This window comes from Oryctolagus cuniculus, chromosome 18, assembly GCF_051225735.1.
Source record: "Oryctolagus cuniculus isolate XC-2025 breed Fujian yellow rabbit chromosome 18, ASM5122573v1, whole genome shotgun sequence".
Classification (NCBI taxonomy): Eukaryota; Metazoa; Chordata; class Mammalia; order Lagomorpha; family Leporidae; genus Oryctolagus; species Oryctolagus cuniculus.
Window position 1 is genome coordinate 79,517,437 of NC_142884.1, and position 135,840 is coordinate 79,653,276.

At 55.1% G+C, this 135,840-nt stretch overlaps 6 protein-coding genes and 3 long non-coding RNA genes across 48 annotated transcripts in view; 5 read left to right on the forward strand and 4 right to left on the reverse strand.

Moving 5' to 3' along the window:
• TUBB3 (tubulin beta 3 class III) overlaps positions 1–1,429 on the forward strand; it is a 7,584-nt gene extending 6,155 nt beyond the window's left edge. Inside the window, exon 4 of the mRNA XM_051828958.3 lies at positions 3–1,429. Coding sequence (XP_051684918.2) covers positions 3–1,078 — 1,076 coding nt within the window. The 3' untranslated portion in view covers positions 1,079–1,429. The remainder of the gene's footprint in view (positions 1–2) is intronic.
• Positions 1,430–5,374: 3,945 nt separating this feature from the next.
• On the forward strand, positions 5,375–32,438 carry DEF8 (differentially expressed in FDCP 8 homolog). Of its 28 annotated transcripts, none has more exons than XR_011384143.2 (13): positions 5,375–5,503; positions 10,187–10,319; positions 10,883–10,980; positions 13,319–13,468; positions 14,597–14,738; positions 16,584–16,748; positions 17,270–17,397; positions 17,566–17,679; positions 19,306–19,386; positions 20,173–20,313; positions 20,441–20,550; positions 21,980–22,198; positions 23,808–24,032. XR_011384143.2 is itself a non-coding variant. In XM_070062876.2 (12 exons), exons 2-12 carry the CDS (start codon positions 10,196–10,198, stop codon positions 22,080–22,082), a joined length of 1,350 nt encoding a protein of 449 aa, XP_069918977.1. In that variant the 5' UTR covers positions 5,375–5,503; positions 10,187–10,195; the 3' UTR covers positions 22,083–24,032. The 28 variants fall into 28 exon arrangements, 10 of the variants coding, with proteins under 10 accessions (XP_069918977.1, XP_051684909.1, XP_089175946.1 ...); XR_011384144.2 differs by having other exon boundaries at positions 20,179–20,313; XR_011384142.2 differs by having other exon boundaries at positions 5,466–5,677.
• On the reverse strand, positions 25,739–27,091 carry LOC149121049 (uncharacterized). Its single transcript, XR_016225058.1, has 2 exons — positions 26,397–27,091; positions 25,739–26,261 (listed from the first exon to the last, which is right to left on the reverse strand). It is a non-coding gene; the product is annotated as an uncharacterized LOC149121049 (long non-coding RNA).
• LOC100342095 (mitochondrial inner membrane m-AAA protease component AFG3L1) lies at positions 27,069–71,181 on the forward strand. 5 transcript variants are annotated; one of them, XM_008251956.5, is made up of 16 exons: positions 27,071–27,309; positions 32,396–32,486; positions 33,468–33,562; positions 39,565–39,714; positions 41,818–41,886; positions 44,098–44,222; positions 49,129–49,399; positions 54,250–54,387; positions 54,515–54,668; positions 57,910–58,017; positions 58,592–58,717; positions 67,256–67,366; positions 68,880–68,995; positions 69,541–69,741; positions 69,822–70,016; positions 70,132–71,181. In XM_008251956.5, the coding sequence occupies exons 1-16, from the start codon at positions 27,172–27,174 to the stop codon at positions 70,348–70,350; spliced, it is 2,307 nt and encodes a 768-aa protein (XP_008250178.3). In that variant the 5' UTR covers positions 27,071–27,171; the 3' UTR covers positions 70,351–71,181. The 5 variants fall into 5 exon arrangements, with proteins under 5 accessions (XP_008250179.3, XP_008250178.3, XP_008250180.3 ...); XM_008251957.5 differs by lacking the exon at positions 39,565–39,714 and having other exon boundaries at positions 27,069–27,309; XM_008251958.5 differs by lacking the exon at positions 32,396–32,486 and having other exon boundaries at positions 27,119–27,309.
• Positions 71,182–73,221: 2,040 nt separating this feature from the next.
• On the reverse strand, positions 73,222–84,945 carry DBNDD1 (dysbindin domain containing 1). Of its 2 annotated transcripts, XM_051841353.3 has the most exons (4): positions 84,770–84,945; positions 77,120–77,266; positions 76,605–76,745; positions 73,222–75,193 (listed from the first exon to the last, which is right to left on the reverse strand). In XM_051841353.3, exons 1-4 carry the CDS (start codon positions 84,798–84,800, stop codon positions 75,036–75,038), a joined length of 477 nt encoding a protein of 158 aa, XP_051697313.1. In that variant the 5' UTR covers positions 84,801–84,945; the 3' UTR covers positions 73,222–75,035. The 2 variants fall into 2 exon arrangements, with proteins under 2 accessions (XP_051697313.1, XP_051697312.1); XM_051841352.3 differs by lacking the exon at positions 84,770–84,945 and having other exon boundaries at positions 77,120–77,445.
• A 16-nt stretch (positions 84,946–84,961) lies between these two features.
• DRC4 (dynein regulatory complex subunit 4) lies at positions 84,962–108,880 on the forward strand. 4 transcript variants are annotated; one of them, XM_008251961.5, is made up of 11 exons: positions 84,962–85,298; positions 91,358–91,444; positions 94,227–94,424; positions 94,713–94,919; positions 98,239–98,293; positions 99,284–99,489; positions 99,941–100,108; positions 100,454–100,540; positions 102,242–102,451; positions 105,238–105,303; positions 107,089–108,880. In XM_008251961.5, the coding sequence occupies exons 2-11, from the start codon at positions 91,430–91,432 to the stop codon at positions 107,236–107,238; spliced, it is 1,362 nt and encodes a 453-aa protein (XP_008250183.1). In that variant the 5' UTR covers positions 84,962–85,298; positions 91,358–91,429; the 3' UTR covers positions 107,239–108,880. The 4 variants fall into 4 exon arrangements, with proteins under 4 accessions (XP_008250183.1, XP_008250182.1, XP_089175951.1 ...); XM_008251960.5 differs by lacking the exon at positions 84,962–85,298 and adding an exon at positions 90,066–90,186; XM_089319825.1 differs by lacking the exons at positions 84,962–85,298; positions 91,358–91,444 and adding an exon at positions 90,105–90,186.
• On the reverse strand, positions 87,116–90,106 carry LOC138846601 (uncharacterized). Its single transcript, XR_011384146.2, has 2 exons — positions 89,845–90,106; positions 87,116–87,528 (listed from the first exon to the last, which is right to left on the reverse strand). It is a non-coding gene; the product is annotated as an uncharacterized LOC138846601 (long non-coding RNA).
• LOC127485720 (5-hydroxyisourate hydrolase) lies at positions 107,559–110,708 on the reverse strand. Its single transcript, XM_051828957.3, has 4 exons — positions 110,550–110,708; positions 110,060–110,199; positions 108,271–108,406; positions 107,559–107,826 (listed from the first exon to the last, which is right to left on the reverse strand). The coding sequence occupies exons 1-4, from the start codon at positions 110,607–110,609 to the stop codon at positions 107,737–107,739; spliced, it is 426 nt and encodes a 141-aa protein (XP_051684917.1). The 5' UTR covers positions 110,610–110,708; the 3' UTR covers positions 107,559–107,736.
• Positions 110,709–113,833: 3,125 nt separating this feature from the next.
• Positions 113,834–118,103, forward strand: LOC138846602 (uncharacterized). Of its 5 annotated transcripts, XR_016225063.1 has the most exons (4): positions 114,473–114,612; positions 115,075–115,250; positions 115,932–116,136; positions 116,532–118,103. It is a non-coding gene; the product is annotated as an uncharacterized LOC138846602 (long non-coding RNA). The 5 variants fall into 5 exon arrangements; XR_016225062.1 differs by lacking the exons at positions 114,473–114,612; positions 116,532–118,103 and adding an exon at positions 113,834–114,030 and having other exon boundaries at positions 115,932–116,321; XR_016225060.1 differs by lacking the exons at positions 114,473–114,612; positions 116,532–118,103 and adding an exon at positions 113,850–114,305 and having other exon boundaries at positions 115,932–116,321.
• Positions 118,104–135,840: the final 17,737 nt, after the last annotated feature.

Genomic DNA, 135,840 nt, shown 5'->3' on the forward strand with positions numbered 1-135,840 from the left:
AGGTCAGAGCGGGGCTGGCAATAACTGGGCCAAGGGCCACTACACGGAGGGTGCAGAGCTGGTGGACTCGGTCCTGGATGTTGTGCGGAAGGAGTGCGAGAACTGCGACTGCCTGCAGGGCTTCCAGCTGACCCACTCGCTGGGCGGCGGCACGGGCTCGGGCATGGGCACCCTGCTCATCAGCAAGGTGCGCGAGGAGTACCCCGACCGCATCATGAACACCTTCAGCGTCGTGCCCTCGCCCAAGGTGTCGGACACGGTGGTGGAGCCCTACAACGCCACCCTGTCCATCCACCAGCTGGTGGAGAACACCGACGAGACCTACTGCATCGACAACGAGGCCCTCTACGACATCTGCTTCCGCACCCTCAAACTGGCCACGCCCACCTACGGCGACCTCAACCACCTCGTGTCAGCCACCATGAGCGGGGTCACCACTTCCCTGCGCTTCCCTGGCCAGCTCAACGCTGACCTGCGCAAGCTGGCCGTGAACATGGTGCCCTTCCCCCGCCTGCACTTCTTCATGCCTGGCTTTGCCCCACTCACGGCCCGAGGCAGCCAGCAGTACCGCGCCCTGACCGTGCCCGAGCTCACCCAGCAGATGTTTGACGCCAAGAACATGATGGCCGCCTGCGACCCGCGCCACGGCCGCTACCTGACGGTGGCCACCGTCTTCCGCGGCCGCATGTCCATGAAGGAGGTGGACGAGCAGATGCTGGCCATCCAGAGCAAGAACAGCAGCTACTTCGTGGAGTGGATCCCCAACAACGTCAAGGTGGCCGTGTGCGACATCCCGCCCCGCGGCCTCAAGATGTCCTCCACTTTCATCGGCAACAGCACGGCCATCCAGGAGCTGTTCAAGCGCATCTCGGAGCAGTTCACGGCCATGTTCCGGCGCAAGGCCTTCCTGCACTGGTACACGGGCGAGGGCATGGACGAGATGGAGTTCACCGAGGCTGAGAGCAACATGAACGACCTGGTGTCCGAGTACCAGCAGTACCAGGACGCCACGGCCGAGGAGGAGGGCGAGATGTATGAAGATGATGAAGAAGAGTCCGAGGCGCAGGGCCCCAAGTAAAGCAGCTTGCGGCTGGAGCGTGGGGCCGTGTGGCAGCCGGGGCCGAGGCCAGCAGCGCCCCCCACAGCCACCTACCGACCAACACTGCCCCAGCTTTGCTCCCACCAGCTCGCCGTAGCACCCCAGGGCCCCCAAGTCGTCGTCCTCTAGTATCCATGGTCATTTCCCTCCCCGAAAGGGTCCACCCAGCCCTCTCTTCCCCACCCTGGGCCGCCTCCGTCTGTCTTTGTGTTGCTCATTTGTTTCTTTGTTCTTCTGTGGCTCCAGGCCTGATGTTTTATGGTTTTCTTAAAGATTGGTTTGTGTTTATATTTGGGGGGGTACTTAATAAACCTGTTGCTGTCGGATGTCCCTGCCTGGCGCTGGAGATTTCTTTTTATTCTGACCAGTTGGGTCCAGAGGGGTGAGGAAGGGCAGGGGAGCTGGGGCAGGCCTGTGCTGTGGCCTGGAGGAACTGGAGGAGCCTGGCCAGTCCTCTCCCTAGGAGCGCTCCTGTGACCTGAGAGCAATCCACACTCAGCCTCCTGCTTCCAGCTCATCTGTGAGCTGCAAGTAGGGGGCAGGTGCACACGAAAACTGACGTCAGACCCGAAGGCTGAGACCTGGACCCGGGAGGCAGGGAGGGGAGCCCTTGGTTGTGTTGGGAGGCTGGAGACTTGCGTCCTGGGGAGGGGCTGCTCAGGGTCTGCGGGTTGTGCTCATAGCAGCCAAGCCCAGGCCAGAAGACTTGCCAGCCTCACGCGCCCCCTGGTGGTCATTCCCTGAAGCGGCAGGATCCCCCAGGAGGCACGTGAGTGTACATCCCTGCTGGACCAGGCACAACTCCGTGCAGCCCATCCCTCTGAGCCTAGGAGTGTTGTCAGGGCTAAAGGCCCAGACTCTCCCCTGTCCAGCAACAGAGGTGGGACTTTTCTTGTGTCTCTTCTTTTTAATGTTTTTTAAAATTTATTTTAAAATTTTGGAGGGCAGAGAGACAGAAAGGAGAGATCTTCCATCGCTTGTTTACCTCCCAAATACCCACAAAGAGCCAGGCTGAAGTCGGGGACTGGAGCTCCACCCATGTATTCTACGTGGGTGGCAGGGGCCCCAGTACTGCCTGCCAGGCACATGAGCAGGGAGCTGGATTGGAAGCAGTGTGGCAGAGTCGCCAGGACTTGAACTGGCGCTGCAGTAAGAGACGTGGGTGTCATGAGCAGAGGCTCAGTCTGCTGCAGCTTCACATCACTTTTCAAGGTGGTTCTGTGTGCAAGAAGAGAGGTCACAGGTCCGGGGAATCAGCTCAGAGGGCCACCTGCTGCAAGTTCGACCCTGACGTGGGCCAGGACTGGCATCCAAGCTGTTACAAACCACCCGAACAGCAGCTGATTATTTCTCTTGGTGCCCCGTGTTCGCTCGATGTTTTCTTGGCTTCCCAAGGTGTTGGCTGGGATAAGCACACGGTTCAACGTCTCAGTCTTGAGAGAAGCATTCTCTGGTCACTGGCCAGGCTGCTATTGAGTCCATCCGTCTCTGTTCTTCTCATGGCTGCCCACTTCCCAAAGTGGTCTCAGCCTCCATAAGGCCCAGAGCAGGGACAGGCCTGGTCCCACTGTGCTGCTCTCAGTGGGCCAGTCTCGGGGCCAGGGAGCATGAGCTCTGCGAGGTGTGCTTCGTGGGGTCTAACAGAACACAGCCTCTCAATGCCTCGTGCTCCACACATCCAAACGGAGCCCCAGAGCCCCTCTCCCAGGCCCCCCAACTTGGTGATGCCACTTACTTCCCCAGGTGCTCAGCCAGACACTCTGGTTCGACTCTTTCTGGCTCTTGTCCTGCCTCCTGGCTGTCTCCACCGTCGGAGCACGTCGGAGCTCCAGTGCTGCCGTCTGCAGCAGGGTGGCTGTTTTGCTCAGTCCTTGCAGTCGCCTCCTGCTGGGCCCTTCCCAGCCCTTCCTCTTGTGGCAGTGGGTACTGTGAACGCAGCACTCAGCCCCTGCGGAGACGCCTCCTCCGTGGCACAGTGGCCTCTCCTCTCCCCCCCTCTCCTGAGCGGTCTGTTCTATTCACACCACTTTCCTTGGTGGTCCTTGGACACCTGGACTGGAGCCGCCTCCGAGAAGGAATAGGCCCCCAGTGGGCAGGGGGCACCATGCACTGAGAATGGTTCAGTACAGACGGGGTGAGTGTGGATCTGGATGCTGCGGGGGGGTCACGGTTGGAGCCCAAGCCGAGGGGAGCCTCCATTGCTTCACTTTCTCAGAACCACCTCTGCTGGTGTGTTTCCTCCTCCTCCTCCAGCTGCTCCTTCTCAGCCTTACTGCTGGAGTGTGTAAACCTCCCCGCAGAGGCGTGCAGGGGCCATGAGTGTTACTATGGCACCCCTGAGAGTGCAATGCCCAACTGTTACTCTGGACCCTGGACCCTGAGAGTGCATTACTCAGCTGTTACTCTGGACCCTGAGAGTGCATTACTCAGCTGTTACTCCAGATCCTGGACCCTGAGGGTGCATTACTCAGCTGTTACTCTGGATCCTGAGAGTGCATTACTCAGCTGTTACTCTGGACCCTGAGAGTGCATTACTCAGCTGTTACTCCAGATCCTGGACCCTGAGAGTGCATTACTCAGCTGTTACTCCAGATCCTGGACCCTGAGAGTGCATTACTCAGCTGTTACTCCAGATCCTGGACCCTGAGAGTGCATTACTCAGCTGTTACTCTGGACCCTGAGAGTGCATTACTCAGCTGTTACTCTGGATCCTGAGAGTGCATTACTCAGCTGTTACTCTGGACCCTGAGAGTGCATTACTCAGCTGTTACTCTGGACCCTGAGAGTGCATTACTCAGCTGTTACTCTGGACCCTGAGAGTGCATTACTCAGCTGTTACTCTGGATCCTGAGAGTGCATTACTCAGCTGTTACTCCACATCCTGGATCCTGAGAGTGCATTACTCAGCTGTTACTCCAGATCCTGGATCCTGAGAGTGCATTACTCAGCTGTTACTCCAGATCCTGGATCCTGAGAGTGCATTGCCCAACTGTTACTCTAGATCTTGAATTATCTGAACTGATGGAGTGACACAGCCTCCCGACAGGGTTCTAATCACTGCACGCAGCAAGTCATCTGCTTCTCTCATAGATAAAGTCCTGTGGCCAGTACTGTCCAGCAGGGTTTTGTAGGGGAATTCCAGGTCCAGACAGGGGAATTCCAGGCCTGAGGCAGAAGGTGACTTAATGGAACTCCCCAGGCCAATAGAAGCCCACCTGGCATCACAAAAGTCCATAAAGAGCACGGCATTGCCGACCAATCAAAGGTCATGAGCGCCAGTGACCCACCAAGAACCTGGACACGAGCTGAACACGCACCTCTCAGACCCAATTGCAATGCACGGGAACCTTCAACCCTAGCTCCCGGGGGGATTAGGAACTAGCTACTAGGCTCCTTGCTCTGCACTTTACAATGAACACCCACTTTGCTCCACCACCGTGAGTTCAGTGTCAGGCGAGCAAAAGCAGGTCTGGGGCCCTAGAGCAGCATCTCTGACTAGTTTGGGGTGTTGTTGGGCTCTCGGCCCCTAGCACATGAGGAGGCACAATCAGGGCCATGTCTTCCTGAGGCTTCACAATAAACCCAGGAGGGTACAGCAGGGGAGCTGAGCCGGTGCAGCTGCGGCGACCGCAGAGCTGGGAGTGGACCTGCTGCGGGAGCCTGCAGGGTGAGGTGGGTGTGGTGAGCATGGGGTGGTGAGCATGGGCGTGGTTCACCCCATCCAAGCGAGGGGGTGGTGAGCATGGGCGTGGCCCACCCCATCCAAGCCCTTGCCTGTGGCTGGGTGGTTTAGTGCAGGTGATGTTATAAAACAAAAATTTTAGGGGCCAGAACTGTGGCACAGCAGGTTAAGGCACTGCCTGTAGTGCCAGAATCCCATATAGACCCGGCTGCCCCACTTTCGATCCAGCTCCCTGCTGTGGCCTGGGAAAGCAGCAGAAGGTGGCCCAAGTCCTTGGGGGCCCTGCACCCACGTGGGAGACCTGGAAGAAGCTCCTGGCTCCTGGCTTTGGCCTGGCCCAGCTCCAGCTGTCATGGCTATTTGGAGAGTGAATCAGCAGATGGAAGATATCTCTTTCTTTCTCTCTCTCTCTCTTTGTGTCTCCCCTCTATAACTCTGCCTTTCAAAGAAATAAATCTTTTTAAAAAAAAATTCAAAATTTTAATAAATTGCATATGAGGTGCCGTCCCGGCACAATCGGCGCGGGGAGGGTGTCGTGAGCCTCCCGGCCGCGGGGGGCAGCAGCGCGCGGTCCGGCAGGCCCCGAGGGGTGAGCTCGGTGGGGCGGGCGCGGGTGTCGTGAGCCTCCCGGCCGCAGGGGGCAGCAACGCGCAGCCCGGCGGGACCCGGAGCGGCGAGCGCGGCGCCGCGGGGGGCGATGCAGCCAGGGCGGCGGCGGTCAGGTGAGCGGCGCGCGGGCCTGGGGCGGGCCCGGGGTGCCGGGGCGCGGGAGCACCCTCGGCCGCGCGGGCGCAGAACCGGCTCCAGCGCTGTGCAAGGCCCGGTGAGCCAGAGACCTGCGCGGCCCTCGGAGACGCTGGGCCACCCGGAGCCTCGGTCTCAGCGTCCCGCAATGGGTGGGTGCGGTGGCAGAGGGCAGGGCGGGGGCTCCAGAGCAAGCGCGCGCCGCGGGGACCTGCGGGGCCCTGCGGGGCCCTGCGGGGCCCAGGGCGCTCACAGGCCGGCAGTCCTCGCCCCGCACGCCCTGGGCCCCGGAAGCCTCCTGCCGGCCGGGAGCAGACGGGGCGCCCCGCGGCAGACGGGGGTCCGGGGGGGTTCCGTGTTGAGGTGGTGGCGCGGCGCTGGCCCCTCGGGCCGCCCCTACCCGCCGTTCCGGGCGCGGGTTCCGGGGTTGCAGGCATCCAGCTCCGCGTGCGGGGAAGACGCGGCGGGGTCGCCGCACCCGCAGGTAGCCTCCCTTAGCCCAGCGCGATTGTGCAGCCTGCGTAGAGGTCGGAGGGTGGCTCCCGCATCCCCTGCCTCCTCCAGCCCGGTGCCCCGCTCCCGCCCCCCCAGGCCTAGTGCCCGCTCGGGGGTGGACGAGAGCCGCTGTTTCCTGCGCGTCGCGGTCAGGGAACTGCCCCTGCCCCTGTTGGCCTTGAAGCTGGAGGCCACATTCTCACTGTTCTGAGGATATTTACTTTTGTGTATGTATGTGTATGACTGACAGAGAGAGGTCTTTTCTCTAAATGCCCACAGTAGCTGGGGCTGGCAGGTACAGAGCTTGGGACTGGCTGGCACCGGGCGCCCAGCGGGGCAGTGCTGACGCTCGGTGAGGCGCTGCCCGGCTGACTGGGCACTGCTCTAAAGCTGAGACACCGAAGCCGGTTAGGAAAGCACACGGTGCATCCCAGGTCCCCTCGTGGGTGACAGGAACCCCATCACCTGTGCCAGCTCTGCTGTCACCTGGGTCTGTGTCAGCACAGTTCAGGCCCCCTTGTGGGTGACAGGGACCCTATCACCTGAGCCCCTCTGCTGTGGCCTGGGTCTGTGTCAGCACAGTCCAGGCCCCCTCGTGGGTGACAGGGACCCCATCACCTGAGCCCCCCTGCTGTCTCCTGAGGTCTGCATTAGTGGAGCTGAGACTCAGACCCAGCATTCTGAGGTGGTAGGTGGGCTTCCCCAGTGTGTTTCGAGGCCACATGTCCACCCCTTGGTTCCTTTGGGCTGGGTACCAGAGCTTGATGGCTACAGTTTGCATAGCAGGGACTGTGGGTCTGGCCTCCCTGGCATGCACACATCCTGCTTCTCTCTGACACATAGGTGAGGAATTGCGGTTTCAGCTCTCACTAGGAGACACAGAATTTAAATCAGGCTGCTTGATTTTTATTTTCAAAGAGTTATTTATTTACTTGAAAGTCTGAGTTACAGAGAGAAAAGGAGAGAGAGCGAGAGATCTTCCATGCTCTGGTTCACTCCCCAAATGGCCAGGCAGGCAGAAGCCAGGAGCTTCCTCCAGGTCTCCCATGTGGGTGCAGGGGTCCAAGCACTTGGGCCATCTTCTAGTGCTTTCCCAGGCCCATGTTAACAGGGAGCTGGATTGGAAGTGGAGCAGGTGGGATACTGGTTACCTGCTGTGCCGCAGGGCTGGCCCCAATCATTTGGTTCTTAAGGGTAACAGTGGTAATAGTTATTAAGTTGTGGCTGATACTCGGAGTGTTTGCTCTGTGCTGATGGGTGCCCTTGGAACTTTGTATTAACCAGTCTTTCCTGTAACTGTGTATGTTGCCATTGTAATTCCCATTTGGGGCATGAGCAATTGGAAGCAGAGAAAGGTTTACTAATTTCCAGGAGGTCACACTGCTAGGAGCTGGCAGGCCTGGGTTTCAGATAGGGCCGCAGGCTGCTGGGTTACTGGGTAACCAGTGGGGATCTGGGACGGAAACCTCCGTCCCAGTAACAGTGGTGTAGACAGGTCTATTGTGTGTCACTTGAGTGGAATCCACTCCGTGAGTCACCTGCAGTATGGTCATTCTGCCACCTTCATTTGAGGCCGCTAGGTCACACCTCGGGGTGTCTGCCCCACCTTCACCGTTTCGTCTGTGTCCCAGCCGGCAGCAGCCTCTCCCTTCGAGGGCAGTTCCCCAAAGTCTTGCATGTTCTTCCTGTTCCTGTCCTATTACCACACCTAGTGCAGAAGAGGCCGGGAAACCATGTGACAAACCAGCAATGAGGGCTCCCAGCTCTGGAGGGAGGGATGTGAATATCGGGATGGCTTTTTCTGCACTGTGGGTCTTCTCTGGGGAGGTTCTGGGCACCAGGGGTCCGCCTCTCACCCCACCGTCCTGTGTGGTCCATCCAGAGTCATCAGGCAGTAGGGGAGAGAGGAGAGACTCGGGTCCTCGGTGCCTCCCAGTCAGCAGGTGCCAGGTCCCACCAGACTGGAGCTTCTGTTCAGTCACACACAGTACAGAGGCTTCACAGGCAGGAGGGCTCCATGGGTGCTGGGTGGCCCTGACTCCAGTGTCAGCCCTGCATGGGCTTGGGTGGTGCTGCCTTATTCCGCTGCCACCAGATGACTGCCTCAGATCTCAGCTCCCACACCACTGGGCTCTTTGTTTTTGGGGAAAGGTGTTAGGAGAAGAGTTCCGGAATTGATTGTCTTTTATCATTGTGAGTTATTTCAGACTGTAATGGGTGCAGAGAAAGCTAACGAACACTTGTGTACTTTCGGCACAGCTTAAAAGAAGAATGCTACTGAGAATTTAATTATGTATTCTTTTTTTTTTTTTTTTTTTGACAGGCAGAGTGGACAGTGAGAGAGAGAGACAGAGAGAAAGGTCTTCCTTTGCCGTTGGTTTACCCTCTAATGGCCGCCACGGCTGGCGTGCTGTGGCCGGCGCACCGCGCTGATCCGATGGCAGGAGCCAGGTGCTTCTCCTGGTCTCCCATGGGGTGCAGGGCCCAAGCACTTGGGCCATCCTCCGCTGCACTCCCTGGCCACAGCAGAGGGCTGGCCTGGAAGAGGGGCAACCGGGACAGAATCTGGCGCCCCGACTGGGACTAGAACCCGGTGTGCCGGCGCCGCAAGGTGGAGGATTAGCCTAGTGAGCCGCGGCGCTGGCCTTAATTATGTATTCTTAAAAATTTTTTGAGAGGCACAGCGAGAGAGAGAAGGAGTATGCCCATGTGCTGGTTCACTCCACAAATGCCTGCAGTGAGAACTGGGCCAGGCTAAGCTGGGCGCTGGGGTCTTGGTCCAGGTCTCCTGCCTGGAAGGCAGGGACTCAGCTGCTTCAGCCATCACTGCTGCCTCCTAGGGTCTGCGGTGGCGAGAAGCTGGGATTGGGAGGTGGAGGCTGCGCTCTGATGGGGGGCACAGGCCACACTCTGATGGGGGACACAGGCCGTGCTCTGATGGGGGACACAGGCCATACTCTGATGGGGGGCACAGGCCACGCTCTGATGGGGGACACAGGCCACGCTCTGATGGGGGGCACAGGCCACACTCTGATGGGGGACACAGGCCGTGCTCTGATGGGGGACACAGGCCACACTCTGATGGGGGGCACAGGCCACGCTCTGATGGGGGACACAGGCCATGCTCTGATGGGGGACACAGGCCACGCTCTGATGGGGGACACAGGCCACACTCTGATGGGGGACACAGGCCACGCTCTGATGGGGGACACAGGCCACACTCTGATAGGGGACACAGGTCACACTCTGATGGGGGTCACAGGCCACGCTCTGATGGGGGACACAGGCCACGCTCTGATGGGGGACACAGGCCTCCAGGCTGCCAGCTCACATCCCTGAGGGCTTCCTTTGTGTGCACTTTACCCTCACAATGATCCATTTGTGGGAGAGGAAGAGAGGCAGAGAGAGGCTGTGGAATGTGCCCAGCCAGGACCAGGCTGGACACTGCTTATGCTGCCCCTGCTGGGCCCAGTCAGCCCAGCCCAGGGAGGGGAGAAGCAGTTACGGATCTGTGACTCCTGCAGGTGGTGAGCTAGGCACCTGCCTCTCCCCTGACCCCAAGGCTGCCTCAGCCGTGTCCTGATCGGGGGCCTAGACCCAGGCCCCAGGTGCCAGTGTAGACGGCGCTGGTGAAAGTTGCTCCAGGTGCTGACAGTTCCAGGAGTGGGAGTGTGGTGGGCCCTGCTCAGGGTCACCCCCTGGTTGTAGGCCTGGACCCTGGCGTTGGCTCCAGAGCATCAACACTGAGCCCTGTGGTGGAAGCCATGGTTTTGGGCTGCTCTTGTCTTGAGTCAGGAAAGAGGAACCCAGTACCAGGAGATGGGACTCATGGGCATGGACTGATGGCCAGGGTGGGGCTGAGAGGGGCATCCAAGGCCTGGGGAGGAGCCTGGATTCTAGACGGTGTGGCTGGGGACCCTTGGGTGGGTCATGTGCCCACATGCTATGTATGGGGCGGGCACCAGTGCTGCGGGCTCCTCTGCTACCAGTGGGGGCCTCGGTGGTGGCCACTGAGATGGCCTGTGGAACGGGCTGAGGTTCAAGGCTGTGGGGGGGTGGCTGTCATCCTCCCACCCCCAGGAAAGTAGCACAGGAAGAGGGGTGGGGAGAAGCGATGGTCCACGCGAGCCTGGGCGCTGAGCCCTCACCCCTGCTTGGCCCCACAGGGCGATGCTATGGAATATGATGAGAAGCTGGCCCGGTTCCGGCAGGCCCACCTCAACCCTTTCAACAAGCAGCTCGGGCCGCGGCAGCATGAGCAGGGGCCTCGTGAGGAGGTCTTGGAAGTTGCTTCTGAAGGTGGGTGCGGAGGCGGGGCAGGGCTGGGCCCTTGGACCCCTGCCCAGCCCCCACCCTCCCTGGACCCTGCTGGCCTTGCCAGGGGGCAGGGCCTCGCTGTGGAATCACTCTCCTGCTCCTTAGCTGGCTTCTGCTCCTCCCCTGGGACGCATGCTTCTGAGGAGGGGATCTGTGTCTCATCAGTCTCTACTGCGTCCCAGGGCCCAGCACGCAGCAGGTGCAGTGAACTCAGAGCCAAGATCTGGGGGTCAGGAGGCTGTGGGGGGCTGTGACCCAGGGGTACAGAGAGCCATGCTGAGGTTCCTGGGTTTCGCAGTGCAGGCTTCCAGTGTCCTGTCTTCACTCGGCGCGTTTATACGGGGGTTCCTGCTGGGAAGTTGGGGCGTCTTTCAGCACTTTATTTTTTGGTGGCTGTTTGCTGCCTGCACCAGCAGCTGCGTTCCTTTGCAAGTGCCAGGTGGACAGCCGCTCCCTGCAGTGCCTCCTCCCTGAGGGATGTGGGCAAGTGGGGCAGACCGGCCCCTCTCTCCGCTGCCCTGCACACCTGTGCCCTCTTCCTTTAGAGACCCTGCCCGAGCTGCCCCTGGGGGAGCCGGAGTTCCGCTGCACTGAGCGCGTGATGGACCTGGGGCTGTCTGAAGACCACTTTTCCCGGCCTGTGGTGAGGTTTGGGGTCTGGGGGGCAGGGGATGGGTGGGCTGGGCTGTGTCTCACGTGTTGGTGGTGGAGCAGTCCTTGGGCCTGACTCCACGCTCAGAGCCCGTTTGAGGGCCGCTGGAGACGTCCTGGGCGAGGCTTGGAGACGTGGGCCTGCCCCTCTCCCCAGCCCCAGGTCCTTGAGAAGCAGATGTGACAGTTGGATCTGCTGGGGTTCTCTGGAATCCTGTGGACATGCTGCAAGGTGAGGGTGGGGGACAGAGAGAGAGAAGCCGCCTGCCTGCTTCCCGCAACCTCTGCACCTCTTGTTGATTTGTTCTATATTCTGTTCACAGAATGCTTATTCTGAAGAAAAGCAATAAAAGGGCTCAGTTTTTTACAAAAAGTTTGTAAGGCTTTTAATTTTTAGAAACTCTGTAGAAACATTGAAGTGTAGCTTAAGTGAAAAGGATTCAGGGCAGGCAGTCGCCTGTGCCCCACACCAGCCTGCCTGCCTCTGCTTCTGGTGCAGCTCCCTGCTGATGCACCTGGGAGGCAGAGGCGATGAGGCCTGCAGCACTCGGGTCCCTGCCACCCCCACGGGCGACCTGGAGGGAGGCGCAGGCGCCTGGCTCCCGCCTGGTCCAGCCCAGCTCTTATACACGTTTGGGGAATGAAGCAGCAGATGGGAGATCTCTGTCACTCTGCCTTTCAAGCCATAACTAAATAAATAAATAAATAATTCTTTTTTTATTTTTTATTTTTTTGACAGGCAGAGTGGACAGTGAGAGAGAGAGACAGAGAGAAAGGTCTTCCTTTGCCGTTGGTTCACCCTCCACAATGGCTGCCGCGGCCAGTGCGCTGCGGCCAGCGCACCGCGCTGATCCGATGGCAGGAGCCAGGAGCCAGGTGCTTTTCCTGGTCTCCCATGGGGTGCAGGGCCCAAGCACCTGGGCCATCCTCCACTGCACTCCCTGGCCACAGCAGAGGGCTGGCCTGGAAGAGGGGCAACCGGGACAGAATCCGGCGCCCTGACCAGGACTAGAACCTGGTGTGCCAGCGCCGCTAGGTGGAGGATTAGCCTAGTGAGCCGCGGCGCCGGCCAATAAATAATTCTTTTAAGAAGAGTGAAATAAAGCCGGCGCCGTGGCTCAATAGGCTAATCCTCCACCTTGCGGCGCCGGCATACCGGGTTCTAGTCCCGGTTGGGGCGCCGGATTCTGTCCCGGTTGCCCCTCTTCCAGGCCAGCTCTCTGCTATGGCCAGGGAGTGCAGTGGAGGATGGCCCAGGTGCTTGGGCCCTGCACCCCATGGGAGACCAGGAAAAGCACCTGGATCCTGGCTCCTGCCATCGGATCAGCGCGGTGCGCCGGCTGCAGCGGCGGCCATTGGAGGGTGAACCAACGGCAAAGGAAGACCTTTCTGTCTCTCTCTCTCTCTCACTGTCCACTCTGCCTGTCAAAAAAAAAAAAAAAAAAAAAAAGAGTGAAATAAAGAGCCAGGAGCCCCCAGTTGGAACCCACTTTTCACCTCGTCTGTGCCTTCCAGCTTTGCACGTACAGCTGCATATTCCGTATTTGTATTTTGTGTCTTTTGTAGCATTTTTGAGCCCTTTCTTTCAGCCATGGCGTGAGCTCCCAGGAGGAGGGGCAGGGTGCTGCTCCTCAGTACTGGCTCTCTAGTGCACAAACGGAAGAGGGCTTGGCTCCCGAGGACAGTCAGCCCACGCTCCCTCTAGTGCACAAACGGAAGAGGGCTTGGCTCCCGAGGACAGTCAGCCCACGCTCCCTCTAGTGCACAAACGGAAGAGGGCTTGGCTCCCGAGGACAGTCAGCCCACGCTCCCAGGCGTCGTCCCCAGTAACATCTGGGTGTTTCTGAGTCTGGGGGCTTGGCAGGGGCCTGAGCTGCGGGGCCACTGTGTGGTGAAAGCAGCCGGAAGATCTGGGTCTTGGCGGTGGGGGGCCCTTCCAGGCTACCTTGCTGGTGTCTGCCTGAGCTTGAAACTTAGGCTGGTGGCCACTTCCTGTTCAGGCCAGCAAGCATCGTTTCCCCAGCTGTTCTCTGAGGGGAAGCTCTTTAGAAGCCAGTGAAGTGGCATAGCTGGAAAGGCAGCTGGGTTTCTGGAAGGAGGAAGTCACCTTGGAGAGCGCCTGAGAGGCCTCTCGGAGGACGGGTCCAGCTGGGTGGGCGTTCTTACCCTGCTGCTCACTCCCAGAGGCCTGAAGCAGCTTCTGGCTCCTGGGCTTCTGTTTCCTCATCTGGGTGGAGGTCCGTTGTGGGTCTGAGTGGTGATGGGCCCAGCCTCGACACGGAGAGCCTGTAGTGGGCCCCTGACTGTCGTTCCTGCCCCCACCCGGGCAGGGTCTGTTCCTGGCTTCTGACATCCAGCAGCTGCGGCAGGCCATTGAGGAGTGCAAGCAGCTGATTCTGGAGCTGCCCGAGCAGTCGGAGCAGCAGAAGGATGCCGTGGTGCGGCTCATCCACCTCCGGCTGAAGCTGCAGGAGCTGAAGGTGGGTGCTGCGTGGAGGGGCTGGGGCCAGGGCTGGGGCGGGAAGCGGGGCGCCAGGGGCAGCCTCTGGGGTCTCCCTCCAGGGCCAGGGCTGGAGCGGGAAGCGGGGCGCAAGGGGCAGCCTCTGGGGTCTCCCTCTAGGCCTGAGAGGCTGAGGCAGAGAGGTAGCAAGAAAGGCAGGGGAATGAGAGGGCCCCTGGCCCTACGTGCAGGTTATTTCTTTGTTATTCTAGACCCCTCTTGGCTGCAGGGGGCAGAAGCCGCTTCAGTAGCTTCAGTTGAAGGAAGAGAGTGTTTACCTTGTTAGCTGCAAGCCCCTCCGGCTGCGTCAGACCTCGCCCTGGTGGCTGAGCTGCCATGGCAGAGGTGGCCTCCCCTGGCGTGGTGGTCCTGCACAGATGAGCGCTTCCCTTTCTCAGGGTGAGGGTCAGTCCTGGGCCAGCTCTGGGTCACTGGCTCCCCGCTAAAGTGTCTGACCTCAGGGTGGGAGAGATGGTGTCCCCTAAGGGAGGCAGGAGGGGTAGTAGGTCCCAGGGCTCAGGGTGCAGACGTGGTGTCCCCTAAGGGAGACAGGAGGAGGGGCAGTGGGTTCTAGGGCTCAGAAGCTACGGGGTGGTGGTGGTGGTGGTGGTGGTGGTGGTGGTGGTCCACCTGGTCCCCTGGGAATTCTAGGTGGCATATTCGGTAGGGATTAGGTGGGGCCATGGAGACGTGTGATTTTCTTCACATAAAAATCCCATAGGCGGTCGGTGCAGGGTCCATGTGGCAGCAGATGGCGTTGGAAGTCTTTTGCCGGTCTGCCAGTCCCTGGGGAAACCCAAGATGGGGTCTGCATCCAGCTGGCAGTAGGGGGGAGGCAGGGAGGCCGTGTCATTCCTGCTCACGTGCCGATGGCCCCAGTGCAGTCCCACCTAGCTGCAGGGGATGCTGGGAAGGTGGTGTGTTAGCTGGTTGACCCACACAGAGGGGTGGTGGTTCTGTTGCTGAAGGGGAAAGAGGACCTGGCCTTGGATTCAAGCTCAGTCTGCTACAAGTGTTGCCTGTAAGAAATGCACTGAGGGGCTTGTGTGGTGGGGAAGGCGCTGCAGCCCAGCCCACCAGGGACCACGCTCTGGCCCTCTGTCTGCAGGACCCCAGTGAGGACGAGCCCAATATCCGAGTCCTCCTCCAGCACCGTTTCTACAAGGAGAAGAGCAAGAGTGTCAAGCAGACCTGCGACAAGTGCAACACCATCATCTGGGGGCTCATCCAGACCTGGTACACCTGCACAGGTGGGCCTAGGTGGAGACAGGTGCTGCTGGTCCCCAGGGCAGGGCAGAGCAGCTCAGAGCTCTGCGTCCATGTCTGGGTTGTGTTCAGGGATGCCAGAGACCAGAAGCTCACTGCTGTCACTGGGCTCACTTCACGGCTGTGCTGTGTGCCCTGCAAGTGTTCTCTGGACACACGAGGCTGTGGCCACCACACTGGACTGTGCTGCTCTGGATAAGAAGTCAGACTGGTAAATGCCAGACATAGCACAGCGAAGAGAAGCAGGGAATGGCTTGTGTGGGGGATGGAGTGGGCACCACGTAAGGGTGGAATGAAGAGGCATCATTGTGTTCAAGCTGACACTTGGCAGTCCAGGAATGAGCATAGGAATGCAGGAGCCCCATGTTGGAGGCCCTGTGGTCGCTGGGTGTCCAGTGTGCAGAGAGCAGTGTGGTTGGGGCGCTGCTTGAGGGGAGGTATGGTAGGGTCGGCCTCAGAGGTGGCTGCTGGACACACTTAGGGTTTAAAAAAAGAATATTTATTGATTTGAAAGGTTGAGTTACAAGGAGAGAGGGAGGGAGAAACAGAGAGATGGATCTTATGTCTGCTGGTTCACTCTCCAGTGGCCGCAATGCCTAGAGCTGGGCCAAACCAAAGCCAGGAGCTTCTTCTGGGTCTCCCACATGGGTGTAGAGGCCCAAGCACTTGGGCTGCCATCTGCTGCTTTCCCAGGTGCATTAGCAGGGAGCTGGATCAGAGGCAGAGCAGCTGAGCATCAAACCAGCCTTCATTTGGGATGCTGGTGCTGAAGTGAAGGTGGTGGCTTAACTTGCCATAGCGCCGGCCCCATACTTGTTTTTTTTTTTTTTTTTTAAGATTTGTTTATTTAAGAGTTAGAGGTACAGAGAGGCAGAGAGAGAGGTCTTCCATTCTCTGGTTCACTCCTCAAATGGCTGTAGTGGCCAGAGCTGGGCTGATCCGAAGCCAGGAGCCTGTAGCTTCTTGGGTCTCCCACGCAGGTGCAGGGGCCCAAGGGCTTGGGCCATCTTCTGCTGGCTTCTTAGGCCAAAGCAGGGAGCTGGATCAGCAGTGGAGCAGCCGGGACTCAAACCACTTGCACCACTTTATCTGCTATGCCATGGTGCAGGCCCCTACACTTAGGTTTTAATAGTGGACTGGAAGAGGGAGGGCAAAGGTGGGAGGCGAGGGTGGTGGCACTCTGGAGGTGGCTGAGGTTTGGAAAGGGGGTGTGACCCAGGATGGGAAGCTGGGGGCAGGGTGGAGACAGAAGAAGAGGGACTGCATGTGGACAGCTGGGCTTTGGTGGGTGGGGATGGCGGGGTGGTCCCCAGGTGTGGAGATTGGAGTTAAGAGGGTCGGAGGTTGGGGACATGAAGTCTTGCAGGTTCTGAGATCTGTTGTGGGAGCAGAAGGCTATGAGTGGACCTGGGTGTCTGAGTAGAGGCTGCAGGGCAGGGCTGGCTGGAGGCCAGCGTGGGCTGGATGGTTCCTACTCCCTGCTGCTGCCTTTTGAAGACGTATTTGTTTAAAAGGCAGAAAGGGAGATCTTTGTCCACTGACTCACTCTCCAAATGCCCACGACAGCCAGGGCTGAGCCAGGCCAAAGCCAAGAGCCAGTCACTCCATCCTGGTCTCCCGTGTGGGTGGCAGGGCCCGTGCACTTGTGTAGTCCTCTGCTGTCTTCCCGGGTGCATGAGCAGGAAGGCGGATCAGAAGCACAGCAGTTGGAGCTAGAGCCAGCACGCCAGTCCAGGGTGCCGGCATCGCAGGTGGTGGCCCAAGCTGCTGTACCACGACCCCAGCCCCACCCGTCTCTGAGAGGTTTGTGACTGTTTTTCCCGCTCCAGGGTGTTGCTACCGGTGTCACAGCAAGTGCTTGAACCTCATCTCCAAGCCCTGTGTGAGCTCCAAAGTCAGCCATCAAGCTGAGTACGAGCTGAACATCTGCCCTGAGACAGGGCTGGACAGCCAGGATTACCGCTGTGCCGAGTGCCGGGCACCCATCTCTCTGCGTGAGTGCTGGTGGGGACAGAGTGAGATGGGGCTGTGGTCGGGACAGCTGGGCACAGCCCTGAGACAGGGCTGGACGGCCAGGATTACCGCTGTGCCGAGTGCTGGTGGGGACAGAGTGAGATGGGGCTGTGGTCGGGGCAGCTGGGCACGCAGGCACCCAGCAGGCAGCTGAGCAGATCTGTGGGTGCAGCCATGCCTGCTTGTCCTCAGCAAGGGAGAGGGACTGGTAGGGGCATTGTTTTCTGTTCCCACTCAGTCAGACTGAGGTTCCAGCTGTCTCGTGACTTGCCCAGGTCATCTGCCTGTGGGGCTGGGGCCTGGCTCAGCGTCTGTGTGGCTTTCTTTTACAGACAGGGCCTGGGAAAGTGCGCGGTAGTCATGTGTGTGCTGTGGCCCCTCGGGAGTCCTGTGGCAGTGACACGGGGACTGGCTGAGGTCTCCTGGCCTGCGGAGTCTGTCCCTGCAGGCTGTGAGAGGGGAAATGGGAGCCGGGAGTCTGACCTCACACCCACCCCTGCAGGGGGTGTGCCCAGTGAGGCGCGGCAGTGCGACTACACCGGCCAGTACTACTGCAGCCACTGCCACTGGAATGACCTGGCCGTCATCCCTGCACGGGTCGTGCACAACTGGGACTTCGAGCCCCGCAAGGTGCTGGTCTGGAGGGCAGGGTCTCAGCTCTGGGGAGGCAGAGCCAGTCTGCAGATGGCAGAGGGGGGAGCTGGGATGGGGTAAAGGTGAGGGTGGAGATCCCTGTTCCCTGAGTGGCTGGGAGGGGGGCGTGACCCCCCAGGGGCAGTCACTCGGCCATGCCCCTAGGTGTCTCGCTGCAGCATGCGCTACCTGGCACTCATGGTGTCCCGGCCAGTGCTCAGGCTCCGGGAGATCAACCCTCTGCTGTTCAGTTACGTGGAGGAGCTCGTGGAGATCCGGGTAAGGCTGAGGGCCCCAGCGGTGGGCAGGGCTGTCGCCTCAGGCACCTGTGGGGGCTGCGGCACGTTCTGAGCCTGGGCACTCCTTTGGATTGAAAATGCCAGAGCTACTTCCGTTAGCGATTGGATGTCAGGCATGGAGGCAATTTTAAATTGTCTAGTAGCCACATGAAATAAGTGAAATGAAACCAGGTGAGGTTAATTTTAATAGTATATTTTATTTAACACCATACATCTGAAAGATTCTTTCAGTGTGCAAGCAATATACAGAATTGTTGAGATAGTTCATGTTTTTTTTTTTTTTTTTTTTTGACAGGCAGAGTGGACAGTGAGAGAGAGAGACAGAGAGAGAAAGGTCTTCCTTTTGCCGTTGGTTCACCCTCCAATGGCTGCTGTGGCTGGCGCACTGTGCCGATCCGAAGCCAGGAGCCAGGTGCTTCTCCTGGTCTCCCATGGGGTGCAGGGCCCAAGCACTTGGGCCATCCTCCACTGCACTCCTGGGCCACAGCAGAGAGCTGGACTGGAAGAGGAGCAACCGGGACAGAGTCCGGCGCCCCGACCGGGACTAGAACCCGGGGTGCCGGCGCCACAAGCTGAGGATTAGCCTATTGAGCTGTGGTGCCAGCCACTTTTTTTTTTTTTTTAAGATTTATTTATTTATTGAAAGGCAGAGTTATAGATGGAGAGAGGGCGACAGAGGGGACTTCCATCTGCTGGTTCACCCCTCAAATGGCCACAATGACCAGAGCTGGGCCAATCCGGAGCCAGGAGCTTCTTCTGGGTCTTGCACGTGGGTGCAGGGGCCCAAGGATTTGGGCCATCTTCTGCTGTGTGCTTGGGCCATAGCAGAGAGCTGGATCGGAAGTAGAGCAGCTGGCCTTGAACCAGTGCCCATATGGGATGCCGGTGCTGCAGAGTTGCTTAACCTACTGTGCCCCGGTGCTAGCCCTGAAGTTTTACATTTCTTTTCCGTGTCACATCTTTGAATTCCAGCGTGTATTCTACTCTCAAGGTGTCTCAGTTCAGACCAGACACTTTTGGTGCTCAGTAGCCACTCTCTTAGCCAGGAGTGAGGGAGGAGGGAGGGCAGGGGCCAAGTCAGACTGGTGCTACAGTCCAGACAGGAGATGACAGAGTCTTGCGCAAGGTAGTGGAAAGGGGTTAATTGCATTTTATGGACTGAAACTGAGCGAGTTGACCTGCCACGGGCTCACGGTTGACGAGGGATGTGGGTTTTGAAAGGCAGTCTAGTCTGGCTCAGGGTGTCAGATGGAGCCCCGTGCTGGCCCTGGGGCTGCCGGCTCCCAGGTAGGTGGCTTCTGTGCCTGTGGGGCTGTGCTGGGCTCAGGTCAAGTAAATGGTGGATTTGGCAGACAGTGATAAATGATAAATGAACCTCGGGCTCCTGCATAGCCCGGGAGCTGTGATTTGAACTTGAGCTTGGCCAGAGACTTCAGGTCTGGGTCCATCCTCAGGTCTTTCAAAGCCCCTTCCCTGCCCCTTAGTGACCCTGTGTCACCCAGAGGACGAGGTGGGTGACCACAGATTGCCCATGAACCGGCGCAGGCGTGGCGGCAGGGCCACCCCTGCGTCCTGGCTGAGGCCTTCCCCCTCTGCTCATCTGCAGAAGCTGCGCCAGGACATTTTGCTCATGAAGCCTTACTTCATCACCTGCAAGGAGGCCATGGAGGCACGTCTGCTGCTGCAGGTCAGATCGCCAGAGGCACCGGCCCCGGGCTGGGAACTCAGAGCAAGTAGGGCGGTGGGCACACCTCACACTCGGCTCTCTCTGTACTTTGCTGTTAGTCGAGTTCCTCCAGAACTCTGCCCAAGAAGTATTAGGTGTGAAATAAGTGAACAGGTGTTCTGCCTTCAGAAGCATTCTCGTTAGAGAAGCCGGTGTTGTCCCGTTGGGCTCCATGAGAGTCTGCACGGGGCTGGACCTGGTGAGCCTTCTCGGGCGGGACTGCCACCAGCACGGCTTTCAGGGCTCACCTATTTGTTTAGTCAGTATTCACAGATGCTGTTCTAGATTCTGGGGAGCAGTGAACAACCTAAGCAGGAATCCTTGCCTCCCAGAGCACCCATCAGGCAGGGGAGCCGAGACAGATAAGGTGATGTGTGGGTGGCGAGCCCTGTGGGGGAGAGAACGCAGGGAAGGGATGGGGCCTGTGGGGGTTGGGGGGCCGCGCCCAGCTGGCAAGGGAAGGGGCAAGCTGGAGCAACGGGGGGCAGCGAGGTGACCAGCATGGGGTGCCGAGGGGCGTGGAGCGTGGAGCGTGGCAGGAGGCCTTCAGGTGAGGGATCGCGGGCCTGGGCCCGTCTTCACCTGCTGGCTTTCTCAGGTTCCTGGATTCTGCTGTCAGGGCCCAGACGCCATTTGAAGCTTGGGCTTCCTCGAGCACTCTGAGCCCTGACAGTGGGAGCGGCTGTGGGTGAGGACTGGGGAGGGGCCCTCACCTGTGCTGGGGTCACAGCCTCTGCAACTTGGCAGCTCCAGGACCGGCAGCATTTTGTGGAGAACGACGAGATGTACTCTGTCCAGGACCTCCTGGACGTCCACATGGGCCGCCTTGGCTGCTCACTCACCGAGATCCACACGCTCTTTGCCAAGCACATCAAGCTGGACTGCGAGGTGGGTCGCCCCCTGCCCCCCATCTGGATGGCTGGGATGAGCGGGAGCGAAAGCTCAGCCCTGTCCCTGGCCTCAGAGGACTCTTCAAGGTTGGCATTTACCTGCCTCCGTCCCCAATCTCCTCCAGCGGTGCCAGGCCAAGGGCTTCGTGTGTGAGCTCTGCCGAGAGGGGGACGTGCTGTTCCCGTTTGACAGCCACACGTCTGTGTGCACCGACTGCTCCGCCGTTTTCCACAGGTGGGTGTGGACAGAACTTCCCTCAGACTGAGTGCTGCCCCTCCCCTCTGCCTCAGCCCTGTTGACCTTGTGTGAGCCTGCACGCCTTCCCCTGAGGCAGACAGGCAGACAGAAAGGTATTTGGGTCTTTGCTGATCCTGCAGTTGATGACGTAATTAAAAGTTCCATCAGGAGTGGACATCTGTGGGGCTGGGGAGCATGAACCCCTAAAGGCCCGCCTCGGCCAGCATCCAAACTGCTTCCTTTCTCCATCAGGATTGAAGTCGCTCTTTCAGGGCTGGTATAGGCCACAAGTCCGTGCGGTACTTAGTTCCTGGCACCCTTAGTGTCTTGGTAGTTTTTCAAAGTGTCCCTAGACCAAAAGAAATACCTAGCATGTTTTGTTAAGTGCTTACACTCAAACAGTGTTGTAAGTTTATGGCCATAAAGATTTGGTGGCTGTTTAGAAAGATCGTCCACACACATTACAAGAGAAATAGTTTAGTTTCTTTCTTCGAGAAGCACAATTCCTTACCTCCAGAGCCCTGCACACCTTCTCAAACCTGCCGTCAGACAGGACATACCAGCCCTGTCTGTCCACACTGTTTTGCCTGGCGTTTTCTCTTTAACACAGTGACTGCCAAAACCTTGCCTTTGCAATGCTAGGGTGTTACAGAAGGGGCTGCCACAGACACTGATGTGGGCTGTGAGCTTCCTGGAGAGAGTGCTTTGTGTGGTATCTGACAGATGTGTTCTCAAAGACCCGACTGAGGCGGCGGTGCCCTGGGGTGCCTCGATACATAGTTTGGGAACCTTGAGTGGGAGCTGTGCACACAGTGTTGAAGGCAGGTGCTAGTAGCTGACTGAGAGCTCAGAGCCTGGGTGTGACCTGGGAGCGTGCACTGTCCTGGTGGTGGGCAGTGTGAATACCCACCCCATGGGAGAGGCAAGTGCTCCCCTCACACAGGCCTCACAGCCGCGCAGAGTGTGATCCCTGCACTTGCCCTGCATCTGCCCTGTGGTAGCACCTAATCCCATCTCCCTGCCTGCTGCCCTGTGTGGGGGATAATGGGAGTGTATGAAGATTCAGTGGCAGAATTTTTCTTTTTCATTTAAAGATTTATTTATTTATTTGAAAGGCACAGTTGGAGGGAGGAAGAGAGAGGGAGGGGGAGAGAGAGAGAGACGTCTGGCCCATATTCTGGTTTACTTCCCAAAGCCAAAGCCAGGAACTCCATCCAGGTCTCTTGGGTGGGTACATGGGCCCAAGCTGCTTTCCCAAGTGCATAGCAGAGAGCTGCATCAGAGGTAGGGCAGGCAGGATTTGAACCAGCACCCATATGGGACACCAGCACTGCAGACGGCAGCTTAGCCCGCTGCTCCGCAATGCTGGCCCCTCAGTGCTAGAATTTTCTGTGCAGAGAGCCCCAACCTGTCTTCCCACCCCCAGGGACTGCTACTATGACAACTCGACCACGTGTCCCAAGTGTGCCCGGCTCACCCTACGGAAGCAGTCGCTCTTCCAGGAGCCTGGTCCAGAGGAGGATGCTTAGAGCACTGGGGGACAGCACCCACCTTGCTGGGTATTGCCAAAGTCAAGGTGTCCATTCTGCTCTGGAGACCCCTTGGGGTGCAGCCCTTGGACCTCTTCACCCCTGCTGGACCAGAGGTGGGTGAGCAGTTCTCACAAGGACCATCATCGCCCACGTGTTTGCTGGGACTCTGGTAGCTGCATTTCTGTTACTGGGTGTGCAGCGATGAGGGGTTGCTATGTGGTCTCTGCCCCTCTCCCACTGCTGGACTCCGAGGGGAGAAGGGAAGGACTTCTCGCCTCCTCCGTGGCATACAGCCCCTCCATTCACCTGGGGCCAAGGCTTCTGGGCCCTAGAGATACCCTTGCATTAGTCCTGGCCTCCTTGGCGACTGTTTAGGCTGAGACCCACAGGGAGGTTCAGAGGAGTGGCCTTTAACAGCTGAGCGTGCTGGCTGTGCACAGCAGCCCCAGGCTTCTGTTTTACCTTCAGTCGCTGGGTTGGGTTCTATTCAGAGGCTCCAAGCCACCCCCGCCCCCTGGCCCGCACCCCTGGCCAATCTGAGGGTTTCTGGATGTTGCTGACGGCTGTTCATGATCGTTCCTGACAGACCTGGCCCCGCCCCGCCCCGCCCCAGCCAAGCCTCCAGTGTGCACTGTCAGTGCTGTCTGCACTACAGGGGGGGGAGGGGCTGTGGAACTTGCCCTGCTGCGTGCAATGCTGCTGTTCCGCCATGGCCCAGCCCACCTTGTCCTGGTGCTCCAAGCTGGCAGCTGGGGGTTTCAGCCCAAGGAGGGTGTCCCATGCTCCAGTGTGTGGCAGAGACTCTGCCCGGGGAGGTTGGAGGTTAGGCAGAAGGGTAGGCCTGAGTGGCAGTTGGTGAAACCAGCTCTGCCTCAGAGGCGCTCCATCCTTCTGCCATTGTGCGCTGAGATGACCAGCCAGGAGCTTCCTGTTTGGACGCCAGAGGTCAGAAGCTGGGAGCATGTGCTCAAGGGAACCCCTGACAGGTGGTTGCTCGCCCCATGTGGAGGGTGCCCTGGACACGGGGTGGGATGGGGCACACTGGGGCTCAGTGTTTGCACTTTACGAGTCCTGAGGTTGTGGGGGCTATGGGGAGGGATGCTTCAGGACGCAGCTTCCCAATCTCTCACCCCTAGGAAGCGGGGGCTGCTTGTGTCTGCCTTTTTCCTCATTGCCCTGGACTGTGCTTGGCTGTTGATGCACATGGCCAACACCTGGGCAGTGGCAGAGGCCATCATAACCTTTGACCAGGAGGCCCAAGAGGAGACCTCAGCCAGAACAGTCAGCTTAGCTGGCTGGCCCATGTAAGGAATCTGTCACCTTTCTCTTGCCCCTTGCCGTCAGGGCTGTTTAGCAAAGCTCTTGCTGTGTTTTCTGTTTCCATGCCTGGAGAATGGAGATCGCAGTGTGCACCTATCTCAGGGTAGAACAGTGAGAGGATCGAGAGTGTGACGTGAGGCTGAATCACAGTGGGCTTCTCTTTCCTCTGGGACTGGAGAGGGGATTAAAGACCAAATGCCCTTTTCCTACACCCCTAGTCTGTGCATCTCTCACGACTGCATCACATGTCTGTCATGTGGGTATCTCCTGTGTAGTCAACATCACATTACTCATTATAAATCACTGTGCCCATAGAAAACGTTATTATGCTGGCATTTATTGGATAAAGGGTTGGGGCCCATTTTTTTAATACCCTCCCCCACCCCATGCCTCCTCCACCAGCACCTCCTCTCCACCTGCCCTTTCTGGATGATAAAGCCTGTAAACTGAATCATGGGTAGGTTCTGTGAGCCTGCAGTATAGAAGAACCTAGCAGTGAACTGAATTACATGGCCAGCGTCTTACAGAAGAAAGGACAGCTAAGCGTGGCCCCACGGCGTGGACCAGGCTGGCCTGAGAGTTGCAGCAATGCCACTGTCACTGTTTCATTAAATATGTGTTCTCAGACTTTCTCTGTGTGGTGAATCTGGGACAAAGCCAAGACTGTCAACTTAAAAACTCACTGCCTTCCTTATCTAGTGGAGTAAAATGTTACTTGGGGCGAGCTCAAATTTCCTGAGTGGGAGAGAGGGGGATGTTGATGTCAGACCAAGGAGTGAGTGCGAGACAGTTTAGAGGAACATGTTCCCGAGCCTTCGCTTCTGAAACGACATCACAGGCTTCCTGGGGTCGCCGGGGCTCCAGGGAGCATGTCGCACGCCTGGAACACAAGGAGTATTCAGTAAATAGAAGCTGTGTCTTCTGTGTCTAGCATCCTCTTGTGGGAAGGAAGGGCTGTCTCCTTAACTCCACAGTGACACTGACCGCAGATTACAGCAGAGTCAGCAAAGGCTCCATCTAGTGCCGGGAGCATCTTTGATCTTCCCAAGCTGGGCCCACTGACGGGACCCTCACTGTAGCTCAGGGCCATTCCTGTTCTCCTTGCGTAGGTGTCATTGTTTTCAGAGTCATTTATTTGAAAGGCAGAGAGAGGAAGATAGAAAACTTAGCAGATCACTCCCCAAACGGCCACAACAGCCAGGTCTGGGCTAGTCAGCAGCCAGGAGCTCATCCTGGTCTCCCACATGAGCGGCAGGGGCCCAAGGACTTGGGCCGTCTCCTGCCTCCCCAGGTGCATTAGCAGGGAGCTGGATGGGGAGCAAAGCAGCAGGGACTTGAATCAGTGCTCCAGCACAGGATGCGGTTATCCCAAGTGGTGGCTTAACCCACTGCACCACAGTGCCCACCTCAGGTATTATCATCATTAAAAAGTTTACTTGATTTGAGAGACTGAGACACTGCTCCCATCTGCTGGTTCATTTCCCAAATGCCCACAACAGCTGCGACTAAGGCCAAAATGAGGAGCCAGGAAATCCATCTAGGTATCCCATGTGGATGGCAGGGGTCCAGGCACTTAAGCCATCACCTGCTGCCTCCCTGTGCATCAGCAGGAAGCCGGATCAGAAGTGAACCAGCACTCTGATACGGGATGGCGGCATTGCCAAGTGGTGGCTTAGCCCCTGCACCACATTGCCACTCCCCTCTTTTATTTATTTATTTATTTGAAAGAGCTACACAGAGAGAGGAGAGGCAGAGAGAGAGAGAGAGGTCTTCCATCCGTCTGATGGTTCACTCCCCAAATGGCCTCAACGGCCGGAGCTGTGCCGATCCGAAGCCAGGAGCTTCTTCCAGGTCTCCCACGTGGGTGCAGGGGCCCAAGGACTTAGGTCACCTTCCACTGCTTTCCCAGGCCATAGCAGAGAGCCAGATCGGAGGAGAAGCAGCCGGGACTAGAACCAGTGCCCACATGGGATGCCGGCGCCCCAGGCCAGGGCTTTAACCCGCTGCGCCACAGCGCCGGCCCCATCCCCTCTGTTTTGTTTACATTTTTATATGGCCAGGTTAAAGTTTTCTTCATTTCATTTACATTTGACTGTCATACACAGCTTTCTTTATAGCCACCCAGTTTTTTTTTTTTTTTTTTTTTTGCATGGTTTAACTTTTGCGCTTAGAGCCCTGATCATTTGGAGTCTGTTCTTGTGTATGCTGTGAGGTATGGATCCCAGTTTTTCTTCCTTTTTAAAAAATTTTATTTATTTAGGATTCAGTTTTAGCCTTTTCCAAATGGTTCACTGGTTTCCACCACTGTAAACAAAGTACTAGATATTTCTAGATTTTCTGTTTTTTTCTAAGACTTTAAAATTTATTTGAGAGGTAGAGTTACAGAGAAAAAGGTCTTCCTTCTGCTGGTTCACTCCCCCAGTGGCTGCAATGGCCAGAGCTGTGCTGCTCCGAAGCCAGGAGCTTCCTCTGGTCTCCCATTATGGTGCAGGGCCCAAGCATTTGGGCCATCGTTCACTGCTTTCCTAGGCTGGATTGAAGTGGAGCACCCGAGTCCCGAACCAGCACCCATATGGGATGCCAGTACTTCTAATGTGACGTCGAGGGTACCTGCTGTCCATCCCCTTTTGGCAGTTGAGGGCCCTCTCACCAGGCATTTCTGCCCCCCAGCCGTGTCTCAGGTCCAGGAGGGCTGTGCTTGCTCTGCTCCCTCCCGAACTTGGCAGAGAAAATGGGCTGCGCGGGGAAGCAGGTGGAGGGCGTCCACCCGCCGCCTAGTTCTGGTTCACTCGGAGGCGGGCGGCGGGGGCTATTCCTAGCCGGGCGCGCTCACTCCTGCCAGCCCTGCGATCCCGCCTGAGGGGCCGGGCGCGCTCCCGCCGGCCAGCCCTGCGATCCCGCCTGAGGGGCCGGGCGCGCTCCCGCCGGCCAGCCCTGCGTTCCCGCCTGAGGGGCCGGGCGCGCTCCCGCCGGCCAGCCCTGCGATCCCGCCTGAGGGGCCGGGCGCGCTCCCGCCGGCCAGCCCTGCGTTCTCGGGCGCAGGACCGGCGTGCGCTCTAGTGGTACCAGAGCAGCCGCCCAGCGGCCCGCAGCGACCATCCACGAAGGGAACAACACGGCACACTGCGTCCCGGGTCAGCTCCCGTGTTCCAGGCTCAGGGTGGCGGATGGAGCCGCATCCGAAGCGTCTTTTTTTTTTTTTTTTTTTAAATCTGAAAGGCAGTTACATAGAGGCAGAGAGAGGTCGTCCATCCACTGGCCCACTCCCCAGATGGCCAGAACTGCAGGAGCTGCGCCGATCCTTAGCCTGGAGCTCGGCGCTTCTTCCGGGTCTCCCACGCGGATGCAGGAACTCAAGGACTTGGGCCACCTTCTGCGCTCCCAGGCCGCCAGCAGGGAGCTGGATCGAAGTGGAGCGGCCCGGACTCGAACCAGCGCCCATATGGGATGCTGGCACTGCAGGCCGCGGCCTTACCCGCTATGCCACAGAACAGATGTCCACTCTCGCGAGCCGCTTCCCGTGGAGGACCCCGGAAGTGAGCGTCCCTGGAGACCTCCGAGGCGCAGTGTCCCCAGGCGCTGGGCATCCCCTTAGCGTCTTGCCGGACTCGGCCGCCGGGCGCGCTCCCGATCGGATGCATCAATACTCAGGCGGTAACGTGGACACCTAAAGCGAAGGGCCGCCCGGGCGCGGGGGCGTGGCCCCGTGAGGACCCGTTTGCTGCAGCCTGCGCGTGCGCGCGCTCGGGCCGGGCGGGGTCGGGGGATGTTGCGCCGGCTGGTGGCCGCAACCGGGGGTCGAGCGGTGGCAGCGCCGCTCGCCGTGTTGTGGCGATGCGGTTGCGGCCCCGGACATGGCAAGACGGCCGGGACCGGTGTGAGGGCTCTCGGCGTTGCCCGGCAGGTAAGCAGCGAGGCGCTGCCTCTGGTTCCGGGCTGTGGTCTGTGGTTTTCGATTGGCGCCGCCGTGACGTCATCTCCCTGCGTCTGCCATGGCCGGAAAAGCGGCGGGAATTGGCGACTGGGGCTGCACCCGTGTGGGGTGGTTCCGACCGCGGCCACTTCGCAGTGTCCGTGACTGTTGGCGGTCGCTCCCAGCCTGAACCTACTGGATCCATTTGTCCACCGAGCACGCCCCCACCCACTTCCCACATTCTCGCCGCCTGCCGGGCCCTCGGCCGGCTGTTCTGAGGGGCCGGGCGCGCTCCCGCCGGCCAGCCCTGGGATCCCGTCTGAGGGGCCGGGCGCGCTCCCGCCGGCCAGTCCTGGGATCCCGACCAGGAGCCGGGCGCGCTCACTCCTGCCAGCCCTGCGTTCCCGTCTGAGGGGCCGGGCGCGCTCCCGCCGGCCAGTCCTGGGATCCCGCCTGAGGGGCCGGGCGCGCTCCCGCCGGCCAGCCCTGTGTTCTCGCCTGAGGGGCCGGGCGCGCTCCCGCCGGCCAGCCCTGCGATCCCGCCTGAGGGGCCGGGCGCGCTCCCGCCAGCCAGTCCTGGGATCCCGCGGAGGGGCCGGGCGCGCTCCCGCCGGCCAGCCCTGCGATCCCGCCTGAGGGGCCGGGCGCGCTCCCGCCGGCCAGCCCTGCGATCCCGCCTGAGGGGCCGGGCGCGCTCCCGCCGGCCAGCCCTGCGGCCCTGGCCCGAGTGCCCCCTCCCGGACTTCGCAGCAGCAGCGTTGGAGTTGCAAGTTTACTGCCTTTGGCTGAGTACAGCTGTCGTGTTCTGCGTGGGCAGACTAAGGCAGGGGTTACTGGAAGGTGGTGATGCCAGGAGGGGCAGGGCCTCATAGGCCTGATGAGTCTTCACCCGTGTGCTGTGTGTGAGTCTGTGTTACAGACAAAGGGCACCTGGTTCCTGATCTGACTGGGAAGACACTATGGTGTGCCGAGCTTCACAGCTTAGCTTTGCACAAACTAGTCTAACAAGCTTTATATAGTGTGAGCTGTGAATTGATTTGCCAAAACTAAACTCCAAGATGGGAGAGTAGATCATTGTTTAAACTTACAGTGACAACTACATTGCACCTGAGTAGCTCCACTAACAAAATCATTAAAAGAGGCCGGCGCCGCGGCTCACTAGGCTAATCCTCCGCCTAGAGCACCGGCACCCCGGGTTCTAGTCCCGGTCGAGGCGCCGGATTCTGTCCCGGTTGCCCCTCTTCCAGGCCAGCTCTCTGCTGTGGCCTGGGAAGGCAGTGGAGGATGGCCCAGGTCCTTGGGCCCTGCACCCGCATGGGAGACCCGGAGAAGCACCTGGCTCCTGGCTTCGGATCAGCGCGGTGCACCGGCCGCGGCGGCCATTGGAGGGTGAACCAACGGAAAAGGAGGACCTTTCTCTCTGTCTGTCTCTCTCACTGTCCACTCTGCCTGTCAAATAAATAAATAAATAAATAACAATTAAAAAAACCAAAATCATTAAAAGATTGCATCATGAATTAAACAAATGGGGTGGGGGAGCACCTTGTGGCATAGCAGGTTAAGCCACTGCGTGGGATGCCTTCATCCTGTGTTAGAGTGCTGGCTGTTCCATGTTTCCCATCCAGCTTCCTGCTGATATGCCTGGGAGGCAGCAGGTGATGGTCCAGGTGCTTGGGTTCCTGCCTTTCACGTGTGAGACCTGAATGGAGTTCGTGGCTTCTGACTGCTATGGTAGACATTTGGAGAGTGCATCAGCAGATGGAAGATTGCTCCCTGTCTCTCCCTTTCTTTGTCACTCTGCCTTTCAAATAAATAAATCTTTTAAAAAACAACAAGGAATTGCAAGTTTTATCAAGTTTGGAGGCCTGAAGCACTTTGTACTTGTAGGGATATAGGCTGCCTGGCGTATGTTGAGCTGCTAGCGTCAGAGCTGCTGTCTTTTTGGGGTAGACCTGGAGAAGTCCTGGGAGATTGGGCACCAGAGTTCTCATCCCATACCTGCCATGACTAGTTGTATTAGTTTTTTTTTTTTTTTTTTTTTTTTTTTTTTTTTTTTTGACAGGCAGAGTGGACAGTGAGATAGAGAGACAGAGAGAGAAAGGTCTTCCTTTTGCCGTTGGTTCACCCTCCAATGGCCGCCGCTGCAGCTGGCGCACCGCGCTGATCCGATGGCAGGAGCCAGGAGCCAGGTGCTTTTCCTGGTCTCCCATGGGGTGCAGGGCCCAAGCACCTGGGCCATCCTCCACTGCACTCCCTGGCCATAGCAGAGAGCTGGCCTGGAAGAGGGGCAACCGGGACAGAATCCGGCACCCCGACCGGGACTAGAACCCGGTGTGCCGGCGCCGCAAGGTGGAGGATTAGCCTATTGAGCCACGGCGCCGGCCCTCTTTTTTTTTTTTTTTTTGACAGGCAGAGTGGACAGTGAGAGAGAGAGACAGAGAGAAAGGTCTTCCTTTTGCCGTTGGTTCACCCTCCAATGGCCGCCGTGGCCGGCGCGCTGCGGCCAGTGCACCGTGCTGATCCGATGGCAGGAGCCAGGAGCCAGGTGCTTTTCCTGGTCTCCCATGGGGTGCAGGGCCCAAGCACCTGGGCCATCCTCCACTGCACTCCCTGGCCACAGCAGAGAGCTGGCCTGGAAGAGGGGCAACCGGGACAGAATCCGGCGCCCCAACCGGGACTAGAACCCGGTGTGCCAGCGCCGCTAGGCGGAGGATTAGCCTAGTGAGCCGCGGCGCCGGCCCTAGTTTTTGCTTTTCTCCTTGTGCAGTGGGTGTGACAGCTCCTACTCTCAGGACAGTTGGTGAGGATTGAAAGAGATAATTAAGATGTACCTGGTGCCTGCTGGTGCCCAGTAATGACCACCTTTTATTCTTTTGGCTTTTGATAGGGATATCTGAGTAGTTTATTTAATTAACAAGTTACTAGTTGGGGAGCAGATTTACTTTGGGATGGTAGCACAGAACCTGTCTCACCCTGGATGTTGACTCAGCGGCTGTCATCACCTGCAGGTCCAGTTTCATTATGGTAAAATATTGGGGACAATTCACTTTCTTTAGTTATGTTGGGACTTTGGTTAATACAATTAATATTGGGTTAGTGAGTGTACTTGGATTTTTAAATTTATTTTTTGAAAAAGGTTTATATATTTCAAAAGCAGAGTTGCAGAGAGGAGAGACAGAAGGAGGGAGGGAGGGAGGGAGAGAGAGAGAGAAGGAGAGAAGGAGAGAGGGAGAGACATCTTCCATCTGATGGTTCATTCCCCAAATAGCCACAAGGGTCAGGGGCTGGGCTAGGCCAAAGCCAGGAGCTTCTTCTGGATCTCCCACATGGGTACAAGGGCCCAGGTACTTGGGCCCTCTTCCTCTGCTTTTCCCAGGTACATTAGGAGGGAGCTGGATCAGAAATGGACACGAATGGGCGCACCCTGTAGGCTGCTGCTTAACCAGCTATGCCACAGCACTGCCCCTAATATATTATTATTATTTTTTAGCATGTTATCCTTTATTGTAGTAGTTTTTGTTGTAGTGGATTTTGACTGGTAATAGCCAAAAAAAATTTAAAAATCACTATTCTTATCTTTAAATAATGTATTAAGTGGTGTTAGCAGCTAATGGTAAAAAACTAGTATTTTCCTTTCTGAGGACTAAAGAAAATGAAAGGGGGTCTGGCAGATTATTTGCTTTATTGGCCTGTTAGAAACATCACCCCTTGCCTGACCAAGATGCATCATACTCTCTCTCTCAGCATGTCAATTTCATGAACTTTTAGTCTTTTTTTTTTTTTGTAGTTTTTCTTTTCTTTTCTTTTCTTTTATTTATGTATATATATATTTTTTAATTTTTTGACAGGCAGAGTGGACAGTGAGAGAGAGAGACAGAGAGAAAGGTCTTCCTTGCCGTTGGTTCACCCTCCAGTGGCCGCCGCGGCCGGCGCACCGCGCTGATCCGATGGCAGGAGCCAGGTACTTATCCTGGTCTCCCATGGGGTGCAGGGCCCAAGGACTTGGGCTATCCTCCACTGCACTCCCTGGCTACAGCAGAGAGCTGGCCTGGAAGAGGGGCAACCGGGACAGAATCCGGCACCCCGACCGGGACTAGAACCCGGTGTGCCAGCGCCGCTAGGTGGAGGATTAGCCTATTGAGCCACGGCGCCGGCTTTTTTTTTTTTTTTTTTTTTTTTTTTTTTAAGATACATTTATTTGAAAGAGTTATGGTGGGGAGAGAGGGAGGAAGATATCTTTCATCTGCTGCTGCACTCCCCAAATGACTGCAATGCTGGGGCTGGGCCAGACCAAAGCCAAGAGCCTGGAATTGCATCCTGGTCTCTTATGTGGGTGCAGGAGCCCAAACACTTGGGCCATCTTCTGCTGCTTTCCCAGGCTCATTAGCAGGGAGCTGGATGAGAAGTGGAGTACCCGGGATTCAAACCTGTGCTCATATGAGATGCCAGTGGCACAGGTGGTGGCTTAACCCATTATGTTACAACACTGGCTCTGAGGTTTTAGTGTTTTTTTTTTTTTTTAATTTAAGATTTATTTATTTATTTGAAAGTCAGAGTTATACAGAGAGAGGAAAGGCAGAGAGAGAGAGAGAGAGAGAGGGCTTCCATCCACTGGTTCACTCCCCAATTGGCTGCAATGGCCGGAGCTGTGCCGATCCAAAGCCAGGAGCCAGGAGCTTCTTCTGGGCCTCCCATGAGGGTGCAGGGACCCAGGGACTTGGGCCATCTTCTACTGCTTTCCCAGGCCATAGCAGAGAGCTGGATTGGAAGTGGAGCAGCCGGGTCTCGAACCGACACTCATATGGGATGCCGGTGCTTCAGGTCAGGGCATTAACCTGCTGTGCCACAGCGCCAGCCCCGGTTTTAGTCTTAAAATTGTGTTTTGAAGCGGTAATGTTTTAAGTTACTAAAATTATCTCGGGCTAGAAATGGCTGTTTTTTTGCTTTCCTTGCTATTGGAGACTATATACATTTTTTTTTTTTTATTTCTGAAGTGAATTTGATTTCTGTTCATCTTATTTGAATCATATTGGCAGCAGACTCAGGAGGCTCATGAGTGAATGCTTTGTGGTTGCAGTGCCTCCAGGGGATCCGCTTCCAGCAGCTGCTTGTGCAGACGAGACTGAACTCATCGTTTTCCCAGCAGCTGTGTGCAAGACCACCCAAAGGTACCTGTGTTTCTCCTGCTGTCATCGGCAACATGAGGTTTACAGGAGTGCGTGTGACCTCATCAGGGTGTGTGTCCCACAGGGACACAGGGCAACTTGGAATGCCCTGTCAGCGTTGTCTGGCTTCCATGTGAGCCACATGGCAGCACCTTCCCCATGCCTTCATGGTTTTGGTTTTCAGTGAGGCTGGCAAGAGAGAAGCTCTTTCAGAAGGAAGTGCCAGACACATCTGGACGACATGGGAACAAACCTTTGTTTCTGCATATCTGGGTCTGAGTACCAGCCAGGCCTCATGTTTGGAAGATAAAACAGACTGTGCAGGCTTAGAGTGCATTTGTCCATTTGAAAAAATTTTTTTTTCTTAATTCTTTAGGTCAGGCTATGGTGATGGCTCAAATAGTTGGGTTCCTGCCATTTGCGTGGGATCCTGGGATTGAGTTTCCAGCTTCTGGCTTCAGCCTAGCCCAGCCGTGGCCATTGTGATATAGAGGGAGTGAACCAGCAGGTGGGAGATCTCTATCTCAAATAAATAAAAATAACTGAAAAATTATAGGTTGAAAAGTGTTCCTCCTCTCTGAATTCGCTTGCTCTACAAAATTATATGTAATGCTTTTCTTTCTTTTAAAAGTTTTATTTATTTATTTGAAAGTCAGAGTTATACAGAGACAGGAGAGGCAGAGAGAGAGGTCTTCCATCTGCTGGTTCACTCCCCAATTGACTGTAATAGCCAGAATGTGCCGATCCGAAGCCAGGAGCCAGGAGCTTCTTCCAGGTCTCTCATGCAGGTGCAGGGGCCCAGGGACTAGGGCCATCCTCTACTGCTTTTCCAGGCCCTAGCAGAGAGCAGGATCTGAAGTGGAGCAGCCAGTACTCGAATCAGCACCCATATGGGATGTCGGCACTGCAGGCGGCAGCTTTACCCACTATGCCACAGTGCCAGCCTGTAATGCTTTTCTGAAGTCAGACTTTGTTTTCCTTTAGAGACTGGTGAACCACAGAATGCTGGGCCTGGACGAGATGGAAGGAAGAAAGGAGGGAAGCAGGATGACTTTGCCTGGTGGAAACGGATGCAGAAGGTACGTGTGTATCCGAGGGCCAGTCCAAGATACCCTGTCACTCCCCCAAGGGATAGAGTCATTGCAGAGCTGAAATTTTGTCTGATCTTTGTTGTAGTCCAATTCTGGTGCTGCAACAAAATTCCTTGGATTGCATAATTTATAAATTTATTGATAACAGTTACGGAGGCTGGGAAATGCAAGATCAAGGCACCAGCAGGTTTGGTTCCTGGTGGAGGCCGGATCTCTGCTTCTGAGAAAGCTGCTTTTTTTAAAACAATATTTATATGTTTTTATTTGTTTGAAAAGTGGAGAGAGGGAGGAGCCAGCACTGTGGCGTAGCAGGTAAGGCCACTGCCTGCAGTGCTGGCATCCCATATGGGTGCTGGTTCGAGACCCAGCTGCTCCACTTCTGATCCAGCTCTCTGCTATGGCCTGGGAAAGCAGCAAAAGATGGCCCAAGTCCTTGGGCCCCTGTACCCACACGAGAAGACCTGGAAGAAGCTCCTGGCTCATGGCTTTGGATTGGCGCAGCTCTGGCCATTGCAGTCAATTGGGGAAGTGAACCAGTGGATGGAAGACCTCTCTCTCTCTTTGCCTCTTCTTCTCTTTCTGTTTAACTCTGACTTTCAAATAAATAAATTAATTTAAAAAAAGGAGTGGGTGGAGAGAGAGGGAGGGAGGGAGGCAGAGACAGAGACAGGCAGAGAGATCTTCCATTTACTCCTCAGATGCCTCCAACAGCTGGGGCTGGGCCAGACCAAAGCCAGTAGCCTGGAACTCAGTTCAGGTCTCTTACAAGCGTGGCAGGGGCCCAACTACTTGAGCCATCACCCGTTGCCTCATTAGCCAGAAGCTGGAATTGGATGCAGAACTGGGACTTGAATCAGGCACTCCAGTGTGGGATGCAGATGTCCCAAGAGGTGGCTTCACTGCGCACCAAATGCTCACCTCCTGAGGTAGCTTCTTGAACACCTTTCTCTGGAGGAGACAAGTGCCGTTTCCTCACATTCGAAGAGGTGGGCTCTCTTCCTTAGTTATAAGGGCATTTCTTTTCTTTTTTAAAAATTTTATTTATTTGAAAGACAGAGTTACAAAGAGAGGGAGAGAGAGGAGAGAGAGAGAGAGAGGTCTTCCATCTGCTGGTTCATTCCTCAGATGGCTGTAATGGCTGGAGATGCGCTGATCCGGAGCCAGGAGCCAGGAGCTTCTTCCAGGTCTCCCAAGAGGCTGCAGGGGCCCAAGGACTTGGGCCATCTTCTACTGCATTCCCAGGCCATAGCTGGATCGGAAGAGGAACAGCCTGGACTAGAACCGGTGTCCATATGGGATGCCGGCACTTCATGCCAGGGTGTTAACCCGCTGCACCACAGCATCAGCCCCAATAAGGGCATTTCTTTTAAGGACACTAATCCCATCCTCGAGTTCCCAGTCTTCTCTTATTGTCTCCGTGGGAGTTGAGTTACAACCTAAATTATAGAGGGGCACATACATTCAGACCATTGCAGCCTTTCTGCTTTTTAGAGGCTAACCATTAATTGGTTCAGAAAGTCTAAGGAGTTTGTAAGTATGTGTTGAAAGGGGCCGGTGTTGTGGTGTAATGGGTATAGCCACAGCCTCTGGCACCAGCATCCCATATGGATGCCAGTTCACGTCCTGGCTGCTTCAGTTAGGATCCAGCTCCCTGCTATGGCCTGGGAAAAGCAGCAGAAGACGCCCTGAGTGCTTGGGCCCCTGACAGCCACATAGGAGACCCAGATGAAACTCCTGGCTTCTGCCTGGCTCAGCTCTAGTTATTGTAGCTATGTGGGGAGTGAACCAGGAGATGGAAGTGTTCTCTTGTAGCTTTAAAAAGATGTATTTATTTATTTGAAAGAGTTACACAGAGAGAGAGGAAGAGGCAGAGAGAGAGAAGTCTTCCATCCACTGGTTTACTCCTTGAATGGCCACAACGGCCGGAGTTGCACCGATCTGAAGCCAGGAGCCAGGAGCTTCTTCTGGCTCTCCCATGTGGATGCAGGGGCCCAAGGACTCGGGCCATCTTCTACTGCATTCCCAGGCCATAGCAGGGAGCTGGATCAGAAGTGGAGCAGCTGGGACTCAAACTGGCACCCATATGGGATGCTGGCACTGCAGGTGGTGGCTTTACCTGCTACACCATAGTATCAGCCCCTAAATAAATAGATCTTTAAAAACAGAATGTGTTGAGAGTGCTGTGTGAATTTCAGAGACCCAGGGTGAAAGAACCACAGCACAGTGTTTCTAAGGGCAGCGTGCTCTGTGGGTTTTTGCTTCTGGGGTATCTGGTGAGTTATGACTTTTGTTTAATTCGAGAGACAGAGAACTCCCATCTACTGGTTCATTCTCCAAATGCCTGTGACAGCCTGGCTGAAAACAGGGGCTGGAAGTTCAGTCCAGGTCTTCCATGTGAGTGGCAGAAACCCAAGTACTTGACTATCACCTGCTGCCGGCCAGGTTGTGCATTAGCAGGAAGCTGGAGTCAGGACTGGAGCCAGGTGTTGAACCCAAATACACGGATGCTGAACAGTGGTGTCCTATCAGGTGTCTTACCCCTCAACTAAACTTCTGCCTCAACGCTGTTTAAAACTCATGTGGATGTCGTTCCTCCTTGTGGGGAGCAACTCGGACTATACTGTTACTGGAATTAAGACTTATTCTATGCATCTGCTCTCCCACTGTGGGGAGCAACTCGGACTATATTGTTACTGGAATTAAGACTTATTCTATGCATCTGCTCTCCCACAATATGGCGCTGGGAGAGGAGAAAACAGCTTCTACGCAGCTGCCTCCAGTTCAACCAATAAACTGTAGGACCTACTCCTGATTGGAGGAGAGCAGCGTACTCGGCGTGTGGGCAGCCGAGTTAGGATTGGCGGAGGAGGACTATAAAGGAGGAGAGAAACGGCATGCACCAGGAACATCTATGGGGAACATCTAGCTGAAGGAACACCCGTGCAGCCCCCGAGAAAGCCGGCCGGCGGTGTGCCGCTCCCCTGCGGAAGTGGGGAATGTGGCCAGGGGGAACTGCCCTTCCACGGAGGTGGAAGGGATAGTAGCCAACCCGGGAAGAACCAGCAGCAAACCCGGGGAGAGCCGAGCAGACGAAAGAACAGCGCAGGGTCCTGTGTCGTTCCTCCACGAAGAGGGGGAGCGACATAATGGTGCCGTGACTCGGATATGAAGCCTAGGCAGGGCTTAGTGTCGTTCCCCCATGAAGACGGGGAGCGACATAATGGTGCCGTGACTCGGATAGGAAACCTAGGACGGATAGGAAACCTAGGACGGATAGAAAACTTAGGAGGGAAGAAACGTGACTCGGATAGGAAACTTAGGACGGATATGAAACTTAGGAGGGAAGAAACGGGAAGAACTAGGGAAAATATCGGAGAGAGAAACTAGCAAACAGCCTAGGGAAAATATCGGAGAGAGAGACTAGCAAACAGCCTAGGGAAAAGCCGGACGAAAAAGGAGCCGGAAGAAGCTATTGAAAGCCTAGGCATAGACTCAGATACGGACTACGGGGGGAAGCTGGGAGAAATCTCTAAGGTCGAAAGCGAAAGTGAAAGCTAGAACAAACAGACTCGGATGCGGACTGTGGGGAGAGGCCAGGAGAAATGAGGGAGGAATATCGTTGGAGGAAAGTTTGGGGAAACATACCGGGTAGAGAAAAATGTTAGGGAAATTGAAGCCGTGGGGGGCAGGCCAAGGCGGACACGAAAGCCACTTTGGGGTTCTCAAGTTAGCCCGGGAATAGGGGGCGAAAAGTTGAAACCAGAAGCTGAAACGTAAGCCAGATTGGGATCCGTCTGATTAGCCCGGGGAGCAAAGGACGGGAAGCCAGATCGTGGGGCGGAGACGTATGCTGGGTTGAATTCGCCAGGCTAGCCCGGGGAACTTAGATTGAATGCTAGTGGCGGACACGTAAGCTACGCTGTGTTACTCGCGGAAGCCGCCGTGTGCAGAGAGAGCACGGGGCGTGAATAGATAGGGAACGGGGCTGGCGCGAGGCCGTGGTGCAGACGCGAAGGGCGTGGAGACCGCAGAGCGCGCGAAGCCAAGCCGCGCAAAGCCGGGAAGCTGCGCAGATGAGAGAGGCGCGGGCTGAAGCGGCTCAGCCGGAAAGCTGCCGAGAAGCAGCCTCGGGGCGGGCGCAGCCGGGAAGCCGCGGGGATAAGAATGAGAGCGGGAAGCCGCAGGGATAAGAGAAACAGAAGTTTAGAAGTAAAAGAGAAATAGGAATGCTGGAAGATAGAAGTAAAATGGGAGAAATAGGAATGCCCGGAGATAGAGAAATAGAGAAATAGAAAGGCCTCCCTACAACACTGCAATGTGAGAGCTTGGATTCGGTCTGCCTGATTAAGTGAGGCGATGAGCACGATGAGCACCTGCGGCGGCTAGCAGCTTATGCGCCGCAGGTCACCGAAGACAGGCACGAATTAACATCAGTAAGGCTTCCCCCACAATACAACAATTAGGAGGCTTGGATTCGGTCTGCCTGATTTAAGGCGGTAAGCACCAGCAAGCAGCTCGACCAAAGCATGAGCTGCAGGTCACCGAAGATAGGCACAAACCAACACTAATAAGTCTCCCCCACAATACGGCAATGAGAAGGCTTGGATTCGGTTTGCCTGATAGGTTTTGTAAGCCCCTGCGGGCAGAGCAGAGCATGCGCTGCAGGGCACCGAACACAGGCACGCATCAGCGCCTAAAAACCTCCTCACAATGGCGAAGAGAGGACCCGGATTCGGTTTTCCTGATTGATAGGACTTGTAAGAGCCTGTGGCAACTCTAGCAAGTAGAGCAGAGTGTGTGCTGCGGGACACCGAAGACAGGCGCGTATCAACGCCAAAAAATAAAAAGAAAGGGGGATCTGTGGGGAGCAACTCGGACTATACTGTTACTGGAATTAAGACTTATTCTATGCATCTGCTCTCCCACTGTGGGGAGCAACTCGGACTATATTGTTACTGGAATTAAGACTTATTCTATGCATCTGCTCTCCCACAATATGGCGCTGGGAGAGGAGAAAACAGCTTCTACGCAGCTGCCTCCAGTTCAACCAATAAACTGTAGGACCTACTCCTGATTGGAGGAGAGCAGCGTACTCGGCGTGTGGGCAGCCGAGTTAGGATTGGCGGAGGAGGACTATAAAGGAGGAGAGAAACGGCATGCACCAGGAACATCTATGGGGAACATCTAGCTGAAGGAACACCTGTGCAGCCCCCGAGAAAGCCGGCCGGCGGTGTGCCGCTCCCCTGCGGAAGTGGGGAATGTGGCCAGGGGGAACTGCCCTTCCACGGAGGTGGAAGGGATAGTAGCCAACCCGGGAAGAACCAGCAGCAAACCCGGGGAGAGCCGAGCAGACGAAAGAACAGCGCAGGGTCCTGTGTCGTTCCTCCACGAAGAGGGGGAGCGACATAATGGTGCCGTGACTCGGATATGAAGCCTAGGCAGGGCTTAGTGTCGCTCCCCCATGAAGACGGGGAGCGACACTCCTGAGAGGAACAGCTTGATTTTTCCCACGCCACTGAGACTGCATTGGGTAGTGTCAGGAGAGAAGGGTTTAGACAACTTCCCTTAGAATACCTAAACAATGGGGCTGTGGCTGGGGCGTAGTAGGTTAAGACCCTCCCTGTAATGCCAGCACCGTGTGGGCCCCGGTTCGTGTCTCGGCTGCTCCACTTCCGATCCAGCTCCTTGCTTATGGCCTGGGAAAGCAGTGGAAGATGAGTCAAGCACTGGGGTCTCTGCATCCACATGGGAAGCCTGGAAGAAACTCCTAGCTGCTGGCTTCCCTTCACGTTAGCTCAGCTCCAGCTGGTGCAGCCATCTGGGGAATGAACCAGTAGATGGGAGACCTTTCTCTTTGTGTCTTCCTCTCTGTCTATAACTTGACCTTTCAAATAAAAAAAAAAAAAAATGAATACCTAAAGAAGAAAGATAGTGATCTTCATGATGAAAAGTACTCTTCACTTGACTGGAAAACACATTTTCTACCACAGGGAGAGTTCCCGTCGGATGACAAGGACTTCCGCAGTTTGGCCATTTTAGGGGCAGGTGTTGCTGTGGGCTTTTTCTACTTTTATTTTCGAGAGCCTGGAAGAGAAATCACCTGGAAGCACTTTGTGCAGTATTACCTGGCTAGAGGTCTGGTGAGTAGAATTTATAGTCTCTTTGCCAGGGAAGAGGGTGCTGCCGCGCAGCCCTCACATGATGTCCTGAGGAGGCTGTGAGCGCAGAGGCCTGGGTTGTTGTGTGTGTCCTGAGTGTTCCCACCTCAGGGTGCGTGCAGGAATGGTGCTGCACCCGCGTTCTTGCTTTGTGCAGGCTCCTTTGCGATCGTGGGCTGATATCTTGTCTTAGCCTTGTCTTTCGAGACTTAGTTCTGTTTCTCCATTTGTCTTTAAATTTCCATCTCCTATCTGATTTTGGTTTTTCTCTCTCCGTTGATGGAAAACTCATCCCCTGCTGGGTGGTCCTAGAGAGCACACTGGTGCTCCCACTCCTGGGAGCGTGTGGGACTGCAGAGGCCACGGTCCTACCCAGAATGTGTGCTGAGGCTGGGAGGTACTTGCTGCTCACCTTCGGGGCAGACATTCAGAGGAACCAGGTACCTTGCCCTTCGGATGTCCTCAGAAGGATGTTGAATAACACCTGTTGAGCTCTGAACTTTCTGTTCTTCGATGATCTCTTCAGAGAGCCCCATGATAACTCTCCCTGCCTGTGGATCTGCCATTAGCACGTGTAACTGAGGGGAGGGGTGTGACAGGTCTGTTAGGCCCAGGATGTCCTCCTGTACATGGATTCTGGACAGATTCCAGAGCTTCTGTCGGGTCCTTTTAAATGTCTGACATGACTGACACTGTCATATTGTTGTGGTTATATGGTGCCTTAGTAATTAATGTGTTCATTTTAGTCATGTCACTTTCAGTCTTTATTTGGTTGCCAAGAGAAGTTGTGTTGGTTATCGATTTAAGATTCTGTGATGAGCAAAGGGAGTGATGATAGGTTGCACCTTTGCGTGTGTTTTTCAGAGGCGTGTATCCGCTTGTTGGACAGGGTCAGTCTTCAGGGCTGGATTTTCATTCTTCTTGGCACTATTCTGGTACTTGCAGGCAGGTGGGCGAAATGTTTCTGAATCAGCTCTGTATTTCAATATTGTGTTGTCAGTGTAAGATTTTTCTTTGTGTTTCTTTTGGATTTCTTTTTTTTTTTTTTTAATTTTTTTGACAGGCAGAGTGGACAGTGAGAGAGAGAAAGAGAGACAGAGAGAAAGGTCTTCCTTTGCTGTTGGTTCACCCTCCAATGGCCGCCGCGGCTGGCGCGCTGCGGCCGGCGCACCGCACTGATCAGAAGCCAGGAGCCAGGTGCTTCTCCTGGTCTCCCATGGGGTGCAGGGCCCAAGTACTTGGGCCATCCTCCACTGCACTCCCTGGCCACAGCAGAGAGCTGCCCTGGAAGAGGGGCAACCGGGACAGAATCCGGCGCCCTGACCGGGACTAGAACCCGGTGTGCCGGCGCCGCAAGGCGGAGGATTAGCCTAGTGAGCTGTGGCGCCAGCCTCCTTTTAGATTTCTAAGCTGGTTTGGATTTTTGGTGCTCAGATATGCCAAATCTTGGTTCTTTTCTTGAATTAATTCCTGTAGAGGAACTAGATTCATATTGCAGGTTAAAAATGTCCAAGCTAGTAGCAAAACAAAACCTAGATCTGCACTGCACAGCAGGTGTGGGCCCTCAGACGCCATGACATTGGTGTCTCCACCATGGACTGTGTCTGAGGAAGAGGACTGTGGTTTTTTTTCTTTTTTTGATTTATTTATTTGATTTGACTGTGTTTTTTTTTTTCTTTTTTTGATTTATTTAATTAATTTATTTATTTGAAAGATGGGGGGAGAGAGAGAGAAAAAGAGAAAGAGAAAGAGAAAGATCTTCATCTACCGGCTCATTCCCCAAATGGCGCACAATGGCCAGGGCTGGGCCAGGCCAAAGCCAGGAGCCAGGAGCTTCATCCAGGTGTCCCATATGGGTGCAGGGCCCAGTACTTGGGCCATCTTCTGCTGCTTTCCCAGGCACATTAGCAGGGGGCTGGATGGGAAGTAGGCAGTGAGGACACGCGCTGGCGCCCCTGTGGGATGCTGGCACTGCAGGCAGTAGCTGAACCTGCTAAGCCTTGACGCTGGGCCTGGTCTGTGGTTTCTGGAATATATCCAGTTTACTATCTCAGCTCCTCTGATTGTTTTTCTTTGTTTTTCCAGGTAGACCGGCTAGAAGTCGTGAACAAGCAGTTTGTGCGAGTTATTCCTGCCCCTGGGACGTCTTCAGAGGTGAGGAGTGGGTTTAAAGCTGAAAGTTACAGGTACAGGGTTTTTAAATGTAAAATGTAGTTTTCTGTATTTTCAGTACAATACCTTTTTTTGCATTCAACATCCCCCCCCCCCTTTTTTTAAAAAAAAAAAAGACTTATTTATTTTTTATTTATTTGAAAGGCAGAGTTACAGAGAGAGGAAGAGAGACAGATCTTTTATCCTCTGGATCACTCCTCAAGTGGCCTCAACGGCCAGGGCTGACCCAGACCGAAGCTAGGTGCCCAGAGCTTCTTTGGAGTCTCCTACATGGGTTCAGGGGCCCAAGCACTTGGGCCATCTTGCATTGCTTTCTCAGGCACATTAACAAGGTGCTGGATCAGAAGTGGAACAGGGGTTGGTGCTGTGGTATAGCAGGTAAAGCTGCTGCCTGCAGTGCCGGCATCTCATATGGATGCGTTTGAGACCCGGCTGCTCCACTTCCGATCCAGCTCTCTGCTGTGGCCTGGGAAAGCAGTAGAATGTGGCCCAAGTCCTTGGGACCGTGCACCCTTGTGGGAGACCTGGAAGAAGCTCCTGGCTCCTGGCTTCAGATTGGCCTGGTTCCGGCCATTGCAGCCATTTGGGGAGTGATCTAATGGGTGGAAGACCTGTTTTTGTCTGTCTGCCTCTGCCTCTGTAACTCTGCCTTTCAAATAAATGAAAAACAAAAACAAAAACAAAAACAAAAATAGCTGAGACTCGAACTGGAGCCCATATGGGATGCCGGCATTGCAGGCAGAGGCTTTTTTTTTTAAATATTTATTTATTTTTTATTTGAAAGGCAGAGATGACAGCTAGAAGGAGAGAGAGAGATCTTCCATCTGCTGGTTCACTTCCCAGATGGCTATGATGGACGGTGCTGGGCCATGCCGAAGCGAGGAGCCAGGAGCTTCTTCCGGGTCTCCCAGGTGGTCACAGGGCCCAAGGGTTTGAGCCATCTTCTGCTGCTTACTCAAGTGCGTTAGGAGGGAACTGGATCAGAAGTAGAACAGTTGGGACTCCCAGCACCCGTATGGGATGCTGACACCTCAGGTGGTGGCTTAACCTTCTACAGCAGGCAGAGGTTTAACCTGCTTTGATGTAACACAGGCCGCTCAACAACCCCTCCCCCACTTTTTTTTTTTTTTTTGAAGATTTTATTTATTTATTTGAGAGGTAGAGTTATAGGCACAGAAAGAGTGGTTTTCCTTTTTTTTTTTTTTTTTTTTTTTTTTTTAAGATTTATTATTTGAAGGTCAGAGTTACACAGAGAGAGAAGGAGAGGCAGAGAGAGAAGTCTTCCATCCACTGGTTCACTCCCCAATTGGCTGCAGTGGCCGGAGCTGTGCCAATCTGAAGCCAGGAGCCAGGAGCTTCTTCTGGGTCTCCCACGTGGCTACAGGGGCCCAAGGACTTGAGCCATCTTCGACTGCTTTCCCAGGCCATAGCAGAGAGCTGGATCGTAAGTGGAGCAGCTGGAACTTGAACTGGTGCCTATATGAGATGCCAGCCCTGCAGATGGTGGCTTTACTCGCTCTGCCATGGCGCTGACCCTGAGAGTGGTCTTCTGTGCGCTAGCTCACTCCTCAAATGGCAGCAACAGCTGGATCTGGGCTGATCTGAAGCCAGGAACTTCTTTTAGGTCTCCCATTGGATGGCGGGGGTCCAAATAGGCCATTTTTTGAAGCATTTTTTACTGCTTTCCCAGGCCACGGCAGAGAACTGGATCAGAACAGGAGCAGCTGGGACACAAACCAGCACCCATATGGGATGCCTGTGCAGCAGGCGGGAGCTTAGCCTATTACGCCACAGCGCTAGCTCCCCTCAACAGTCCCTTAATTTTAATGTGATGGTTTTTCTCTACCTGTATTAGTAATGTTGTCTTCCAAAAAGACAGGAACCATTATAAGATAACAACTAATTCAGTGTTGCAAAGTGAAGTGTAAGAAGCACTTACCAAGGTTTGCTAGGAAAATACAAACTGGCGTGATTGCAGCATTTTGCACGTTTGTCAGAAGTTAAAGCAGTTTTGTTGGCCCAGAGGAAGGATCTTCTTGCTGTTAGTGTAGTCACCCTTGAACCTGGGCTCAGAGTGGGTCCCGGAGAACGGGCTGTGCTGGAAGATGGCAGGCTGTGGCGAGGAGTGTGTGTCAGGGCAGGTCTCCTGTGTGACCCAGTGGTTCAGCCTGAACTTGTTGTTGGTCTCTGCAGAAGTTCGTGTGGTTTAACATTGGCAGTGTGGACACCTTTGAACGGAACCTGGAGTCTGCTCAGTGGGAGCTGGGGATTGAGCCCACCCAGCAGGCAGCAGTGGTATATACCACCGAGAGTGACGGGTGAGTGGTGGGGTAAGGGCAGAACACAAATCAAAATCAGTGTTCACGCTCTTTTGGAGTGTGCCGATGGTGCCTTTGTTGTTGTTTTTTTTTTTTTTTTTTTTTTTTTCCTTTAGATTTATTTATGCATTTGAAAGACAGAGTGACACAGGGTGGGAGACACAGAGCTTGATCTTCTGTCCCCATTGATTCTCTCCCCAAATGGCCACAACAGCTGGGCCTGGGCCAGGTCAAAGCCAGGAGCCAGGAACTCCATCCTGGTCTCCCTAGTGAGTGGGTAGCAGGAGCCCAAGTACTTGTTTTTCTGCTGTATTAGCAGGGAGCTGGACTGGAAACAGAGCAGCTGACTTAATGTGGCACTCCAGCCTGGGATGCTAGTGTCCCAAGTGGTGGCTTAACCTGCTGTGCCACATGCCTGTCCTTGGCCTGTGCCTCTCCAAGGATATTACAGACGTCTGTTAGTGTTTAGTTTCTTCAGTGAAAAATAATTGTTAGCTCTGTTTTTTTTGTTGTTGTTTTGTTTTAAATTTAAAGGGCAAAGAGCTTCCAACTGCTGATTTACTACCCACATGCTCACAGTGGCCAGGCCTGGGCCATTCGGAAGCCAGAAACTCCATCCAGCTCTCCTCTGTCCGTTGAAGGAACCCAGTTAATTGAGCCATCACTGCTGCATCCCAGGGTCTGCATTGGCAGGAAGCTGAAGTCAGGATCAGATCTGGGCATGGAGCTGATATATGGGATGCTGTTGTATTAATAACCAGGCTCAGTGCCTGCCCAGCTCTGTTTTTTTTTTTAATATGAAAATTGAAGCAGGCCGGCGCCGCGGCTCACTAGGCTAATCCTCCACCTTGCGGCGCCGGCACACCGGGTTCTAGTCCCGGTTGGGATGCCGGATTCTGCCCTGGTTGCCCCTCTTCCAGGGCAGCTCTCTGCTGTGGCCAGGGAGTGCAGTGGAGGATGGCCCAAGTACTTGGGTCCTGCACCCCATGGGAGACCAGGAGAAGCACCTGGCTCCTGCCATCAGATCAGCGCGGTGCGCTGGCCGCAGTGCGTCAGCCGCGGCGGCCATTGGAGGGTGAACCAACGGCAAAGGAAGACCTTTCTCTCTGTCTCTCTTTCTCTCTCTCACTGTCCACTCTGCCTGTCAAAAAAAAAAAAAAAAATTGAAACAGGGAGTTATTTAGCTAGGCACCCTTCAGAAAGGGTTGCACCACAAATTCCTTCAAGTCTTAGAGGAAGCTTTGCAACAGAACCCTGGACAAAGCCCTTTGAATGTGCCACCATCCTCTCTCTCCTTCATTCCTGCAGACCTGTTAGAATGTCCAGGGGCAGGGCTCAGGCACCTGTGACTTTGCCAGGTTGTCTTCTCTTGGTCAAGCTATGCTTTTCCACAGCTCTTATGTCATCTGTTTTTTTTTTTTTTTTTTAATTCAGGTTATTTATTTGAACGGCAGAATGGCAGGGAGGGAGAGACAGAGAAAGAGATCTTCCATTCACTAATTCACTCCCCAAGAGAGAGGGAGAGAATGACATGGGACTGGGCCATGCCAAAGCCAGGAAGCCCAGAACTCCATCCAGATCTCCCACATGAGTGGCAGGGGCCTGAGTACTTGAGCTGTCCTTTGCTGCTTTCTCAGGAACATTGACAGGAGCTGGATCAGAAGTGGAGCAGCATGGATTCTAATGGACGCCCATATGGGATCCAGTGTTGGAGGTGGTAGTTTAACCTGCTGCACCACAGCCCTGGTCCTAATGTTGTATTGAGTTTAACCCCATTGCACAGTGCGAGTGTGTTCCTAAACTCATTATGGACATGAAGGCTAATACCAGATGAAATACTCTGCTTTGACGACTTAGCACAGAAGTCAGCTTTCCTAAAACTCGGATCCTGCTTTGCTTTTCTTTCCTAGGGATGTCTTTGCCCTGTTCTTTGAATTGAAAACTAGTCAGGGGGCTGGCTCTGTGGCACAGTGGGTTAATGCCCTGGCCTGAAGTGCCAGCATCCCATATGGACAACGGTTTGAGACCTGGCAGCTCCACTTCCTATCCAGCTCTTCTGCTATGGCCTGGGAATGCAGTAGAAGATGGCCCAAGTCCTTGGGCCCCTGCACCCACTTGGGAGACCCAGAGGAAGCTCCTGGCTCCTGGCTGCAGATCGGTGCAGCTCTGGCCGTTGTGGCCACTTGGGGAGTGAACCATCGGATGGAAGACCTCTCTCTGCCTCTTCTGTCTCTGCTGTGTAACTCTGACTTTCAAATAAATAAATAAATCTTTAAAAAAAAAAAAAAAAAAAAAAAAAGAAAACTAGTCAGGAGGGTACAAGCCCTAGGAGGGCTGTACTGAGATGGAATGGGGGTGGTTTATGTAGTCCCCCCCCCCTTTTTTTTTTAACTTGTAGCCGGTGTTTCAGGCATTGCTGGAATTGCATGGAGGATGAGAGCAAGTTAGTGTCTTAATCCATTTTTTGCTGTAAACACAAAGTCACACACTGGGTAATTTATAAAGAAAAGTATAATTTGTTAGAGTTCTGGAGGCTGGGACTAGCAGTATTGAGGGCCTGCATGGCTGAGGACCTTCCTGTGTCCCGACATGATAGGGACACAGGGCTTGGCAAGTGGGCAGGAGCCTAATTTCTGTTTTCTGTGACAGACCCACTCCCAAGAGAACTAACCCTAATGTGACATCCCAATCCTCTCTTTTTTTTAAGATTATTTTATTATGTATTTGAAAGACAGAGAAAGGTAGAGGGGGGGATCTTTTTTTATATATATTCATTTATTTATTTTAAAGAGTTACACACAGAGAGAAAGAGAGGCAGAGAGAGTGAGTTCTTCCGTTTGCTGATTCACTCCCCAATCAGCCGCAATGGCCGGCGCTGTGCTGATCTGAAACCAGGAGCCAGGAGTTTCTTCTGGATCTCCCATGTGGGTGCAGGGGCCCAAGGACTTGGGCCATCTTCTACTGCTTTCCCAGGCCACAGCAGAGAGCTGGATCAGATGTGGAGCAGCTGGGACTTGAACCGGTGCCCATATGGGATGCTGGCACTGCAGGCTGGGGCTTTAACCTGCTGCGCCATAGCACCAGCCCCCTAATCCCCTCTTAAAGGCCCCAATTCTTGAAGGTGGCACTCTGGCTCAGCGGGTAAAGCCATGCCCTGCAGCACCAGGGTCCCTATGGGTGCTGGTTCTGGTCCCTCTATTCCACTTCCCATCCAGCTCCCTGCTAATGTTCCTGGGAAGGCAGTAGAGGATGGCCCTCCCTGGTACTCAGGTACCTGCACCCATGTAGAAGACCCAGAAGAATATGCTGGTCCTGGCTTCTACTTGGCCTAGCCCTGGTTGTGGCAGCCATTCGGAGAGTGAACGAGCTGATGGAAAATCTCTTTCTCCGTCTCTCCTTCTGTCTCTAATTCTGCCTCACAGATAAACATTTAAAAAAAAAAAAAAAAACAAAAAGAATTAAAAAGGAAAAAGGTTCCACCTCTCTGTTTGTGTTTTTTTAAAATATTTATTTTATTTATTTGAAAGGCTGTGTTAGGGAGAAAGAGAGAGAGAGATCTTCTATGCTGATTCAATCCCTAGGTGACTGTAATAGCCAAAGCCAGGAGTCAGGAGCTTCATCCAGGTCTCCCACGTGGGTGAAGGTACCCAAGTACTTGGGCCATCTTCTGCTGCTTTTCCCAGGCCATCAGCAGGAAGCTGGATCAGAAGTGGAGCAACGCCAGCGCTGCGGCTCAATAGGCTAATCCTCCGCCTAGCGGCGCAGGCACACCGGGTTCTAGTCCCAGTCGGGGCGCCGGATTCTGTCCTGGTTGCCCCTCTTCCAGCCAGCTCTCTGCTGTGGCCAGGGAGTGCAGTGGAGGATGGCCCAAGTCCTTGGGCCCTGCACCCCATGGGAGACCAGGAAAAGCACCTGGCTCCTGCCATCGGATCAGCACGGTGCGCTCGCGCCGGCCGCGGCGGCCATTGGAGGGTGAACCAACAGCAAAGGAAGACCTTTGTCTCTGTCTCTCTCTCTCACTGCCCACTCTGCCTGTCAAAAAAAAAAAAAAAAAAAAAAAAAAAAAAGAAGAAGTGGAGCAGCTGGGACAGAAACCAACAACACCCATATGGGATACCATTGCAGGCTGCAGCTTTACCTGCTACACCACAGCGATGGCCCCAAGGGCATGCTGGCAATCCAGGCTATGGCTTTACCCACTATACCACAATGCAAACCCCAAAGGGATGCTGATACTGCAGGCCCCAGCTTTACCCACTTTGCCACAGTGCCAGTCCCAAGGGGTTGCCGACATTGCAAGCTGTGGCTTTCCCTGCTACACCACAGTGCCAGCCCCAAGGCCTGAACCCTTAACACAGTTGCAGTGGCAGTTAAATTTCAACGTGAGTTTTAGAGGGGACATGTAACCCTAACAGTGAAGACTAGAGTCCTGGAGATTTCTAGTGATCAGGCCTGCCGTGCTGACGCTCCTGCACGTCCTCTGGGAGTCTGTATGTGCTGACCTGGGTTCTCTTTTACTTGCTGGATTGCCAGGAATGCTGGTTGTATGTGGGCCTATCTGGGAACTAACTGGAAGTGGCAGGAGTTGCCTGGGAAAGGGAACGGGAGCATCGTTCCAGCCAGGGATACTCTCCCTCTTTGGCTGGTGTTTCCACTTAGGAGAGAAAGGAGACAATGCAGATCCTGAGTCTCCCTTGGGCACTGAGGGAAACTGCGGCGAAGGTTTCATCAGGATGCCTGGTTCCCTCCCTCCTTGCCCTGCCCTGCCCTGCCAACCGCAGTCAAAATCGGGGTAGACAAATTGCGTGTGATCACAGCCTTGAAACTGGGGGAGGCCAGTGCTGTGGGCAGACTGACAAGTTCTCTGAAGTGAGTATGACAGTGGTTTTCTTGGATTTTTCTCTAGCTCTTTTTTGCGAAGCCTGGTGCCCACCCTTCTCTTGATTGGCATCCTCCTCTATGCCTTGCGGAGGAGCCCAGTGGGTGCTGGGCGCAGCCGGCGAGGAAGGGGCCTCTTCAGCGTGGGTGAGACAACAGCCAGGATCGTGAAGGACAACATTGGTGTGCGATTTGCAGATGTAGCTGGCTGCGAAGAAGCAAAATTGGAGATTATGGAGTTTGTGAATTTCCTGAAGAATCCCAAGCAGTATCAGGACTTAGGAGCCAAAATTCCAAAGGTATTGATTTCAGAAAACAGCAGTGCTGCTGAGAGCCCCAGGTTGGTGCTTGAGGTTGCTTGGGTCAGAGCTGATGGATGTTTGACGGTTATAATGGGAAATGGAATAGCAGATCTTCTTACTGAATGGACCTGAGACTATAGTTTTCAAAATTATAAACTTAACACAATGTGTAAAACTATGGAATCATAGGAACAACACATACTGGTCTGTGTACTTTTTTTTTTTTTTTTTTAAGATTTATTTTATTTATTTGAAAGAGTTAACAAAGAGAGGTAGAGACAGAGAGAAAAGTCTTCCATCCACTGGTTCACTCCCCAGATGGCTGCAACAGTCGGAGCTGCGCTGATCCGCAGCCAGGAGCCAGGAACTTCCTCTGGGTCTCCGACGTGGGTGCAGGGGCCCAAGGACCTGGGCCATCCTCTGCTGCTTTCCCAGGCCATAGCAGATAGCTAGATCGTAAATGGAGCAGCTGGGACCAGAACTGGCACCTGTATGGGATGCCGGCGCTTCAGGCCAGGGCTTTAACCCACTGCATTGCAGCACTGGCCGGCCCCATGTGTACCTTTTTTTTTTTTTTTTTTTTTTTTTTTTGACAGGCAGAGTGGACAGTGAGAGAGAGAGACAGAGAGAGAAAGAGAGAGAGAAAGGTCTTCCTTTGCCGTTGGTTCACCCTCCAATGGCTGCCGCTGCAGCCGGCGCACCGCGCTGATCCGATGGCAGGAGCCAGGATCCAGGTGCTTTTCCTGGTCTCCCATGGGGTGCAGGGCCCAAGCACCTGGGCCATCCTCCACTGCACTCCCTGGCCATAGCAGAGAGCTGGCCTGGAAGAGGGGCAACCGGGACAGAATCCGGCGCCCCAACCGGGACTAGAACCCGGTGTGCCAGCGCCGCAAGGTGGAGGATTAGCCTATTGAGCCACGGCGCCGGCCCCCATGTGTACCTTTTAACTTAAAAAGCATGTCCGTCCTTTGACTTTAGTTCCAGTGAGCAAAAATCTGTTAAATGTCCTGTGTAAACCACAGATTTTCTATAATTTCACTTCTCTAAATTGAAGCAGGAAGTTACTTAAAGGCAGTTTGAGCAAAATCCTTCCATTCTTTCAATGTTTTTTTTTTTTTTCTAACCTACTCAGCTTGACATCACTTTTTAAAAAAATTGTCTTAACTGCTGTGCCAAATACCTACCTGCTCCTCAACTTAGTTTTTTATGAAACAGCTTTTTTTGCTTCTGTTTTATGAATTATCTAACATTAAATTACATAATTAAAACAATAAATAGGGGCAGATGCTGGGGTTGCCCATGTCCCATGTTAGAGTGCCTGGTTGTTGTCCTGGCTACTCGACTTCTGATTTAGCTTCCTGTTCATGGACATTCCGGGAAGCAGCAGATGACGACTCAAGTGCTGGAGTCCCTGCGACCCATGTGGGAGACCCAGATGGAATTCTGAGCTCCTTATTTTGGCCTGGCCCAGTCTCTGCTGTTGTTGGCATTTGGGTGGTAAACCAGTGGGTGGAAGATCTTGATTTCTCTGCTGTCTCTCTCCTCTCTCTCTTTTTCTGCCTTTTGAATTTAAAACAACAGTGAGTACAACTCAAATGAACAGGTTAGAGATTAGATCTTGCTGCTCTTACCAGGGATACAGCCTGGCAGGTAGGACAGGAATGTGCAGCCAGCCTGGTGGTTGCATCCAGGAGGTCAGGAGAATCAGAGTAGCTGGCAGTACAGTGACTCTCGGCTTGCAGGAGAGATGCCGAGTAGAGGGCCTTCTTGCAGTTGTGGGCTCTTTGGGGCCTGTCAGAGGGCATGGATTTTTTTCCAGTTAAGATTTGCACCTCACAGCCGGCGCCGTGGCTCACTAGCCTAATCCTCCGCCTTGCGGCGCCGGCACACCGGGTTCTAGTCCCGGTCAGGACACCGGATTCTGTCCCGGTTGCCCCTCTTCCAGGCCAGCTCTCTGCTGTGGCCAGGGAGTGCAGTGGAGGAGGCCCAAATGCTTGGGCCCTGCACCCCATGGGAGACCAGGAGAAGCACCTGGCTCCTGCCATCGGATCAACATGGTGCGCCGGCTGTGGCGGCCATTGGAGGGTGAACCAACGGCAAAAGGAAGACCTTTCTCTCTGTCTCTCTCTCTCACTGTCCACTCTGCCTGTAAAAAAAAAAAAAAAAGATTTGCACCTCACACAGGCCATGAGCCTTTAGGTCATCTCGGCTCTGGACCAGGCCAAGTAGGACTGCTGGTGTAGAATGGTGCTTTGACAACACCCGCACCCTTGCAGTAGCCTCCTCTCTCCGCAGCACCTTCCCACAGGTTGGGCACTGCTGGACAGTTTGTTCTGCACAATAAGCACAAAAAATCAGCAGCCAGTCTGAGCCTGGGGGTGGAGCCAGGGGAAGTGTGTGTGTTAACGGCTTTGGTGCATGTTGAGGTGTGTGAGTCTGGCAGCTACACCAAGGCCTTTTGTTCCCTGGTGCAGCTTTGCCAGCCACCAGCAGTGGCCGGTCTCCTGATGGGGTGGGTGCAGGTGCTTCTGTTCTTTTCCGAATGTGTTTAATGTGCTTGTATGTATTGGGCAGTACCTGTAATGAAGGAGGTGGGTGATACTCTCAGGTACCAAAAGAGGCCTCTCACCTGCAGTGTTAGTCTCTGTCCCCCGGCTGGGCTGAACTGCTGTGAGAGACAGGCCCTGTCAGCTTACCTTTTGCTTCATGGGCTCCAGACTATGCTATGGATTCCAGGAACCAGTGAGGTCAGGGTTTTCCAGCTCCTGCTGGGTATGAAGTGTGATGATTTCGCAGCCTCCCCTGTGAGATGGCATCACCTGCTGTGCTGTGGTCGCAGTGGATGTATTTCCCGAGTGTGTTTTCTCAGTTAGACATGGCGTGCCAGTGATGTTCCCGCCACCCTCATGCCCTCTGGCATGTTCTCACACATTGTATCTCATGGAGGGTTACACTGTCCACGTGTGGGCTGAGGTGTGCTACACTCACATCCATGCTGTGTGAAAGGGGGGCTTGTGTGACCCTGCCAGGGGAGAAGGGGAGCTCTAGCGCCTGGTGGGTGAGTGACTGTGCCTTTGATATAAATGTTTTGTTTTGTGTTTTCTTTCTTTCTTTCTTTCTTTCTTTCTTTCTTTCTTTCTTTCTTTCTTTCTTTCTTTCTTTCTTTCTTTCTTTCTTTCTCTCTTTCTCTCTTTCTCTCTTTCTCTCTTTCTCTCTTTCTCTCTTTCTCTCTTTCTCTCTTTCTCTCTTTCTCTCTTTCTTTCTCTCTTTCTTTCTCTTTCTTTCTCTCTTTCTTTCTCTCTTTCTTTCTCTCTTTCTTTCTCTCTTTCTCTCTTTCTCTCTTTCTCTCTTTCTTTCTCTCTTTCTTTCTCTTTCTTTCTCTCTTTCTTTCTCTCTTTCTTTCTCTCTTTCTTTCTCTCTTTCTCTCTTTCTCTCTTTCTCTCTTTCTTTCTTTCTTTCTTTCTTTCTTTCTTTCTTTCTTTCTCTCTTTCTTTCTTTCTTTTCCTCCCTCCCTCCCTCCCTCCTTCCCTCCCTTCCTTCCTTCCTTCCTTCCTTCCTTCCTTCCGATTTTATTTGAAAGGCAGTGTTATAGACAGAGATCTTCCGTCTGATGGTTCACTCCTCAAATGGCTACAACAGCCAGAGCTGGAGCCAGGAGCTTCTTCTGGGTCTCCCAGGCGGGTGCGGGGGCCCAAGGACTTGGGCCATCTTTTGCTGCTTTCCTAGGCCATAGCAGAGAGCTAGTTCAGAAGTGGAGCGGCTGGGTCTGGAACCAGCACCCATATGATATGCTGGCACTACAGGCAGAGGCTAACCTACTGTGTCACAGCGCTGGTCCCTGTTTTTCTTCTGAAAGGTAACAGAAACCTGGATTGTGAGCCCACATCTTTAGACTATAAAAGGAACAGTCTAAGTGCCGCTACTTCTGCTTTAATATTCAGTTTTCTGATAATACATAAAATGTTGTGTGGGCAAGAATTGTTGTTATTTTTAACTTTAAATCAGTGTAGAAAAAGGCAAGTCACAGGTGCCATCAACACACAGACAGCCGTTCTGCACAACTGCCGAACACCTGAAACTTGGGGCTTTCCAGCTTTGGTAGCAAAAAGGTTGTAGCACTGAGTTCACTGTGGCCAAAGATTTGGAGAGGTGGCTGCAGTTCATTCCTGGTGGGAGCAGGAATTGGTGCCACGGTTTCTGAGAGCCTCTTGTCCATGCTGATGAACGTTAGGCCCTGTGATACAGCGGCAGGGGCGGGTGGGGGGGAGACAAAGCGCCCATTTGCTGCGCTGTGTCTGAAACTCTTGAACTTTAATCTTACCAGCAGGCTATACGAGTATAGCCGCAGGCTATACGAGTGGTGCATCAGCCTTAGGAATCTCCTATTTAATAAAAGAAATTCCTAGTCAGGGGCTAGCACTATGGTGCAGTGGGTTAACATCCTGGCCTGAAGTGCCAGCATCCCATATGGGCACCAGTTCGAGACTCGGCTGCTCCACTTCCGAATGTCCTGGCTCTCTGCTGTGGCCTGGAAAAGCAGTAGAAGATGGCACAAGTCCTTGGGCCCCTGCACCCACGTGGGAGACCTGGAAGAAGCTCCTGGCTCCTGGCTTTGGATCATCGCAGCTCTGGCCATTGCAGCCATATGGGGAGTGAACCATCGGATGGAAGACCTCTCTCTCTCTCTGCCTCTCCTCTCTCTAACTCTGACTTTCAAATAAATAAATAAATCTTTAAAAAAAAAAATAAATAAAAGAAATTCCTAGTCAAATCTAAAGAGAAACAGGACTCGCGCTTCTGTATACCCCCTGTCCCCCTTTAAGAACCAGTGTCATTTTCTGTTCCAGGGAGCAATGCTTACTGGTCCTCCTGGTACTGGCAAAACACTTCTTGCCAAAGCGGCTGCAGGGGAAGCCAGCGTGCCCTTCATCACTGTGAACGGGTCAGAGTTCCTGGAAATGTTTGTCGGCGTTGGGCCAGCGAGGGTAGGTGCTGTACAAGGTACCAGAATGCCTCTCCCTGGTGTGGCTGATCTACTCATGCAGCACCCACTGGGTGTGAGTGCCGATACACCAGAGCAGTGACAAGTGAGACCCTGCATTCCTGTTTCAGGTGCGTGACATGTTCACAATGGCCCGGAGAAATGCTCCTTGTATCTTGTTCATCGATGAGATTGATGCAATTGGTAGGAAGCGGGGCCGTGGGCACTTGGGAGGCCAGAGCGAGCAAGAGAACACCTTGAACCAGATGCTTGTGGAAATGGATGGTGAGTAGGTGCTCCTGTTCCAGGCCTGTGGTGTCGGCGTTGCCTGCAGAGCCTAGGTTCCCAGGAACCATCTTGGCAGGAAGTCACTGACCTGGCTCCAGATTTTGTTTTTATAAAGTTGCTCCCTGGAGGAGAATACCTAACTGTTCAGGTTTTGTTTTGCTTTTGATTTATTTAAGCTTCTTAAAAAATATTTACTTATTTGAAAGAGGGACAGGAAAAGGGAGAGTCTGAGACAGATCTCTATCTGCTAGGTCACTCCCCAAGTGGTCATAAAAGCTGAGGTTGGCCCAGGCTGAACCCAGGAATGCAGAACCTCGTCCAGGTGTCCCACTGGTTGGCAAGGGCCCAAGTACTTGAGCCATCTTTTGCTGCTTCCCAGGTGCGTTAGCAGGGAGCTGGATTGGCTGCAGAACAGTGCAGCTGGGACTCAAACCAGCACTTTGACGTGGATACTGGAATTGCAAGAGGCAGTTGAACCTGCTGTACCACAGTGCTTGCCCCCCATTCAGTTTTTAGGACAACTGTTCTAAGGCACACAAGGTGGAAAAAGCTGCATTAGATTTGCCCAGTGTTCCCCAGTGCTCTAAAACAGTGTGAGGGCAAATGCACTCGCTTGCTTCCAGCAGCAGGTAGATGAACCTTGTGCTGATAGGATGGTCTGGACGCAGACCACACTGCTTCTTCTCTAACCCTGACTCCAGCTTCCCTCCCTACCCAGGCCTGCTCCCTCCAGGGTGAGTCTAGCCTGTCAGCCTTGTTGAAGCTTCTAGAATGTGGCTAGGCATTTATGCTATTTAAAAGATTTTTGGGGGCTGGCGTTGTGGTGTAGCAGGTTAAGCCTCCGCCTGCAATGCTGCCATCCCATACGGGTGCTGGTTTGAGTCCCTGCTGTTCTACTTGCGATCCAGCTCTCTGCCAATGTGCCTGGGAAAGCAGTAGCAGATGACCCAAGTGTTTGGGTCCCTGCATCCACATGGGAGATCCTAAGACGCTCCAGGCTCCTGGCTTCAGCCTGGCCGTTGAGGCCATTTGGGGAGTGAACCAGTGGATGGATGAGCTCTCTTGCTCTCTCCTCTCTCTATAGCTCTGCCTTTCAAATAAAACAATAAATAAATCTTTTAAAAATGTTTTTTCATTTGAAAAGCAGAGTGAGAGTGAAAGAGATTGATCTTCCATCAGCTGGTACATTCCCCAGTTGCCTGTAATAATTTGTGCTGTGCTAGGCTGAAGCCAGGAGCCAGGAACTCTTGGGTTACCCATGGAGGTGGTAGGGACCCAAGCATTGAACCATCACAGGTGCATCTGAGTAGGAAGCTGGATAAGAAGCAGAGTCAGGACCTGAACCAGACACTCCAGTATAGGGTTGAGTGTCCCACAGGGTATCCTAAGTGCTGTATTTCAGTGACCACCCCTTAATGCCAACTTTTTTTTTTTTTTAATTTTTTATTTGAAAGCCAGAGAGAGAAGGAGAGAGAGAGAGAGAGAGAGAGAGATAAAGAGAAAGATGTTCCACCCACTGGGGCTGGGCCAGGCCAAAGCCAGGAGCCTGGAACTCCATCTGGGTCTCCCATGTGGGAGCCCAAGTACTGTGGCTTTTCTGCTGCTTTCCCAGGCATGTTGACAGGGAGCTGGATCTGAAGTAGAGCAGCCGGGACTGCTGCTTATATGGGATGCTTATATATGCTGCTTGTATGCTGCTTATACGGGACATCACTTACATGGGATGCTGACATCTCAGGCAGTGCCTTAACCTACTGTGCCATGACGCCAGCCCCAGTGCCAGTTTTTGACTTTGTAAAATTTGTCATCGGACCTTTGGCCCATTTGTCGTCACTGTGGCTCCGTGATGCACTAGGGAAGTCACAGGGCTCAGCATCTAGCTGTCTTCCCAGCTGTGGTTTATTGTAGCAGAAATATCCAGAAGAAAACAGGAAGCAGTGAGGAGAAGTCTGGGGAGCCCAAGCGATCCCCACGCGTCCTCCTGTGGAATCCCGTGGGATATGCTTGTTTTTCCCAGTAGTGAGTACAGATACAACCCAAGTGCAGATTGTCAACAAGGGAAGACTTGTGAGAGACGCAGTTTTCCAGGATTCCCGTGGGGAGCTGGTCATGTAGACACCCTCTGCCTGGCATGGACCAAAGTTCCAGATACACAAGAGGGTGGCAGGTATTCTGCACAGGCCACCTCCGTGTGCTCAAGTGGTTTGGGTCTAGGGAACCATTCTCGTCGGGATGGTGGAGGTTTTCCCTTGCACTGCTCTTGCTACCAGCAGCCAGTTGAGGTGCTCTGCTGTCTGGGCAGTCCTTAGAGTGGAATGTCTTCCTGTGCATCACTGACTGTTCTATCTTTGGGTGAAGATTTTTTTCCTCTGGGGAAGACATGTGCTGCCAGCTGCCCCTCAGGGTCACCACTGACCAACTCCTCCTTGGAAAAGATTTTTTTTTTTCCTTTTTCTTGGATTTGGAGGAAGAGACAGATGAGTTTTCCATTCCATTTTTCTGAGGAGCCTGAGACTTTTGGTAGAAGGCCTTTAGGAAGTCAGCAGACAAGCCTGCTGTGCTGACAACTTCCTGCACAAGCCAGAAGACACTTCTAGGATATTTCTTGTCTTAAGGATCCCATAGCAATTCCGAATAGATTCGGTATCAGGAGGAGCCGACTGGAGAGAGGAATGGAGGCTGGGTGGGACAGCGGCTCGCCGGCCTCCTCTTGCCCTTCCTGCCTATGGGGCAGTCAGTTCTCTATGCTGCCCCTTGCCTGCCCTCATGTAGTCTGTCTGGGTCTGCAAGCCCACAAGGACCTGGATGTATGCAGATCTTGTAGGTAATGAATGAATCAGGACCCATGCCCTGGAGCTTGATGACACCCTGGCCCACGTTCTCCATACTCCGTGCTGAAGAATACTTGGTTAACCAGCAGAAGCAGGTGCATCAGTTGAGAACCAAGAACCAGAGGTGAAGCCTTTATGAGACGTCCTTTCTGGGAAGAGTCAGCAGACCACTGGGCGAGGACTCATCCCTGCCTCACGACCCTTTGCAGTGGAGTCTGGAGCGAGCAGAGTGAGGGTGGGAGTTAACCAAGCATGGGCCGTGTCTGAAAAGACAGGGCAGGTATGCGCGAGGGGCAGTGGGATGTGTTCCCAGTACCAGGTAGATGCCAGGGCTGGCCTGAATCTTCCCTGAGGTCGTACGTGTGCTTAGTCCTCCTTCCATGCTCACCTGCTTCTCTTGTGTCCAGGGTTCAACTCCACCACCAATGTTGTTGTATTGGCCGGCACCAACCGCCCTGACATCCTTGACCCAGCATTGATGCGGCCAGGCCGGTTTGACCGTCAGATTTACCTTGGTGAGTCTGCCACTTGCTTGGGTGCTTAGTTTTGGGCCTTGTCTCCTGGGGCTAAAGGTTTGATTAGATCACTTGCTGTGCGTGTGGGAGTGGTTTTACTGGGGATCCTGAAGCTGTTAGGGCTTGGAGCTGTGAGAGTGATGTAGCAGATTTATGTTCTTCAGGTTTTATTTGTGCAGTGTTATAAACACTTGATCATTTGGAAGATAAGACTTTACCCCTTGGCTTTCACCCTGACAGTCAGCCATCTGCGTCTTCTCTGATTTTCCAGTTAGAAAATATTAATCATGTGTGGACGTCCCCCTGTTGCTTAGGGCAGCCCTTGTTTTGCTTGCTGTCAGGTTGCATGGCCCTGGGAATGGATTTAACATTGGCCTGAGGCATTCAGGAAGGGGTTAATATGCTGCAGCACCAAAGGCAGGTGTGGTGCTTTGGGCTGTTTCTGCCATTGCTCACTGGCTCTGGGGCTCCCTTTGGATGACCCCTGCTGCTCTTGCAGGTGTGTGAAGTGGCTGTGTGTGAGCAGGTTGGGAAATCCCAGAAAGCACAGAACCCATGTGCCTCTCTCTGTTAGGACCCCCTGACATCAAAGGCAGGTCCTCCATCTTCAAGGTCCACTTGTGTCCACTGAAGTTGGAAGAGAGCCTCAGGAAGGACACCCTGGCAAGGAAGCTGGCAGCGCTCACTCCGGGCTTCACTGGTGAGTGCTGTCTGCCGGGTGCCTCTGGCCTGGGGCAGGAACCGTGCATGCTTGCTGTTTTGGGGAGGTTAGTGGTCCTGCCCTTTCAGGCCTGGCACGTGCTCGCTTTTGTCTGTGAAACTTTGAAGCAGGTTGATTCATTTCAAAGGCCTCATTTGAAATCAAGGCTAATTTGTCCTCATTTGAATTTCTGCTTTAATTCTGTTCAGTCTTTACTGCAGACACCAAAATAATGTCTGAGGAAAGATCCACTGACATGATCACTCACGGTACCTTTTATTCTTTTTGGTTTTTAGTTTATTTATTTATTTGAACAGCAGAGTTACAGAGAGGCAGAGGCAGAGATAGAAAGAGGTATCTTCCATCCACTGTTTCACTCCCCATATGGCTGCAATGGCCAGAGCTGCGCTGATCCAAAACCAGGAGCCAGGAGCTTCTTCCAGGTCTCCCACGTGGGTGCAGGGGCCCAAGGACTTGGGCCATCTTCTGCTTTCCCAGGACATAGCAGAGAGCCAGATTGGAAGTGGAGCATCCAGGACTTGAACCGGTGTCCATTTTGGATGACGGCAATGCAGGCAGCCACTTTATCCTCTATGCCACAGCTCCAGCCCCTACTTTTTATTCTTGACCTTGAGCTCCCTGCTGGGTGGTTCTTTGCTTTCCTGTCTTCTTAATTAAAAACCAATCTCCTGTGCTTGGAAATTTTTTTTCCCTCCCTGGGTGATAGAAATCCCAGGACCAGTGGAGATGTCCAAGGGGTCTCCTGCCATGCTCGTTCCCTACAGTGCAGCCATTGCAAGCCTCAGTGCCTTGTGGTTACTGTGGTAAGCCACTGACCCACAGCCATCTGCCTCTGCCACCGCTGGGACAGTGGATTATGAAGCCTCGTCCCCTCTAGCTGCCTCGTCTCCCATTGCCCCACAGTGTCCTGCTCAGTGCTGCATTCAGAGTGCACACTTGTCCGCTGTAGGGTGATGAGGGGTTCTTGCCAGGCTGACAGGTGAAGGGCCGTATCGGTCCTCATGCTGGGAGTATGCTTCTTAGCTTTAGTTCTCTCCCCTTGCAGACTGCAGGTGTCTACTTAGGTACTGAAGTGAAACCAGAATAAATTACCAGACTTTAGGTTTTTTCTGCCCTTCATAGGGGAGTTCAGTACAGGATGGCTTAGCACTGCTGCTCCTCAGAGATAGCTCAGCACTGCCCCTGCTCCCCCACCGGGATGACTGAGCACTGCTCCCCCGCAGGGATGACTCAGCAGGATAGCCCAGCATTGCCCCTCAGCAGGGATGACTCAGCACTGCCCCTGCTCCCCCACAGGGATAACTCAGCACTGCCCCTGCTCTCTGCAGCAGGGATGACTGAGCACTGCTTCCCCGCAGGGATGACTCAGCAGGATAGCCCAGCATTGCCCCTCAGCAGGGATGACTCAGCACTGCCCCTGCTTCCCCACCGGGATGACTGAGCACTGCTCCCCCACAGGGATGACTCAGCAGAATAGCCCAGCGTTGCCCCTCAGCAGGGACTACTCAGCACTGCCCCTGCTCCCCCACCGGGATGACTCAGCACTGCCCCTGCTCCCTGCAGCAGGGATGACTGAGCACTGTTCCCCTGCAGGGATGACTCAGCAGGGTAGCTCAGCATTGACCCTCAGCAGGGATGACTCAGCACTGCCCCTGCTCCCCCGCAGAGATGACTCAGCAGGATAGCCCAGCATTGCCCCTCAGCAGGGATGACTCAGCACTGCACCTGCTCCCCCACAGGGATGACTCAGCACTGCCCCTGCTCCCTGCAGCAGGGATGACTGAGCACTGCTCCCCTGCAGGGATGACTCAGCACTGCTCCTCAGTAGGGATGGCTGAGGACTGTTCCGCTGCAGGGATGACTCAGCAGGATAGCCCAGCGTTGCCCCTCAGCAGGGATGACTCAGCACTGCTCCCCAGCAAGGATGGCTGAGCACTGCTCCCTTGCGGGGATGACTCAGCACTGCTCCTTGGTAGGGATGACTGAGCAAGGATGATTAAGTACCCCCTTAGCAGGTTGACTGCAGAGATGACTTAGCCCCAGAACTCACTGTGGGTTTTGCTGTGCCAGAGAGGAGAGGCAGACAAACCCTCTGTGGATATGGAGGTGCTAAACACAGAGAACTGTGCTCAGCACTGTTGACACATTCTCAAAAGACACAAAAATAATGACCAGTTGTAGAGCTCCAGTAGTTCTGTTGAGACCACCCTCTCTCCCTATGTGCTACAGGCCTCTCTGAAAGAGACCCAGCCATTTTAAACTTAGTTGTTCCCTTGGAAACATGGCAGCTTAAAATTCCCTTTTATGGTCTCTGTTCACTTTTTGTTTTAACTATAAAGTTTCAATAAAAATGAAAGAACAAACAAAACGGCTGGGGCTGGCACTGTGGTGTAGTGGGTAAAGCCACCGCCTGCACTGCCAGCATCCCATACGGGCTCCGGTTCGAGTCCTAGCTGCTCCACTTCCAATCCAGCTCTCTGCTGTGGCCTGGGAAACCAGTAGAAGATGGCCCAAATCCTTGGGCCCCTGCACCCGCATGGGAGACCCAGAAGAAGCTACTGGTTCCTGGCTTCGGACTGACCCAGCTCCGTCTGTTGTGGCCCTTTGGGGAATGAACCAGCAGATGGAAGACCTCTCTCTCTCTCCTCTCTGTAACTCTTTCAAGTAAATAAATATATCTTAAGAACAAAACAAAACAAAAAAAACCCTCAGCTAACGATTATGGAGAAAATTGCAGATTATGCAAAGAAGCAGCTAAGCATGGGATGTTCACAGGAAAGAGAAAGGAAGCTACTGTCCCTGGGGAGCAGAGACTTTGGGCAGACTGAGCAGAGGGATAAAGTCAGCTGTCTTAGAGATGCTCAGAGAGCCAGAGGAGACCTTGGGCAAAACCAGAGGAAACCAGAAGTGTTTGTCTCAACGAGTGTGGAGGCGGAGGAAAGACATGGAAGTAAGGGGGAACCAGATAGAACATCTGGAGCTGAAAAGTGCTGTAATGAAAACAGAAGCTCGCTGGACGACTTCACAGGTTTGATCAGACAGGAGACGCTGACCGCAAACCTGAAAGTAGCTTGATGGCTTGTTCAGTCTGAGCCGCAGAAAGGAAAAAGGGTGAAGAATGAACAGGGCCTCAGGGATCCGCAGTCGTATGCCACCCAGCATTGTGGGCGTTCCAGAAGACAGGGAATAGGGACAGAAAGTATTTCAAGACACTTTGGGTCATACCATTCTAAATTGGATAGCAGACATGAAATCTGCTTACCTGAGAAGCTCAGTGACAAACTCTGAGAAATCCTCATTGAGACACATGGGCAAACTGTCAGAAGCTGAAGATAGAATCTTTTTGGTTTTTGTTTGTTTGTTTTGTTTTTGACAGGCAGAGTGGACAGTGAGAGAGAGAGACAGAGAGAAAGGTCTTCCTCTTCTGTTGGTTCATTCCCACAATGGCTGCTGCGGCTGGCGTGCCGCGCTGATCCGAAGGCAGGAGCCAGGTGCTTCTCCTGGTCTCCATGGGGTGCAGGACCCAAGCACTTGGGCCATCCTCCACTGCACTCCCTGGCCACAGCAGAGAGCTGGACAGGAAGAGGATCTACTGGGACAGAATCCGGTGCCCCAACCGGGACTAGAACCCGGTGTGCTGGCACCGCAAGGTGGAGGATTAGCCTAGTGAGCTGCGGCGCCAGCCATGAAGATAGAATCTTGAAGCAGTGAGGAGAAGAGATGCTTCATGTGTAATAAGGGAGCCTCAGCAGTATTGACGACTGCTTTCCACCAGAAGCTGCAGACTGCAATCTACAGCTAACACATTGAAAATGCTGAGAGGAAAAGATATTAACTTAGAATTCTCTGCCAGATTTGTCCATCAAGAAAGAAGCAGGAGGGCCAGCACTGCGGTACAGCGGCTTAAGTTGGATCTGCCTGCATCCCATATTGCAGTGTCGGCTTGAGTCCTGCCTGTTCCACTTAGAATCTGGCTCCTGCCAGTGAGCTGGGGAAGACACTGGAAGATGGCCTATGTACTTGGGCCCCTGCCACCCATATTGGAGACCAGGATGGAGTTCCTCACCCTTGGCTTTGGCCCTGCCCAGACCTGGCTGTTGCGATCCTCTGAGGGAATAAACCAGGAAATCAAAGATCTCTCTGTCTCTCTCTGTAATTCTTGCTCTCTGTTACTCTGCCTTTCATATAAATAAGTAAATCCTTAAATAAATAAGTGGCCCTGCATTGTGGCGGAGTAGGTTCTACCACCCCCTATGACACTAGAATCTCCTGTTGGACTGCCAGTTTGAGTCCCAGCTGCTCTGCCTGTGATCCAGCTGATGTGCCTAGGAACACAACAAAAGATTACCCAAGTAATTCAGCCCCTGCCACCCAAGTGGGCGACCAGAATAGAGTTCCTGGCTTCTGGCTTTGGCCTGACCTACTAACCTGGCTGTTGTCATTTGGGGAGTAAAATCAGTGGGTGAAAGATTCCTCTCTGTCTGTCTGTCTCTGTCTCTATCTTGCTCAGCCTTTTCAATAAATAAATGAATCTTTAAAAAAAAAAAAAAGGAATGAAGAGAGGGTATTTGGTGCAATGGTTAAGATGCCGCTTGGGGTCCTTGCAGCCCATGTCAGAGTGCCTGGGTTTGTATTCTGGCTCCACTCCTGATTCAGCCTCCTGCCCTTCCCACCCTAGAAAGCAGCAATGATGGCTCAATACTTTGGTCTCCCGCACCAACATGGGAGACCTGGGTTGGGTTCTGGGCCCTTGGCGCTGTCCTGGGCCAGCCCTGGCTGTTGTCAGCATTTAAGGAGTGAGCCAGCAGATGGAAGAGCTCTGTCTCGCTGTTTATAGAATTTGATTTGAGACTCATTCACTGAGTTTTTGTGACGTTCGGGAAGGGTTATATATAGTTACAAGGTGGCAGTTGTACAGGCTCACCAAGTTACTTTGTATGTGACTTGTGTTTTCTGTTTAGTTGATTGTGGAAATTTAACATCTTTTCTTAAGAAAATATTTTACTTATTTGTGAGAAAGTAAAAGTAAGTGCTCATCCATTGGTTCATTCCCCAAATGCCTGAAACAGCCAGGGCTTGGCCGTGCTGCAGCCAGGAGCCAAGAACTCCATCCTTGTCTCCCCTGTGGTTAGCAGATGCGTCAGCAAGAAGCTGGATTGGAGGCAGAGCAGCCAGGTCTTGAACTGCCACTCTGATACAGGATGCCTGCTGAATTGGAAGTGGAGTAGCCAGTACTCAAAACTAGCATTCCAATCGGTAGCTTAACTTCCTGTGCCACAATGCCTGTCCCAGTCAGTTGGTCTTTTTTTTTTTTTTTTTTAATTTTTTGACAGGCAGAGTTAGACAGTGAGAGAGAGAGTTATAGACAGAGACTGAGAGAAAGGTCTTCCTTCTGTTGGTTCACTCCCCTAATGGCTGCCACGGCCGGTCTTCCTTCCATTGGTTCATTCCCCAAATGGCCACTATGGCCAGCATGCTGCACTGATCTGAAGCCAGGAGCCAGGTGCTTCTCCTGGTCTCCCATGCGGGTGCAGGGGCCCAAGCACTCGGGCCATCCTCCACTGCCCTCCCAGGCCACAGCAGAGAGCTGGACTGGAAGAGGAGCAACTGGGACTAGTACCCAGCGCCCCAACCGGGACTAGAACCTGGTGTGCCGGCGCCGCAGGCGGAGGATTAGCCAAGTGAGCCATGGCACCGGCCCCCAGTGAGTTGGTCTTTAACAAATAATGCTGCGACAACTGGATGTCCACATACCAAAGAATGAAGTTGGTTCCTTACCTTACACCATATCCAAAAGTGACCTCAAAATGAATAAAAGAACTAAATTTGAGAAACGAAACTTTGTTAAACTTTTTAGAAGGAAATATGGTAAATTCTTGTACCTTGGATTTGGCAATGGTTTTCTTATTATAAAATGAACAAAATTATGTGTTTATTTGAAAGGCAGAGTTGGAGAGAGGGAGGGAGAGAAAGAGATCTTCCATCCACTGGTTCACTCCCCAAATGGCCACAACAGCTGGGGCTGGACAGGCCTTTGATGGTATTTTCTTAAATATGACACAAAGGCTGGCACCACGGCTCAACTTGGCTAATCCTCTGCCTGCAGCGCCAGTACCCCGGGTTCTGGTCCCGGTTGGGGTGCTGGATTCTGTCCCGATTGCTCCTCTTCCAGTCCAGCTCTCTGCTGTGGCCCGGGAGTGCAGTGGAGGATGGCCCGAGTGCTTGGGCCCTGCACCCACATGAGAGACCAGGAGGAAGCACCTGGCTCCTGGCTTCAGATCAGTGCAGCGCGCTGGCCGTAGCAGCCATTTGGGGAATGAACCAATGGAAGGAAGACCTTTCTCTCTGCCTCTCTCTCTCACTGTCTTACTCTGCCTGTCAAGTAAATAAATATACAAAAACCATAAGCAGGAATGAAAAAATAGATAAATTGGATGTCAACACAGTTAAAATCTTTTGTACCAAAGGACGCCACCAACAAAGTGGAGGAAAAAAATCTACAGAGTGGAAATCTGGTAAGGATCTGGTATCCAGAATATATAATGAGAATTTTTAACTTAACAAAAAGAACTGAGGCCGGCACTATGGCACAGTGGGTTAAAGCGCTGGCCTACAGCACTGGCATCCCATATAGGCACCAGTTCAAGTCCCAGCTGCTCCAGTTCTGATCCATCTCTCTGCTAATGCACCTGGGAAAGCAGTGGAGAATGGCCCAAGTCCTTGGACCCCTGCACCATGGAAGGAGCTGCTGGCTCCTGGCTTCGGATCACTCTCTCTCTCTCTCTCTCTCTCCCTCTCCTCTCTGAGTAACTCTGAATTTCAAATAAATAAATAAATCTTTAAAAAAAAAAAGACAGCAATACTGAGTTGTCAAGGGTGTAGAGAAATGGGAACCTTGCATATTGCCAGTGGGATATAAAATGGTACAACTGCTGTTGAACTCAGTTTGGTACTTCTTTGCAACCCAGCAATTCTACTTCTAGGTGTATACCCAAGAGAATTGAAAATATATTTTCAAATAGACTTGTATATGAATGTTTGTAACAGCATGATTTATTTATAATGGCCGTAAAGTGGAAGAATCCCAAGTATCTACTAGCAGATAAATAGTCAAATAAATTTATTATGCAGAAAGTCACGTGTATTATTCTATTAAACATTTTTTAAAGATTTATTTGAAAAAGTGACAGGGAGAGACGGACATCTTCCCCTGGCTCATTTCCCATATGACTGCAGCTACTGGGGCTTAGGCCAGGCTGAAACCAGGAGCCGCATCTGGGTCTTCCACATGGTAGCAGGAACTCTAGTGCTTGGGCCATCATCTGCCACCTCCCAGATGCCTGAGCAGGAAGCTGGATCCAAAGTGTGGAGTAGCTGACTTGAATTAAGTACTCTGAATAGGGGATACAGGTGTCCCAAACTATAGCTTAATCTGCTGCGCCATAACACCTGCTTCCTCCTCCTCCCCAACAAGTATTATTAATTTACTTTCCTTTTACTTGGAAGGCAGAGAGAGCAGAGAGCTTCCATTTGCTGGTTCACTCCCCACGTGCCTGTAATAGGTGGACCTGGGCAGGAGCCAGCATGTAGGAGCTCAGGACTCAATCTGAGTCTTCCTCTTGGGTAGCAGGGACTCAAGTACTTGAGCTGTTGACTGCTGCTTGCCCGGTTACGTGTTAGCAGGAAGCTGGGATTGGAAGCAGAGCTGGGACTTGAACCCAGGCACTCTGATAAGGATACAGGTGTCCCAGGCAGCAACTTAACCACTGAACAGAACGCCCACCTCTGATTCCATTTATATGAAATGTTCAGAATACTCAGATCCAAGAAGACAGTGGATTACTGACTTTTTTGGGGTGGGAATAGGAATTACATATAAATAGGGCATGAGGATGAAAGGAAGTATCCTAGAACTAGATTATTATAACAGTTGGATTAGTTGTGAAGTTGCTAAAATCCTTGTTGTGTACACTTAAAATGGATGGATGTTAGGGTGTGTGAATTCTACCTCAATGAAATTGTTAAGCAAAAAAATTTGGCTTGGCCGGCGCCGCAGCTCACTAGGCTAATCCTCCGCCTTGCGGCGCCGGCACACTGGGTTCTAGTCCCGGTCGGGGCGCCAGATTCTGTCCCGATTGCTCCTCTTCCAGCCAGCTCTCTGCTGTGGCCAGGGAGTGCAGTGGAGGATGGCCCAAGTGCTTGGGCCCTGCACCCCATGGAGACCAGGAGAAGCACCTGGCTCCTGCCATAGGATCAGCTGCGGTGCGCCGGCCGCAGTGGCCATTGGAGGGTGAACCAACGGCAAAGGAAGACCTTTCTCTCTGTCTCTCTCTCTCTCTGTCCACTCTGCCTGTCAAAAAAAAAAAAAAAAAAAAAAAAGCTTAAAGTCAGTCACTGATGAAGCAGGTCCTGTTGCCATTCTTTGTTGAAGAGAGTTCCCGTCAACAGAACTGATCTGTGTGCAGATCTTGTGGCAGGGAGCACTGACTTGTGACTGTTTCTCCTTTCCTGGGTCAGGTGCTGATATTTCTAACGTTTGCAATGAAGCAGCTCTGATCGCCGCCCGCCACCTAAGTCCTTGTGTTCAGGGGAAGCACTTTGAGCAGGCCATCGAGAGGATCATTGGAGGTGAGCCCAGTCGCCCTGGGGAAGGACGCACTTTTCCAGCTCTGATCCGCTATGCTCGACCAGTTTCTAAACCAGAATTCTGGACTGGGCCTCTCCCAGCAGCTTTCATTTAGGAATAAAGACAGGCCAAATCTTGGATACTGGCTGTGGAAGGCAGAGATGTTTGCTACAAGGAAGAGGACAGGAGTGGGAGAAGCCTTGTGTCATTTGCAGGGGTCATCCCAGGGCTCCTGCTGCCTGGGCTTTCTTGGCACCACACGGATTTTTTTTTTATATGTGTAAGATCTATTTATTTATTTGAAAGGCATAGTTACAGAGAGGGAGGGAGGGAGGAAGGGAGAGAGCTTCCATCCGCTGGTTCACTCAGGTGGCTGCAGTAGCCGGGGCTGGGCCAGGCCAAAGCCAGGAGCTGCATCTGGGTCTCCCATGTGGATGCAAGAGTGCACGTATTTGGGCCGTCCTTGACTGCTTCCCTGGGCACAGTAGCAGGGATGCTAGACCAGAAGTGGAGAAGCAGGCACTCTAACTGGTACCCACGGGGGATGCCAGGATCGTGGGTGGTAACCTAGCTGGCTGTGCCACAGCACCAGCCCCGACCATGCTGATGATAAAGGAATGGATGTTAGTAGGTTGTCTTCAGCTAGGGACTTAGCTCCCTTGCTGTCCCATCTTCCACTCAGTAGACTGGGCAGAGACCACTGTGCATAGCCTCCAGCAGGTTGGGGTGGCCTGGGAGGTCCAGCAGGGAAGTACAGTCAGCAGTGGGTGGGGGTCTCTATGGCAGCCCTAGCTGCAGGTGCCAGGTGCCGCATTGGCTGTGGTGCCCTTGGTGCTGTTCCCGTTTCCTGGGAGGTGACACTCGGCAGCTGTGCTTCTTGATGCAACCCCACACCGTCAGAGCTGCATCTGGGGCGTGGGTGCCGGAGGAGGGAGGCGGTGAGAGCTTGTCCTTGCTGCTCAACTAGTTGCCTTTTTATTGAAGTATAAAATATGCAGAATATGCAATACTGAATAGCCCAATCTAGATGTGCTCGCTGGAATACTCTGGAGGCCCCTGGGGCTCTCAGCTGGTCATCAGAGAGCCACCGCACAGGAGAGGCCAAACTAGTCGTAAGTCTACTCTGCACATGCCCATTGTCTGTGCTTTTCCTTATTCCTGCAGCTGCTGAAGGTGGGCCTAGGAATCACTCCTTGCCCACCTTGCTTAGATGTCCCAGTCATGCTACAGTAAGTGGCTCCCAGAGCCCACTGATGTAAACTGGCCCTCTGAGGCAGCCATGGGATGGAGCCTGGGGCAGAGAGCAGTGGACAGGAACATCCTCTTCAGAGCTGGCACGGGGGTTTCACTGCAGAAGAGAAAGCAGCATGGAGCTGGGGCTTCAGCCATAGTGCCGTCGGGTGTGGAGAGGACCTTGGGGACGCCATGCAGCAGCGGACACAGGCTTTGAGTCTGTGGAGCGGCACCACTGTTGCTCCTGCCTCTCTCTTACTTGCCTGGGAATGTCATTGATAGGCCTCGAGAAGAAGACCCAGGTCCTGCAGCCCAGTGAAAAGGCAACCGTGGCCTACCATGAGGCCGGGCACGCCGTGGTGGGCTGGTTTCTGGAGCACGCAGACCCCCTGCTAAAGGTCAGTTCCTTGCTCTAGCATGCTGTGTGGGCTTGGAGAGACCTCCAGGCCTGGCTATCACCCTCCTGTGCGGCTGTCCAGGTACCAGCCCCTGGCCATACAGGCTTGGGACCCTGAAGGGCTTGCCCCTTTACTTTTCCAGTACAACAATGGTCTTGAATTTGCTAGAAGATTCCCTAGAGGGTGCGAAGGCAGAGCGGAGTTTCCTGGCTCTAGGTGGGGCCTCACCCGCTGACTTCAGGGAGAAGTCCTGATGTTGCGCTTTGCTCCATGCTTTGGATTTGGCTGTTGTCAGTGGAGCCATGCCTTCAGGTTCCTTCAGAGCCTCTGTGGGGTGTGCGTGACAGAGATGGTTTCTGTGTTGACCTCATGAACTGAAGCTCCCTGAGGTGGGGTCCCACTACTCAAGGTGACCTTACTGGTGGGCCGTGGGCCCAGGGCTCTTCTCCCACTCTTGACGGTCAGAGCTGGGGTGATGTGGGTTGGGGTTGCTGCGGGACAGCTGTATTTGGAGCATGACCTGGGTACCGGCTCTTGTCTTGCAGGTGTCCATCATCCCCCGAGGCAAGGGGCTCGGCTATGCCCAGTACCTGCCACGAGAACAGTACCTGTACACACGGGAGCAGCTGTTTGATCGTATGTGCATGATGCTGGGTGGCAGGGTGGCCGAGCAGCTGTTTTTTGGGAAGATCACCACAGGGGCACAGGATGACCTAAGGAAGGTCACACAGAGCGCCTACGCACAGGTATGGGGCAGACATCGCGGGCATGGCCCCAGGTGGCTGTGTGGGGCACAGCTCAGCCTTGGCTCCTCGTGCACTTGCAGATTGTGCAGTTTGGGATGAGTGAGAAGCTGGGCCAGGTGTCGTTTGACTTCCCCCAACAAGGCGAAACCCTGGTGGAGAAGCCCTACAGCGAGGCAACTGCCCAGCTCATCGACGAGGAGGTTCGGCACCTCATCAGCTCTGCCTACGAGCGGACCCTGGAGCTGCTGACCCGGTGCCGGGACCAGGTGGAAAAGGCAAGTAGGGGCGCGGGTCTCAGGGTGGCTCGCGGGTCACGCCCACGCTCGTGGGCCGTGTTTGGAGTGGTGTGAGCCGACTCGGCACCGCCTGAGACATGGGCCGTTGTTGCAGGTGGGCAAGCGGCTCCTGGAGAAGGAGGTGCTGGACAAGGCCGACATGGTGGAGCTCCTGGGCCCCCGACCCTTCGCGGAGACGGCCACATACGAGGAGCTTGTTGAGGGCACTGGCAGCCTAGAAGAGGACACGTCCCTTCCTGAGGGGCTGAAGGGCTGGAACCGTGTACAGGGGGAGGGGGTCCCTGAGCAGCACATGCAGGAAAGCCCCCTATAGCTGTGTGCAGACCTGGCTGCGACCTTGGGTGACCGCTGCTGCCTCTGAGCCTCTGCCGAGTGGCTTCCAGAATCACGGGAACACATGAAAACACCTGGCAACCCCAAGTGGGCCTGTGGGTGAAACCCTGAGAAGTACCAGAGAAGGGCTGCCTGCCAGAGAGGTGGCAGGGGGAGTGTCCCGAGTCTCTGGACCGGGACCAGCAGGGAGAGGCAGCAGGGCTGCAGCCCAGGCCTTTGTACCCTCCTGGGAGCCCTGAGCAAAGGATGTAGCCTCAGACACTTCTGGCAGAGATAGGACACGAGTGTCCGAGTGAGCTTGCCTCTGGAGAAGTGTTAATGCAGGTCATCTTAAAGTCACTCAGAAGACGAGCCTCGACCCAGTGCAGAATCCCCAAAGTTAGAATTAAAAGGAGGAGAATCTGAGCTGGTTATGAAGGGAAGGTCAGGCTGTGAGCCAGGTGAGTGGGAGGCCCGTATGTCCTCACGAAGCCACAGGTGTGTGGCTGAGGGAAGGTTGGAGGGATCTTGGGGGTCCCTCTCGCAGCAAGGTCTCCCTCCTGTGGCAGTTCTGCTCTGAGTGTGAGAGGAAGTTGGGGTTGGGGCGCCTTTCTGACTAGCATGAGTCAGTCTGATTGCCGTGGCTTGGTAACCTTCCTTGTGATTCGTTTTGTTGGGGTCACAGAGAGGCAAGTCTGGACTGAGCCCCCACTGCCCCACTCAGCTCTGTGGGACCGTCTGCAGGTGCCCCAGTGCTTCCTCTGGCCATAGCACCTGTAGATCAGCCATCTTCCTCGTGTTGGCTAGCTCCTCAATAAAAGGAAGGCCAGTTCTGGGTTGTGAGCTCCATGCCTTTCAGGTGCCTTGACCTGAGACAGGCTTGACTTTTTCTTTTTGGTGAGTGTGGTGTGGACCCAGTGCCGCAGATGTGGTGAAGACATCCCTGTGTGCTTCTGCGAGCACATGAGCCTGCCTCCTGGATTCGCCGAAAGCACAGTGGTCCCAGGGCATGAACCAGCAACTGTACCAGCCCTGCCCACCTTGGGGTGGGCAGATGATGTCTGGGTCACATGGTGAAGCTCATGACCCTGGGGAAGGGTGGGGTCACTGCCCCTGAATGCCCGTTGGTTCTCTGCATCTCTGTTGGGAGGAGGCCAAGACCAGACACGGGAACTTGATAGTACATTTTCCAAAGTGTTGTGTCTGCCTCTCAAAGACAGTTTAAACTGGAGACAAGCACATTCAGTTTCCATTATTTGTGAAATGCACAGTAGTTTGTTTTAAAATCTCCAGGGTTTAAGCTGTATTGTGGCCTCTACCAAACCTTTATCACCTGAGCCTCTTGGGGGTCTTCTGGTGAAAGTGTGCTCCCTCCACCCCAGAAGGCCCCTGTGGTGGGTGTTGTCATAGGTCTCATGAGGTCACTGCGGCAGCCCACCCATAGGAGAGCCTGGGCTACATCTCACGTGGGGCTAGGCCACAGCAGTGCCTCCCACCGTGCCTCTTGCTCCCCAGGCCTCAGCACACCCCCTCCCGTTGCACCTGGGCTGCTGCCTGCACTTGCATGTCAGACCTGTCTCCTCACCTTATCTGGTGCAGGTAGCTCCGCACTCCCTTGCATGGGGCCTTCCCAAGTTGTTGAAGCATCTCCCTGGGTGGTAGCTATTCACCAGTGAATGGCACGAGCCATCTCCCACTGCCTGTCCCTGCCATTCCAAGTGTGGCTGGCAGCTTGCCCCTCCTTGGCCTGAGAGGGGAATGGCGCTTCCACCCCTACTCTGATGAGTACTGGTGGCCACTGCGCAGTGACCCTGTTCTGGCACGCCAGCCTCACTTAGTGCCTGCTGCACAGCAGGTGATGGCGCCTTCAGGGAGTAGGAGTGAGCTGATCCCTCTTCTGATCTGCTTCCACTGAAGGTGGGTGTTTCTCTCTTGCCGTACTGTGCTGGGAACTATGTACCCTTTGTCGCTCCCCCTCTTCGTGGAGGAGCAACACTAAGCCCTGCCTAGGCTTCATATCCGAGTCACGGCACCATTATGTCGCTCCCCCTCTTCGTGGAGGAACGACACAGGACCCTGCGCTGTTCTTTCGTCTGCTCGGCCCTCCCCGGGTTTGCTGCTGGTTCTTCCCGGGTTGGCTACTGTCCCTTCCACCTCCGTGGAAGGGCGGTTCCCCCTGCCACATTCCCCACTTCCGCAGGGGAGCGGCACACCGCCGGCCGGCTCTCTCGGGGGCTGCACAGATGTTCCCCTTAGATGTTCCCCTTAGATGTTCCTGGTGCATGCCGTCTCTCTCCTCCTTTATAGTCCTCCTCCGCCAATCCCAACTCGGCTGCCCACACGCCGAGCACGCTGCTCTCCTCCAATCAGGAGCAAGTCCCACAGCTTATTGGCCGAACTGGAGGCAGCTGTGTAGAAACTGTTTTCTCCTCTCCCAGCGCCATATTGTGGGAGAGCAGATGCATAGAATAAGTCTTAATTCCAGTAACAGTCTAGTCCGGGTTGCTCCCCACACCCTTCTCAGAGAATGCACACAGCACAGGCAGGTTGAGTCAGGTTCCCGGTCCGTAGATGGAGGAGACATGGCTAAGAGTTTTCTTTTCAGGAAGGTGCAGGCTGCCCTCGGGGCTGATGAGGGTGCAAGGATGTGAGTGCTGCTCACCTCTCCTCGTGGGTTAAGTGGTCAGGTGTGGCTTCATCTTTGCTTTGTGGCTCCCTCCCTGTTACCACAGCCTGTGGCTTCTGGGCCCTGAAGCTCCCTGGGGAGTGGCTCTGTGGGAAGCTTGTTAGCCAGGGGTAACTGCCTCCAGCCTGGGCTGCCTCTATGGGATTGTGTGGGGGCAGGGCTTTTACTCCTTTTTTCCTCCAAAGATTATTTATTTATTTATTTGAGAGGTAGAATGACAGAGTGAGGGAAAGACAGATCTTTCATCCACAGTTCACTCCCAAAGTGGCCACAACAGATGGGGCCTGGCCAGGCCAAAGCCAGGAGCCGGAAACTCCATCTGTTTCTTCCACACGAAGGCGCAAGAGCAGGGAACTGGACTGAAGTGGCATAGCAGGGACTTGAACCACCACTCCGCTGTGGGGTGCAGGCAGTGCAGAGTGGCCTGATCTGCTGTGCCACAACACCCACCCCATAGCTTTACTCCTCAGTGATGCTTTTGCCTTACTTCTGGATTGGAAATCCAGGGCACTTGTCCCTAAAATGGAATCCAGTTAAGCACAGCCCAGCAGGGTCCCAGTGGCTCCTGAACTTGAGAACTGGCAGAGAGCACGGAGCTCCCTCCTGGCTGGCCCACCTTATACTGCTGCCCTCCCAGCACGGACCTATGTGCCCTGATGTCGGGAAGAAACAGATGAGGCCTTCAGGTGAGGGGGTTGATGCTTTAATCCCACTCTGTAAATGAGCTGTTTGGGAGCAAGAGCAGGAGGGATGGCACAGGAGAGGGAGCCTGCTAGGTAGGGGTAGGCAGGGATGTTTCGCCGTGTGGGTTGGAAACCAGGGGCATTTTTCATCTTAGGAGACTTGATTGTGCCTTCCGGGGACAAGAGTGCAGAGGCAGAGGGGGTGCCTCAGAAGTAGGAGAGTCCCAAAGTGCTCTGCACGCAGCAGGAGCCCCATGCATGCCTAGGGCATCTCTCCCCAGGAGTCCAGTGAAGATGAAGGGGAGGACCCTGTGTCCTAGCCAGAGTATTTTAGTGGGGGAACAGGGCAGGGCAGGTTGGCTTGGGAAGCAAGCTTGAACTTTTAGTTTGAAGCCACTCTGACTTTGCTGTCTGGATCCACTGGCCTGGGTGCCCCTGAAGTTCCCATCGCAGCCCTGCCTCCCCTGTTCCTTCCTGGGCTGCTCCTAGGGTAGAGACCCTCCCAGACGAGGCCTGCCAAATGTGTCTGACGGCCTTGGGTGGGCACAGCCTGGGCAGTGGGGATGTGGAGAACTGACCCAAGTATGCACCCTTGTGTGGGATGCAGGAGAGGGAGGAGTTACTGAGGTTCTGAGGCTGTCTGGCAACTTTCGGTGTTCTGAGCTGGAGAAGAAACGGGCCAACCAAGAGAAGTGAGTGCAGGTCTTAGAAGGGGCCTGGGGAGGAGACCCTGGTGCCAATAGTATCTCCCATGGGCAGAGGAAGGAGGCAGAGTTGAAATTGAGGTGGAAATTTGGGGACTGACCCCTTATGCACATGCCAGACAGCAAAGCGTTCTGGTAGCCACTGCCACCTCGGGGAAGCTCTGAGTGGAGACCCGCCAGGGATTTCTTGGAGCAGCTCCCATAGGCTCAGGTCCCCCTCATCTTGAGCCCACACACGAATCTTCTGATAGGAGCAGTGATCCTACACATGGAAGTTTCTGGAAGGCCTAGGCCACCGTTGTCCACTTGTTGGGTTCCTTGGCAGTGACTCCACAGCATTTCCGTCCCCGTTCCAGGGCTCAGGAACAAGCGTGATGCAAGGCCCTCAGGCTGTGCTTGTGCTGGGGCCCACCGTGTCCCCAGGGGAATGGGCCAAGGCTGTGCCCTGCAGACCCGGCGGGCCTCCTGTGGTGGCACCCTTGGCCCTGACCTGCTGTCAGGTGATGGCTGGAGCCTCATGGGGAGAGCAGTGTGTCCACAACTGTTGGGGTTTACCATTGCAGTGGTGGTCTGGCCCCAGCCTTGTAGCAGCTCTGGGACACCTGGGGAAAGCTTAGTCCTCCTTCGGTCTCTCTATGGTGAGAAACGTGTCCACGATTGCCGTCTGCCGCTCCGGGTCGCCAAGGGGCTGCTTCTCGCGGTTTTGCTCTGCCCTTGCCCTCGTCCAAGAGGGGGAGCGCAGGCAGCCGGCACGGGGTAGCGGGTGCAGACCTGGCAGGGACAGGGGACGCAGAAGTGAACCAAGGCTGTGGTAGATTGTTGCGCGCGGGGGTGGGGGTGGGGGAGTACTGTGGTGTCTCTGGCATGTCACCCTGGCCTCCTGTACAAGCACTTCTGAGGTCTGCTGTGCATGTTGGGGGCCACCCACAGAGATGGTGGCTTCATGGCCCTGGGCAGGGCTTTTCTCATGTCTTCAGGAGTCACCCATCCTGCTGCCTGGCTCCTCCAGTTTGGTGTGACAATGACCCTGGTGTGGCCTCTCCAAAGCCTCGTGGTGGCCCCGTGTGGCCAGCTGCTCCCTCAGGCCCTGCAGGTCTCACCCAGCCTCTGCCCCACCAGGAGTCTAAGCTTCTCCAGGGTGCAGGCTCCCTGGGCTGGAGTTTGGGGTAGATTGGGTTCAAAGTCTCCCAGCTCCACTCCCAGCCACAGCAGCCACAGGCTGGCCCTAGCCCGGCACACATCTCCTATGCAGGCTCTTGTACCTGTCTGCACAAGCAGAGCCTGGTGGGAACCAGCTTGGGTCTAGGCAGTGGCTTGGACTGGAGGTAAGCTGCGGGGCTAACTCATCCCCCTAACCAGGGCCACTGTCATTGCTGGGAGCCCACAGCACCCCAGGGACTGACAGGCTGTCCCCATCCCCACCCTCTGACCTCCAGGGACCCTGTGAGAAACCCCTCCATGATGGGGATTCACAGTGGGGGCTGCTGCCTTTAATGGGGCCTCAGCTGACAGGAAGGGGGATGGGGTGGTGCAGGTTCTATCCTGGGCTTTGGGGTGGGCAAAGCAGAGGCCAGGCTGACTTCTGAAGGTTGTGGCGGGGTGGGTAGGGGCAGTGTTCAGCTCCGCTGCTGAGGTGGACGGATGCTCTCTTGGGTCCTTCTATTCTGAAGGGGTGTGTGTGTGTGTGTGTGTGTGTGTGTTTCCAGCTCCTCTGCTGAGGTGGGCAGATGTCTTGTTGATGCCCTTTGCTGCCCATGGTCAGAGAGACTAAAGGACACACCACTGTGTCCCCACTTGTGCTGTGAGGCTGGACACCTTGCTGCCTTGGTGTCTTGGGAACTGGAGGTGACCAGGCAGTGAGCTGGGCAGCTGCTCCCACCCCCGTCTTGGTACTTCACCCCGTGTGAGTTGAAGTCACATGTAGTAGTTTTTGCTCTCAGTGGGACAGTAGCTTTGGGTTTGTGTTGCTCATGAGCAAAATAAAGGGGAGGCACCTGTGACAGACATTCCTTGAAGTCTGGCCAACAGGCACATAAAATGCTCAGTAGTGAATGAAGGGTGCAGTGGCTACATACTCACCACATATTTGAGGTGAGAGTATTTGCAGAAATAGGGATCTGGGGGAGCAGCAGCCCCAGGACTCCCCCCACCCCTGCCTACCATGTTGTGGTGCCATCCTCACCTGCTGGGGAGTCATTGGTCAGGTTCTCGTCATCCGAGTCAGCAAAAACCTCAGCCAGCTCCTGGTCGGACATGTCGGTCAGTTCGGTGAGGTCCAGGAGGTCAAAGTGGACCTCCAGAGAAGAGACGCTGCTCAGGGGCTCTGGAGGCACAGGGAGCACTGTCACCCATAGTCCCTCCCCGTGAGGCCCTCACAGCCCTGAGGGGCCTGGGAAAGTGCACTGCCTCTTCCATGAGGCCTACGCACTCGTCAGAGCTTTTGGGAGAGCCCAGCACAGTCAGGCTAAGCCTGGGACAGACTTGGTTCCAGAAGGTCTCAGCCCTCGAGGCTGGAAAGCCTTCTGGGGTCTTTGTCCCAGAGATGGTGCCACTGAGCCTCAAGGAGCCACGGCAGCAAAAGCTTGGCTTGGCACTGGATGCAGACCCCATTTCCGTGCTGTCTTCTGCCCTCCACACCCCAGGCTGAGAGGAGCGCAGGGTCCCACAGAGTGCGTTGTGCAGGCTGGCGATACTTACGCCTCCTCTCTGTGACCTGCAGGAGCCCTGGTGCTGGTATTGGGATGCCGCCCTCCTCCTCGGTCACAGGTGTGTGGCAGCTGTCTCCCATCTCATGGCCTGGGACATCCAGGGCGGCCCGGGGCACCTCGACCTCTTTAACAGTCTCTGTGACCAAACATGCATTGTCAGCTGTAGACATGCTGGGATTCCCGCACCCCACCCAGGAAGCAGCCAGAGAGCTTGGTAGAACAGGTGACCTGTGGCTCTGGGCCGTAAGCGTGGGTGGCCAGCGGCGGGGCGTCAGACCGGGGCAGGGAGGCTCCTCTGTGGAGGCTGCCCCTCCCCTCAGGCCCCAGCCTCCTTCCTGTGGGTGAGGAAGGGAGAGGTCCAGACTTAGCACTAGACGCCATGCAGCTCAGGGTGTGGGAATGCTACGATGGTCCTTCAGCCAGAGCCTCCACTGTCCTGTTTCTAACTTTGGGTCTGGCCCAGGACCCAAAGAAGGTCACGCCTGCCTCTCTGTGGACTCTCCTATTAGAAACGCGTGCTGCTGTGTTTGAATTCAAGATCCCACATTCTCAGGCTGTAAAGCAGACAGAAGTGGCAGTCTTTCCATTCTGATTGCTCTCTGCCGACCCCACCTCACATCTGAGCAAATGTTTTCCAGCATTCCTCTGTGACTTCAAAAATGCAACTGCCTATTTTTTATATTTAGCAACTTTTCTGTGGCGTGAGAGCGGGAGGCTCCTGAGGGACCTGCCTGGGAGGAGGCCGTACCGCCTCGGCACCAGCCACACCTGGTTCAGTCGTTCTGGAGTGTGAAGTCCATCCCTGCCCACACCTGACAGCTCCTGCAGGCGCTCCAGGCCCAGCGTGGCTGCCCCTCACCCCCTCACAGCCACTGTCGTCCCAGCAGCCGCCTCTGCCTGGCGCCCTGTTAGTCTAGACTGAGCGTGGCTGCCCTCACCCCATCACAGCTGCTGTCGTCCCAGCAGCCGCCTCTCTCCAGCCCTGTTAGAGGCAGACAAACCCCCTGGTGCACTTTCCTCCTGACCCAGGGAAGCGTCGAGGTGGCCACCTTCCCTCCCCTTCCCTGGTCCCCACTGTGGCCCCCAGGCCCCTTCCCAGATACCTCGCTTCCCTCAGCTGGGCCCTGCGCAAGAGGGGCCGCTGTACCCTTATGCACCCTAGAGTGAGTAGCCTCGGCATGCGCTCACAGGAGTGACTTCCCTCCCGGCTCACGTCAGCATTGCCTCCCTGTGGCTGCCGGAGGCCCCTTGTGGGTATTTCTGGCAGTCCTGAGTGTTAACACCAGGAGCTGCTGGGTGTGAACAAGCAAGCAGCAGCCTGAGCCAGGGCTCTCAGCACTGACAGCTGCCTGCCAGTGGCCGGCCTGCCCCCTGGTGACACTGGGCAGCGGCCTGGGAACCGCCAGGGGGGACCCGTGGTCTGTAGTGAGTTCCCGGGTGGTAAGGAAATGGAGGCACAGCTGCAGAGCTGGCTGAATGAGGACCACCTGCTCCATGCCTCCTGTCCCTGGGGCCCAGTGCTGTGTCATTGCGTGGTCCCGTCTCAGGCATGAGGGCTGGCCAGGCTGGACGGGCATGGAGGATCCAATTTCTGGCTCTCCGCCGGCGTCTGGAATGTGGTTTCTTAGCATCCTCGAAAGGTAAAATTACACCACCACCCCCAGCTCAGCAAGGACACCTCCTGTGCAGAGGGCAAAGGGGTGGGATGGGGACCAGGGGCCTTCCCTCACCAGGCAGCAGGGGGACAAATGCCTGAATCGCTTGCCCAGAAGGTCCCAGGTTCCCCTCCTTGAGGGTGCAGGTGGGTGACTTGGGTCTCGCAGGCCTGTGCCATTACTGCAGTTCAAAAATGCTTCCACACATCTCAGAGCTAAGCCTGGGTCCATGGCTGGTGTGACCCTGGCCGAGCTGGCAGACTCAGGAAGGTGCTGCTGTTGGCCTGGAGTGGCCACACGGGATGGGAGCAGAGCAGAGGTTGGAGCAGGCACTGCCCTCTGAGGCATGGCCAGCCCAGACCTGAGAGGGGAGAAGTAGGGAAACAGGTGCCAAACTTGCTGGCAGTTCCTGCCTTGGAGGAGGCCAGAGACACTGCTTGCCCAGGCTTACAGGCCCAGCACATGCCCCTTTCTCTGAGCAGGAGGACCCTGGCTGGCCCTTGGTCCTCGTCTCCACCTCTGATCCCCTTTGTCTGAGGGACCCCCCCCCCCCACTCCTGACAGCCTCCAAAATCGAGGCGACCTGGGTGGAAGCAGTTCTTCGGGGAGCTGCCTCTGTGGAAGCTGAGCTCCCCCGGGCTGACAAAAACGAGTATTTTACTTTGTGTATCCCCAGTCTCAGTCAGCCAGCTGCCTCCTCACAACCAGATAGGACGCTTGAGTAGTCTTCAGAGGGGAGGAAAAGGAGTCCCACGGGGCCGGTGCTGTGGCGTAGCGGGCTAAGCTGCTGCCTGCAGTGCTGGCATCCCATGTGGGTGCCGGTTTGAATCCCGGCTGCTCTACTTCCAATCTGGCTCTCTGCTATGGCCTGGGAAGGCAGTGGAAGATGGCCCAAGTCCTTGGGCCTGCACCCACGTGGGAGCCCAGAAGAAGCTCCTGGCTTCGGATCGGCGCAGCTCCAGCCGTTGTGGCCAACTGGGGAGTGAACCAGTGGATGGAAGACCTCTCTCTCTTTCTTTGTCTCTCCTCTCTCTGCAACTCTTTCAAATAAATAAATAAATCTTGAAGAGAAAAGAAAAGGAGTCTCGAGTCGCACCTCTCCCAGGAGCACAGCACAGGGGGCTGGCTAGGGATTGGAATCCAGGCTGTCACCTGCCACCTGCAGGCCCCTGACCTGGCTCGTGGCATGAGTCTGGGAGGCAGAGGGAGAAGAAATCCAGAAATCCCCTAACTGGTTTAAAGAAGGCAGGCCAGAGGTGGGGTCTCCACTAAACAACCTCATTCATCCCGCCAACAGAGACTTGCAAGTGCTCAGGCTCTGGGATAGGGCACATACGTGATGTGGGAGCGTTGGGGTCTGCTCTCCCACCCTGGGAAGCTGTCAGGGAGGACCTGAGACTGAGGAGGAGTGGTGTGCATAACCGTCCTGAGGGGGCAGTGGGGGCCCGGCAAACAGCAAGGGCTGGTGATGGCAGGAGAGAAGATGGGCAGGGGTGTGCGCAGTTCCCCGGGGCTGTGTCAGGACTGTGACTTCTGCCCTGAGGGAGCCGTGTGGAAAAGCATTTATGCGTGTTTATGGTGAGGCAAGTGAGGACAGGGTCTGAGTGGGAGGGGAGAAGTCTAGGTACTGCCCCTACCTTCCTCACACATGCTGGTCTCCTGCTGTGGGTGCAGAGATGGGGGCCGAGCAGGACCCCACACAGCTCCGTCACTGTCTTGCAGTGGGGAGGGGCGCTTGGCACACCAGCGACCTTCCTCTGCACCCTGGATCCCTGGGGCCCTGCCGAAGCCCTGTGAGGCAGAGCCTTTCACATTTCCACGCAAAACAGTAAACGGTGCCCCAAGTTGATGGAGGTTGGTGCCCCTGAGCTCCTGAAGCCAGCAGGTGTCTAGTGTTGATGATTTCCCATCTCCCTGTGGCAGTGATCTGGTCTTTATTCTGTAAAGCCCTGGCCAGTGTCAGGCTGTAGGGAGAAGGAAAACATAGATGGTGCTGCTTTTGCCCTCAGGAACATTAATCTTTTGGCTGAAAGAATGTGGAAACAGGAGATTGAATGCCAGGCCTGAGTCCCTGGGAAGGGCATGTAAGGTGGTGCAGCCACTGTGTAGAAAGCGAGTGGACCGGGGCCGGCACTGTGGCCCACTCTTAATCTTCTGCCTGCGGTGCCGGCATCCCATATGGGCGCAGGGTTCTAGTCCTGGTTGCTCTTCTTCCAGTCCAGCTCTCTGCTGTAGCCCGGGAAGGCAGTGGAGGATGGCCCGAGTGCTTGGGCCCCTGCACCCGCATAGGAGACCAGGAAGAAGCATCTGGCTCCTGGCTTCAGATCGGTGTAGCTCTGGCCATGGCGGCCATTTGGGGGGTGAACCAACGGAAGGCAGGAAGACCTTTCTCTCTGTCTCTCTCTCTCACTAACTCTGTCCAAAAAAGAAAGAAAAAAAGGCGAGTAGACCTGGAGTTAGCGTGTGACCCAGCAGTTCCCTAAGCATCCACATGAGGATGCCAAGCAGCCCAGCGTGGCACTGGGACCAGTGGGCCAACACAAGCTGGTTTAACTACACAGCAGGCGGTGACAACACGAAAGGAATAAAGTACTGACATGTGTGACAACATGCATGGGCCTTGAAGACAGCATGGTGGGTGCAGTCAGTCACAAAAGACCACGGTGCTGTGTAATTTCATTCCACAGGAAGTCCCAAGTAGGCAGGTCCACACTAGAGTACTGATTGCCAAGTTCTGTGGGGTGGGGGTGATCAGCATGTACAGGCTTTTTGGAGGGTAGTGGAAAATACTCTAGAAATGTGGCGATGACTGCACACCGTTGTAAACACAGTAAAACGTCTGCATTGTCTGATTTGCAAGGGTGAATGTAATGAGACATGAATTAGATCTCAGCTAAAAAACAAGTCGCGTGGAAGCAAAGGATGACTGTGGCTTGAGCTGATGGGAAAAGCCAGAGGGAGGATGTGCTGCGTGCCAGGTAGCAGGCTCAGCCCCAGGGAAGGCTGGGATTAGGTATGAGAGGTGTGCAGTTCTAGCTCCCATGCTGGGGCCTGGAACACAGTAGGTGCACAGTGAGTGTGGAATGGATCATTCCCAGGCCCCACAAGAGGCTGCACTGAGAACCGTCCAGTCCGCTTACACCTATGGACACGCTCTGGTAGGAGGACGAAACAGGATCCTCACTGCTAAGAGCTGCTGCTCTCCTAGGGTGTCGCAGCAGGCTTGTAGGGGCGGGGTGCGGCACCCTGGCTCCATCGTAGCGTGGAGGTGTCTCCCCGGACAAGGCGGAGATAAGGAAGTGTCTGATGCCACAAGCAGGTCCCCGGCATGGAGTCCCAGCACGGTCCTGGCTTCCAGCCCAGCACAACCCTTATTGGGCACCCAGGCCCCTGCAGGGGTGCTGCCTCTCTGGTCTCTGGGTGGAGACAGGAGTTGGGACCCCACAGTCCTGCCCCTCCAGGCTCCCCCGGGGCTGACTGCTGATACCTTGTGCTTTGCCGGTGACCTATTTTCTAGCACATTCGTGACTGGAAAAGTTGGCCCGAATCTCAGGTTCCCTGCTGTACTGTCGGCCCTGCCTGAGCTGAGGGAGGCACTCCGCACAGACCACCGCATGAACCAACAAATGAACTAATGAACTGAGTGCACAAAGGCCAAGTGGCTACTGGGAGGGAGAGATGGTCATGGCGGGGGGGACACTGCACTCCAGTTCCCCAGTACTCTAGACCTCGACCTTGAAGTCAGGTCCTCCGTCCTGCACACTAAGGGTGCTGGGATACCTCCCGAGGGCAGGGCCAGGGACGTCGCCCCGCCTTATCCCAAGGCACAAGAGAGCATGTGTCAGTACACTTTGATATTAGGAAATTATTGTTCCCCTCTGTAACTCTGCCTCTCAAATAAATAAGTCTAAGAAAGGGGGGAGGGGTCCAGTGGAGCCGGTGCTGTGGCCTAGTAGGTTAAGCCTCTGTCTGCAGCGCCAGCATCCCATATGGGCGTCGGTTGGATACCCGGCTGCTCTACTTCCAATCCAGCTGCCTGCTAGCGTGCATGGGAAAGCAATGGAAGATGGCCCAAGTCTTTGGACTCCTGCACCCAGATGAAGCTCCTGGCTTCAGACTGGCCCAGCTCCAGCTGTTGGGCCACTTGGGCAGTGAGCCAGCGGATGGAAGACCTCTCTGTTTCTCCTCTCTCTGTAACTCTGCCTGTCAAATAAATTAAATCTTTAAAAATATTATTTATCAATTCAGGTGCAAAAATAACATTTTAATGATGCTTTTTTAGACAGTCTCTGAGTTTAGAGCTACCAAAGGGAAGTTGGTGGCAGTCTGGTTGCACAGCCCTGGACATGGGTCTGCGGGCTGGATGTGGCACAGGGGGCCTTAGCACACTGTTCTCTCTGCTTTGCCCGTGCTCCTTACTCTCAAAAATAGTTTTCAAAAGCAGGTGAGAACTCAGATAATGAACGTCATGTTGCCAATATGAGATCCCACAAAGTGGAAATCCCCAGCCCTCATGCAAACCAGAAAGCATGGCCAGGGGAAGTGAGGTCGTGAGCCCTCGAAGGATGGGGTCCTGCTGTCTCTTGCCGTGTCCCCAACCGCAGGTGTGGGACTGACACCCTGGAAAGACATTTGCTTTCCCAGAGTGAATCAGGTATCTGAGGTCCCAGCCGGTAAAAGATGCAGAAACTCAACGTGCTGCCTCTGCCCTAAGTGGCTGGAAGTGCTTTCTTTCCCCAGAGGAGGAGAGAAAGGCCATTCACTTCTTTCCCAAAATGCCTTACCTCGTTAATCTCACATGGGCTCCCACAGTCCTGCAGGGGAAGGGGTGCCGTCTCCACTGACAGCTGTGGGAACACAGGCCCCTCGGGGTCCGTTGCTTGCCATGCCTCACAGCTGAGAAAGGGCTCTGAGCTCCCTAAGCCCTTGGTCTCCAAACCTGCCCCCTTCCCATCCCTACAAGCCTGCTGCGTGGCAAGATCCAGGGCCTGGGACTGAAAACCCAGATCCACTGGCTGCGGCTGTGTCTGCTGGCGCTTGGGGGGTGTGACAAGGGCTCCACCATCCCCAAGTGGCAGGTGGGCCAACTGCTTGCAGACAACTCGTGGGGTGCTGTCTTTGGGCTCGGGTGAAAGCTGCAGGGGGCCAGTAGACTAGCTGGCTGGCCTATCCTCTAGACACCTGCTGGGTCCCTGGGGTGGGTCCTCCAGGAAACCCAGGAAGTGTCCCGCCTGGCCAGGCAGGTGTGTGGGAGTCTACAGTTCACCCAAGTTCCTAGGCCGGTGGACCCCCAAAATATTTCTGGAGAGGCTTGTGGGAGGAAGGGGGATTTCCGAGGGTTATCCGCCCACTGTCAGCCACCACTCTGCTTGTGGGCAGATTCCAAGTGGGGGGACCAGTGGTTGCAGCTCAGCCCTCAAGGGTCTGTGAGAGGGGGGCACTCACGCACCCCTGCAGCCTCCCGCAAGCCACGCCACAGGCACACCCCATCTAAGCCCCACGCCCCTTGCGGCCTCCCGGTGCTGGCCTGCCCGGAGTCGCGGCTGGAGCGAACAAAGCGGTCGCGCGAGAAAGCCGGCAGCGTCACCCCCTTCTCGCCTACTGGGACCCCAAAGTCCAGCCTCGGCACGCCCCTCCCCCGCCCTCTGGGTTCCTGGCTCTGCCGGGAGGGAATTCAGGGCGAAACTCTTAAGCCCCGCACCCAGGAATGCACCAGGGACCGGTTCCCCGGCCCAGAGCACCGAAGACAAGGGGGCGGGGACGCGGTGTGTGCGCCCCCCGGCCCCGCGCGAGGGCCATCTCCAGGAGGTGCTTCCGGCTGCCCAGCTGGCCGGCCGGGCTCTCTCCTCCGCCCCCCAGCTCCGGGACAGGCTCCGCGGGGAACGGAAGCTGCCGGAGGATCTTGGGGTTCCCGGGTGCGGCCGGCTGCGGCTGGCTCCCGGGAAGGGGCGGCTTGGGGGTCTTGGGGTTGGGTTCGCACTTACCTCCGGGACCAGCGCCCTCCGGAGGCTCCATGTGGCCTGCAGGGTCCGGGACGGGCGCGGGCGGCGGCGGCGGCGGCGGTGGCGGCGTCACCCGGCCCGGGCGCCCCAACAGCTGCTGCGGCGACTCGGCCCGGGCTCCGGGCGCAGAGCATCGGGGCAATAGCCCCGGGGCCGCGGCGGCGGGGAGGAGCCCGCGGGGCGGGGCGCGCAGCTGCTCCGGGGCGCGGGTCCCCTCCCCATCGCCCCCCCAGCCGCGCTGGACAGGTGCGGCCCCGCCCCGCCCCGCGCGCGCCCCCTGTCGGCCCCGCGTCTCCTGCGGACCTCGGCTCGCCCCCAACCCCACCCGAACCAGGCTGTGGCCTCCCCAGCCCAGCCGGACGCCGCGGGCTCCTGCGTTCCCGTTCGGCTGACGGCCCTTTGCTCGCCACTGGGTGTTTGCAGGGGCGCCGACGGGGGGACGGGGCCTGGCGGGGCTCGAGGCGGAAGCCGCACAAAGCGGGTGCAGAGCGGCGCCGCCGCGCCAAGCCGGGTAAGCCCGGGGCTGCGCTCGGCTCGCGGGGGAGGCCGGGTAGGAGCGAGAGCCGAGGGCTGCAGGGGCAGGGGCTGGGGGAGGGCAGGGAGGGCGCCCTGTGAAAGGAGGGCGGGGCCTGGGCGAGCCAGCGCGCCGGGATGGGTCCAGTCGAGTGCCATTTCCAAACGTGACCCTGGAGGTGGGCCGCGCTCTGAAGCGCTCACAGTGCGCACCAGGCTTTGTGCCAATCTCTCGGCCACCGTCACTCCATCACCTCCCCCGGGCTCTCGGCCACCTCACCCCCTCGCCTCCCTGTGCCCTCGGCCACCTCACCCCCTCACCTCCCCAAGTGATCCTTGCCCACCTCACCCCCTCGCCTCCCCAAGTGATCCTTGCCCACCTCACCCCCTCGCCTCCCCAAGTGATCCTTGCCCACCTCACCCCCTCGCCTCCCCCGTGCCCTCGGCCACCTCACCCCCTCGCCTCCCCCGTGCCCTCGGCCACCTCACCCCCTCACCTCCCCAAGTGATCCTTGCCCACCTCACCCCCTCACCTCCCCAAGTGATCCTTGCCCACCTCACCCCCTCACCTCCCCAAGTGATCCTTGCCCACCTCACCCCCTCACCTCCCCAAGTGATCCTTGCCCACCTCACCCCCTCGCCTCCCCCTGTGGCCGTCCAGATCAAGAAGCCGCACATGGACCGGGGTAGGCTGCCCACGGCCGCACAGCCGGGCACTGGACTCGGAAGCTTGGGCCCTGCGTATCTCTGCACTTTGACAAAGCCACAGAGGAGCCTCAGGGAGGAAGAGTTTGTTCCCGGTGGAAATGGCCGGCAGCGGGGTCCAGGGTGTGGACTTCAATGCAGGCAGCTTGTGGAGGGCACAGGCGTCATGAACTTCATCCCCCCTTGTGGCGCCAGGGCCCTGGCTGCACCGCTGGCAGCCAACCCTCAGCAGCCCACGGGCCTTGAGCCTGAGAGTGGCTTTTCACTCTGTTTTCCTTTGGTTTACAAGACCAAGAAAAACACGATTGTGGGTTAAAGCCCTCTGAAATGACTTTGTGACCCCCTGGGACGCGCGGAGGGATGCCCTGAGGGTCCTGTCTCAGGGAAGCAGCTGAGCAGCAGGACCGGTGGTGGGACGTAGCGGCCCAGCAGCTGCCCCGGAGGCCACGGAGGAGTTTGTCTTGCATGGGGACGCTCCTGCTGCAGCTGTCAGGGCAGCGTGTGGCAGAGGTGGTGCTGTCTGACTCTCAGGTCACGAGGAGTCAGCTGCTGCAGCACCCAGACCTCACGGGCCACACAAGAGGCCACCCGGCTGTGTTCCGGCTGGCAGGGCCCTGAGGACTCAGCCTCGCTGCCTGCAGGTGGTCCCAGACCCCGCCACTGAGCCGTCCTCAGGAGCGGTGTGGAGTGCTGAGTCATGGCCCGGGTGCAGACTTGTGGAGCAGAACACATGCAGGCGTGGTCTTTGGGCTGCTTGTCACGCAGCTATGGTAACGGTGACGCTGATCACTTGAGAATGACTCCCATGAGACACGCGGACAGACGAGACCGAGGGGTCTTATCAGAGGTTTCCCAGGTGGTAACCAGCAGGCCAGGCTGTCTGGCCTCAGAAGCCATTTCACAAGATCATTTCCAAACCCTGAAGTGGAGAGAACTGCACAACCGACTCATCTCCCTGATTCAACAATGACCCAGTCACAGCTGACCTCAAATACTGTCGCCCCTTGGCTGCTGGGTTGTTTTGAAACAAATTCTATACACAGTGCATCATTTCACCTGTAAATTCTTCAGTATTCACCTCTAAAGGAAAATCTAGTTTATTAAACATTCTTTTTTTTTTAAGATTTATTTTATTTATTATTTGAAGATCAGAGTTACACAGAGAGAGGAGGGACACAGACACAGAGAGAGAGAGAGAGAGAGAGGTCCTCCATCCGCTGGTTCACTCCCCAATTGGCCACAACTGCCAAAGCTGCGCTGATCTGAAGGCAGGAGCCAGGAGCTTCGTCCGGGTCTCCCACGTGTGTGCAGGGGCCCAAGGACTTGGGCCATCTTCTACTGCTTTCCCAGGCTACAGCAGAGAGCTGGACAGGAAGTCGGGCAGCTGGGTCTTGAACAGGCACCCATACGGGATGCCAGCGCTTCAGGTCAGGGCGTTAACTCACTGCACCACAGCGCCGGCCGCAAACATTCTTGTGACACCAACGTCCAGCGAGTTGATGCAGTGGCCCGAGGCAGCTAACCTGGACAACCAAGCGGCTGTGTTAGGAAGAGCTCAACACTCAACACAGGGGTCGGTTGGTTTGTAGGTATTAACGGTTGCTCCGGGATTTTGCTAGAAACTAGGATGCCATTTATCTGGGTCTCTGAGCTGCACAGCTTGATGCTGAATGAAAGTGTCTTAAGCCACACATGTTCAGAACAGGCTCTTTTCTAAAAACCTGAACTCCAATTCCATTTTAAAAGCACAGGTCACAGTAGGCTCTACTGGCAGCCCAGCGAGTTGGCAGCCAGGGCTCCCTAAACTATTATCTCTGTGATCTGTACTGATGAACCCAGCTGCGCTGCTGGTCTGTGACAAACGAACATCCTGTCTAGGCTGTCCTGAACTAACCCTCCTATTCTTGCCCTTCCTGCTGAAAGGGATTACTGGTAATACGTTTGTGTAATTCAGGACTCCCAAGCAGACATCTACAGCAAAAAACCAACCAGCGTGAAGCACCCAGCATATGGGGTCTGTTAAGTAAGCGTTCCATAACAATCAGGATCCTGGGCCGGCACTGTGGCGTAATGGGTAAAGCCACCACCTGCAGTGCCAACATCCCATGGGTGCTGTTCCCAGTCCCTGCTGCTCCACTTCTGAGCCAGCTCCCTGGGAAAGCACCTGGGACAGCAGTGGAAGATGGCCAAGGTACTTGGGCCCCTGCACCCACGTGGGAGACTGGGAAGAGGCTCCTGCTCCTGGCTTCGGCCTGGCTCAGCCCTGGTTGCGGCCATTTGAGGAGTGAACCTGCGCATGGCAGACATCTCTCTCTAACTCTGCCTCTCAAATAAATAAATCCTAAAAAAAAAAAAAAAAAAAAAAAAAAAAAAAAAAAAAAAAAAAAGAAAGAAAGAAAGAAAGAAAGAAAGAAAGAAAGAAAGAAAGAAAGAAAGAAAGAAAAAAACATGTGGAAAAGGTTGCAGGAGAACCAGAGTGGGGCCATCACCACTCATTCTCCATTTCTCCCTCTCTGTATTTCAAGTAAGTAAAAGCAATCTTGAGACAAACAGCAAGAGCAACAAGCGAAGTACCAAATGCTGGTGGTAGCACCCGGTGCTACCCCGCTGCCATACACCTAGGCAAGCCTCCTCTGGGAGCTCAGCCTCACCCCCCCCAGCCCTGGGGCAGGAGGCCCCCAGAGGCCAGCAGTACTGGCTGCTGGGTGCCCAGGCACAGCACGGAGCCAGACCTCAGCAAGGCCTCGGGGCACGCCATGGCCTGTGCAAGCCGGTCAGTGCCTTCCCAGCTGGCTGCTCCTTTCCCAGCAGCGCCTGGGGGGTGAACCAGGGGCTCCTCCCTGTGGCTTTCAGATGCCTCCGCTGGCGGGTCCCGAGGCCCAGGCATGCCCAGCCGTCTCCTCTCCCACCTGGACACGGCACGCCTGTCGCAGCGCTCCAGGGAGATGAGATTCTGAAGTCTCATCCCCCAGACAAGCGGCAAAAGAAGACCTGCCTGCTGCGGGACCCTTCTGGAGAAAGGAAGGACCACCGTGATGCTGGAGACAGGCGCCTGCTCACGTCTGGTGACGCGGGGCACCCGTGAAATGCTTATCAGTTTCAGAGAAGACGTCAGGAAGGGAAAATAAGAGCTTTTCCCTTTCCCCGGGGCTTCCCGGCAGCCTCTGCCGGGGTCTCTGGGTGTTCCTCATCCACCGAGCAATTTACTTATTTTTAAAGACTTATTTGAAAGACAGAATAAGAGAGAGAGGGAGGGAGAGATCTTCCATCTGCTGGCTCCCTCCCCAAATGGCTACAACAGACAGGCCTGGGCCAGGCAAGCTCCATCTGTGTCTCCCACGTGAGTGAAGGGGCCCAGGCACTTGTGCCGTCATCTGCAGCCCCCCAGTGGGTGCAGGGCCCAGGCACCAGGGCTGTCACTGTGGCTTCTCGGTGGGTGCAGGGCGGAGGACCGGGGGTGGGGGTTGGGGAGCTGTCACTGCAGTTTTCCAGTGGGTTCAGGGCCCGGGCTGTGGCCGGACCAGCGGTGGGGGTTGGGGAGCTGTCACTATGGCTGCTCAGTGGGTGCAGGGCCCAGGCGGGGGAGGTCACTGCGGCCTCCACGTGGGTGCAGGGCCGAGGACCAGCGGTGGGGGCTGGGGAGCTGCTCAGTGGGTGCAGGGCCCGGGCGCTGGCAGGTCACGTAGGTGCGAGGGGTCTCCCAGGGTGCGGACGGGGCTGCACGGGAAGTGGAGCGCTGGGACGCGAAAGCCGACCCGAGATGCGGGTGTCGCGGGCTGACCCCTGCACAGCACTCGCCACGCACTGGTTTTTGGAGGGGACCGTTGCGGACTGCAGACCTGGGAGCCAGGCGCGCTGGAACTCTCTTTCGGCGTCTTTCAGAGGCTCGTGGCCAACGGCCCCTCACGGGCGGGCCCCAGGGGCCGACGCTGGGCGCGAATTTAATCCGGTCGTGCTGGGCCCTCGGGTGCTCACTGGTCCTCGCGCCCCGCACTCCGCGCGGGAGGCAGCCGCACGCACCCTGCCGGAAACGCCCCGGCCCCGGCCCGCGCGCGGTCTCGCGAGGATTCCCGCGAGGATTCCCGGGGCGCGCGCTCGCCCGGCGTTGCCGGGAGACGGCGCAGCCGCGGCGGCGGCTCGTTCGCGCGGAGTTCGCGGCTGGGCCGGTCAGCGGCGCCATGGTGAGGACTGGCGGGAGTCGGGGCCGGGGTCCGCGCCGCGGGGTCTGGGCCCGGCGTCGGCGGTGCCGGCCGCGGGCGTCCCAGCGAAGGCGGCCCCGGGTCTGAGGTGCCGGCCTCGCGTTTGCGGGGGATCCCGGCGCGCCTGTGGGACCCGCGCTGTCCCGCGTCCTGCGCTCGCTGGGGTGTTCCTCGCGCCCGCCCCGCCCGCCCGGCTTGCACGGTGTGCAGACTCGAACGCCTGGGTGGCGGGGCGTCGCCTCGCAGGGGCTGCGGCGCGCGAGGACCTCCGGGCGCTGGGGCGCTGGGCGCTCAGAGCGTGCGGGGCCCGTGTCCAGGCGCTCCGGGAGCCGCGGCTGGCCCCGCAGCGGGCCGCGAAGTGGCGCCGAATCTTCCTCCAAAGCCCTGCGGGTGGGGGGTACGCGGACGGCCCGGTACCTTAGGAGTTACGGTGCTAGTTGCTAGTCTTGAAAAGCAACGGGGGAACATCAAAATAAGCTTGCGGGAATGTGGGCGGTTTTCTTTCTCTCGAATCTGCATGTGACATTTGCAGTAAGTCTTGCAAGTGCGTGGCATGGAGGGTGGTTGGGAGTAAGAGAGACAGGATAGGGTTTGGAAGTTCAGTCCGTCCCGAGCCTGGGCGCCCTGGGCTGGGGAAGAAGCCTTGCTCTCAGCCCGGTCGTGATCACTCGCAGTGGGTGCCGTCTGCCCAGGCTGTCTAGATGCGGGTTCTCGGTGGAGTTTCATATTCGGGAAAAGGAACCCCCAGATGGCCAGGACTGATGGTTTTCCCTACGTCTGCCTGCGGTGGTTACCGGGCATTATGGCCGACCCGGTCACATCAGCGAGGGACTAGGGGTCTTCCTTTATGAGCATATACCAAGGGGTGAGTGGGTGTGCAATGGGTGCCTGCCTTTTGGAAGGAGAGCCCGTTCCTCTCTGGCCTCGCCATGTGTGCCGAAGGGTAATCGTGTGGCTGAGGCGCAGGGCAGATGAACACGCTCCGTGAGTGCTCTTCCGGGCACCCCAAGGCCCTGGACAGAGAGGGGCACGTTCTGCAGCGGGGACTCGAGCCCAGCCGGCCCAGGGGGAAGGCCGATTGGCGGTCACCCTACGTGGTCACCCCACGTAACCGTCAACAAAGATGGAAGCAACCTTCTCTTCTGTAAACAAGGCTCCCAAAAGGAAAGGGAAGAAGGGCAAGGCCAAGGGCACCCCGATCGTCGATGGACTCGCGCCGGAGGACATGAGCAAGGAGCAGGTGAGCTTCCCGAGCCCGTCTGCCGCCCCTGTGCCCACGTGTGCCCACAGCTCTCCAGCGCGTTGCGTGTCTGCTCGCGTGCCGCGCAGCCGCCTGCAGCCGTGTTCTAACAGGGTGGTAGGAATGTGGAAAGACATGGTGTCCTGGTAGGAAAGCTGTTTTCCGGGGTTGGTGTTTGGCCTGGTGGTTAGGACACCGTGTCCCTTATCCGAGGACCTGGGGCTGGTGCCCGCCCTGGGTCCTGACTTCAGATTCCTGCAGTGCAGAGGCTGGGAAGCAGCAGCGATGGGTGCGGTGACTGGGCCCCTGTTTCTGACGTCCAGCTTTGGCCTGGCCCTGTCCGGGCTGATGTGGACGTTGGAGACTGAGCCAGTGGATGGGAGCACTCTCTCTCTCAGATAATTAAAAAATGAAAATATTTTTAAATGCTATTTTTGTAACCCTTTCAGGTAGCTGGTGTTTGTAGAACTGTTCCCATAGCACATACATGCAGCGCATTCTCTTTTATTTTATTTCCTATTAAGCACTATAGCAAAAAGAAAGTCTTTAAGCAGAACGTGACTTACTTCAATCACATTGTCTGAGTCTGATTAATCATTCTTTTTTTAAAAGATTTATTTATTTGAAAGAATTGGGGGGTAGGGAGAGAGAGAGAGAGTGTGTGTGAAGAGAGAGAGATCTTCCATCTGCTCATTCTCTCCCCAAATGGCCACAACCAGGGCTGGACCAGGCCAAAGTCAGGAGCTGGAGCTTCCTCCGGATCTCCCACGTGGGTGCAGGGCCCGAGCACTTGGGCCATCCTCCGCTGCTTTCCCAGGCCATTAGCAGGGAGCTGGATCCTACGATGAGCAGCCAGGACTCAAACCCATGACCACGTGGGCAGAAGCTTCCCCCGCACCACAGCGCTGGTCCCTCGTGCTTGTTTTTACAAACGTTCCAACAAGGAGGAACAGTGTCCGGCTGCCTTCGTTGTGGCCTTCTTATTTGGGGCATGGGGTGATGTCTGTAGTTACTTTGAGACATTTTAAGCTGCTTGTCCATTTTGGTGTAAAGGGCTAGAGAACATCATGATGTCATTAAAATCTCACTTCCGATTGGGACACGTGGCAAACGCGGTGTGTCCTGTGGCATCCGTGTTGGCGGGACGCCCCCCCGTGAGTGTCTCTGGGGCCTGAGGGTGCTGTGTGAACTCAGGTGGCAGGGTTAATAAGCCCGAATATGAAGGAGCTGAAGTGCGAAGGGGTGCTCCAGGGATGTGCGGGAAGACCACGCAGTGCCGGCAGAGGTGTGGTGTGGGCGGGTCCGTTAGGCTGGCGGGGGAGCGTGGGTGCACGGGCGTTGCAGCGACCCTTGTGCTGCTGTCTGCTCCCTGTGGAGGTAGAGCTGCCGCGGCAGCAGGCCTGACACAGGCCTGGTTTACGGCACGTTGTGCAGTCCAGGAGTGAGGACAGGGACTGGCATCACCTGGACACGCGTGCCCCTCTGCTGAGGACATGTGCGCAGTCTATTGGATTCTAGTGCTGTTTTCTAATTTTTCAGGAGAAGCTAGAAATCTGGATATTTATAAGAAATCTAAGTGTTGATTGATGACGAGATCTAACTCTGTGTGAGCCACACAGAGCAGCTAGGTACCCTGGTTTAACTGTTTGTTCTGTGACCTGGTGACACGTGCCATTTTGCTGCAGCATTTGTGAGATTCTGGGGTGGCATCCTCCCTCAGAGGCCTTTGCCCTGCCGAAGTCCTCTGTGCTGCGCCCCCTTTTCTCTTCAAGTAAGACGTAGTGGTTTCCCTCGGGGACAAGGTTTTAGGAGAGAACAAACTTTACAGAAAGTGACCTGTGGCTATACCTGAAAGAGAACTAAGTCTTTATTTTTTTTTTTTTAGAGATTTATTCTATTTATTTGCAAGAGTTACAGAGAGAGAGAAAGAGATATATCAATATGAATATCAATCTTCCATCCACTGGTTCACTCCCCCAAATGGTTGCAATGGTCAGAGCTGAGCCGATCTGAAGCCAGGAGCTTCTTCTGGGTCTCCCACATGGGTGCAGGGGCTCAAGTACTTGGGCCTTCCTCCACTGCTTTCCCAGGCCACAGCAGAGAGCTGGATCCGAAGAGGAGCAGCCAGGACTTGAACCATTGCCCTTATGGGATGCTGGTGCTGCAGGTGGAGAATTAACCTGTGCCACGGCGCCAGCCCTATAACTAAGTCTTAAGTGGAATGAGATGCCAGGAAAGCTGAAGCCTGTCCTACTTTTTTTTTTTTTTTTTTTTTTGACCTATTTGTAGTTTTGCAATAGGCTGTGGGCCAAACCCTCTTGTGTTAGGAACCTTCTGGTTCTCTGTGCTTTTACTGACATTGTGCCTTGAAAAGTGAATGTTCTTTCACTTAATGTTATTTTGTGAACATGTTTACATGCTTCTTCTAATTTACTTTTATTTATCTGCTTAGTTTTGCTATTATAATACTGCTGAGGCTAAATATCTTTGAGCCAGAAGCTCTTGTGTTTCTTTTGAGAAGTTTCCTCAGTATGAATTCCCAGGAGTGGAAGGAAGCTTATAATCGCTTCATGACTTTCAAATTCAAGAGAATTCTGCCACTTACTGCATGTATCCCGTTCTGGGCCCTTCCTAGTACCTATTTTACCTTTTCCTTTTAGCTTCTATTTATTAGTTGAGAGCGGCCCCTCCCACCTTCTGCCTTGCCCTTCTCTGTCCACCCGCCCCCTGCTGTGTGTGGGCCCCTGCTGGGAGCCTCCCCTCACCCAGCTCTGCCCGCCAGGTGGAGGAACACATCGGCCGCATCCGGGAGGAGCTGGACCGGGAGCGGGAGGAGCGCAACTACTTCCAGCTGGAGCGAGACAAGATCCACACGTTCTGGGAGATCACGCGGAGGCAGCTGGAGGAGAAGAAGGCTGAGCTGCGCAACAAGGACCGGGAGATGGAGGAGGCCGAGGAGCGGCACCAGGTGGAGATCAAGGTGAGCGGCCGGCCTGGCTGTGCCCACCAGCAGGTTGCTGGGCTCTGTCGTCTTCTCATTCCCTTGTGTCCTTTACCCTGGAACCCACAGGTGTCTTTCTGGCTTTTGTTTTGTTTTCATAAAACTTCATCCCTGTAAGTTCCATGCCGCAGAAGGAGCGTGGGCTCTGGGGGCTTGCGGACCTGTTTGAGGCCAGGCTTTGCCGCTGAGCGCTGTGGGAGCCGGGTATGTGCTCCGTGCCTCCTGTGTGCGGTCGTGTGGACGAGCGCCTGTCCCCCCGCCCCGCAGGTGTACAAGCAGAAGGTGAAGCACCTGCTGTACGAACACCAGAACAACCTGACTGAGATGAAGGCCGAGGGCACGGTGGTGATGAAGCTGGCCCAGAAGGAGCACCGCACGCAGGAGGGCGCCCTGCGCAAGGACATGCGGGCGCTGAAGGTGGAGCTCAGGGAGCAGGAGCTGGCCGGCGAGGTGGTGGTGAAGAACCTGCGGCTGGTAGGTGTGAGACCACCTGGTGTGACAGCCAGCCTGGTGCCGCCGCAACTCGGGATTTTTAAACAACCGAGGGTTCCTGTTTTTACGTCAAAACTCTGCATTTTTGTATTGCATTTAAAATTTCTTTGTTCTAAATGTGTAAGTCAAACCTGATTTGGGGGCCAACAGCAGAGTTCTGTCTCAGATCTGAGCGACAGATTGACTTCCCCAAGGGACGCCACCTCGGGACCTTTCACCTGTGCTGCTGACACCTGCCACCGGCTGCTTTTCCTAGGAGACAGCGTCAGACGTGTGCAGAAGCACACACCAGCCCTGAGCTGTGCACCAGGTGAACGTCTGGGCAGCTGCGGCAGTTAGTCCTGCTGGCTGGGCTCACCAGCATTTCGTTTACTTTTTTTAAGATTTATTTATTTATTTGAAAGTCAGAGTTACACAGAGAAGGAGAGGCAGAGAGAGAGAGAGGTTTTCCATCCACTGGTTCACTCCACACGTGGCCACAGTGGCTGGGGCTGGTGCAGGGGCTCAAGCACTTGGTCATCTTCCGCTGCTTTCTAGGCCACAGCAGAGAGCTGGATCGGAAGTGGAGCAGTGAGAGGAATGGAGCCTGGTTTCAAACTCCCTGCCCTCTTTCTTGGACTGGCTCAACCTCTGTTCTGTAACCCCTCACCCTCTCTTCGGTTTCCCCCTAAAATAAAGTCTTTTCTACTTAAACAAACAAAAAAGTGGAGCAGACGAAGTCAAGCCATCATTGGAGTTGCCAGCGTTGGAAGCAGCGGCTTGACCCACGTTGACTTTTGCACAGTCAAGTTTTTTTTTTTTAATTTTTTTTTATTTTTTTTTTTATTTTTTTTATTTTTGACAGGCAGAGTGGACAGTGAGAGAGAGAGACAGAGAGAGAAAGGTCTTCCTTTGCCGTTGGTTCACCCTCCAATGGCCGCTGCTGCAGCCGGCGCACCGCGCTGATCCGATGGCAGGAGCCAGGAGCCAGGTGCTTTTCCTGGTCTCCCATGGGGTGCAGGGCCCAAGCACCTGGGCCATCCTCCACTGCACTCCCTGGCCATAGCAGAGAACTGGCCTGGAAGAGGGGCAACCGGGACAGAATCCGGCGCCCCGACCGGGACTAGAACCCGGTGTGCCGGCGCCGCAAGGTGGAGGATTAGCCTATTGAGCCACGGCGCCGGCCTTGCACAGTCAAGTTTTGAGTGAGTCTGGGGCTGAGCCATTCTGAGGGGTGCTGGAAGTTTCTAGGTAGCGACTGAGACACGTTGGCTGAGTGCACTTGGGTACCAGGCCCTCAAGAGGCCTATTCTAGGGGGCTGGTGATCTAGAAAGGAGACGAGACAGTGCACAACATAGTATATAGAATTTGAGTGACAGACACTCACAGGTATGGCTCAGCTTAAGGGGGGGTCCCTGTTGGAGGAGCAACGTGGTGCAAGAGTGGGGAGCAGGAGTGAAGGGAGGCAGCCGTTTCCTCCGAGGGCTCTGGGAAGCACTCCCGGAGGGGGCAGCGTCTGGCAGAGGCCAGAAGGAAGGAGGTGACAGCCCCAGAGAGGGGCTGGGCCCATGGGAGGGCCCAGAGGCCAGAGGAGCGAGGAGTGAGAGGGCTGAAGGGAAGCCGCAGGGCTCGTGGGCCTGAAAAGCCACAGTGAGTTGGCTGTCAGTAGCGTTTTGAGAATTTGGGCAGAGAGGAGCTGCCTTTGACTTCAGTTTTCAAGGTTGCTCCTGGCTGCTGGATTGGGCAGAGTTTCTTCACACGTTTGTCTCATGTCTGGAAGTAGCCCAGCCTTGACAGAAGCTGGAGGGAACTTCAGTGGCAGCGAAGACTGCATTGTGGGCCGCTGTAGCTCCGACTCTGGTTTTGGGTGAGCTGAGTGATGTGAGGCTGTCGGCATAGCCTGAGTCCTAGATAGGAGGCTGTTACATAATCAGGGCTCTCCTTTCTAGAGCAGTGAAAAGATTGCTCTAAAAATAAATTTTTATTCAAAAACTTGCAGTAATTGCTTATCATGGTACGTGTTGAGTGCTGCTCTAAGCACCAGTGAGGCAGAGTAGCAGGAGCTGGTGAGGGACCTGGAGAGCCCACAGTCGTGCGTAGACAAGGCACTGCTTCTCAGCGTGTGAGAGATGGAACTGTGCTCAGTGCCTTGTCTGCCGCTGCTCTCTCAAGCTTGGTAGGAGGTGACCCAGCCGGCTGAAGGAAGTGCCCTAAGAGATACGGGGGTTGGATTGGGGTCGGTACTGTGACGTAGTGGGTAAAGCTGCTGATTGCAGTGCTGGCTTTCCATATGGGCGCTGGTTTGAGTCCTGGCTGCTCCTCTTCCGATCCAGCTCCCTGCTATGGCCTGGGAAAGCAGTAGAAGATGGCCCAACTCCTTGGGTCCCTGCACCCATGTGGGAGGTCCAGAAGAAGCTCCTGGCTCCTGGCTTTGGATCGGTGCAGTTCCCGCCGTTGTACCATCTGGGGAGTGAACCATTGGATGAAAGACCTCTCTGTCTCTCTCTGTCTCTCTCTCTGCCTCGGCCTCTCTGTAACTCTGCCTTTCAAATAAATAAATCTTTAAAAATAAAAAAAGGTGTGGAGGTTGGGGCAGGTACTTGCCATAGGGGTTAAGCTGCTGCATAGGGCACCGGCAGCTTGTAGCATACCCGAGTGCCTGGTTTGAGGCACAGTCCTCTGCTTCCCATCCAGCTTCCTACTCTGGTGCATCCTGGGAGGCTTAAGAAGTTGGGTCCCTGCCGCCCATGTGGGTGACCTGGATTGAGTTCTTGTGTCCTGGTTTTCACCTGGTCCAGCCCTAGCTGCTGCAGGCATTTTAGGGAGTGAATAAGTGGACATATGGACAGTTTCTCTCTGTCTGCTTTTCCAGCAAAAAAGGTACCATCTTAAGAAAAACAGGAAGAAATGTGTCCCATGTCAGAGTGCCTGGATTTGACATCTGACCTGCCCCTGGCTACACACTCCACTGTTTGCTAATGTAGACCCCAGAGGCAGTGGTGGTGGGCTAAGTCATTGGGTCCCTCACACCCACATGGGAGACCACTGGCTTCTGGCTTGGGCCTGGCCCAGCTCTGGCTGTTAATGGGCACTTGTGGAGTGACCATTCCAGCAGATAGAAGCTCTCTATTCTGTCTCTGTCTCTCTGACTCTTAAATACAGAAGAGGGGAACCAGAAAGCATGGAGGTGACCAAACCATGTTAGCCAGCAGCAGCGCAGGATTTTCTGAGCTGGATGTCTCCTGGAGGGTGGGAGTGTGGTCAGTGCAAAGGAGGGGCGCTTCCTCTGGTCCTGCTAATAACTGACGTTCTCCTCTGCAGAAACACACCGAGGAGATCACTAAGATGCGGAACGACTTTGAGAGGCAAGTTCGAGGTCAGTCTCTCCCATTCACACTGTGCAGCCTGGGGCCAGACCCCGCCGACAAGAAGCAGCCACGTCCAGAGCTTGCTCAGTCAGGGTACATAAAGTGGATCAGAGCAGCCCAGGAATGCAGAGAGCTCACTTCCACGAACGCTTGGGACGCTGCGCTCCCTCACTTACCTGCTCCTGGCTGGGGTCAGCGGCTGCCAGCAGGCATTTGTTTTTTTTTATTTATTTTATTTTATTATTTTTATTATTATTATTTTATTGACAGGCAGAGTGGACAGTGAGAGAGAGATACAGAGAGAAAGGTCTTCCTTTTCATTGGTTCACCCTCCAATGGTCGCTGTGGCTGGTGCACTACGGCCGGCGCACCGCGCTGATCCGAAGGCAGGAGCCAGGTGCTTCTCCTGGTCTCCCATGGGGTGCAGGGCCCAAGCACCTGGGCCATCCTCCACTGCACTCCCGGGCCATAGCAGAGAGCTGGCCTGGAAGAGGGGCAACTGGGACAGAATCCAGCGCCCCGACCGGGACTAGAACCCGGTGTGCCGGCGCTGCAGGCGGAGGATTAGCCTATTGAGCTATGGCGGTGCCAGCAACCAGCAGGCGTTTGTTAGTCACTCTGGTGGCAACGTCGGAGGTTCATCTTCTCCAGGCCTCCTGGTCGTCCGGTTTCAGAAGTCGGCCTGGTTTCCAGTAAAGCCTTGTCATCTTTGGCTGCTCCAAGGCCATACGGGCCGTGGTTGGTGCCCGCCGGCACTGGCTGACGCTCAGCTGCTGGGAGCCCTGGCAGAGGAAGGCAGCGTATGCTGAATGTGTCCCCTGTGCGCCTCGGCAGGAACGATCCACCTGCACCGTCCTGCTCTCCTGTGGAGACCTTTATGCACCTTGGTCTTGGCCGTGGAAGGTGTTCTGGGGCCCTGTTCACAGACCCCATCTGTGTAACTGCAGGGGCACCTGTTCTTCCTCTTGTAAGCTTCTGTGTGCGCTGCTGCCTTTCAGAAATTGAGTCCAAGTACGATAAGAAGATGAAGATGCTTCGGGATGAACTTGACCTGCGGAGGAAGACTGAGATCCACGAGGTGGAGGAGAGGAAGAACAGCCAGATCAACACACTGATGCAGCGCCACGAAGAGGCCTTCACCGACATCAAGAACTACTACAACGACATCACCCTCAACAACCTGGCCCTCATCAACTCCCTTAAGGTGCTGGGAGACACAGTGTGCCTGTCTTAAAGCCCACTGGAGGATGCCCCTCTGCCGTCCGTCCTTTGAATTCACAAACGTGCCTAACTGAAGCCAGTCAGAGCATCTGCCTGGCTGCACTGTAGAGGGAAGAAGTGGTATGGGAAGGCTCAGGCACACCCGTGGCCGGCATACGGCTGCGGTGCACTGGACTGGATGGCACGGAGTCACTCAGACGCTGGCAGTGGTAAGGTTTCCACAGCAAGCCAGCTTTGATGGAATCCCAAAGTGTCATCTCTCTGCCTGGACGCTGCATTCCTAGAAAATTCAGAATCAGTTAAAACTGTGTGTAAATACTCTGTTTATACACGTACCTGTTGGTGAGACTGAGGACAGCTGGCCTTGCCCTGCAGGCCGTAGCCCCTCGTTTCTGCCCAGCTAGCACCTCCCGTACCTCTGCTTGTGCTGACAGGAGCAAATGGAGGACATGCGGAAGAAAGAAGAACACCTGGAGAGGGAGATGGCGGAGGTGTCCATGCAGAACAAGCGCCTGGCCGACCCGCTGCAGAAGGCGCGGGACGAGATGCACGAGATGCAGAAGCAGCTTGGGAACTACGAGCGGGACAAGCAGATCCTGGTTGTGAGTGTCCTGCCCACTTCTCTCCTTCCTGGGCTCAGGAGGGAGCGAGCGGCGGGGAGACGGCTGAGACGCCTGAGTGGCCTTTGCCCTTAAGTCAGGAATGGAGGGCTGGGGGCTGCAGTCTCCTGTGTGTGGCTGGTGCCGGCCTGGGGATGTGAAGTTGGCGGGTGTCCTGGGAGATGGCCCTAATCTTTGATCGTGTCCCACCAGCTGGCCGTGGTGGGAGGCAGCTGCTTGCATCTTCACACCGGTGGTTTCACTCGGTTCTCTGCGCCCTGCCTGTGTGTGAGGGATGCCTGTGAGTCCTGAGTGATTTCTAGGTCCCGTTGCCTGTTGTCTCTCCAGTGCACAAAAGCGCGTTTGAAAGTCACTGAGAAGGAGCTGAAAGACCTGCAGTGGGAGCACGAAGTGCTGGAGCAGCGGTTCCTGAAGGTGAGCGAGCACCGGGCTTGCCTTCAGTGTGGCCAAGACCCCTGCCAGCTGGTCAGGGCTGTCCTGGGGCCTCGACCCCTGTCACCCGCTCCAGGAGGTTTTGACAAGCGGCTAGTTTCTGGGTTTGAAAGCTGGAGTTCCTTTTTAAAAAAAGATTTATTTTATTTATTTGAAAGAGGTAGAGAGAGAGGTAGAGACAGAGAAAGAGGTCTTCCATCTGCTGGTTCACTCCCCAGATGGCTGCAATGGCTGGAGCTGCGCCGATCGAAGCCAGGAGCCAAGAGCCTCTTTTAGGTCTCCCACGTGGGTGCAGGGGCCCAAGGAGTTGGGCCATCTTCCACTGCTTTCCCAGGCCACAGCAGAGAGCTGGATCAGAAGAGGAGCAGCCAGGTCTAGAACCAGTGCCCATCTGGGATGCTGGCACTTCAGGCCTCTGCCACAGCGCCGGCCCTGAAAGCTGGCGTCCTTAATGCTGGCTCTGTACTTCACGCAGCTTGTAGGAGGCAGAACCTTGGGGCCTGTTCTGCAGAAGGTGGCCCGGTGGTGGTGGCTGCGCCCTCTCTGTCTCCTCAGAAGCCGGCCTCTCACACAGGTTGGGGTAGCTTGGCCCCTCACGGCAGCCCTTTTCATCGCCCTGTGTCACGTTCCTGAGCACTAGCCTAACTGTACAACGTGGCACTGTCCATCGTGCAGGTGGAAAGGAGCCGACCTGCTGCCCAGTAGTGGCCCTCAAGGGGGAGGCAGTGTCGTGAGCCTCTTTCTAGACATGGTCTTCTTCCTGTGTGCTTTACTGTAGAAACTGGGATTGTGTTGTAACCAACACTTGCATTTTTTTTTAAAGGTTTGTTTATGTATTTGAAAGTCAGAATTACAGAGAGAGAGAAAGAGAGATATCTTCCATCCTTGGTTCACTGCCCAAATGGCTGCAGTGACCGGAGCTGTGCCAGACTGGAGCCAGGAGCTTTTGCCAGGGGCCCAAGCACTTGGGCCATCTTCTGCTGCTTTCCCAGACACATTAGCAGGAAGCTGGATGGAAGAGGAGCAGCCAGGACTCGAACCAGCACCCCTAAGGAATTCTGGCTTTGCAGGTGGCAGCTTAATCCGCTGCGCCACAGCACTGGCACTGCTTTTGACACTTGTGTGATGTCTTCATTCCTGTACAACACAGTCAGTAGCAGAGTTAGGAGAAGAGGAGAGTAGTTCTACCACTGGGCAGTGTGCTGGCTTCCAGACTGGCCATTGTGGGGTGCGTCGGCAGCAGTGGGATTCCAGGACCGCTCAAGGGGCCCCCCACCTCATAAATGCTTCCTGCTGGCAGTTAGATGCCTTGGATTTCACACACAGGTGGTCAGGGACAGGTGTCACTTGAGGTCAGAAGCAGTAGCTCAGGCTGTTGACCACTTGTGGATTGGCTTTTAGCTGGGGCTGCTCCAGCTCCCACCAGGATGCCCCTTTGCTGCCTGAGACCTTCCTGGGGGGAAGGTCTCCCTCCTGCCTTCCATTTCGGATACAGTTGCACACCTTTAATTCTGTGCGTGGAGGGTAGGGTAGGTAGCGTAGGTGTGGGCGCTCAGGTGAGGTGACCTTTGTCACACAGAAGCAGCATGTGCCCAGCAGGGGCAGGGGTGGGAAATGACCTCTCGCCAGGGACATGTCTGCAGGTAAGCGTCCTCGATGCTTACCCCAGTCCCGTCTCTGCAGGTACAACAGGAGCGCGATGAGCTCTACCAGAAGTTCACGGCCGCCATCCAGGAGGTGCAGCAGAAGACGGGCTTCAAGAACCTGCTGCTGGAACGCAAGCTGCAGGCCCTGAATGCCGCTGTGGAGAAGAGGGAGGTGCAGTTCAACGAGGTGCTGGCCGCCTCCAACCTGGACCCTGCCACCCTGACGCTTGTGTCCCGCAAACTTGAGGTAGGCCTTGGGCAGGCTTCTGAGGCGGTGCGGGCCAGGCTGGCCAAGCGGTGGGACTGCTCACTGCTGCCCCGTGCCTGTGTGGGCGGGCAGAGACCTCTCAGGTGACCGCAGGGGAGCTGCTGGTGGTGGCCTCTCAGGCTGTCGTTGCCAGCTTGTGGACACGTCAGTGGGGCTGCAGGCTGTCAGTCTCCCCCAGCCCCTCCTTCCTTCATGGTGCCTGAGACTCAGCCCCTCCCACTGCAGCCACCCAGACTGGCTCACGTCAGGTTCTTGTTACCTGAGCACAGCATGAGGACGGGTTCTCTGCGGGCCTGAGCTCTTCAGCGACAGACCCAGACACAGGCCTGGGGAGCAGCTGCGTCCCTGGGCTCTCCACCTAGGAAAATCACAGCCCCGGGGGCCCCCAGGAGAGGGTGGGTGGGGAGAGCCTTAGGTTGGTGGAGCAGGGGTAGTGAGGTCTCAGCAGACCCAGAACATTCACTCATTTGTGTCCATTGTTGCCTGCGGTGTTGCTCTCCTGGCCCTGGCATGGTGGGGGCAGCCTTGGCCCCCAGCAGACAGCTCGGGGATAGAAGAATCTGAAGCCTCAGACAGCCTCGTAGCTCAGCTTCTGCTGGTTGTCCAGCTTCCACAGCTAGGCCTGCGTCCATCCCCAGTAGCAGCAGGTGCAGCTCCCGCAGGGGCCCTTGGAGACAGACACAGGTCCTCAGCCTCTGGCTCAGCTGCTGCTCCCAAATTGGGCACAGCTGATCTCAAAGCCTGCAGCCTGCCCATCGAGGGGAGTCCCTTGTCCCTGAGATGGACCCTTGTGGGGCCAGTGGACTCCTCTCTGTCCCTCCTCCTTGTGCTGAGGTCGTCAGAGACACAGATGGCCTGGTTACAGATTTGAAGTGTCCTCATAGTTGATGGAGGGGTTTTGTTTTGTTTTGTTTTCCCCTAAAGATTTATTTATTTCAAAGGCAGAGTTACAGAGGCAAGAGAGAGAGAGAGAGAGAGAGAGATCCTCCATCTGCTGATTCACTCCCCAAATGGCTGTAATGGCCAGGGCTAGGCCAGGCTGAAGCCAGGAGCCAGGAGCTTCCTCCAGGTCTCCCACATGGGTGCAAGGGCCCAAGGACTTGGGCCATCTTCCTCTGCTTTCCCAGGTGCATTAGCAGGGAGCTGGATTGGAAGTGGAACAGCCAGGACACAAACCAGTACCTGTTTGGGATGCCAGCACTGCAGGTGGCATCTTTTTTTTTTTTTTTTTAAGATTATTTATTTATTTGAAAGAGTTGCAGAGAGGCAGAGAGAGAGAGAGAGAGGTCTTCCGTTCGGTGGTTCACTCCCCAAATGGCTGTAATGGCTAGAGATGTGCCGATCCGAAGCCAGGAGACAGGAACTTCTTCCAGGTTTCCCACGTCGGTGCAGGATCCCAAGGACTTGGGCCATCTTCTGCTGCTTTCTCAGGCCATAGCAAAGAGCTGGATTAGAAGTGGAGCATCCAGGACTCGAACCGGTGCCCATGTGGGATGCTGGCACTGCAGGTGGCGGCTTTAGCCACTATGCCACAGCGCCAGCCCTGACAGGTGGCATCTTAACCCGCTGTGCCACAGCACCGGCTCCTGTGGAGGTGTTTTATCCTGAGAAGTATTACAGGTAGCATTTTTCAGGTGATTTCATCCACACACTGTTCAGTAGAATGTGAATGCCCAGCACTGACTTTGTGTCGGGCCTCCTTGTCTGTTTGAAGGGAGACATCGTAACAGGGCCCTCAGCTGCACCTGTGACTTGAAGTGATGGGAGCCCCGAGTTGTGGACATGTAGACTGGCTCAGAGAGCCGGAGGGGAGCAGATGGCCAGTGCAGCATGCATGCGAGCAGAGAGGTGTAGGGGTAGGGAAGGCCCCTGCTTGTGGCCAAGCACAGGGGAGCAGCAGGTGCAGGCCCAGAGGGCAGCTCTGTTTGCAGGACCTTGGATTGCTTGGAATAGGCTAGAATAGGCTGTCAGGCCTGGGATGGTGCAACCACACAGGAGGGGAGGCAGCAGCACGGCCCTGGCATTGGACACTTGTTTCCCCTCTGCTCAGGATTGGACCCCTGTCCTCCGGGCAGGGCTGGTCTCCAGGAGCACAGGCAAGTGTGGGAGTGAGGTCCTGCTTTTGGCAGCAGGTGGAGGGACCTGCCCGTCTTCCTCAGGAAGATGGCCTCTGTGCTGCCGATGGAATGGCCAAGTGTACCTGGGCCAACTCTGCTGAAGTGTTAAAAGTTAGGCGCCCGTGCTGTGGCATACTGGATTAAGCCTCTGCCTGCAGTGCTGGCACCCCTTATGGGCTCCAGTTTGAGTCCCAGCTGCTCCACTTCTGATCCAGCTCCCTGCTGATGTGATGTGCCTGGAAAAGCAGTAGAATGTGGCCCAAGTGCTCCTACCTAGGGCCCCTGCACCCTGTGGGAGACCCAGAGGAAGCTCCTGGCTCCTGGCTTTGCGGCCATTTGAGAAGTGAACCAGTAGATGGACGATCTCTCTGGCTCTGCCCCCCACTTTCTTTCTCTAACTGCCTTTCAAATAAATAAGTGTTTTTTAAAAATCCATATTTTTTAAAGAAGTTGCCGAGGCTGCTTGTTCCTGTTCGAGAGGATATCTGTGTGTGTGGTTCCAGAAGTTTAAGAGTGCGTGGGTGGCGCCCTGAGCTCCTCTGGGCTCCCTACTGGAGAGGCCCATGTGCAAGCACGTGTCCCGTCTCCCCTCTTCTTACTGCTTGCTCCCCTCCCGGAGACCTTTCCTGCTGACACGTCTCTCCTCAGGATGTCCTGGAATCCAAGAACAGCACCATCAAGGACCTGCAGTATGAGCTGGCCCGGGTCTGCAAGGTATGGACACGCACCTCGGTCCCCTCCTCAGGGCTGCTCCCTTGGTGCCTGGCTTCCCAGACGGACCGTCCTGAGGACCCCACCTGTCCTGCTTCATGCTCTGTTGGGTGAGGTGGGCGTGGCTGTCCCGTGTGAAGGTGCAGGTAACAGCCTGCCCTGGGATCGGCCGCTGGTGTTTCCTGCTCTGTTCCTCCCTGACACTGTGGTGCTGCTCTGGCCTCGGGCAGTTGGAGGAGCCACCTCTGCTGTCTCAGATGAATGCCCGCTGTCCCCTCAGCATGGGCAGTCAGGGCCTCACCCCTGCAGTCTGGAAGTGCACATCAGCAGCCTCCTTCCGCAGTTCCGAGGGGGCTTAGACCCCCTGACGCTGGTGCCTGGGCCCCTGCTGTCACCCGTCCCCTGTGCCCGAGCGAGGCGTGGGCTCTCACCAGGTATCCCTCCCTACATGGGGAGACACAGCTGGCCAGTCTGCCGCCCTGGGAGTGTGACTCAGGGACACCCTTGGTTCTGTGGGGTGGAAGTCGTATCCTGGTTCTGTTGTGTGGGCTATGACCAAACGGTCCTGTCTCCCCGATATGTTAGGAACCCCCAGATGAACCCAGCCACCCAGCCCGCCTTGGCCTCTCAGGCCTCCGCAAACCACAGCCAGGCCCAGCTCTCCCCAGCTTCCTGTCTGCCCGTCTCCAGCTTGCCCTCAGATGCTGATGCTTAACCACAGAGTCTGGGCCATCCGCAGTGCATTTCGGGGAGTGCTCATGGCTGCTATGTGGTTCTCAGCAGATCTAAACCCAGGGGGATGGGGTGAGAACCAGGGCCCAACCCTGAAGTTCTCTCTCAGGTTCTGTTCTGTTGGCCCTTTTAAAGTCAGGTTCCAAGCCCTGCCTCTTCTGCATAAGGGCAGAGACAGCCACCCCTTCTCAGTCCAGGCACCACGCTTTGAAGCAGCCGGTGAAACTTGCCGTTTTATGGGAAGCTGCGTTTCCCAGGGGTGGGGCTCCAGCCTGCTTGCATGGCTGCTGTGCTGATGCGACCAGTGCTGTCCTCAAGCCTCATTTCTCGGGTGGGTGGGGTGGTTTCCCTCCCTCTGGGTGAAGATGCAGGGGCCTTGTGTCCACCAAGAGCAGCTGGCAGATGCTGTTGGACACGGCAGGGCGGGGAGGATGAGCCCCATTGGGAAAGGCCTGGCGAGAGCCAGGAGCCTCTCAGGCCACAGTTCTGCTGAGTTCATTCTCTGTGCCTCAGTTTCCCCATTTGTGAAATAGGGCCACCTGCGTGTAGGCATATAGAGTGCTCAGCGCTGGGTCTGGCCAGAGTACAGCTGACAGATGTTGTCTTTTCTTTGACACTGCCGATTCCATCCCCATTGGCGCTGAACTTAGGAATGGGCCACAGCGTTTTGGCCACAGTGTCCAGGTGGACCCCCCTTCCTGCTGCTGCCCTGTCCAGAGTGTTCTGGCCACGGTGTCCAGGTGGACCCTCTTCTGGCTGCTGCCCTGTCCAGAGCGTTCTGGCCACAGTGTCCAGGTGGACCCCCCTTCCTGCTGCTGCCCTGTCCAGAGCGTTCTGGCCACAGTGTCCAGGTGGACCCCCCTTCCTGCTGCTGCCCTGTCCAGAGCGTTCTGGCCACAGTGTCCAGGTGGACCCCCCTTCCTGCTGCTGCCCTGTCCAGAGCGTTCTGGCCACAGTGTCCAGGTGGACCCCCCTTCCTGCTGCTGCCCTGTCCAGAGTGTTCTGGCCACAGTGTCCAGGTGGACCCCCCTTCCTGATGCTGCCCTGTCTCCACAGGCTCACAATGACCTGCTACGCACATATGAGGCAAAACTGCTGGCCTTTGGGATCCCCCTGGACAATGTGGGCTTCAAGCCGCTGGAGACAGCCGTGGTCGGACAGACACTGGGCCAGGGCCCTGCCGGACTGGTGGGCTCTCCGACATAGCTGCCCTGCCCAGGGCTGTCCTCTGTAGGACCCTCTCACCACTGTGACAGCAAGCTTTCGTTTTTAGATTTCTGCAGCAATTGAAGGTTTTGCACATCTGCTGTTGTCTTCTTGCCTGGCTCTGTGGAGGAGCTGCCTGCACAGGCTCAGCCCACAGCATCCTTCCCTGGGTGCATGTCCAGTCTGTGCCACAGTCGCCCCTCCTGTGCCTGCTCCAGCCACAGCCAGCAGCACTTTCTCTGAGGGCCCTTCCTTCACCTGTGGGCTGGCATGACGCCAGCAGAGCTCCCGCGTCACTCCTGTCGCAGTGAACGGCGCAGTTTGCAGATGGCAGCGTGGAATTTATTGCAGCCCACTGAGAAACTTCAGGGGGCCAGACCCTCACCCAGGAAGCAGGTGACCTCGGCCCCTGGGATGGTCGCAGACCCTCTGCTGAGGGTTGCGTGGGCGGCTCAGCCAGAGGGAGCGTCAGATGGGCTCCGTGTGCCACGCTGAACTCTAGCTCCCCCGGTAGGTGGTGTAGGACCATGGGCTCAGCAGCAGAGGCACGTGGCACTTCTGGGTCTCGTTCGTGATGGTGAAGACCACCTGAGAGAAGCAGAGAAGGTGGTGAGGGGCCAGGGCGTAAGAGCTGCTGGCCTCGGGCACTGGGCCCGAGGGTGGGGAAGAACCTTCCCTGGGCAAGTGCTCGCCCGAGGGACGGCCCCGAGCCCCTGGTTCTGCTGGCCTGTCACGTCAGGCCCTGACGGCAGCTCCTGGCAGTGGAGGAGGCAGTGAGCTGAGGATGAAAGGGGATGCGTCATCTGCCCACCTCCCACAAAGCCTGACCTAGGGGCAATCTAATGATGCCTCAGGTCCCTGAACACTTTTCTTGTGGGAGCTCAAACAGGTGAGCTCACCTGCCTGCCACCGCCCTGCCAGAAGTGGGATGTGTCTGCCCGTGGCACAAAGACGAGGCCCAGCCAGCTGGACCTGGCCTGCAGGCCAGTGAGTCAGGGGCCTCCACCCCTCCAGCCTGCCCGCGGCTCTCACCTCCACGTGCGGGTAGAAGCTCGCCTGCCCCCTCCTCTCCCAGTAGTCCTGAGTGTCGAACAACAGCTTGTAGGTGCCGGCCTTCATCTGGCCTGGTGTTAAGAGCCCGGGGCACCGACCATCTGCATCTGTGTAGCTGGAGAGAGGACAGGGCTGCAGAGGTGCGGTCAGGAGCCGCCCCACCCGGCCGCCTGGATCTGCAGCTCCAGGGGCCTCCTTGCAGCCTGACACAGACCTGGGGCAGCAGAAGACTGGAAGTTTCCAGGGTCTGCAGTTCCGCAGCCGAGAGAGACCACAGCACTGCCCACTTGAGAAATCACAACATGTGGGCCGGCGCCGTGGCACAGTGGGTTAAGCTGCCGTCTGCAGTGCCCGCATCCCACGTGGGTGCCACTTCGAGTCCCAGCTGCTACACTTCTGACCCAGCTCCCTGCTATGGCCTGGGAAGGCACTGGAAGATGGCCCACGTCCTTGGGCCCCTGCACCACATGGGAGACCAGGAGGAAGCTCAGCCCCAGCTGTTGGGGCCATCTGGGGAGTGAACCCATGGATAACACATTCTCTCTCTACCTCTGCCTTTCAAATAATTAACATTCTTTTTTAAAGAAAATAGATAATGCTATTCATACTTTTCTATAACATGTTTTTCATGTACTATGTTCTTAACTTTCTGGGTTGAACTGTAACTGCCCCCCCCCCCCCGCCACAGACACGCGCGCGCGCACACACACACACACACACACACACACACGGCAGCTGTGTCCAATGAGCTGGTTGAATGCTCTGAAAGCTTGTGGTTTTGCTCAGTCCCTCTGGAAAACCCTGAGGTTCCAACGAGCTGTCTGGGCCAGGCTGAAGCCAGGACCCAGGAACTGCGTCCTGGTCAACTTCGTGTCGGGGCCCAAGCTCTTGGACCGTGCCCCACTGCCTTCCCAGGTGCATTAGCAGGACGCTGGATTGGGAGCTGAGCAGTGGGACTCTGACAAGGCAGGTTGGAGGCTTCCCTTGTGTGCCCAGCTGTACGTTCGAGTTGTTTCCGTTCTGAGCATTGGCACAGCAGTGAAGACACTGCTTTGGGTGCGTGCGTCCACGCTGAAGTGCCTGGGTTCAAATCCTGGTTGTCCTCGACGCAGTGTCCTGAGTGAACGCCCTGGGAGACAGCAGGTGGTGGCTCAAGTGGCTGGATCCCTGACGCCCATGTGGGAGGCCTGGATTGAGTTCCCAGCTGCTGCTGCTGCTGCAGGCATTTGGGCAGGGATCACCATCACACTGAAATTTCCTTCCTCCAGATGAGGGGACTGGGGAACCCGCCTGGAGGGCCAAGTCCAGCCGGCCTGGGTTGAGCAATGTGCAATACTGGGAAAGCCTCCCCGGCAGGTCCTGGGCACAGGGCAGGGGCCGAGGGTCAGTCTGTGTGCCCTGGAGGCCAAGGAGCACAGTGCCCCATGGGCCTGGCTGGGAGTCCCAGCTTGCACCCCTCTTTGTGCCACCTGTCTCCCCATCTGCCCGCAGGTACCCAGAGGTCACGTAGACAGTGGGGCTCCTCTGATTCCTGCAAGCCCAGGGGGCCGTGAGGCTGCAGGACACCCCGACAGCGGCAGTGCTGTTCCGGCACTCACACCTGCAAAACAGCCACTGTGGCTTGTCCTCGGGTTTTCAGATGAGGCACAGGCTCAGGGTGTGAACCCAGGCAATGCGCACCCAGGCTGAGGCCCTCTAGGACCTGTGGGCCGTCGGATTCAGGGAGGACCTTGTGCTGGGGGGGGTCAGGTGCTCTGGACCGGCCTACCTTGTCCTCAGCTCCATCCACTGCTGGTCCAGGTCCTGCAGCCGGGACAAATGGAGGCAGAGGCCCTGAGCAGGAAGGCCTGAGGTGGTGTCCAGTACATGTGTGGTCAGTGGGCTGTCCACCGGCTCCATGCCACCGCCCTGGGCCACAAGAGAGCCAGGAGTGAGCTGCAGGGAGCCCCAGTCCTGTGTCCACACCAGCTGTGGCCCAGATTGTCCAGGGAGCCGGCTGGGTGCAAGGTTAGCTGGGATGGCAGTCCGCACGGTAAGGCGCCAGCCTGGCCAACAGGGCGGGCCGGGGGCCCTTCTCGCTTGCCCTCCCAGGCCGCACCCCGCCCCCGCGCCACGCACCCTCACCCAGCTGCTAGAGGGCCGCAATCCTCGCCCCTCAGTGCCAGCGGCCAGGGCCAGCCTGTTTGCCCCAACCCGGGCCTCCCCTGTACTTCCGAGCGGAAAGGGGCCCTGAGGGTTCAGGCGTGCGGCCCTCTTACCTCAGGGTAGTCCAGGTGTCGCTGGAGGACCAGCAGCCGCGAGGCCGCCCCGGAGCTCATGCCCCGCCCCAAGGCTCCTGTGCCGGGCGGGCAGACAGATCAGAGGTCACCCCGCCTCCGGGTCAGCTGCTTTCCCCACGCTAGCACCCACCTGTGTGGCCAGGCGGGGCCAGGGAGCCGCCCTGCCGGCCCCGCCCAGCGTCCCCCTATCAGCGCGGCTCCACCCCGTCCGCCAGAAGGGCCCCAGGGGCCTTGCCCAGACCTGTGGGGCCACGGAGGCTCAGGCTGCGGGGAGTGTGAGGAGGGGGACTCGGGGGAGCGCAGCCGCAGGGGGAGGGGGAGGGGGACCTGGCGGGCCGCCTGTCCGGAGGCCTCTCGGCGGGCCACGTGACCGTGCAGGAAGGGCCGTCGGGTGGCCGCGGGTACCTGGAAAAGGTGCAGCTGTCGGAGCTGTGCCCCCCCCCCCCCCGCTGGGCAGGAGGTCTCTGCTCCGCGGGAGGTGGGGGAGCCGTGTGAGAGGGTGCTGGTCCATCGTTGTAGTAAATTATGCAGCATCGGTAGCACGAACTTGGGATGTAGGATGTACAGCAAAGAGCTGGACCCGGTATTAGTGACCGGCTGCCTTGCTCTGGCCAGGGGAAAAGTTTTCCTTCCTGCGAAGTAGCTTTTCCAATTATTCCAGGGTGATCACGGGTTATTTGTAGGCTAAGGATCAGGGCCCCTCAAGGCCAGGGAAACAGACCCTCCTCAAAGGTTGGGAGTGTTTGCTTAGAACCCCTTTGGAGGAGTTAGGAAGCTCACGACTCCAAGAGGATAGAGTATGCAGGGGCAGACACCTAGGTGCTGTAACCCAGAACAGGATCTAGGTAGAAGCCAGCACTTCTCACTTGAGCTGCTTTTTCACAGAACCTTGCAGGGTGACTCCCCTTGTGACAGGGTGCTGAGAGCAAGCCAGGCCACAGACAAGGAAGGCTGCTGATGCTGGCCGGCCCTCCCCTCCCCCTCCCCCTTTCTGTATCCTGGGCGCTCTCCCACCGTGCTGGTGGGGACTACACCTTCTCTCTGTCTACCGTCCCAAGTAAATAAAACTTCTGGGAGCAGCTCCCTACTCCCCCTAGAGGTGGCCTGTTTGGTGGCACCCCCAGCAAATGGACCTTTGGGCTCAGAGAGAGCACCTTGTCAGCTCACTCCCTAAACAGCTTCACACAATGCTTTTCATTTCTCGCAAAAAAGTGAGGCCCAGGCTGGACACGGCCTGAGAAGTTCTCTCCTTAGGCCACGGGGACCCCTGAGGGCAAAGAGCCCATCCTTATAGCCTGAGGCTCTGGTCCCAAGACAGAGATGCCTTGAGTCCAGCCCCAGGCCGTCTGTGAGAGAGGTTTGGGGAGTGCCTGTCCTTGCGGCCTGAGGCTCTGGTCCCCCCTTTTAGACAGAGACGCCCTGAGTCTCGCCCCAGGCAGTGTGAGAGGAGGCCCGGGGAGGGAGCGGTGCCTCACCAGAGGTTCCTCTGAGGAGGAGGACACAGACAAAATCCCACTGTGCGACCTGTGTGCCACGTTTCCTCTGTGGTCCTGGTGGTTTGCCGTCTCCCCAGGGCCAGTCCCTGAACTGAAAATATTGAACCCCAGTGTAATCAAGACCCTAGAACTAATGGTCCCAGGAAATAGTCTGTGGAACTTGCTGAAGGACAGCCAAGCTAAGACTGGGAATTCTACAGTACAGAAGACCTAGTTTTGCTAACAAATACGTGACAAGAAATGGAGGAGGAGGGGGGCCGGCGCCGTGGCTCACTTGGTTAATTCTCTACCTTCAGTGCCGACATCCCATATGGGTGCCAGGTTCTAGTTCTGGTTGCTCCTCTTCCAGGCCAGCTCTCTGCTGTGGCCTGGGAGTGCAGTGGAGGATGGCCCAAGTGCTTGGGCCCTGCACCCCATGGGAGACCAGGAGGAAGCACCTGACTCCTGGCTTTGGATTGGCGCAGTACCGGCTGTGGTGGCCATTTAGGGGGTGAACCAATGGAAGGAAGACCTTTTTCTCTGTCTCTCTAACTCTGCCTGTTAAAAAAAAAAAAAAAAAAAAAAGGAAATGGAGAAGGAGGAGGACTTAAGATGTATTAACCAGGAGCTGGTGCTGTGGCAAAGCGGGTAAAGCCACTGCCTGCAGTGCCGGCACCCATATGGGTTCTGGTTCGAGTCCCAGCTGTTCCACTTCCAATCCAGCTCTCTGCTATGGCCTGGGAAAGCAGTAGAAGATGGCCCAAGTGCTTGGGCCCCTGCACCCATGTGGGAGACCCGGAAGAAGCTCCTGCCTTCGGATCAGTCCAGCTCCTGCCGGTTGGGGAGTGAACCAATGGATGAAAACTCTCTCTCTCTCTCTCTCTCTCTCTCTCTCTCTCTGCCTCTGCCTCTTTGTAACTCTGCCTTTCAAATAAATAAATATTTACAAAAAATGTGTTAATGAAATGGAATGAGTGTTCCTTTTTTTTTTTTTTTTTTTAATTTGACAGATAGACAGTGAGAGACAGAGAGAAAGGTTTTCCCTCGGTTGATTCATCCCCCAAATGGCTGCTACGGCCGGAGCTACACCGATCTGAAGCCAGGAGCCAGGTGCCTCGTCCCAGTATCCCATGCGGGTGCAGGGGCCCAAGCACTTGGGCCGTCCTCCACTGCACTCCCAGGCCACAGCAGAGAGCTGGACTCGAAGAGGAGCAACTGGGACAAGAACCCAGCGCCCACATGGGATGCCGGTGCCACAGGCGGAGGATTAAACACTTTTTTTTTTAAGTTTTTTTTTTTTTTCCTGTTTTGAAAGAGTTAGAGAGCAGAGAGAGAGAGAGAATCTTCCATTCTCTGGTTCACTTCCCAGATGGTTGCAATGGGGAGCTTCATCCAGGTCTCCTGCAGGAGTGGCAGGGGCCCAAACTCCCAGGCCATCTTCTGCAGTTTTTCCCAGGTGGATTAGCAGGAAGCTGGATCAGATGTGGAGCAGCCGGGATCCAACTGGCACCCAAATGCGCCTACTCTAAACTAGGTTTCTTTAGATCTGTGACATTTGAAATAACTTGAGGAATCTCTACTGATTTGATATTAACACGTTTTTATTATTTTTTATGTGAAGATGGTATTATGGCTGTGTTAAGAGTCCTTTTCATTATGCAAGTGAAGTTTTTATACGTGGAACTACATGAAGTTGGGGTTCGCTCCAAGTGTCTACACAGCCTTGCTGTGTGGCTGTGTTGCTGCACCTCAAAGACTACATTTCCCAGAGGCCTCCGCGACGACGCTGTGCGAGCAAGGCGCCATACTACCCTACGCAGAATCCTTGGCGGTATCGGGCAGGCCCCTGGAATCCCCAAGGGTGCCAGGGCTAGCACGCAGCGTCCAGCGGTGAGGACTGCGCGGTGCAGAGCGCCAGGCCACACTACCGAGATTCCCCCGGGGTGGTCGGACGCATCTGCCATTTTCAACTCCCAGAGACGCCGGTCAGTACCCAGCATCCCTGGCGGTGGCCCTGAGCCTTCGCGGTGAAGGCTGCGCAGGGAGAGCGCGGACTACAGTACCCAGAATCCCTGGCGGTGGCCCTGAGCCTTCGCGGTGAAGGCTGCGCAGGGAGAGCGCGGACTACAGTACCCAGAATCCCTGGCGGTGGCCCTGAGCCTTCGCGGTGAAGGCTGCGCAGGGAGAGCGCGGACTACAGTACCCAGCATCCTCGGCGGCTGCCGGCGGACAGCCGGAAGTGGAATCGCTAGGTCCCACGGTACTTGTCTTTCTTTTGGCGCAGCTGCCGGGTTGTTTTCCACAGTGGCGACACCACTCAACATTCCCTGCTATCAGCGGTGCTAACGATTCTCCACTTCCTCTCCAACCCCAGTGTTATGCTAGGGTTAGGGTCAGGGTCAGGGGATCAGCGTAGGGTTAGGGTTAGGGTTGTGCTGAGGCTTGGGTCAAAGGTCAGGATTCCTAGGGTTAGGGTCCGGCGCGCGAACCCGCTTTTTCTGACTGGCTTCAGGCTTGTCAGAGAAACCAGAGCCGAGTCCTCGGGGATGTTTTTCGCGCTGTCGGAGGTGAGGAAAAGGTTCCCTGCGCGGGCCTCGGTGGCAGGCCGGGGTTGGTGGTGGGGAGGGGTCTTCCGAGCATTGGGCAGAGGAAGGGCTTCAGGTGGAAAAACGGAGTTCAGAGAGTCCGGTTTCCACCCCAAGCCCAGCACGCGTGTCTGGCGCTAACCTGAAGTCCGTCCCGTGGCCTCTGGCACGATGATACGCACGGAGGGTGCAGGCCACTGCCTTTCTCCGGGAGCGACCGGCCCGGGAATGCCCGGGGCTGTGGCCTCCCCGGGCACCTGCCACCATGTTCCCAGGGGCTGTGCCCATAGCAGATGAGAGGCGGATGAGCAGCCCTATTCTGGTGACGGTGGTCACCAAAGAGCCACTTTTACAAAGCCTGCGCCCTCTGGGTGGCCAGCTCGGTGCCGGAGCTGCAGAATGCAGTCCCCCCCCCCCCAAATGTATTTGTTTTTATTCCTGCAGAATGTTCACCCCGAGCTGGTGTCGCTCCCTTGTACCCCTTGCTCGCCTGTTCTGCCGCTGACTCGCAGACACGGGCGGGGACCCACGGCCCAACTTGCGCCAGTGAAGTTCCCTTTTTGCTGCAAACCCTCCGTGCCGCCGGGGCTCCTCGTGCCTGCCCGTGTGGGAGTAAGGAGGTGGGGACGACGTTAGAAGCCAGGACCCCTGCCCGAGCTGTTTCTCAGGCAGGGCCAGGAGCGCACACTCAGTGTGGGCAGAGGACAAGAGCAGTTTTGGGAAATTCTGGGAGGGCCGGCAGGGATACGCCTCCCTGGGGTGCCTCGGGAGCACAGATACTGCCAAGCGCAGGCATCGCAGGCCCTCAGGGTTCCATGGGCAGCCACTGGGGGTGGGGACTGGGTCCAGCAGAAAGTCCCCTAGCCCTGAGAGCCTGAGCCTAAAACTGCCGCCTCCCCAGTACACACATCTTCCTCTGGGCAGTTCTGGCCTGTCGCCATCTCCCTGTGTCCCAGTCCCCTGTGTATCTCTCCCTCGGCTTCACCCTGCCTCCTTGGTGGAAAGTGAGTTTGACTGTGTCTTTGGCGTGGCTGGCATTCAGGCTTCTGCTGTGTGCGGCTGAGTCAGTGCGTAGACTGATGGCCCCTGCTCCCTGCACAAGGCGGAAGAGCGAAGGAGCGGCCCCCTGTGATCGGCACGTGCTCCAGCCGGGACCCAGCCTTCACACGGCTGTCACTAGGTGTTCACCCCCGACAGTAGAGCTCGTGTTTTCATCTTGAAAAGGGAAATGAGTCGGGGGGGGGGTGCTGAGGACACACACCCCACACAGTGAATGATCCCAGTGCTCCCTGCCCTCCCAGTATCTGCACTTGCCGGAAGCCAGAGCACTGTGGTGTGGCTGAACGCCCGCTCTCCAGCCTGGGAGTTTACTGAAGCACCCTCCTGCAGTGTGTGTCGTATAACAGAACACGTGTCACTCCAAGTATTGTTGTGAAGCGGGACTGAAGATTGCCGTGACCACCAGTGTCCAGTGATCTAATCCTGCTGACTCCTTCATTAAACCCAGTAAGAGTCCAGAAGGATGGGGTTCAGAGTTTCTGCATTAACACGTGGAGGTGCTGGGAGGGAGGCAACCTTGAGAATCTGTGACAGTTCCGCAGTCTCCCCACCCGCCTTACCCTGTGCACACCATCATGGGTTGTTCGTTTGTAGCCTTTCTAGTATACACTGTAATAAATCAAGAATGGCAAGTGTGCTGTTTTCCTGGGTTGTGTAAGCTACTGTAGCAAATGATCAAACTAGAGAAGGTGGTTGTGGGAACCTCTGATTAGTATCCAAGTCAAATGGAAGTCCCGTGGTCACCTGCGACCCTATTAATAGCAATTTTGCCATTTGCATCAGAAGTGGGAACAGTCTTTTATGATTGAGCCGTTAATCTGTGTATCTGATCCTGTCCCCAGGCAGATAGCACTGGAATTGCACTGGTCTACAGGACTCTAAACCACCCCCATCTCATCAGAAGGTGTTCTATGTGGACCGCTGAGTCAGAGGAGAAAATGGTTTTTATTTTTGTCTGACAGTTTTCTTGGTAGTGTTTTCTGATGGACAATATTTTTAGTTTTGAGGAAATCCAGTGTGTCTGGTTTTTCTATTGGTTGCTTGTGCTTTTGGCGTCAGATCTAAGAAATGTGAAATCTAAAGTTATGCAGATTTATCTGTATGTTTTATTGCACAGTTTATCCCTTTGTCTCATATTTAGGGTTTTTAAAATTACCATTGTTTTTTGTTAAGATTTTAAATTGAGAAACATGAATCTGCTACATTTGTGTTTGTTTTTCAGTTCAGCTTCGGCCATTCCTGTTTGGAATTCCATGAGAATGTTAGGACGGGTGTTCTAATAGACATGCCCACGAGAATGTTAGGATGGGTGTTCTAACAGACATGCCCCAAGGTCCGTGTGATTGTGATAGGAATCACATTGACCATAGATTGCTTTGGGTGGTATTGCAGTCTTTAAAGATTTAAGTCTTCTGGGGCCAGTGCCGGGACTCACCTGGTTACTCCTCCACCTGTGGCGCCAGCATCCCATGTGGGCACTGGGTTCTAGTCCTGGTTGCTCCTCTTCCAGTCCAGCTCTCTGCTGTGGCCTGGGAGGGCAGTGGAGGATGGCCCAAGTGCTTGGGCCCCTGCACCCGCATGGGATACTGGGACGAGGCATCTGGGTCCTGGCTTCAGATCGGCGTGGTGATTTGGGGAGTGAACCAACGGAAGGAGGACCTTTCTCTCTCTCACTGTCTATAACTCTACCTGTCAAATGAATTTAAAAAAAAAAGATTTAAGTCTCCTAATACATTAGCATGGCATATCCTTATGCTTATTTTGTATTTATTTCATTTCCACCACTAATATTCTGCAACTTGGGGAGTTTGAGTCTTGCCTCGATGATAAATTTATACATAAATACATTATTTCTTGTCATGCATGGGGTAACGGCACCGAGGCTGTGTTGGTTCCAATAAGGATTTTATTATGCAGTGGGGAAGTCACACATTCTGATTTACATAACACACTGAGCAAACCGACCTCCCAGGGTTCCCAGAGTACCTCTGGTGCACCCCACGAGTGTCTCAGCCACAGAGGGCGGCTTCTGAAAGCATCCGCAAGGGTGGTGCCTCTGAGCAGAACACAGGTCTCTGCTTCAGACGAGCAGGGCTTCAACATCAGGCTAGCTCAGCGCCTCGGCGTCGGGCTAGCTCAGAGCCTCGGCGTCGGGCTAGCTCAGCGCCTCGGCATTGGGCAAGCAGGCCTGGCTGAGAGAACTCTTTTGCGGGAAGGTCTGAGTGTGGTGGGTCAACCCGGGGCTTTCGCCTGCCGCTCTCAGGAGCGTCTGTTCAGAGTCTCTCTGGGCCTCTTCAGTCTGCAGACTTTTGGGGGTCAGTGTAGGACCAAGGAGGTCCCCAGGAGGCTGGGTGTGGGCCATGGGTGGTTCTTATCAGGTCTATGCAGATCTGCAGTCAGCTTAGCTCTTGGGTATTTCTTGTTAATGTTGTGGTGAAGTGGTTTAATTTCTGCTCCTTACAGTTCATCCCCTGAAACTGGAGGCCTAGTAAGGTGGGGCCTCAAGGTTTCACATACTGCAGCCTCTGGAGGAGTCGGTTAACACCATTGTACCATCTCTCTGAGACTATGCCGCACAGTGTTGCTGCGGCAGAGACTGATGGGTCTGTTGTCTTACCGTTGTCTCTGGGCTCAGTAGATACCTGCAGCACATATTGATGAGTCTGTTATTTTACAGTTGTTTTTGCTAGTATCAATTAGTAATTTAACAATTTAGCAAATTACCTACCAAACAAGTTATGTGTAGATACATGGTCTAGTATGGCAACACATTTTATAACACACTTTCTAGCATACTTGTAATTATTCTAACAGTCCTGTACCTTGTACACACACCTTATGTACCCATAGCATTTAACTAAAGCGGGGCACACTTAATGTGATTACCTAACTTAGCTAATTTAACAGTTTGTTTGATTTACTCAGACACAATCAGGATAAACGGTTTTGATTACAAAAAAGTAGTTGAATTTATTTCCTTATATGTATGTTGGATAAGTTTAACTGTGTTGACCTTACTTCCTTACAGTTTTTGTATTCAATAAGATCACACATATGGAAGCATGTCTTCATGTATATATATTTTATCTTACATTCTAGAAAGTGTTGTAAACACATAGTCTCAGAATGAGTTAGGCACAGGCAGCGTGAAGAGGCCACACTGCTACTTCCAGGGTTTCTTAAAGCCGTAATTCTGGCCATCTTTTTTGTCTGGACAGTAGCAGGGTCATCTCCATTATTATAGACCCGTTGAGCCACCTCTGCCAATTCAGAGCTTTGCCTTGAACCCTTCAGACTTTGTAACTCACGTCTGATATCGGGGCCGACTGTGATACCAGCACCACGTTAATTGCACGACTGTTTTCAGGGGCCTCTGGGTCTGTGGGAGCATACACGCAGCATGCTTCAAAGAGGCGCCCAAGAGAAGCTCCCAGGGACTGGCTCTTGGATGGTCTCACTTACCTTAGATAAATTAGTTGCTTCTGGCTGCCGCGCATACCCCCTTATAAGAATCTGGCGATACTGGTTGGGAGCCTCTTTACCTCCATCATTTGGGTCCCAATCAGGGCGGCTAAGGGGAAATACTCTCTCCTGTCTGATGGGCTCAGAGGAAGGCTCTCCGTCGGGGCCGAGACGGGTTTTGGGCCTCTCGCTGGATGCGATCTCTCCTCCGAGGTGAGAAGGTCTGCAGAAGCTGCTGGCAGTCATCCCAGTCGGTTGGTGAGTGAAGAGAGTAGACTCAGAAGGGAGATTAGAGCCTGCGGTTTTTCCGAGAAAGAAGGGTTCCCTGTTTCCAGCTATACAGATGGCTAGTGGAAAAGGGAATAACCACCATGCAGGAAGCCTGCCTTCCCGCAACGGGGAGGCACCTGGTGTAAAGGGGGGACTTGAACGAGGGGTTGAGTGGAATCTGGAAACTCCTCAGCTGCGGGTAAAGGGGCTACCTCGCCCCCCTCCATGTGTGTGGAGGGCTAATGAGGCTGGTCTTCTACCCTGATCAAGGGTCCTCAGAGTTGCAGGTGTCGACGGGCCCGCAGGGGACATTGGAGTGGAAGAGTCAGGGGCACTTGGGGTCGTCGGCAGGATCCCATATGGGGGAGGGTCTAGGACATCTGAATCCTCTGGGGGACTTGGAATGACTGGGGGGGTGGCTTATCCTTCCCTCGGGTCCCCAGCACTCTTTCCTTTAGAGGCCTTATCTGTTTCTTTAGGCCGACTCTCAGCCGTGTTGGGGGGTCTATGAGAAAATCCATCCAGACCTCAGTGTACAGGGCCTGGTCACAATGACCTGGTTTCCCAAAAATCACCCTTTGAACCTGTAAAGCCATAAAGAGATTAGTGGCCACTCCCACTCACAAAAAAGGTGGAAATCAAGAGCATTTATTTCATATCCAAATTTTTGACTTCATCCAAGTCTTGCAGGAGGAAACCCAGTGGAGGGTCAGCGGGAAGAGAGACCCTGTCCCATCTCCTTAACGAGACACAACAGTGAATGAACAAAGATGATCCTTACACAAATTAGGTTTAACCAAAACCAGACAAGCAAGACCAGAGGCCTGAGATGACGTCTCGCACTCAGACCTGGTTTGGAAGTAGTGCTGTGTCCAGCCTCTCAACAACCCCTCACGGGCCGACCCACAGACCAGAAACCAGAAGAAATCAAACAATTTCTACTCACCGGTGAGGCACCAGACGACTCCTTTCATTTAAATTTAGCGAAGGCTCCGGGAAACTGTGCCGAAGTGCTGGAAGTCAGCCCCGGGCTGAGGAACGTCTCTCAGCAGCTGCCCCTGAGCCTCGTCGGGCTACACCACAGTGTCGGAGCTAGCCTGCATGTCCCAAGAGGGACGGGGAGGATCTCGCTGGGGCCTCCAAATGTTTTTATTTTTTTTATTTTTTATTTTTGACAGGTAGAGTGGACAGTGAGAGAGAGAGAGATAGAGAGAAAGGTCTTCCTTTTGCTGTTGGTTCACCCTCCAATGGCCTCCGTGGCCGGCGCTGCGGCCGGCGCATCACGCTGATCCGAAGGCAGGAGCCAGGTGCTTCTCCTGGTCTCCCATGGGGTGCAGGGCCCAAGCACTTGGGCCATCCTCCACTGCCTTCCCGGGCCACAGCAGAGAGCTGGCCTGGAAGAGGGGCAACCGGGACAGAATCCGGCGCCCCGACCAGGGCTAGAACCCGGTGTGCCGGCGCTGCAAGGCGGAGGATTAGCCTAGTGAGCCGCGGCGCCGGCCTACCTCCAAATGTGGAGCGCACAGATTAAAAACACTGCGAGACTTTTGGGGTCAAATTAGGAGTCTTTATTAGCCAGCTCTCACAGAGCAAGTCCAGAGAAGAGCCCCGAGTCGCAGTGGTGTGGGGTTTATAAAGGCAAAACCTACTTTTTATCCGACATTTGATTATTCGTGGGCTTGTGCAAGCAGAAAGCAGGCATACAGAAGTGAGTAGTTAGCCAATCAGCCAGGTTTACTGTAACCTTATTGAAAAAAAGTAACGATTCAGTTATTCGTTGTCCCGGTCAAGCATGGTGTCACTGATCTCGTGCCACCTGTGTTATCTTGTGGCGGCAGCCGGGAGTAGACAGAAGCCATGTCTGGCGGCCTTGGCCGTTATCAAGCAAAGAGGTACAGAGGCTAGAAATGGACCAGTTACAAGCTAACGTTTATTTTTATGAAGAACAGGCCTTGTTTTAGAACAACCAAGCAAAATAACCTGCTGTCTGTAACCGTCCGTGTGTGCTATACTTTGTAGACAGTTTCAACTTCTGAGTCGCCTGTCACACTGTCGGACACGCCCTGGGGTATGGCGCCCCTTTCAGTGTGAGTTTCCCGCACGGAGGCCTTCAGTCATGAGCAGGACCCCGAACTTTTCCTGGGAAAGCTGGGGGGCACGTGCTGAGCGTTGTGTAGGGAGTCGCGGTGGCCACGAGGGGGCGCGCGAACTCGCTGTATCCGACCGACTGCAGCCTCAGCGTGGGAGGCCTGTGGATGGGATGGATGGGACGCCCGCGGGGCCCCCTGGGAGATGGAGTCCTCCAGGCGGGAACGCCCGCGGGGCCCCCTGGGAGATGGAGTCCCCCAGGCGGGAACGCCCGCGGGGCCCGCTGGGAGATGGAGTCCTCCAGGCGGGACGCCCGCGGGGCCCGCTGGGAGATGGAGTCCTCTGACGCACGACGCCCACGGGGCCCTCTGGGAGATGGATCCTCCAGGCGGGACGCCCGCGGGGCCCCCTGGGAGATGGACTCCAATAAGGCGGGACGCCCGCGGGGCCCTCTGGGAGATGAAGTTCTCCAGGCGGGACGCCCGCGGGGCCCTCTGGGAGATGGATCCTCCAGGCGGGACGCCCGCGGGGCCCCCTGGGAGATGAAGTCCTCCAGGCGGGACGCCCGCGGGGCCCCCTGGGAGATGGATCCTCCAGGCGGGACGCCCGCGGGGCCCCCTGGGAGATGGATCCTCCAGGCGGGACGCCCGCGGGGCCCTCTGGGAGATGGATCCTCCAGGCGGGACGCCCGCGGGGCCCCCTGGGATATGAAGTCCTCCAGGCGGGACGCCCGCGGGGCCCTCTGGGAGATGGATCCTCCAGGCGGGATGCCCGCGGGGCCCCCTGGGAGATGAAGTCCTCCAGGCGGGACGCCCGCGGGGCCCTCTGGGAGATGGATCCTCCAGGCGGGATGCCCGCGGGGCCCCCTGGGAGATGAAGTCCTCCAGGCGGGACGCCCGCGGGGCCCTCTGGGAGATGAAGTCCTCCAGGCGGGACGCCCGCGGGGCCCTCTGGGAGATGGATCCTCCAGGCGGGACGCCCGCGGGGCCCCCTGGGAGATGGACTCCAATAAGGCGGGACGCCCGCGGGGCTCTGGCAGCAGCAGTGCCCTCAGTGTCTGAGTGCAGGTGGAACCCCGTTCTCCCAGACCGCGCTGCCCTGAGCTGGGGTAGCTTCTGCCCACCTGTTAGATAGCTGTTCCAGGGCGGGCTTTCCCGTCATCCTCGTTTCCTGTCCCACCTGCTCAGGCCCTGGCCTCTCCCTCTGACTGCCCGCAGCCACGTGCTGATCCTTGTCCGGCTTCCCGTGAACCCTGGCTGCTGGCCCTTGCCCTGGGACCTCCAGGAGGTTCTAGAGCGCAGCTGGTCCCTGGTGGGCGGTGAACTTCACGACGCACCCTGCAGAGGGCGCTGCGGGCGCCCATGGCCGCCCTAGGTGCTTTAGCTCTGCGGTCGGGTTCTCTTTGGACTGAAGGTGGTTTTAGGGTCTTGGAGGGTGGGGTTGGAATTGTGGGGAGGGCCCGCATTTCCTGCTGGAATCCGCGCTGTTTGGTTAGGCTCAGAGCCAGTCCAGCTGAAGCAGCCACTCTTCCCACAGGCATCGTAATTAATTTGCCAAAAAGGAAAGAAAGAAAAGCCCATGATGGAAAAATAAGACTGCGAGGAGACTTAAAATGAGAGGGAGCACCCCCTGCACCCCCCTCCGGTCTGGCAAGCGTACGTGGAGCACCTGGTGCGACAGAGAAGGGCTTTTTTTTTTTTTTTTTTTTTTTTTTTTGACAGGCAGAGTGGACAGTGAGAGAAAGAGACAGAGAGAAAGGTCTTCCTTTGCCGTTGGTTCACCCTCCAATGGCCGCCGCGGCCGGCACACCGCGCTGATCCAATGGCAGGAGCCAGGTACTTATCCTGGTATCCCATGGGGTGCAGGGCCCAAGGACTTGGGCCATCCTCCACTGCACTCCCTGGCCACAGCAGAGAGCTGGCCTGGAAGAGGGGCAACCGGGACAGAATCCGGCGCCCCGACCGGGACTAGAACCCGGTGTGCCGGCGCCGCAAGGCGGAGGATTAGCCTATTGAGCCGCGGCGCCAGCCTTTTTTTTAAAGATTCATCTATTTATTTGGAAGTCAGAGTTACATAGAGAGAGTGAGACCCTGCATGTGCTGGTTCACTCCTCAAATGGCTGCAATGGCTGGAACTGGGCTGGTTCCAAGTCAGGAGCCAGGCGCCTCCTCTGTGTCCCCCACGTGGGTGCAGGGGCCCAATCCCCTGGGCCATTAGCGGGGAGCTGGGTCGGCAGTGCAGCCGCCGGGACTCAAGCCGGCGCCGTGTGGGACGCTGGTGTCGCAGGCCGGGGCTCTGCCAGCTCCACCACCGCGCCGCTGGCCGAGCGTCCTGTGCCCCTCAGCCCGTGCTGGTGACGCTGCTGTTATCTGCTCCGTCCCTGTCGCTGTGCCTCTCTGCTCTCTGTGGCTCAGCGAACTCCGTGGTGTGGGTAACTGCAGTTTGCTCGTCCAGCCCCCGGGGGTGGGCGTGTGGTTGTTCTCATTCTGGGCGACTGTGGGTAAGGCTGGCCCTGCACCGGCGCTGCGGCTCACTAGGCTAATCCTCCACCTTGCGGCGCCGGCACACCAGGTTCTAGTCCTGGTCGGGGCGCCGGATTCTTTCCCGGTTGCCCCTCTTCCAGGCCAGCTCTCTGCTGTGGCCCGGGAGTGCAGTGGAGGATGGCCCAAGTGCTTGGGCCCTGCACCCCATGGGAGACCAGGAGAAGCACCTGGCTCCTGCCTTCGGATCAGCGCGGTGCACCGGCCGCAGTGCGCCAGCCGTGGTGGCCATTGGAGAGTGAACCAACGGCAAAAGGAAGACCTTTCTCTCTGCCTGTCTCTCTCTCACTGTCCACTCTGCCTGTCAAAAACAAAAACAAAAAACAAACATATAATATGGAGGGGCCAGTGCCGTGGCACAGTGGGTTAATCTTTCCACCTGCAGCACTGGCATCCCATCTGGTTGCCGGTTCTGGTCCTGGCTGCTCCACTGCCAATCCAGCTCTTTGCTCAGGCCTGGGAAAGCACTGGAAGATGGCCCAAGTCCTTGGGCCCCTGCACCCATGTGGGAGACCTGGAGGAAGCTCCTGGCTCCTGGCTTCGGATTGGCGCAGCTCTGGCCATTGCAGCCATTTGGGGAGTGAACCAATGGAGGGAAGACCTTTCTTTCCTGATTCTCCTTCTCACTGTCTGTAACTCTGCCTCTCAAATAAAATAAATAAAATGTTTTAAAAAAGAACATACAATATGGAATAGGCATTTGGCCTATCGGTTAAGATACCAACCAGTTAGGATGCCTAAGCGCCATATGCATATACTTGGTTTCTAGTCACAGTTATGGCTACTGGTACCTGTTCTGCTGATGTAGATCACAGAGAGCAGCATGTGATGGCACAGGAACCTGGGTCCTGGCCACCAACGTGGGATATAGCTGTAGAGTTCCAAGCTTCTGGCTTTCGGCAAGCCTGGACCTGACTGTATGGAGTATGTGGGAAGTAAACAATCACATTGCTTTGCTCCCCATCCAGCTCACTGCTGTGGAAATAGGAAGCAGAAGATATTAGTTCAAATACCTGGGGTTTTGCCACCATTTTGAAGACCCTGATTGAGTTCTGTACTCTTGGCTTTGGCCTGATTGTGCCCAGGCTACTGTGCTGATTTGGTGATTAAATCAGAAAGTCAAAGATATCTCTCTTTCCCTCCCTACCCCCCTCCATCTTTGCCTTTAAATAAGTACATCTTTTTAAAAATCACCAGAATCAAACTTTATTCTTTGACAAATGAACACATATTACAAACACTTAGATTACAAAGGAGAGACTCAGAATCTTATCTCAGAAATGAAATATAGACTGTTACCAACGAATGCACAGAAACAGAATTATAAGAGAAGTCTATGGAGAAGGAACTCCAAAAAACCAGATAATTAATATAGGGAGAAATTCCCTGCAAACATGAACGCCATAGAAATTCTTTACAGAATAATTATTAATCATCATAGACATAGTACAAAAATGATGGTTAAGAACAATGCCATGGCATTCATGTTTTATGTGTAGTATACCAGAGTTAAAACACAAATTTAACTGGTTGTGATCTCTGAGTTTTGTGTTGTAGAAGCAATCAAACCTTCCTACCATGGAGGATAGAACAGAAAAAGAGGTGTTGGTAGGAGAGGGGCTGCATCTTGGCCTCCCAGTGCAACCTGTAGTTCTCAGCACAGAGAAGCTGTTGTAGAATTGGTCAGCTGCAGCCACCACATTCAGTCAGCAACTGAAAAAAGAATCTTATGAATGGGAAAGATATGCCCATTTCTCATTTACTATTATGAAGTTAAATGCTTCTCTAACTCCAGTTTCAATAACTGAAGATAAACCTCGATTGCCAAAAGTGGGCAATTCTGTAGTCAGATGTTCCTATGTGTTTCCTTGTGCTTATTGTTGCTGGTGCTGCAGTTGGATATCTATGGCCTTCTCATCTCACATCAGTCAGCAGATCCACTATAGCATTGTGAGGGTAGCAGGGGGGTGCTCCTTGAGTAACTATCTTGTGAGAATGCAGTAAGTGAAATACCAGCAGAAAGATAGGAAAATAACGGGTTCTGGGATGTAGAAGTGTCCTTTTTTCTTAAATAACTACAAGATACCAGGTTCTGGTGTCAGAGCAGACCACCACATTTTCAACCTGTCAGCAACAGTTTCCAACTATGGCATTTCTGTAGTGATCAGTGAGGTAACGTCTTTCAACTCTTTCTACTCAGAAAGATGACTTTCTCAGCTCATCAGAGACCAGGACCACTTCCCAGATGTATAGAATGTTCCAGATATTGGAAGCCAGATCAGACCTCAATAGAGAGATAACCTGGTCAGAGACAATGACCACTTCCTGAGATGTATGTAAGGAAGCCATTTCTCAATTCACCAGAAACCAGACTCCTGAAGAAAACATGCAAACATGAAACAAAACAACAAAGCAGGCCCCGACATAGGCGATTGCTCAATCAACAGGCAATTGCTAAATAAGCTGTGTTGTCCGCAACCTTACTGGAACACTCCCTTGGAGCCCTCCTCAGTAAAACTTTACTTCTCCTTTTTCTCACACTCATTATCCAACCTGAAATAAAAAACTGACTCAAATTCCTGCAACAATTTGATTCTGTCTTTTTTTTTTTTTTTTTTTTGACAGGCAGAGTAGACAGTGAGAGAGACAGAGAGAAAGGTCTTCCTTTGCCGTTGGTTCACCCTCCAATGGCCGCCGCGGCTGGCGCGCTGCGGCTGGCGCGCTGCGGCCGGCGCACCGCGCTGATCCGATGGCAGGAGCCAGGTACTTCTCCTGGTCTCCCATGCAGGTGCAGGGCCCAAGCACTTGGGCCATCCTCCACTGCACTGGCCACAGCAGAGAGCTGGCCTGGAAGAGGGGCAACCAGGACAGAATCCGGCGCCCCGACCAGGACTAGAACCCAGTGTGCCGGCGCCGCAAGGCGGAGGATTAGCCTAGTGAGCCGCGGCGCCGGCCTGATTCTGTAATTCTTAATTGTGATTTCAAATAAATTATTTTCCTAGGACATGCTGAGAAGTATGGAAACAATTATGGTTGAGATAATTTGTCAAAATTGCCGAGGGCTGTTCAGAGCAGAAACAGCCAAGTAATGTTTAAGACATAGGGTTCTAGGCAGGCGCTTCGGCTCACTTGGCTAATCCTCTGCCTGCGGCACTGGCAGCCCAGGGTTCTAGTACCGGAGGGGACATTGGATTCTGTCCCAGTTGCTCCTCTTCCAGTCCAGCTCTCTGCTGTGGCCCGGGAAGGCAGTAGAAGATGGCCCAAGTGCTTGGGCCCTGCACCTTCATGGGAGACCAGGAGGAAGCACCTGGCTCCTGGCTTCAGATCGGCGTAGTGGCAGAGTGAACCAATGGAAGGAAGACCTTTTTCTCTGTCTCTCTGTCTCTCTCTCTCTCACTGTCTAACTCTGCCTGTCAAAAAAAAAAATCATCAAAAAACAAAAAAGACATAGGGTTCTGTTGTAAGAGTGATCATATCACTTACCAAGAACCCCAGTACTGAAGACCATCACAACAGGCTAAATATACCAACAGATATGTTTGAGGCAGCCATGAACATTCACTCTATAGTGCAGTCATGGAGCAGCATTTTTTTTTTTTATTTTTTATTTTTTATTTTTTGACAGGCAGAGTGGATAGTGAGAGAGAGAGACAGAGAGAAAGGTCTTCCTTTTGCCGTTGGTTCACCCTCCAATGGCCGCCGCGGCCGGCGCGCTGCGGCCGGCGCACCGCGCTGATCCGATGGCAGGAGCCAGGAGCCAGGTGCTTTTCCTGGTCTCCCATGGGGTGCAGGGCCCAAGCACCTGGGCCATCCTCCACTGCACTCCCTGGCCACAGCAGAGGGCTGGCCTGGAAGAGGGGCAACCGGGACAGAATCCGGCGCCCCGACCGGGACTAGAACCCGGTGTGCCGGCGCCGCTAGGCGGAGGATTAGCCTATTGAGCCGCGGCGCCGGCCTTGGAGCAGCATTTGATAGCAGACTAACACATTTGTGAATCTGTAGTTTCTAGAGGAATAAGGATCATCATGTGATATCTTTTTCATATTCATTAAGATACTCCAAGATATTTTGCTTATCATTATCATACAGAAGCAAGATGTCAAATAGAAGATATAAACTTATGTTCAGTAATTACTGTTTCAGTACTTTATCTGGCTTAGGATCTAGACTCTACTCTTGAGAGAAATAATATTAAAGAAAGCTAGCCATTGTTTTCAGTAATTTCCTAGTAACTTTTTATAGCATGTACATATGGGGAGACAGAACTACTATTATTAAGACTATGATACTACTATTTTACTTACCAAAGATTTAAATACTCACAAGCATTTGAAAGCAATTTGTTTCCTTTATTTTTTTCTTGGAGGTTTAGGAATATATATCTATATATTTTTTCATACATTAAACACAACCATTCACATGCTAACCAAGACTAGGAATACAGGGTTACCACATGCTCACAGCACCTTCAATAATGGTCAGCTCGTAGCCTACAAAAACACTCTACAAGCTCTAGTTTTTCATAACTAAAGGAAGAACCAAGTGGCTTTTACCAGGTATCTTGGGATAACCATTTATGCATGCCTTACCAGTGAGGTAACCTGCTGTCCGTGACTCAGAAATGAACAAATCATGTTTCTGATCTTTGAAACAGGATTTCATTCACTTATGGAATAAAGCAGGAAGGCCACACAGCCGTCTCAACACAGCAAGTGCCAGAGAAACACCATCTCTGTGCTGGGCCATGACATTATGACAGAAGAGTTTCCAGAAACTGAGGCCAAAGAACTAATACTTAAAACCACTGGGGAAGTGACATTTCTAGGCTCATGCTCTATAAATGAAAATGCCACCCAAAGGTCTCTGACACACGACAGAGCAGAGCCATCATGCAGCAGAAGGCAGTGATGTTAGACACAGAAGCTATACGGGTGGGCCAGGATCATTCAAGCACCGAAGAAATATACTCAAGCTGCTCCACACTGTTGACTCCTCCACGGTTTCCACCATCCAAACCTGTAGCTTTGCTGTCACAGGAGCCATGGTCACTAAGAAAGAAGGGCTGACCGTATGAAGGAGGCAGCCCCAGCAGATGGCCCTGCTGGCGAGGCTAAGCACTGCCAATGCAGAAGCCAATGCAGCATGGCCTAGCTCCCCGCAACAGTAAATTTCCATGGCATTGTTTGCTGTGCCGCTGTCCTGCTACCTTGTTGTCTGCACGCAGGGGGCAAGGCTGCTTCCAGGAACATGAAGGGAAGTTCACACTGTCAAGTAAACCCATCGGCTCTACTCCAGGCTGCTTAGTGAAACAACAGTAACACATACATTCATCTCCACTGCTGCCGTTCCTAACCAAAAATAGGCCTGAATTATAACAGGCATTCAAAGGAACCTGCAAAGCAATAACCTGGAGAAACAAATAGCTAGAATAATATACAGTTGGATTCATAGAAGGCAAAGCAGACCAGAGAGAAGCATGAATTTATCACTGACCCCCAAATCACCAAGAAGCCAGATAGAGATGGAACATCACCCAGAAACTCTCCCTCCACACCCTATTTTTTTTCTGACAGGCAGAGTGGACAGTGAGAGAGAGAGAGACAGAGAGAAAGGTCTTCCTTTGCCATTGGTTCACCCTCCAATGGCTGCCGCGGCCGGCGCACCACGCTGATCCGAAGCCAGGAGCCAGGTGCTTCTCCTGGTTTCCCATGCGGGTGCAGGGCCCAAGCACTTGGGCCATCCTCCACTGCACTCCCGGGCCACAGCAGAGAGCTGGCCTGGAAGAGGGGCAACTGGGACAGAATCTGGCGCCTCAACCAGGACGAGAACCTGGAGTGCCGGCACCGCAGGTGGAGGATTAGCCTATTGAGCTGCGGTGCTGGCCCCACACCTTATTTTCTACAACACATGGTTTAACTTCTATCCACAGCAATGGACTGAGATATGTTAATTCAAATTGTGATGTTTATAAAAAGCAAAGGAAAAAGCAGTCTGAAAATCAGAAACCAACACAGTGCTCTGATGTGCTTACGCTTTATACTGCAGAACTATTACTATGCCTCAGCTGACTACATCTGAGCGGCTTCTCATGGCCACTCTGGAAACACAACTAATGGGAACTGTGCTATTAAAACCATGGTTACACCAGAGAGGTGGGAAAGTAAATAAAATTGAGCAAATGAAGGGAAAAAGGAAACTACCTCAAGATCATCTGTGTTTAATGTTAAAAAGATCTCCTTAGGTTCACATTAAAATGAGTTTATGCTTTCATCCCTTCATGAATGACAAGAGGGAACCTCATATAATGTTTGCAGTCAATAATGCAGAAGGGTTGGTATCCCAAAGAGCAGATGCAAATTCACAGAGAATAAAGAAATGACTGGAAAAATCAAGGATGAATAGATTTGTTAATTCATTAACAAAGGCAATGTTCAAAAATAAAACTACTTTGGGCTGACATTGTGGTATAGCAGGTTAAGCTGCCGTCTGTGATGCTGGCATCCAGTATGGGCACAAGTCCAGGACCTGACAGTTTCACCTCCTGTCCAGCTCTGGGCTAATTTGCCTGGAAAAACAGTGGCAGACGACCCAAGTGCTTGGTCCCCTGCACACATGCAGGAGACTTGGGAAAGATCTCTGGGCTCCTGGCTTTGGCCTGGACCAGTCTGGACCATTGTAGCCTTTTGGGGACTGGGCCAGTAGATCTAAGACCTCTCTCTCTTTCTCTGTAACTCCTTCATATAAATTTTAAAATCTTTAAGAAAACTAAAAAAAGAAAAAAGTCACCTCTAAATCTTGAAATTTACAGTTAATATACAGTGGAATTTGATCCTTCAACTCTCACAATAAGCAAGCTTCCTGGGTTTTTCAGTGACCATTTTTACATTCAATGTTGCAAAGCTGACATCGAAACAGGAGCTCACCCCACATGGCCTTTCCTAAGATTCTCCATGGAGATGGGAACTCAGCTTTGCTGAGACATAAAGGACATAAATGTGCATGACTGCACTGCTCTGTGCCTTTCCCAGGCACATCAGCGGGGAACTGGATTGGGAGTGCAGTAGCCTTGATCTAAGCAGCGCCCATAGGGAATGCAGGATTGCAGGCGGCCACTTAAGCGGCTGTGCCGCGACGCCTGACGCCCGAAGCCTCTGTTGGCCCTGTGAGAAAGGAGGGTGCACTGCTCGTGTGCATTCCATTTTCCTTCCGGCCTGTGAGTTCCACACAAGCACCGTCTCCCAACACGCGTCGTGAGTGTCCACGCATCTGTGACAGATGCCCTGTCGTGCTCTGCACTCCACACTCTAGGGCTCCATCGTTCTAAGTATAACGGGGGAGGGGGGTGCCCGCGGGGAGCGCTGGGAGATGGGGTCTGAGGATGGACGCCCCCTGCCTTCATGGAAACGCGGTCTTCTGACGCGCGGTGCCGGCGGAGATCACTGGGAGATGAAGTCCTTTGAAGCTTGTCACTCTGGCACATGGAGTCTGAGGCGAGCGCCCGCGAGGTGTTCTGGGAGACGCGGTCCTCTGACGCACAGTGCACGCGGGGACCTCTAGGAGATGGAGTCTTAAGCGAGAGACCACAGTGCATTCTGGGAGACACGGTCCTCTGACGTATGATGCCCGCGGGGTCTCCTGGGAGATGGAGTCCTCTGAGGCTTGGCGCTGGCTGGGCTCTGGTAGTTGGAGTCAGGGGGGCGCCCGCGGGGCTTTCGCATATGGGATTCAGAGGGGAACTTGCCCAGGGGGCTCTGGAAGCTGGGGTCCTCAAAGAGGGCAGCCCAGCAGGGCCCTCCGTGAGACAGAGTCCTAGGAAGCTGACACCCACGGGCCTCTGGGAGATGGAGTCTGAGGTGAGCGCCCGCGAGGTGTTCTGGGAGAAGCGGAGTCTGAAGCGAGAGGCCACGGCGCATTCTGGGAGATGCAGTCCTCTGACGTAGGACTTCCGCGGGGATCCCTGGGAAATGGAGTCCTTGAGGATGTCGCTGGCTGGGCTCTGGGAGATGGCGTCAGAGGGCGGTGCCCGCGCGGAGTTCTGGGAGACGCGGCGCGATGGCCGCAGCGACCACTGGGAGATGGAGTCTGGGGCTCTGGGATAATGGAGTCTGCGGCGAGCGCCCATGAATCTTGCGCTGAGTCCTAGAAGCCATCAGAGGGCGCGCGATCTCGCCTTTTCTGACAGCAGCCATTAAGGGTGTGAGAGTCTGGGCAAGCGCGCACGGTGCGTTCTGGGAGATGCAGTCCTCTGACGTGTGATGCCCACTGGGACCACTGGGAGATGGAGCCCTTTGAAGCTTGTCGGTCGCTGGGCTCTGGGAAAGTCAGGTGCGGGCGCCCGCGGTCCTCAGAGACGGGTCCTGCAGGGCACGCCCAGGAGGCTCTGAGACAGGGGTCGTCAAATAGGGCACCCCCGCAGGGCCCTTCGTGAGACGGAGTCCTAGGAAGCTGGACACCCGCGGGGCTCTGCGAGGTGGAGTCCGAGGCGGGCGCGCACGGGGCTCTGCGAGGTGGAGTCCGAGGCGGGCGCCCACGGGGCTCTGGGAGATGGAGTCCGAGGCGGGCGCCCGCGGGGCTCTGGGAGATGGAGTCCGAGGCGGGCGCCCACGGGGCTCTGGGAGATGGAGTCTGAGGCGGGCGCCCATGAGGGGCTCTGAGAGACGCGGTCCTCTGATGCGTGACACCCGTGGGGACCACTGGGAGATGGCGTCCTTTGAGGCTTGTCGCTCGCTGGCTCTGGGAGTTCGAGTCTGAGGCGCCCATGGGGCTCTGGGAGATGGGGTCTTAGGGTTAGAGTGCTCTGGAAGACGGGCTCCTCAAAGAGGACACCCCCGCAGGGCCCTCCGTGAGATGGAGACGTCGGAAGTCGGCTGTCCGCGGGGCTCTGGGAGATGGAGTCTGAGGCGGGCGCCCACAGGGTTCCGGGAGATGGAGTCTGAGTCCAGAGCCCGTGAGGTGTTCTGGGAGACGCGGTCCTCTGACGCAAGACGCCCGTGGGGACCGCTGGGAGATGGAGTCTGTGGTGAAAGGCCGCGAGTCCTGTGCCGAGTCCTAGAAGCCACCAGAGGGCGCGCGAACCTGCCTTTTCTGACTGTAGCCATGAAGGGTGTGAGAAGTGCGCCAGGGCCCAGCGAGCGTGAAATCTCAGATCCGCACTCTGTAAAATGCTTCCCATCTCTGGCTGACAGGTCTTCAGAGTGCTGGACACAGAAAGGTCTGGGGGGACGGGGGAGAAATTCCACCTAAAGCACAAGATATCTACCAATAAGATATCCATGGCCGGCGCCGTGGCTCACTAGGCTAACCCTCCACCTGTGGCGCCGGCACTCCGGGTTCTAGTCCTGGTTGGGGCGCTGGGTACTAGTCCCGGTTGCTCCTCTTCCAGTCCAGCTCTCTGCTGTGGCCCGGGAAGGCAGTGGAGGATGGCCCGAGTGCTTGGGCCCTGCACCTGCATGGGAGACCAGGAGGAAGCACCTGGCTCCTGGCTTCAGATCGGCACAGTGCTGGCCGTAGCGGCCGTTGGGGGGTGAACTAACAGAAGGAAGGCCTTTCTCTCTGTCTCTCTCTCTCTCTCACTGTCTAACTCTGCCTGTCAAAAAAAAAAAAAAAAAAAAAAAAAAGATATCCACACAGTGGTCACTGAAACTAGTATGAGGCCTGGACAGTGACCTGTAATACTGATTTTTAGGTCCACATGATGACCTGTAATACTGGTGTGATATCTGATCTCTGAAACTAACCTGATGTTCCCTGTGTGTCTTCCAGTATTACTCTATCATGTCTGCATAGTGACATCCTACAAGGTTGATTGGATTGGCAGGTGGCTGCACTGGACTTGGCGGGCTTACTGTGTTAAATAAAGTTGGATGCACTCTTTTTCTCTTGCATGGTGTTGACATGATTGTTTTCAAAAGCAATTTCCTTCTCAAATCTACAGGGAGGGTGGGACAGGGATGAATGAAAGTTCTTATTGCAATTGCTACTGTTTCTTTTAAAAGATTTTAGCAATGGGCCAGGTGCAGTGGCATAGTGGGTAAAACTGCTGCCTGTAGTGCCAGCATCCCATACAGGCGCCAGTTCGAGACCTGGCTGCTCCACTTCAATCCAGCTCTCTGCTACAGCCTAGGAAAGCAGTAGAAGATGCGGATGGAGGGCCGGCGCCACGGCTCTCTAGGCTAATCCTCCGCCTAGCGGCGCTGGCACACAGGGTTCTAGTCCCGGTCAGGGCGCCGTATTCTGTCCCGGTTGCCCCTCTTCCAGGCCAGCTCTCTGCTGTGGCCAGGGAGTGCAGTGGAGGATGGCCCAGGTGCTTGGGCCCTGCACCCCATGGGAGACCAGGAAAAGCACCTGGCTCCTGGCTCCTGCCATCGGATCAGCGCAGTGCGCCGGCCGCAGCGCGCCAGCCATGGCGGCCATTGGAGGGTGAACCAACGGCAAAAAGGAAGACCTTTCTCTCTCTCTCTCACTGTCCACTCTGCCTGTCAAAAAAAAAAAAAAAAAAAAAAAAAAAAAAAAAAAAAAAGATGCGGATGGAAGACCTCTCTGTCTCTGCCTCCTTCCCTCTCTGTGTAACTCTTTCAAATAAATAAACAAATCTTTAAAAAAAGATTTTAGCTGCTTATAGATGCACATTCTGATATTCCTGTTTTTAAAAGATTTATTTATTTGAAAGGCAGAGCTACAGAAAGGCAGAGAGAGAGAGAGAGAGAGAGTTTTCAATCTGCTGGTTCACTCTCCAGATGGCTACAATGGCTGGAGCTGAGCCTATCTGAAGCCAGGAGCCAGGAGCTTCCTCCACTGAACCAAATGCCTACGCTGACTCTGTTTTGATACTGTCAACTGATAAACATAATCTTCCAAAGCAATAGCTTGTGTTTTTATTGAATGTAATTACAAAATAGCTTAAATGTCTATTCTTCTTTGGAGTGATATAATTCGAAAATCTTTGGAATTTTTTGAAGATTCCATTATTTGAGCAATGTCTTCTCACCCAAATCTTGTTTCTTGTGATGTCAACAAGTACTGAACATTATGTAGGATAAAAAGTGTTGACAGAAATATTTATAGAGTCTGTATACAAGGGGGCTTCAAAAATTGTGGAAAAATAGAATTAAGATATGTTGGTTTTTTTTTTTTTTTTTTACAGGCAGAGTGGACAGTGAGAGAGAGAGACAGAGAGAAAGGTCTTCCTTTTTGCTGTTGGTTCACCCTCCAATGGCCGCCGCACTGATCCGATGGCAGGAGCCAGGTGCTTCTCCTGGTCTCCCATGGGGTGCAGGGCCCAAGCACTTGGGCCATCCTCCACTGCACTCCCTGGCCACAGCAGAGAGCTGGCCTGGAAGAGGGGCAACCGGGACAGAATCCGGCGCCCTGACTGGGACTAGAACCCGGTTTGCCGGCGCCACAAGGCAGAGGATTAGCCTAGTGAGCTGTGGCGCTGGCCCAAGATATGTTTATTTTGATGCAAAACTGTTTCAACTCCATGCATAGTTTTTTCAAAATATGCACTTTCTATGAATTTTTGAAGACCCCCTCATATTTTTTCAGTAGCTTTAGAGTTCTTTTGAAGCATAAAGTTCTCCATTTTGAATAATGTAGAATTAATATTTTCTGATTCTTATGCAAGAAATCAACTACATTTGTTGCTGTGGATTCATTCTGAGAGGAGGAGCATGGTGGGGGCAAGAGGCGTGGAGTCACCACACAGACCCCGGGAGTCGGGTGAAAGCAGGCCAGAGGCGAGCAGCCCACAGACTCATCTATTTCAGTTGCTACAGCAGCTTGAATAGCCAAG

Coding starts and splice junctions, on each gene's coding strand:
- DEF8 (XM_051828949.3), top strand. CDS start 10,196: ATGGAATATGATGAGAAGCTGGCCCGGTTCCGGCAGGCCCACCTCAAC. Junction 14,739..16,583: donor GACCTGGTACACCTGCACAG/GTGGGCCTAGGT, acceptor TTCCCGCTCCAG/GGTGTTGCTACCGGTGTCAC. Junction 16,749..17,269: donor CCGGGCACCCATCTCTCTGC/GTGAGTGCTGGT, acceptor CCACCCCTGCAG/GGGGTGTGCCCAGTGAGGCG.
- LOC100342095 (XM_008251956.5), top strand. CDS start 27,172: ATGTTGCGCCGGCTGGTGGCCGCAACCGGGGGTCGAGCGGTGGCAGCG. Junction 44,223..49,128: donor TATACCACCGAGAGTGACGG/GTGAGTGGTGGG, acceptor ATTTTTCTCTAG/CTCTTTTTTGCGAAGCCTGG. Junction 70,017..70,131: donor GCCGGGACCAGGTGGAAAAG/GCAAGTAGGGGC, acceptor CCGTTGTTGCAG/GTGGGCAAGCGGCTCCTGGA.
- DBNDD1 (XM_051841352.3), bottom strand. CDS start 77,300: ATGTCTACAGCTGACAATGCATGTTTGGTCACAGAGACTGTTAAAGAG. Junction 76,746..77,119: donor GCAGGTCACAGAGAGGAGGC/GTAAGTATCGCC, acceptor CTGTGCCTCCAG/AGCCCCTGAGCAGCGTCTCT. Junction 75,194..76,604: donor GACCAATGACTCCCCAGCAG/GTGAGGATGGCA, acceptor TGTCCCTGCCAG/GTCTGCACCCGCTACCCCGT.
- LOC127485720 (XM_051828957.3), bottom strand. CDS start 110,609: ATGAGCTCCGGGGCGGCCTCGCGGCTGCTGGTCCTCCAGCGACACCTG. Junction 108,407..110,059: donor TGGATGGAGCTGAGGACAAG/GTAGGCCGGTCC, acceptor TCCTCTCTCCAG/CTACACAGATGCAGATGGTC. Junction 107,827..108,270: donor GCTTCTACCCGCACGTGGAG/GTGAGAGCCGCG, acceptor TGCTTCTCTCAG/GTGGTCTTCACCATCACGAA.
- DRC4 (XM_008251960.5), top strand. Junction 94,920..98,238: donor TGGTGAAGAACCTGCGGCTG/GTAGGTGTGAGA, acceptor TCTCCTCTGCAG/AAACACACCGAGGAGATCAC. Junction 102,452..105,237: donor TTGTGTCCCGCAAACTTGAG/GTAGGCCTTGGG, acceptor GTCTCTCCTCAG/GATGTCCTGGAATCCAAGAA.